The sequence below is a fragment of the Mastigoproctus giganteus genome, chromosome 12, assembly GCF_048544385.1.
Source record: "Mastigoproctus giganteus isolate SK-2022 chromosome 12, ASM4854438v1, whole genome shotgun sequence".
Lineage (NCBI taxonomy): Eukaryota > Metazoa > Arthropoda > Arachnida > Uropygi > Thelyphonidae > Mastigoproctus > Mastigoproctus giganteus.
In genome coordinates this window covers 140,843,424-140,971,649 of record NC_143586.1, presented here as the reverse complement: position 1 = coordinate 140,971,649, position 128,226 = coordinate 140,843,424, and the positions used below count along the sequence as shown (strand labels likewise).

Sequence of the window (128,226 nt, the reverse complement as noted above, 5' to 3'; positions counted from 1 at the left end):
ACTGCTTCAAAGAGTTAAATCAAGATCACTCCCTCACTTTCAAAACCATACCGGAAGATAGGAAAAATATAGCAGATATTTTTCAGTTCCTCAATAAAATAAATTACTATAATCAAATATGAAACCAAATATTATCCCTGAAGCAAGCTATAGTCACTCTGTGACTTTTGGAAACTATTAGCAGCAAAATATTAATTAGAACAAAACAGTTGTATAAAATCTTACAGGTGCATTTTAGCTGCAGTAGCTCTTGTGCCAAGAATTCTTAAATCAATCAATCAAACCTTGAATAATAATGCTAATATAAAGTACAAAGGAGAAGCTGATGGATAAAATGCTGATTGTTATATACTGGATAAAGAGAACTTATGATGATTGATCTTGACCACCCCCTCCCTCTTCTGATGCCATGGAAGTCAGTAGAGGATTGAAGGTGTTTTAATTTGATTTTTTTTTCTGGTTTTAGATTTACGTAAATTATTGCACACTATTTTAGGTAATAGAGTAACAAAATAAAAATGATTTGTACAGTAAGAAATAAAAAATATATATAAACATTAAATATTATTCATGTTAAAAACATTTACACTAATTATAATGAGTGTTATATTTTACAAGCCCTGACAGTAATAACAATCATGCTAAGGAAAAAAGCTTACAAAAACTTTCTCTTACACAATAGGGGTGGATGGGATATAACCAATTATATTAAGGGAGACAAAGGAGCTAAGCAAACCTTCAGCCATAATTATTAGATTCAAGAAAAGTCCCTATGAACTGGAGATGCTGGAATGTATCCCTAATTCACAAGGAGGAATCAAAGAGTGACATGAGTAATTACAGACCTATTAGCTTAACTTCTTTTCCAGAGAAAATAATGGAGTTACTGAATAAAAAAGTAATTCAGGACCGTCTAAACAGGAATGCAATTATACTGCGGTCACAGCATGGGTTTGTTAGGGGGGGGTCAGTCTTCTCTGACCAATCCAATTGAACAATACTGTGATGCAGCAATAAAGGAACTGGATGCAAAAAATAATTTTAATATCATATACTTGGATTTCAGGAAGGTTCTTGATACTGCTACACACACAAAAGACTGCTGTACAAACTGGAATATGTGGCATTAAGGGAATTACTTCCAGTTATAAAGGGATGGTTGAATTGGAGAAGACAGAGTGGTTATCAATTGGCACTGCTTTTTGTGTATTAATGTTATTAGTTGACCCCCCCCCCCAGTACTGGGCTCATTGTTCTTTTCAAAATTTATTAATAATATTGATGAAGGTATGTTAAGCTTAATATCTAAATGTACAGTAACACAAAGGTTGGCGGGATGATTAATAACAGTAATTGAGGTAAGTTCTGCAACAAGATCTAGAAAACTTAGGCTGATCAGGGCTGAGAAATAGCAGTTGAAGATTAACATTAACAAATGCAAGGTACTACATATTGGTAGCAGTAATCCCAAATTAACATACTAACTGTATGATATTACGCTCAGAGCAGTGGAAAATGAAAAGAGCCTGGGGGCAATTGTGCAGTCAGATACAAAGTTCTCTGACCAATGCAGACCAGATGCCAGGCCAGCTCCTGGGACTTTTTCAAGGACATACAGGAACTTTGCTAGCAGGAATAAGGAGGTGATTATCCCTTTATGCAAGGCCACATCTTGAGTACTGTATACAGGTTTGGAGGCTTTATTTTAGGAAGGGTACAGATCTAGTGGAACAGGTGCAGAGAAAGCCAACGAGATTGGTGAAGGGAACAAAGGTGCTCTTACCAAGAAAGGCTTCAGTTCTGCAAATTGCAGCGTCCAGACACTGCAATTTGTAGAACTGAACTTCGGGTGCAGTGATTAGGCATCCGAAGAGAGCTTATTGAGGTGTTTAAGGCCTTGAATGGATTGAGTAAGTTCAATTTTGGTTTGGCATTCTTCTTTATGTTGAGACTACACACACACATGAGGGGGCATAAATTCCAATTTAGGAAGGATGGTTGCAGGATAGATGTGCAGAAGTTTGTCTTCAGCCTTTGGAACAAACTTCCTTCTATGTTGTTGTGGAAGTGGGTAGTTTAAATAAATTTAAGACAGAACTAGACAAATTCTTGGAAGGGATAGACTGGTGAGGTGAGTAGTGTGTTATTTTTATTTTTTTGGCTGTTACTGTAAACACTTGCTTTTTTTTTTTAGTAGTAGCATTAATTCACTGAACAACAAAATTTGGGTCATATCTTTTTATGGACATGAAAGTAAGTTTATAGATTTTGTGATGCTAAAAATGGAAATAGGGCTTAAAATGGTAGATTGGCCCTTGTTTTTGAAAAAAAAAAAAAAGTAGTTTTTTATATTTTATAAAAGGTATCAAACACAGGACTTTGTCACCTTTTGCTTCGGAAGCATCCCTTTTCACCATCCAACAATAATTGGCTAACATGGCGGCACTCCATTTGCTTTTGTATCTTTGTTCCATCGTTGCGATGTCTTGATGGAAGTGCTTATCACATTCGTCGCTGATGGCACCACAGTTTGGCAGGAAGAAATCCAGGTGTGAGTGCAAGAAATGCATCTTCAATGACATGTTGAACCCCAGTGTTTTGTAAGAAGTAATGAAATCTTCCACTAGCTGCCTGCTTTAATATTTCCTAGAAAACCAGTCGAAAAATTTTGAAAGGCTTTCCATGCTGATTCCTATCACCAAGGACACATTCGAACTGCTCATCTTTGAAAAGTTACCTTATTTGCAGACCAATGAAAATGCCTGCCTTAATCTTCTCTGTACTATTTTGGGAATTTCTCTTGTATGTGAATGCAGGACTATTCACTTCCAAAGCCTTCACTAAATTTTTCATGAGCACCAGTTTGATGTAGAGTGGTGGAAACAAAACTTTATTTGGATCTACCAGAGGTTCAAATGCTACGCTTTTGATTCCAGGTGTTAATGATTTTCGTTAAGGCCAACTCCTCTTCTCGTAGTGCATATCCTTGGCATGACTATTCCACTAGCAGAGAAAGCGACATTTGCTCTTCCACTCATTCCCATTCACCATAACATTCATTCACCCTCTCTTTCCCTCTTGCTGTGCCACTCTTTTTTTCACCAAAACTGAAATTTATTCCCTTTTACCATGATTCCCAATTCACTCTGTGCCCTACCTATTCATTGTGTCTTTCATTCTCATTATTCTTTCATTCTACATTGCATCCCCCTGCTACTAGCTTACTGATATTTTTCAGCTAATCTGCTTCCCTGGCTGTCTGTACATCTCCCTCCCCTACATGGTTATTTATTTGGTGTGCCCCAGGTTCCTACATGTGGCAGGGTAATCCTGGTGGGGGGGATACCCATGTCAATCAGATTTTGTCATGTCAGGTTTCTATCAGGGTGCAGAATACTGCTATCCCAACAGTTTTTAAGTCATTGTCTGGGCGAGGTGGGAAACGTGGACAATTTTTTACTATTGATTATTGTTCAATTGCTGGGGGGAAGGGGGCCTGAATTGCCCTTCTTTGTATAATTCTACGCATTTTGAATGCTTTCTGTGTGAAGGTTGCAAAGGCTTTATAATTTTCCTCTTCTATAATGAACAGATGTTCTCCTCTGGGAAGAGGGCCAATCTGTGCTATTAGCTCTGTTCTGGGGTATCAAAATTATACATTCATATAGAATGTGTGCCCAGTCTTCACTCTTGCCGGGTAAAACTAGCTAAATTAGGCATATTTTGAATGCGATTCCCCATTCAAAATATGCCTAATGTAGCTAGTTTTACTTGTAATATACTCAAAACTCTTGTGTTCTTGAGGTGCAGTCAAGTCAACAAGAGTAACAGTGAGATCACTACTGCTGTAGCGATCGTGCTGCATGAAAATACTTTCAAAGGCACAAAAATTGGCGAGAACTACAGTAAGCAAAACTCTTACTTGGAATATATCACTTACCTCCATTTGCATGTACCTTAAAATCCATGGTAAATCCTAGTATTGATCCAAAACCAAAGGAAGTTATCCTACGATCTCCATCCGCAGGTGCTGCAGTCACGGTAATCCGTTCACTACCGTGACTGCAGCACCTCTCCCCCATAATGCACTGTCACAGAGGTTTTAGATACATTATCATCTGAAGTTCAGATCTGTTACATGACAGATCTGGGCTTCAGAGTAAAATTTAAGATATCCAATTAAAATTTGTGTGCCATGGTAAATCTGCTTGTCACAGAATACTCTGTGTAGGAATTTTTGTGAAATAATTGAAATATGAGCCAAGGCCACATATTTTTAAAATCACACTTGGCTGAATAACCACAAACATTCCTACAGCATGTTGGAGTAAATTGTTTAGTTGACAGGAACTTCACAGAAATATGGACCGAACAAGTATGTGGGAGATGCAAATATGAACAAGTGGATGGTTGGTTGTGGTCCTCTTCTTCAGAAAAGAAGACCCTCCTTAAACACTTCTTATTGTTGTCCTACAGGAAACTGCAGATGTGTCCAAGAACATCATTTTTGCATTTGCAGGAATTGTTGAAAAACTTTACAGGCTTCATATTATTCCTGCATGTCAACATGGCTTAATGCATTAACAAATGAAGCATGATATGGTTCCATGTTGAGATCTTTGGTGATCTTTAATGTGAACATGGAGAACCACATGGTCCTAATTCCAAAGAGATTTCTTCGGTAAACAATATGCAAATGAAGTCACATCTGCATATTTTTTGCTGCAATCGAGAGTCTTTCTGACCATTGTCTATCCTTAATGGAACCACTTTTGAACACCTTTAACAGCATAATACAATATTCTCTGGATGCTGCCTTTTTGAACTTTATATTGAAATAATTCTGGATACCTTTCATGGTTTTTAAGCATTTTGTAAGCACGTGCTATCACTAGCCTTTTCTCCAGTGTGTAGGTGGCCTCATCTGGCAATGCCCACAGAACTTTTGTTGTGGGAATAAAACTTAATTCTGCACTGTAAAAAATAAATTTAGAAATTATTATTATTATTAGCCATATGGTGGAAGGAATTCTGAGGCTTATTCTGCACCGGCCAAAAAAAAAATTTCCCTATTACTCTGAGAGAGAGAAGAATCACCAAGAAAGAGAAGAATGATGATATCCAGCTCAGAACCCTGGGTATGCCAAGCCCATACTCTCCAGATGTGAGCCCCTGGGGACAAATATTTACATGAAAAATGAACAGAGGAAAAGGTAATACACATACCCAATGTAAGCCTCTGAAATAAACACTAAAAAACCTGACAGTGTAGAGGTACATGACACTGACATGTGTTGGCTAGAAATTTTTGCCTGCCAGTCTCCTTCAATGGGGATATACTAACAGAACTGAAAGATAGTCTTTCAAAAACAAATCAGTAATAAAATCTGGGGGAAGTGAGAGGAACATGACTTTGGCTAATATGGGACAAACCTCTTTCATTTCTGGAGAGGGAGGCTGACATTACTCTGGCTGGTCACATATCTATATATCTTAGTCACAGACTGGGAAGGACTTCCTCTCCCAAGGATTGAGAAAGACCAAGGCTTTCTCAATCATGGTCACAAAAATCCCTGTCATAAATAGGTTGTCACTGCTGCACTACCATGCTCAAACTGTTTTTCTGTAAATAGAACTTACCACTAAATTGAAAATACACTTGACTGACTAATGTCAGTGAAGTACATGTTTTCCTTGGAAAGAAGAGAAGCCAATGAGCACTCCCTCTTGTAGTGGGAGGGGGAGAAAGAAAAGGAATGAATTTGAAGTACATAAAAAGGAATGAGGCAAACCAACTCATTATGTTGATTTGATTAATAGTAAGTAGTTGAGTGGTGTTCTGAACTTTGGCCACTATTATGTTCAATCTCAGCACCATAAGGTTGGTTCAAGCATCTTTCCTTTCATCATTTGGATTGTCACAGATGCACTGGGTATTAGGATAATACCCTAACCACTCCCAAGGCCTTTTAAATAAAAGGCATCCATTTGTTCATTTAGTATGTGCTCCATGTACCTTTTCATGATCATTATTATTATTATTATGCCTTCATCATTTACCATTGTATCAGCTTAATCAGATAATTTATTTGATTGTTACACCTGTTATGGCATTGTTCAAAATATATTTCCAGTAGAAAAAAGTAGGCACAATTCTGTCTGAGTTGCTGCATCAGAGGTGATACTGATGTAGGGATTTGTCACGTAAGCCATAGATTCTAGGATTAAATTCATCATGCAAATAGGGCCAATGAAGAGGATATGCTGCTTTTTTAGTTTGATTTGGAAAACATTCAGTTTTCCACATGCACTTTTGTTTTCATAAACGTAATTAAATTATATGAGATTATTATCCATAAATATAAAAACATCAGGCTTTTATAACTGATTGTAATAATAATAATGTTTGTCATTTTAAAAATAAGCTTTGGATTCTAACTTCATTTGGCATCTGTGGCCAGAGCCACCCTCACCATACCTTAGTTACACCTTTCTCTCTCTCTCTCCATTGTTTAAGTATTTTTTTCTACAATTCAGAAAACTATGATTTAATGGCTGCAGAAAAATGCTTAAATTCTCTGAACTGATTTCAATAGCTGCAATACAATAGCTGCAATAGTTAGCATTATCAGTACACCTAGAAATTTACCCCAGGGGCTCACATCTGGTGCATATGGGCTTGGCAAACTCAGGGTCCTGAGCTGGATATCATCATTCTTCTCTTTCTTGGTGATTCCTTTCTACTTCTGACTCTCTCTCTCTCTCTCTCTCTCTCTCTCTCTCTCTCTCTCAGGGTAACTTGGGAATTTTTTTTTTTTGGCTGGTGCAGCAAGAGCCTCAGGCTTCCTTGCACCATATGGCTAATAATAATAACTGTGAATTGTGTTCATGAAAACACCAGTTGAACACCTGTGACAACTAGTGTTTCAGCTAATTTAAGGTCAAGGTTGCTGCAGGTTTTAGGGAGGTTGGCAACCAGCAATATACCAGAATTATGGTATGAGAGTGAACATGGTGGTAAAGCCTTATACTGTATATACATTTGTTCCAAGTAACCAAGAAAAATTAGACTATCCCAGGTCCACACTCCTGGTCCACTTTAAAAAGTGAAAAACACAATTCCTAATTTAATATCAAAATCACATGTGCACACTCCTACAACTTGAATAATTACAAATTAATTCAACGAGTATAAACTAAATCAAATACTCTGATACAGAAACAATGTTCCAGTGAACTTAAAAAATAACAATGGTTTTATAATATTAGCCAGTATAACTGGAATGGGAAAATAATCAAGATTTGTCCAGTGGGTAACAAAATCTATAATTACAGTTCCAAATGATGATGAAGAATGTTACTACAGCAATTAAAGTTTTTAATGGAAAAGGCCATCCCCATTCACAAAGGTAGTAATATTTAAATTGTGAGATTATCAGAATTAGTTACCTCAGCACTGCATTACAAATAAACATTTCACATAAACAATATAAACATGGTGCTTTGATCCAGATAAAAATTTCAATATAACATGATGCTATCACCAAGATAGCAATTTCAGTGATTATTTCCATCTTTTTGGTGGCCTTTAGTTGACAGTGCAGATCCAATGTATCTTGCAGAATATAATTTAAACTTGTTTTTCTGAATTAGATTTTATTCATCATTTGACATTCCCCCTTGCAAATTAAATTGTCACTATTATCAACAAGTATGGCACTGGTGGAGATCTAGCCAGCCACTGATGAAAGGTCAGTGTCAGTTACTATAGCACTTACAAATATCATACTTCACTTATGAGCAGTTGTGACAGTTTCTTTCAGAAAAGCATGTCATTTAGTATTCATCTATAAATACAATACTATATGAATGAACTGAACTGGGCCCAGTGCTTTTTTAATAACAACACATTAAGTGGGAAACAGGATAATGATGAGCATTCTAATAAGGTATCTGTGATTTTGTCTTGAGTTAACAGCACTGGGAAGCTAAAGGATATCATCTAGCCTACTTCAAGACTACATTAAATTAAAAAACTACAGTAATTATGCAAAACATATTTTCATTATAAGAAATCAAATATGAATGCTTTGCTAGCTTAACACTTTTTTTAGGGTAACATTTGAGGAATACAGAAGTCTGTTTTATTTTGTTGGCCTCATTAATTAAACAACAATCTTTATAAAAACCATAACTGAAAGTATTCAACAAAAGATTTGTTGAATATGTGTGATTAAGTCTTAAATTAAAGCAGTTAATTGCTTGCTGTTTTTTGGTATAACACAATATGGCTTTGAAATAGACAACTCAACACTCTAGCTTTCCCAACATTGTCAGTTTATCATTTGACAGGGTACTGATCTGAGGGATCTTTAAGAAATAAGCCAGGTTAAGGTCAAACTCAGTACTGCAAATATGAACAACACAATGGCAAAAAAAAAAAAAAAAAACTTTCAAAACAGCCTTGATTTATAATATAAATTACAAAGACAATATGCATTCATTCATTTTATTTTGAGAAAATATTTAGCTACACTATTTTTTTATTTGTGAAAATTTGTAAATGTGAAATTTCACCTGTCACCAGAAATATGTACAAAAATAAATACATTTTATTAGGCATGACTATAGGCTCACTTAAGTGAGACAAGCTTTAAAAATTATTATATTCATTAATGTATATCAGATATTTCCCAATATTTGTAAACAAATTAACACACTGCAGATCTTTAATAAGTTTGTATTTATTGTAGACAAATATGCAAACATTTTTCAAATGGAATTTTAGGTTTTAATATTTTTTAAAAATTAAAAAAAAAAATTTCATTTCAGGAGGTTATATCTGAAATAGGAGAAATATGAACAAGTTTTGAATCTAAACTTGCACCTCCACCCCCTCCTGATGAAAAAAAGGCATCCCACATTTGGAAGGGGGATGAAATAGCTCTCACCAGCTATAAGTAATCATTATTCTCTTAAGTTAAAGAATATGTACTAGCCTATTACAAAACAAGAAGGCAAATATCCCATGTGCTGTATGCAAAACACTGAAAAACAGTGTTATCAAGTAACATAAAGATTGATGTTGCAAACATGAGTAATGTACACATAATTAACAAATAGTTGTACTGAAGGTGCCTACAATGTGTTTTAGTCAAATCCACATAGTAATGTACACAAGTATCAGAAACACACTCTGAAATATTTATTAGTATTTAATGTCTACTTGGATACCAACTAAACAATATTCTTTAAGCATTTCATTATTAATCTAAATGCTCTGTTGACATATTGAAATATAAAAGAATCTTCTCTTAGCCTTATCCTTTCCTCAAGTTATTACAAACATCAATGTAAATACATGTCAGAGTCAAAAAGGAAAACATATAATCTGAAGATAAAAGGTAAATATTAGATTTTTACATATATGGTAACTATTATTAGGCCTTACTCATAATGAGTAATGGCTGAAACTTTGTTTTTGTTGTTTTGAGAATATTAAACTTTAGCTGAGTGAGAAGGGATATCCAAATACTATTAAAAATTGCAATGTCTCCTATGGATGACCCCTGTATGAAATTTTATCAAAAAGCATCATAATTAACAATAGAATAAAATATAACAGAAATACAAAATATGATTTACAACCATTTAACAGATTACAACTATTTAATATGATTAATAAGATGCTGAATCTGAATAATAATAGAATAGTTCATTATGAAAGGTATTATAATTCAAAAAAAAAAAATTGAAAACTATCTCTATTATATTACAGGGAAAAAAAAAAAAAGAATAAAAGTTTAAAAAATTAGGGGAAAATAATACCAATATAAATATTTTATTCATATTGACAATTTAACAAAAGTATATTTTATATATTGTGCTTATAATTTATTTTTAAAAATTTTAAAAGTAATTCATAATATATGAAGTACTTGTGCTATTTTATGAATCAAAACTACTAAAACTGTTATTAGAGGAAATTAACACACAACACTGTTTTTAATTTGTATTGCTACTACACTATCTTAATTATATTTACCACCTAACAGTCTCCTTAATATATGCTAATGGCCAAGCAAGATTGGCAAGGGAAACAAAAGGAGTGTCTTACCAAGAAAGGCTTCAGTTCTACAAATTGCGGCATTGGAGACTAGCCACCTGCAAGGTGATCTGATTGAGGTGCTTAAGGCTTTGAATGGATTGTGAAAGCTTAATGCTGAGATTCTTTCTCTGCTCAGACTATACACATGAGGGGGCATAAATTCAAATTTACGATGGTTGCCGAAGAGATGTGCAGAAGTTTGCTTTTAGCCAGCAGGTGGCTGATTGCCAGAACAAACTTCCATCTGTTGTTGTAGAAGTGCATAACTTGAATAAATTCAAGGAAGATCTATACAAACTATTGGAGGGGATGGATAAGTGAAATGGGAAGGTTTTATCTTGCTAATGCTGTATAAACTTGTTTTCTTGTGTCATTCATCACTACTAATACTAAATTGGAGATTCTATTTTTTTTTTACTACTATTGTATAAACTAAGTGAACAAGAATCTGCATATGTAAATGGAATCATGTTATTTTCAGTATAACATACTAATATTTATTGCTAACAGTATAGTATATTCAATGCCAGATTTAGCTAGTCTGGCATGCACATACTTTTAGGTGTCCTAAAATAAAGTGGCAGGGAGCATTGGGCAAAGTAATTGCACTGTTCTGGGGCCATGCAATCATGAGATCTCGGAGAAACTGCACCTTGGTAAATCTGGGCATACTATAAATGTACATGTGATCACACACATCTGTAATCCCTTAATTTGCAAAACTTTCTATTCCTATATAGTTGTTCATAAACTAGTAGTGATTTTACTACACAAAACGATAAAAAGGAAAGATGTGTGTCATAAACAAATTTCCACTTTTACATGATAATGGGAATAACAACAAAATCAACAAATTTAAAAAAAAAAAAAAAATTTCGTTGAGAACAAGATACATTTTAACTTCAGTGATAAAGCCTAGTCAGCTTTTTTTTTTTTTTTTTTTTTTTGAGAATCATGTTTCATCAATTAATAAAAACTATAAATTTGACTCTGTTCATCCCCCCCCCCCAAGAAGGCAAACAGAGTCAATTCTTGCAGTTTTTGCATTCACAGAGTCTTATCCTTGCAGGGTATAGTATAGCATTTTTTTTCTTGTAGTTTACAAGGCTACTTCATCTTTGATACAATATTGTTAGAGTACTTTTTAATACATACACTTTATTTGACATATATTACAACACCATATATATTATAGATAAATTAAATACAGCTTTATGCAATGCAGTGATAGGCTAGATAATAAGACTGATGATAAGATTGTTATTCCAAAGTTCAGCAATGATTCAACTGCAAAATCAACAGTCTGAGAGTTTGTACAATTCTGATTTATTTATTTTTATTTAAAATAGATGTATACTATTTCTTTTCTGAAATTTCCTGTTTGTGACACTGTTATTTGCCTGCTAATACAAAAAAATTTAAATTTAAGAATTTTCTATACCAATTAACTAGAAAACATGGTAGCAACAATCTGATTTAAGCAAAAATTATATAAACAAGATGGCAATCCTGACAATATAGTATAAGGTTTACAAGTTGTATCAAATATTATTTCCCTGTGTTATGTTGACAGTGCAAACATAAAATAGAGTTTACTTGTGAAAATCTGGTAGATTTTTAAATTATAAAATATAATTATGAGGGTAAGTCAAATGAAAATGATATTTTGATTGTCCGAATGTAAATTACACCGCTATGGGTATAAATTTTGGAACAGTACTAATAATTCTAAATTATGCTTCTGAACAATAAAGGTACAGTGCCTGTCCTGTATACGTGGAAAATGATGCACAGTAAACAGTGACAGATGCATCCCAAGCAACATAATGCAGCATTATTCAGTTTCTTATAGATAGATAGGAGGGGGACAACACCACATATGAAAAAGGTGTAGCATTTTAATAACTCTTATATCACACCCATGAGGTGTATAAACAGGAAAACTACTACCACAAAGTAAGAAAAATACTAGATGAGCCTTACCCAGGGCAAGATCATAAAGCTGCCACAGAAGCAAATGTTATCTTGGCAGACACCAGGGAATTTTGGTGCAAAACAAGTGATGAAGTAGTTGAGAATCTGGAAATCAGTCATGGATCAGGTTACATTAGTGGTGCTCATTCTTTTTATAATGGAGGAATGCACTGGAGATTTTTTGAGACTCTGTGGACCGGATACAGAAAGGGTTCATTTAAACGTCATACTGTTTTGCTCCAAAAGAGCTAACAACACAGTGTCTTCCTTTAAATATAACTTAACTAATATGAAAATATTAAATTTAATATTTAATTTTTTAAAAGTTAATTATGAATATCAATAAAAGAATAAGAAACTTTTAAATTTATAGATCTCAAAACACTTTCAGCTGTGTCACATGCATATCAAAATGTTAGCGTGCATGCTTATATCTGAAGAGACTCAAAGCTGACTAATCTTTTGCAAAGCTAAAGTTCCATATTTTGTTTTTAGGATGTTTAATTTGACTAACAATAATTTACAAAATTCTTTTGCAGGCTGGGTAAAACCAGTTGAGGGCCAGACCCATCCATGGGCCATATTTTGAGCATGAATATGGTCTACACTATGTGTGACAGTGTAGATCATATTCTGGTCTACACTTTCATCCATGGCAGACAGTAATAAAGGTTTGTTTGTTTGGGGATTTATTAGGTGCATTGGCATCTGTGGCCATAGTGCACCACAGTAGTAAAGAAAGGACTGTACAAATATGGTCTGTGCAAATCTGGGATTGAAAAATGGATTCCCAAGTGTCTTAATGATGAAGAGAAATGTTTGAGAACAGGACTGTCTGTTGTAGTTAACATGATATGAAGGGGAGGGAAATGATTCTTGGATCATATAGAAACTGTGAATGAGGAAAGAATAGGCTTTGAACCAGATAAAATGAAACAGCCTGCAGTGGAAACATCTTTCAAAAGCAGTGGAAAGATTATGCTCATACTGTACTTTGATTTTCGGGGACTGCTGCTGTACAGTTTCATTAGTAGAGATGAAACAGTGAACTCTCAAAATTATCATGAATTGTCAAAAACAAGAAACTCGGATGTTTGACTAACCATTTCATTTTGTTATGATTTGTAACCACATATGGCACAATACACCACAGAAACCACCAAGAAACTGTACAGCCCAGAATTGTCATCTAATAATTTTTATGTTTCTGGAAGACCAAAAAATGATCTGGAAGGACATTGATTCCACACAGGCAACAGGGCAAAGGAAGCCTGAAAGAATGGTGCACCAACAGGAAACAAGTCTTTTATGAATGGGATATAAAAGATCTAGAAAATAAATGAAATATGTGCCTAAACTGTGAAAAATTATATAAGGAAATGGTTAGGCTACATCTTGAGTACTGCACATAGGTCTGTAAGCCTCATTTTAAGAAAGATATGGATCTCTTAGAATAGGTGCAGAGAAGACGCACAAAAGACTTTGGTTCTGCAAACTGCATCATTTGGAAACTAGACACTTGCAAGGAAACTTGACTGAAGTGTTTAATGCTTTAAATGCATTGAGCAAATTTAATTATGATTGTATTCTAACATCATCATAATGGTATTCTAACTCTTTCTTACACACAAAGGAACATAAACTTAAATTGAAAAAGGACAGCTGCAGAACAGATATCTGAAAATTTGCTTTCAGCCAGAGAGTAATTGATTGTGGGAACGAACTATCATCTGCTGTTCTGGAAGTGGGTAGTCTGAATAAAGTTAAGGAAGAATAAGATGACAGCCTCCATAGCTGAGTGGTCAGGAGCTGGAGTGCAGTAGCACATGCTCTTTGAGTAGACGGGGTTCAAGCCCCTGACTGCTGAATACGGTGGATATGTCAACCCGCACTGGACCAGCGTGGCAGATTATGGTCCATTTTCCTCAGCATGAATTGTTGAGGAGGCTTCCATCCTGCAGTGGGTTGATAATGGCTGCACTTTACCTTTTACCTTTAAGATGTTATTTATAGCAGATGGGGTGAGGTTTTTTTTTTTTTTTTTTTTTGGCTGACCCTGTATAAACTTGCTTCCTTGCATCATTTGCCAGTACTGATGATAATAATAATAATGATTTTTTTTTTTAAATAAAATAACATTATAGGTAAAAAATAATTCTTTTCATTTGATTTACCCTCATAAAAAATGTTTCCTAAATGCAAATTGACACAAAATTAAAAAAAAATTAACAGAAACAAAATTTAAAAAGTAGAACAGAAAACAGAATGAACTAACATAATAGTGTGTTATGGGATGGTAGGGGGAATAATGGGTCTTCTGGCTCATCCATTGTATGTACTGTGTGTGTGTGTGTGTGTGTGTGTGTGTGTGTGTGTGCACACATTAAATACATGAATGTAAAAAATATTATTACTAATTTACTTCCAAAAAGTGACATTCTTGCAGTTAAAAAAAAAAAAAAAAACAGTTTGCAAGTTGCATTTTTATTGTGGTATTTTTTGTGGTATCAAATTTTCTTGTTTTCAGGATTGAAAATAAATGATAAAACATTCAGTTTTTCATTTAAATTAAGTGCACTGGTAACAAAGCTAATCTGACAACTGAGGAAAAATTAAATAATATGTACTTAATTTCTAAGCAGAATAGTAAAGGTCAGCCAAAAGTATGACCTGATTACAAGTTTTTGTCAAAAAATTATTAGACTTGGTAAATGACATACTTTTGAAAGCTGTTTCCATAAATTTTAATATGACTTTGTTATTTCATTATGGTGAAAGCCTCTGCTACTATTCTACATCATAACATCTATTTAATGACTTAAATGTTTATGTTATGAGGAATGGAGACTGATTATAAACTTCATGCAATAAATCAGTAACTTGAATCAAGTTACTGATTTACTGTATATTAGATGTCACGTATAATCCTACATAAAAAGGAAATAAAATTATATGGATATAAAGATTTTCCATATATGAATTTATTAATGTTTATTCATACTTGGTGGAAAAAGCTACCATACCACAAACTCTTACACTACTTACAGATACCCACTGAATACATTACGGATGCTGCTCAACATTCAGACTGCTGCAAAAATGAGAGGGAGAGAGAGAGATTAGATGCTTCTTCTACTTAGTATAGTTTGCAATTTGAAAATTTCATAAAAACAAAGGGAATGAAATAACCAAAAGAAACTATTGAAATTCAACAAAATCCATCAGATTTTGTTGAATGAAAAAACTATGGGGAAAAAAATATTTATGGTTTGCAGATTAATTAAATTAACGACAAATGTACTTTGTGGTTAATTTAATTAATCTGTATTTAAGAAATCTGTATGAAGCCTAACTATTACTTTATACAGTACCTTTTTGTTTCTGCAGACAGTTTCTGTATTTACTTCAAAATTCAAGCGCAGCAAGAATTTTTATTGCTCTGTGAGGTGAAATTTCTCTCACTGGCACACTGGCATTTGAGGAGGGAAATAACCCCCCCCATACACTAATATAGCTGACTAGCCACTCAGATTCCAAATTATTGGACTTTTTCCTGTACTTCCTGAAAATATTTTTCAATAATTTAAATTGAGAAATAAACATTCCCACTGTGACTCCCACTTTATTTCTCAAAGATCTCATAGGCATATTATGGGTTATGAGATATACTCTTTTCAAAAAATGTTTTTAGTGAATAAAGTTACATTTTGTTATTTTATATTTTTTGCAGCACGTATAACAATTATACTGTTATGTATATACTATTGTGTAATTCTGATATAAACTGAATACTTCCATAGCAACTATCACTGTGACAATGGCCAAGCATGACATATTAACCTAAGGAATCATTACATTGTGCTGGAAACTTGATCAAGTTACAAAAATCACCATAGTATGCCTGTGTACACATGCACATTCATTGAGTATCTGAGAAAGAATAATCATATTCAAAAATATCATTAAAAGTGTTCATGTTGTCACCTGCCAGTTTCAACCAGAATGATAACTCACAAACTGTTTTGTATGCCTTCATAAAAAACAGATCAGATCAAAGACCCAAGTTGTGCAGAAGTTAAAAAGACCAATGTAATTTCTCTTACCTCATGTTATACTTACCAGGTCTACCTCAACAAATTTTCTTATTGAGGTAGCCCTGAACAAGACAATCCAGGCACTGCATCAGTATACATCATAACAACAGCTCTGTAAATAAGTATAACTGCTCAGTATTGGGTTTTGAGAACTTACATGTTATTTGGAAACATAAAAAAAAAAAAAAGTATTAAAAACAAATGAAACAAATAAAATTAATGACATGTGGTGTACCATAGCACATGATAGAATTCAAGGCTTTTGTTTTTCTGTGAAACTGACGATAAACAGCACAGTGCAGTTGCACATATTTCCACAACTGTAGAAATTATAGATAAGGAATTTTCAACAAGGTTATATCCTATTGCATTGGAATCCAACTGAATATTAAGCCTTGGATGAGAAGCTTCCTGGCTGTTAGCAAGCAGGAAGTATACTCAGTGCAATGCCCATCTTCATTTGGAGATAGGGAGAGGGTGATATGTAAAAGAGAATACACATTTTAAAAATTCAATCTCTGAATAAACTGAAATAGAGAGAATCATAAATCTCAGCATGGAGGTTTGTGAGTTAAGGGAGAAAACCCAAGAGTTAATCACTCAGTGAAAACTGCAAGCTGATAACATTGGTAACTAGAATAGCACCTTTAGGTTCCAGATTACAAGTTATTCTTATTAGTATTTTCCTTCTTTCCTTTCCTAACTAAAGATATTGTTTCCATTCATTTCTATCTGAAGGTAGTCAGTCATATTTTAGTGTTTTGGTAAGTATTAATATTTTTCGCAATTGAGTATATTTCATTTGTTGTATAATGTTGTACTAAAATTTGGTTTTAAAGGGGTTACAGCTAGTGTATATAATCTTGAAATTATTTCAAAAGTTTTAAAAAAATTTACTATTCAAGTACAGTACAACTTTATGCTACTAAATTTATTTTTTCATGAAGTTCAAAATTGTGATAATGTTTATTTATTTTACTCATCTTTTTAGAATTGATTTGATAGCAGAATCCCAAAGTGGGTTTAGAAATGTAATCTGTAAATTATTTAATAACTAAATAATTGTTGAGTAGCTTTGCATGTATAATGAATATTCTGGATGTAGAGCAAAGGTGGAGTGTTTTTCATTCAATTTAATATTAATTCTCAAGTTGTGCCTTTTCAACTCAACAAATCTGTCCACTCTATGGAAAATGTTTTGGTTAAAAACTTTCCAAACTCGGTTAGCAACCAGTTCAGAAGTTATTCTGGTCATAACACTGATGCATATGGTCAAAGATTGCTTTGCACAACACTGCTTTTCCAACTTTGGGAAATGTAACAGTAGTCCAAATATCTATTGGGCAGAAATCTTATGGACATGCAAGTGATTGCATAAAGTTATCCACAGAGCTAATATGCAGAAAATCCATTTCCCAAACCAATTTGGGAAATGCCACATTGAATTCCTCCATGACTAATCCCTCCATTTTCCTTCCAATCTTCCAAAAAAAAAAAAAAAAAAAAAAAAAGACCATTAGGAATTAAAACCTAGCAATAAGCAATCTTTCAAGGGTGCTCCTGAATAAAGGATTTGTACTTGGGCCCATAAATTCATAGATGGACCCAGTATCTCCTACACCTTGATTGTGCAGTTGTGAGTCTACAATTGTACACAGCCTAAATTTTGTAACATATTTCTATCCACCAAACAAATATTAAACTAAGTTGTTTTAATAATTCTTGTTAGGCTTCTACAGCAGAAAATTCCATAATGAAATCTACTTTAAATCTACTTTTATGAATTTGTCTTAAAAGAAAATTCGATAGCTTCAAAAAAAATTTACAAATAAAATACCATCAAGACTGTTAGGGTACAATGATAATGCATTAAATATGCATTAATTTATATCCAGTGTAGTACAATTCTACATTACAATTAAAATAACTTTAGGTATAAAAAAAAACAATAAATAAAAAAAAATAACATGTAAATAGGTCACCAGTATTTTTCAGAGTAGTGTCACCTGACTTAACATCAAGAAAGTATTCATCATTTAGATGCTTCATAATTTATCTAACGTAAGCTGTGAGATGGCAGAATGAACCTGAACCAAAAAATTGGCACCTCAGATGAGAATCATTTTCAGACACAACTCTCACTTTTCTTGCCCACCACTAGTTTTTCTTGGGTACAAACTGGAAACACTTCCAAAAGTAGAATAGTTATAGTGCATGCATAGTTCATCTTGTTTCCATAATGGCAATTTATGCATTCAGAGCCCTGTGCTCCAGGTGACCAATTGGCAACCCAATTGGTCACCTGGTGCCACTTCATGTGAATATTTTAAAAGCAGTTTTATATTTTTGTTACTCAAATTATTATTATTTTTATTAATTATTATTATATTATTAGTCATATGGTGCAAGGAAGCCTGAGGCTTTTGCTGCACCAGCCAAAAAAAAATTTGTGAGTTACCCTGAGAGAGAGAGAGAGAGAGAGAGAGAGAGAGAGAGAGAGAGTCAGAAGAAGAAGGGAATCACCAAGAAAGAGAAGAATTATGATATCCAGCTCAGGACCCTGGGTGTGCCAAGCACATACTCACCAGATGTGAGCCCACTACTGAGTTTTGAAAGAGTTTCTGTTTTTTTTAAAATGCAAATGAAATTCTCAAATTATTTAAACAATATAAATTGTCAAAAACAAGAGACTCAGATGTTTGACTAACCATTTCATTTTGTTATGATTTGTAATCACATACGGCACAATACACCATAGAAACCACCAAGAAATTGTAGAGCCCAGAATTCTCATCTAGTAATTTTTATGTTTCTGGAAGACCAAAAAATGATCTGGCAGGACATCAATTCCACACAGGCAACGGGGTGAAGGAAGCCTCAAAGACTTCCTTCACCATTCTTTCTTCCTTCGCATTTCAAAGAATGGTGCACCATTCTTTGAAAATATTGGGAATATATACATGCAATCTTTCTAATATAATAAAGAAGCAGATCATATATTCCTGGCATTCTATTTGGAAGGTTATTATTAGACTGTAAGCAATATTTCAATATAAATTCAGTGTAGCATAATTGTATAAATTTTTTATCTAATTTATTTCTTATTTGTTAAAAAAACAGGTGTATTTTAATATTCAGTAATAAATTTATTCAATCCTAAACTTTATTCTGGGTAATAAGTTCTCTCATTTATATCTACACTATCTTCATTTTATTTTTTTTTTTCTATCAAAAAGAATTACTGTATATATAAAAAAAACAAAACTTCATGTTCACATTTCGATTTGATCCCATATACTGTATCAATAACCAGTATACATGCACTGAACTCATTCATTCATGTAATGCTTAAACAGAAAATGTTACTAAACTGGTTAAAACATGAAAATGAAATCTATTAATATTAACTTTCAAAAGTAGCACATCTATTAATGTGAACTTCCAATAGCATAGGATATCATATAGCTCATTCAATTACAAAATTTCATAATTAAAATTGTTTGTTTGATTTTGTTTAATATTATAAACTCTATTCCTCATCCAGTTCTTTCAAATGATACATCTCTTTACAGATGCACAGTTGAAGGGTGAGATCACGGACAAACATACATTTAAGAATGGTTTGATAATGTATGACTGATTTAAAAATATTAAATTTCAAATTATAATAATTTTATTTTTTTTTGGATACCCTCTATGCTGGCATCCCTCACTGATTATGACCCTCTCTTTTCAGTTTCCTTTTTTACCTCCCAGTTTTGCTAATCATGGCTCTGATTATTGATTTCTTTCTTATTTCCCAGTTTCATTTAAACTGGGGAATGAAAAGTTTGCACTTTTCACTGTTCATCACTGGATTTTTTATTTGCAGAGAATAGGGTGAATTTGTGTTCAGTAAATTATTTCATAAGTTCAGGGGTAAAAATATTTGTCACATTTAAAATAGCAATGTAACTATTATTATTATTGTGAAATAAATTTATAGGCTTTATCGTTTTTTTGATTGTGGGGTTCATTCTGCTTCCACTGATCCTCATAATCAAAAATCAATACAGTAAAATTTACAAATTTATTTTATTTCAACTTCTGCATTGAGATGTCTCCCCAACATTCCTACAGTATTGTATAATTATCTCATATTTTCAATAAATATTCTAATTACTTTTGATAAACTGTATTTTCTGTGAAATAATTTAAAAAAAAAATATATATATATATATAAATATTTCCATTTATCACACTTGGAACTGTCCCAACTCTTTACAGCAATAGGAACTTCCAATAACTTTCTTGTATTGACCTGTCACAGAATGTGAGGTCACGCATAACAATGTGGTATGTGAAGTTTGAAGAGTGCCTTGTAAAATTTGATGCACTTGTTTATGGCATGCAGCATGCCTACATTGGTTCCAACATATACTTTATTGTGAATATAATTCAAATGGTACTTTTTTATAATTATTTCAAAGAATTAGCAACTCTATGCAAGTAGCATTTGACTGTTCATATTCAGGCATTCGTCAGGAAAATTCTAGATTTTTAATGAAAAATTTTTTTCCTTCAATATAATTTATTTCAAATCATAAGCTATATTGACTAAATCATATTGCCTGTCTGAAAGGTTTATAAGGTGATTGGTATTTTAAATATTTAAGATGGAAGAAAGTAACAAATCCCATGAGAAAAGAAAGAAGCCACTAGCAAAAGAATGAAAACAGTGTTAGTTGCAGTGTCGAAGTCTGGAAACTCAGTAACTAATAAGAACTTCAAATAAAGAATTGGATACTATAAGTGCAAAAGAAATTCTTGAACAAATCAAAGTCAAAGAAGCAGCTGACAATATTAAATATAGAATCATAATCCAGAATGAGCCTTCTGAATTATCCAGCATAAGAAGAGAAACAAAAGACAAAAATTCTAATCAAATAGAATTAAGTAAAGAGAAAGTGAGAAAAAAAGCCTAAAATTCTGAGGAACTAAATATTGAGCAAGATGACTGTAATTCAATGACAACTATTTGTAAGTTTTAAACTAAAAAAATTTATAGAAAGGAAGGTTGACAAAAAATTTATCATAAAGGCAAATTAAGATTAGAATTCATATGGGATTTTCCAATATTTATTCAGGAGCTAATGTCAATCCTAGTTCTTCACATTATAAAAATTTCAGAGAAAACATTAGAATTTAGGTCCTATATCATTTACATAAATAGGTACAAAAATTGCTTATACACCTGGAATAGGACTATATTATTTTAAAGTTCATGGTTAGGTTTATTACTGAACCTTTCATCTTCAACCAAATAATGACCACTCTTAGAAAAAAATTGTGCAATTGTACTTGCTTGTACCTGTTATGATAAAAAGTGATCAATAATAAGTTATGCATACCATATATAAATATAAGGTAAATAACAATAGATACTTTTAATTTCAGATATGCAATTGTAAATAATAGCTTAATTTAAAAATTCACTTGCCTATATTGTCAAAGGTTTTTTTAGGCTACAGTGACGTTAGACAATCAGTTAAATTTACATTTTTATCATTAAAATATCATTGAATGTAGTTTTCCAGTCACATCCTAGAACTGTGACTGATCACTCCGTAAACATTCAGGATTGCTGTAAATATTTTGGCATGCGGACAACCATAGAAAGCATTTTAAGCACACCAGGATGACACCAACACAAGTAAAATCTTCTGGAAGAAACTGTGACCAGAATATCAGTGATTTTCATAAGATTTTGCGACCTTAATTTACTCAAGCAATTTTTTCACCTATTAGAGCAGATCTACAGAAAACTGTTCAGCTTGCTAAGGTGTATGAAAATTATTTGAAGATCTACGGGAAGAAGAATTGGAATATCTGATGACAATCAACTGAAGGAGCTGTCTAGTAAAGATTTAATTGAATAGAAACAGGAAGATGACAAGAACTGGAGAATGTAGGACAATAATTAATGAATAAGAAGATAGCAAATTTTTTTAATAATGATTGATGAAATCAATACTAGAATTTTTGAGGTCATTCCTTTTATAAAATGAAGTCCAACCATGAAAAGAAGCAAAAACTCCTTCAGAAATTAAGAAGAAATAGATGCAACTTTAATCAAACAATACTTGAAGCCGATTTCTCTCTACACTGTCAGACTCCATTGTATCTACTTCCATTGCATCTATCTCTTTAATCCATTAATCATCTGTCATCATACCAAGTCTCATATGTGATGCTTTCTTTGGATTAATAGTAATAAACCTAATACAACTGTTAGTAACTATCAAATTATCCCCAATTTAGATATACAGTGACCCCCCCCCCCACACTTTACAAATGGTTCACTGTACGATCAAATCACTTTATGATGAACTCTCCATAATAAAATACCATTCACTATAGTAAGCACCGGTCATTGTGATCACATTTAAGAATTGAATTTTAATTCTATTAAATTGTGATGTTAATAAGCAAAAATAAATCCACAGGCTATAAAAATAAAGATAAAAAGTACAAATTTACACTTTATTACCTTGCCAATTAATAAAATTAAATGATGTATGAAAATTGGAAGAACATTTATCAGAGGTTAGCAATATAAAAATAAATTTATGCTTACATACATAGCGTAATTAACATTGTAATATTTACATGCTAACTGTTATTTCTGTTCACTGATATATATATTTTTTTTGGGGGGGGGGGTTGTAAAATTTAAAACAGTAAAAAAGATAAGCAATCAATAACAAAGAACAGGGTACGCACAAATTGCAACTAACACAATGTGCTCAAGTGAGATAAGGAGTAAGAAGTTTATGATGGGATACACTTAAATAGAAAGGGTGCAAGAATATTTGCTGATGCTATCGAGGCAGTGTTAGGTGGGTCGGAAAACTGCTAGCTTGGGGGGAGACAAAGACCAATAGATTGACAGTCAATGGTTTGGTTTTTTTTTTTTTAGGAGCATTAGCAACTGAGGCCATATTGCTCAGGGATATGCGGTGGTCATTCCCTGACCTTTCCACATCCTCCGTATTTGGTGCTGACAGGCTCGAACCCCGGTCTAATCAAGAAGTGTGAGCTATGCACTGCTGCTTCTTCCCACCTGGCGCCTCCGTAGCCAGGTGGGAAGGAGCAGCAGTGCGTAGCACACGCTTCTTGATTAGACCGGGGTTCGAGCCCGTCACCACCAAATACAGAGTATGCGGAAAGGTCAGGGAATGACCACCGCACCGGAGCAATATGGCCTTAGTTGCTAATGCTCCTAAAAACCAAAAAAAAAAAAAAAAATCTTCCCACCTGGCTATGGAGGCGCCTAAGATTGACAGTAGCCACTGGCAGAGGTGAAAGAGATTCTTGCACTGCTTCTATTAGAATGAGCAGAAGCCTGAAAAACAAGATGCATGATATTTCAGAGACTACTGGGAGCCATTGCGGTACAAGTAAACACATGGGTTGTGTTAGGGTAGCTAAGAATAGAAACAGGTGCAGGTATTAGCATTAGCATTAGTAGAGGCATTTGATGCAAGAAAGCAAGCTTATGCAGCATCAGCCAAAAAAAAAAAAAAAAAAAAAAAACCACTTCCACTTCACCCCTCTGTTCGTTCAAAATACCTGTCCAGCTAAGCCTTAAACTTATTTAGGCTATCAACCTCCACCACAAGGGATGGGAGTCTGTTCCACCAACCAACCACCCACTGGCTAAAGGCAAATTTCCGCACGTCTATCCTACATCTGTCTTTCCTCAATTTGAATTTATGCCCTCTCAGGTGATTTTTCTGAGCTAGAGGAAGAATCCCATCAGCATTGAGCATGCTTAAACCATTCAAGGCTTTATACACCTCTATCAGATCACCTCGCTGGTGCCTAGTCTCCAGACACTGTAATTTGCAAAACTTAAGCCTTTCTTCGTAAGAGCACCCCTTTGTTCCATTCACTAATCTTGTTGCCCTTCTCTGTACTCGTTCCAGCAGCTCTACATCCTTCTTGAAATTTGCGTGTACACCAATGCTAGGAGTTTAGTAAACAAATTTGTTGAATTTGAGGTATTGCTCAAAACATCAAAGGCAGATATTGTTGGGGTATCAGAAACGTGGTGTCACACAGATATAAGGGATGCAGAACTGGAATTTGGGGAGTACAACGTCTACAGAAAGGATAGACAGGATAGGAAGGGGGGAGGGGTTATGCTATTAGTTAAGAAACACATAAAAACCAAGGAAGTGAAGCCAATCGACATCGCTGGACAGTGCAGTGTTGAGTCAGTTTGGTGTGACATAAGCATTGGGAGATCAAAATTGAGAGTAGGAGTGTGCTATAGGCCTAATGACTCTGATGAGTATAATAAGAAACTGTACAGGGAAATAGAGTGGGCCAGTAAATCAGAGAGTCTTATAATGGAGGATTTTAATTTCCCAGATATTGACTGGAATTTGGGGGCTGGTCACTCACACACTAGCAAAGCTTTTGTGGATTTATTGGATGATTGTTTTCTACATCAGCATGTTCGGGAGGCAACTAGAAGGAGTAATACTCTTGATGTGATTATCAGTAGTGATTCTCCATGCATTAAGAATCTGCAGATAAATGAACCACTAGGTGGCAGTGATCACAGTGTGCTGAAGTGGGATTTACTCAAAGAGGTAACTACCATTAGGGGTAAAGGGAAGGGTTATTCCTTTCGTAAAGGTGACTGAGACAGTATTTAAATTCTATACAGTGGGACCAACTGATGATGTTACCAACAGCAAATTCAAAATGGGAAGCATTCAAAGAACTTATCTTGGAAGCTACTACGCTTTACATACCAACTAAGAAATATTGTTCAAGGTTTAGGCCAAAATGGATGTCAGATGAACTAATGAGGCATATGGCAGAGAAGAAAAATGCATGGGATACTTACAAATTAACACATGACACAGAAGCCTATGATAGATACAAGTTGATATGCAACCAAGTTACAAAGGAGGTTAGGCAGGCGAAGGCAGATTACGAGAAATCCTTGGCAAGGGATGCAAAGAAAAACAGCAAAGAGTTCTTTACTTATGTAAACTCTAGAAGGAAGGGGATGAATCAGATTGGTCCACTTGATGTTGATGGGTCAACTGTTGATGATCCTGCTCAGGTAGCTAACAAACTAAATGAATATTTTACATCGCCATTCACACATGAGGAGTTATTCAGCGAGGGGAATGCCAGAGGTGTATTCAACTCTAGCAGTAAGCTACAGAATCTTGAAATAACTGGGAGTAAAGTGGAGGAGAAATTGTTGAAGATAAACACAAGAAAGGCACCCGGAGTGGATGGGATCTATCCAGTTATATTAAAGGAGGCAGCAAAGGAAGTAAGCAAACCCTTAGCCATAATTATGAGAGCTTCGTTGGACTCAGGGGAGGTACCCACAGACTGGAAATGTGCAAATGTGACCCCAATTCACAAAGGAGGATCAAAGGCTGACACAAGTAATTATAGACCTGTGAGCTTAACTTCTGTTCCAGGAAAATTAATGGAGGCACTGGTTAAAGAAGCACTGCAGGATCATTTAGACAAGACTTCAGTTATAGCTCGGACACAGCATGGCTTTGTTAAGGGGAAGCTTTGATATTATATACTTGGATCTTAGAAAGGCTTTTGATACTGTTGCACATGGAAGACTGCTACACAAATTGGAGCAGTGTGACATTGGAGGCAAGTTGCTGCTATGGATAAAGGGGTGGTTGAGGGGGAGAAGACAGAGAGTGGTAATCAATGGACACTGCTCATCATGGACTAATGTTATTAGTGGAGTCCCTCAGGGCTCAGTGTTGGGCCCATTATTGTTTTCTGTATTTATAAATGATATTGATGATGGTATATCAAGCTTAATGTCGAAGTTTGCACACGATACAAAGGTTGGCAGGGTTGTCAAGGACACTACTGACACTATGCTGCTGCAACAGGATCTGGAAAGGTTGAGCAGATGGGCTGAGAGGTGGCAAATGAAGTTTAACATTGACAAATGTAAAGTACTACACATGGGAAACAGCAACCCCAGAGCAACGTATCAACTTTGTGGTACTACACGGCCAGTGGTAGAGAATGAAAGGGACTTGAGGGTGGTTGTGCAGGCAGATATGAAGTTCTCTGAGCAGTGCAGACGGGCTGCAAGAGTAGCTCATGGAGTATTGTCAATGATATACAGGAATTTTTCCAGCAGGGATAAGGAGGTGATTATTCCCTTGTATAAGGCAATGGTCAGGCCACACCTAGAGTACTGTATACAGGTCTGGAGGCCTCATTTCAAGAAGGATGTAGAGCTGCTGGAACTAGTACAGAGAAGGGCAACAAGATTAGTGAATGGAACAAAGGGGTGCTCTTACGAAGAAAGGCTTAAGTTTTGCAAATTACAGTGTCTGGAGACTAGGCACCAGCAAGGTGATCTGGTAGAGGTGTATAAAGCCTTGAATGGTTTGAGCATGCTCAATGCTGATGGGATTCTTCCTCTAGCTCAGAATAATCACCTGAGAGGGCATAAATTCAAATTGAGGGAAGACAGATGTAGGACAGACAAGCGGAAATTTGCCTTTAGCTAGCGGGTGGTTGGTTGGTGGAACAGACTTCCATCCCTTGTCGTGGAGGTTGATAGCCTAAATAAGTTTAAGGCTCAGCTGGACAGGTATTTTGAACGAACAGAGGGGTGAAGTGGAAGTAGTTTTTTTTTTTTTTTTTTTTGGCTGATGCTGCATAAGCTTGCTTTCTTGCATCGAATGCCTCTACTAATGCTAATGAAGCTTAAAAATAGAATTGAAGAGAAGATTCTGAAAATTTATTTATGGTTTTTATATGATTGAAGATTTCATGGAAGGAAAAACACATTTCACCATAATAACATAAAAAGTCACAGAATTCCAGCTTTGAGTATTATCGCAAATGCAATAACGTCGAGTTTATTACCTGTTTATAATGGATTGCACTAACAGAAAAGCCCAATAAACCGGAAACTTCAAATTGTTTTTATTGTTTTATGGTAATGACCTCCAGAAATGTGCTTTAGAAAAATATCGCAAAGGCATTCAAAATTGATTCTTATAACTGAACATATGATAACGATGAAAGTACAGTGCATTTTTTGATTTGAATTGGTTTTTTTTGAATTAAAGTGGCTGATTCTACTAACCAGTGTTCATGTCAACCAGAACCTACTTATTTCACTTTATGATGGACTTACAATCGCCTCACGTGGTCCTTCCTCTCAGCCAATAGCAGCTTTTGTAAATATGTTGGCCACGTGTGTTGTTTTTGTATCCTTTAGTCAAAGTAATTTTTTTTTGTGCTTATTTGACATAAATTTACTGTATTGAATTTGTATAAGTACAACATTGCATAAACTGATAAATCACCTTTTAGAGAGATAAATATCTGTTATATAATGAAATTTTCAACTTCCGAGGTCTTGGAATGAATTACCGAAAAATAATGTATTATTGGGTTCACATTACAACATTTTCACAATACAGTGGTATCTCTGGAACGGATTAAACAATTTGTTTAATCCGTTCCAGAGATACCCTTCCCAATTTGTACGAAAAATATCGTAAAGTGGGGCTCCACTGTATATCTTTATACTTTGATCATTCAAGTTATGATTAAGTTAATATTCTTAACAGTAGATCTTTTTTTTTTTAGCTGATGCTTTATAAGCTTGCTTTCTTCCGCCATATGCCTCAACTAATGCTAATGCTGTAAGCTATCAACAATTATGTTCGTTATGTATGTGTGTGTGTGCACATGTAACTTACAATACTAATTTTTTCTATTTCTATTGTTTAAAAATTACATGCCGGTATTTTCCAACTCACTGGGAACAGAAATTCTCCCGTTACTTTAAGCATTTTCTATTTTCTATTTGCAATTTCACTCATTTTGTGAGGGTATGTAGTTCCTAATCCCAGCAATCAGTAGAGGGTACCTGTACATGTATGTAGGTATATATTTATATAAGAGAATGTATATTAAAATACACATACACTATATATGTATATACACTGTATTTCAGAATTCTATGCATCTTTTCTGAATTTAGTTATTATATACAGTTTCTATCACACTAATAAATGCTATGATTTTAATTGAAACTCAGTAATTCATCCTAATACCAATTTAATGAAATTAATGTATTTAAATTCTTTGTGAAGCTAAAATATTTGAGAAAACTACATGTTCAGAAATGCTTTTTTAATAAAAAAGCATGCAACTTTTTTTGAAAAACAGACAAAAAATGTGTCAGTCATTGAGATTTATGTTAAACAAAAAATATACTTAATCTTTAGAAAATAAGGTACCAACATTGTGCATATATGCATAAAAAATTTGTACGAATAAAAATATTTATCATATAATATATGGCAAAAAAACATTTTCACAATTGTATCCAACTATTACAGGGAGTAAATGTCATAAAAAATAATGCTCTTTGACAATCAAAAAAAAAAATACAGAAACAATCCAAAAAAAGATGAAAATTAACTGAGTTAAACATTTAAAGCTATATTACAAAACTTGCATTGAAAAAAATAACTAACAACCCTTCCCAATATATTTTTCTAGTAAATGATTCATAAATAAAGGATTATGTTATGGTAAAGCCCTAATGCATACAGGGTTGGCTAAGAAATAAAGAATAATGCTTGAATATTGTCCTATAATAAAAAAAAATTATTTACTTATTTATTTATTATTATAGAAAAAATATCAATTTTTTTTGTCGTATATGCTCTTGTTTTCTGTAGACATGAACGATGCCTTTACCTAGTTGCAACTATTTGAAAACACTCTTGCAAGCTAACTAGCAATTCTTTATTATAAAAGTCTTGAAATGTGACAATGAAAAATTCCAGAAAGGTTCTCAGATTTACTAGTATGCTCTTATTCATATTTGATGTTCGCAAGAGACAGAGGTCAATATGGCACAATGCAGAAAAGCCCTATCTTGCATAGTGATTCCTTACTATGGTACTGAATCACCATGTGACTTAACAATGAGTCCATTCTATTTAAATTTATTACTATTATACCAAATAAAAAGAATTACCTAAGAAATATCTTAAGTTGATTTTTCAAAATACAAGTAGCCCACTCTTAGAAAGACTCAAAAACATTTTTTCAGTGAAATAAATAGTACAAATAGAGAATTACTTTCTGTGAGATACTATTTGCCTGTAGATCCTATTTAATTTAAAAATTATCCAAACACATATTGACACATCAACAATTAAATCAATGAATACTACTCACAAAAACATTTCCTTTACTTACCCACAAAGTTGAAAAGTGCAGAAAAGAAAGTTATATAATTGAAAAAAAAACTCAATCCTAGGGTGACAGTGAATGTAATCATTTATTGCTGAAAGAAAAACAGATGCATAATAAAAAAAACAAAAAAAAAAAAACAATAGTATCAAATATTTTGAGGTCATGAGCAATTAAAATTTCTCAGAAACTGCACCATCTAGAAATGGGGTCACATACCTCTAATTCATCACTGATTAAGATCAAGACAGTAAATATTTACACATCTAATAACTACATTCATAAATAAATGCATTGCTTTTCCCAGTCTCTGTTGTTGTTGTTATTTGGTTTTTAGGAGCATTAACAAATAAGGCCATATTGCTCCATGGATATGCGGTGGTCATTCCCTGACCTTTCCACATCCTCCGTATTTGATGGTCACGGGCTTGAACCCCGGTCTAATCAAGAAGCGTGTGCTATGCACTGCTGCTTCTGTCCACCTGGCTATGGAGGCGCCTCCCAGTCTCTGGAGTGAATAACAAACCCCCGAACGGAATTACAATTCTCTTTATGAGACTTTCCATTTAAGAAAACTTGAAAGATGTTAAGTTATTATCCAGGTTGGAAAAGACATTTACAGTCCTTTAAAATACAGCCTTTAACCACAAGGTTTGAAAGATGACTAAGGTCAAGGTTCAAAAGTCAATGTGCCCTTGACTCAATATACTTGTATCTAAATTTAACCAGTTTTAAATAATTTTTTTTAAATTTCATAAATTCAGCCATTTTTTATTCATCACACAAAATTTGGCACACTAATCACCTTCCAGATCACTGACTTTTTGAAGAAAAGCCCACAGTGTGGCAGCATATGGCAGCAGGTTGAAGGAAAATGAACTATATACTTGTTCTAAACTTGAACTAAGCAATCTTTAAATGTCAGGCAGTCCTCTTAATTTATCTTTTCATTGCATGATCTTCATATAATATTAAATCCAGAATGACACTTAAGAATTTAAAACATTTAACCTTTCTTAAGCCAATACCCTAAATAACAACAGGTGCACAAAACTGATTCTGTGACAATTAAAAAAATTATATAACAGGTTTTGGACAGATTAATTTGCAATCCAAATACACTAAATACACTAAAAAAAAAATTAAGAATTTAAGACAGACAATTTTTGCATTAGAATATGATCTTGCCTTCTGACCCATTAAACATCATCAGCATAGGTCACAAAATGAGAATTTTAAAACAAAAATGGCACCAAAACAAAAAAAAATTGAAGATAAGAATCCTTCCTGAGGAATATCCACTTGAATACTTCACATTAGAAACTGAACATCATAAAAGAAAGCCAAAGTTCTTGACAATAAATCAACCTAACAAGAGCCAACAGCATATTAAAAAGCTCATTTAAGTAGGCATACTTAAGGATTCAGAAATGGCCAAAAACAGAACTGACATTAAAAATATCACATTTGCAATTCCGTGCATCTTGTATAATAACTTTATTTAAACAAGTCATTGTTAATCTTGTAATTACAACTATAGTGCACTATTTCAATATAAACGATGCCTGATTGTGTGTAATAGTATAAACTAAGGCAATTATTTTGCATGAAGTAAAATAATTGCTTCACCAGTGAAGAAAACTGTTCAAGTCGATAACTGGCATCGCTTTAATTGTATCTCATATTGTATCACGCAAGCTTTGAAAGTGCCGTCTGGGTGGTGGTATCTGCTGAGAATAAGAACATTAGTCTTTTCCACTGGTGAAGCGTTACTTATTCAGAGCAGTGCAATACCTCAGCCACTCATTGTGAAGGTATCCACAATATGAGATACAATTAAAACAATGCCAATTATCGACTTGAACAGTTCACTATGAACAAAACATGGTGCAAAGGCACTGACCCACTTTGCTTGCTTTGTAGATCTTGCTTTCTAGTTTTAATTTTATATAAATAATGGCAAAATATTTTTGAATTAGTCTGAGATTCTTAAATTACACTAAAAAATTTAAAAACAAAGAATTACATCAGAGTTGAAAAATAACCTAAACCTATTTACTTGTGACCTTTACTGTTACACTTTCACAGTCACCAATCAAAAACAAAATGTTTGAACTTCAAAACATTTGGGTTTAGACTATTTTTCAAAAGTATCTTTAGTATTAGTATTGGCAAATGATACAAAGAAGCAGGCTTATATAGCATCAACCAAATTTAAAAAAAAAAACACTACCTAACACATCTATTCTCCCCTCTAATAATTTGTCTCATTCCTCCTTAAATTTATTCAAATTACCCACTTTCAACAACACCACATGGTATTTTGTTTCAACAATCAATTACTCTCTGGCTGAAAAAAGAAAAACTTTCATACATCATCCTGCAACAATCTTTTTTAATTTATATCCCCTTATGTGCATTGTCCAGGAAAGAGTAAGGATTTCATCAGCATTTAGTTTACTCGATCCATATAAAGCCTTAAATACTTCAATGAGGTCTTCTTACAGATGCCTTGTTTTCAAGCACGACAATCTGCAGAACTGAAGTCTTTTCTGGTAAGCATACCCTTTCATGTTCTTTGACTACTCTTCTCTACACATGTTCCAAGAGATCCACATCCCTCTCAAAATGAGGATTCCAGACCTCTTTGCAGTACTCCCAATGTGGCCTAAACATTGCCTTATAGAATAGGATAATCACTTCCTTATCCCAGTTGTTGAAATTCCTGTATATCATTATCAGAACCCATGAACTCTCCTAGCAGCCTATCTGCACTGCTCAGAGAATTTCATGACAGACTGTACAATTACTCTTAGATTTCTTTTCTCCACCACCCTGAGCATGGTACTACCCAACTGTTGCCCACATGCAGTACCCTGCATTTATCAATGTTAAATCTCGATTATCACTTCTCAGCTAACCTGCCTAATTTTTTTTTAATTCTTTAAATTTTTAATTTCATTTAAGAACATTGGACTAATTCAAAAAATATTTCTACACAGTTCATATCTGGTAAAACAATCATCTGCTATCTTTACAGCACATGGAAGAAGTGGGGAAGAGAGTTCACAGGAAACATCTCAATAAGATGATTAAGCTGCATATCAAGTACTGCATCAAATCTGGAAGCCACATTTTAGGAAAAGATATGGATCTGTTGGAATGGGTGCAGAGAAAGGCAACAAGATTAGTCAGGTACACAAAAGATTACTCTTACCAAGAAAGGCTTCAGCTCAGCAAACTGTAGCACCCAGAATCTAGGAACCTGCAAGAAAACCTGACTGGAGTATTTAAAGCTTTAAATGGAGTAAACTAAATGATGATGACATCCTTCCTTTTTCTCAGACAACACCTTCATAAGAGGCATAAATTTAAATTGAAAAAGATGGTTGAAAGATAGATACACAAAAATTTGCTTTCAGAGAATAATTGATTCTTGGAAAGCTTCCACCTGCCACTGCAAAAGTGAGTAGTTTGAAAAAAATTTAGAAATGATTAGTTAGAAAAATTATTAGAAAGGAGGATGGACAGATGATGTGGACAGTTTTTTTTTTTTTTTTTGTTAATGCTATATAAGCTCCTTCCATACATCTACTAATACTAAGAGAAAATCAGCATTGCAGTTTAAAAGCTAATGATATCAAGATTAAGATATCTGAGCACTTAATTACCAAGCACAGGGAAATGTTGGCAAAAAATTGTGAGTTAGGGTTGAATTTGAAAGTGCCTGCAATTCTGCCCAGACATGAGAGGAGGGAGAGCCTTGAGAATCAGTTTGGCCCTGGAGAAAATGTGCAAGTTTCATGGGATAGAATTTTTCTCAGCGTGGTCTGTGCTTGTTAACAGGAAAAACTGTTCTGATAGGGATTAGGACACACTTGAATAGATGTGGTGCAAGAATATTTGCTGATGCTATCGAGGCAGTGATAGGTGGGTCGGAAAACTGCTAGCGTTGGGGGGGTTACACAGACTAATAGTTTAACTGAAGCCACAGGCAGAGGTAAAAATGATTCTTGCATTGCTGCTATTGGTACATGCAGCAGCCTGAAAAGCAAGGTCTCTGAGATTTCAGGCCCTGCTGTGGGTCATCAGGGAATAAATGAATACATGGGCTGTGTTAGGGCAACTAAAAGTAAGATCATGTGATGTACACTAATGCTAGGAGCATTGCAAATAAATTTGATGAATCTGAAATACTGATTAAGTCACTGAATGCAGACATTGTAGGAATAGTGGAGACGTGGTGTCACTCAGACATAAGTGATGCTGAATTTGAATATGGGGAGTACAATGTATACAGGAAGGACAGACAGGACAGGAGAAGTGGAGGAGTTATGTTTTTAGTTAAGAAGAACATTAAATCTAAGGCTGTGCATTAAAGGAACATTAAATCTAAAGGAACATTAAATCTAAGATCTAAATCTGAAGAACATTAAATCTAAGATCTAAATCTGAAGAACATTAAATCTAAGATCTAAATCTGAAGAACATTAAATCTAAGATCTAAATCTGAAGAACATTAAATCTAAGTCCTGTTGAGGGTGACAAGTGTAACGTTGAGTCAGTTTGGTGTGATATAAGCACTGAGAAAACAAAATTGAAAGTGTGGTATAGGCCTAATCACTGTGAGGAGTATACCAAACAGCTGTACAAGGAAACAGAGTGGGCCAGCAAATCAGAATGTTTCATAATGGGGGATTTTAACTTTCCAGATGTTGACTGAAATTTGTGGATTGGTCATTCACACATTAGCAAGACTTTTGTGGATTTCTTGGATGAATGTTTTCTACAGCAGCATGTTAGAGAGGCAACAACAGAGAGCAACACTCTTGATCTGATTATCAGCAGTGATTCTTCATGCATTAAGAATCTGCAGGTAAAATACACAGCAATCACAGTGTAATAATGTGTAATTTAATTAAATGTGCACTGGGAAAACCTAAATGAGAGAGAGAGAGAGAGAGAGAGAGAGAGAGAGAGAGAGAGAGAGAGAGAGAGAGAGAGAGAGAGAGAGAGAGAGAGTGTGTGTGTGTGTGTGTGTGTGTGTGTGTGTGTGTGTGTGTGTGTGTGTGTGTGTTATGGGGTTTTAACGGCACATAAGCTGCTGTGGCTATAATGTGCCTATTCACAGGAAAATGCTAAAAACAAAATTTAGGCATAGCCACTTGATTTTGTTTACAGAGATATTTTAGAATTTATCATATAGTTCAATTACTTTCAGATAAGAGAAAAATTCATTAACTATTGGAAAATGTGGCATAAAAGAAAAGTGCCTGGGATGCATATAAATTATCAGGTTATACAGAAGCCTATGGCAGATATAAATTAGTATTTATCAAGTCACAAAGGAGGTTAGGCAAGCTAAGGCACATTATGAGAAGTCTCTAGCAAAGAATGCAAAGAAAAAGAGCAAAGACTCTTTTTCATAGCAAAGAGCAAAATAAATATGCTTATATTAATAGTAGAAGGAAGGGGTTGAATCACATTGGGCCACTTGATGTCTATAGGTTAACTGTTGATGACCTTGCTCATCAACAGACAAATTTAATAGGTATTTTGCATCTACATTCACACATGAAGAATTCTTTAGGGAAGGGGATGCCAGAAGTTTATTAAACTCTAATGAGGAGCTAAATGACTTTGTGATAACTGAAAGGAGAATGGAATTGGATATATTCCATTCACCTGGGGTGAATGGAATATATCCAATTACAGTAAAGGAGGCAGCCATAATTATAGGAGCATCCTTGGATTCAGGGGAGGTCCCTATAGACTGGAAAAATGTGAATATATCCCCAATTGATAAAGGGGATGACATGAATAATTGCAGACATGTTAACTTAATGTGTGTTCCAGGGAAAATAAATAAGTTAAAGGAGTAATGCAGGACCATTTGGACAAGCATGCAATTATACTGCAATCATAGCATGGATTTGCAAGGGGCAGTTTTGTCTAATTAATCTAATAGGTTACTATGATGCAGTGACCAAGGAACTGGATGCAAAAAAATAATTTTGACGTCATATACTTGGATTTCAGTAAAATTTTTGATACCTCAGCACATTAGCATTAGCTGAGGCATATGATGCAAGAAAGCAAGCTTATAGCAGCATCAGCCAAAAAAAAAAAAAAAAAATCCTTCCCATTTCATCAATCCAGTCACTCCAAATGTTTGTCTAGTTCAGCCTTAAATTTATTTATGCTATCAACTTTCACAACAACAGATGGAAATCCATCCCACCAATCAACTACCTGCTGGCTAAAGGCAAACTTCCACACATCTATTCTACAACTGTCTTTACTCAATTTTAATCTGTGCCCCCCCCTCAGGTTCTTAATCTGAGCAAGCGGAAGTATCCCATCAGCAATGAGCCAGCACAAACCATTCAAGGCCTTATACACCTCAATCAGATCACCTCGCAGGTGCTTAGTCTCATAAAAAGACTTAAAAGACTGCTGTACAAAATGGAGCTGTTTGTTTGTTATTTAGTTTTTAGGAGCATTAGCAACTAAGGCCATATTGCTCCAGGATATGCGGTGGTCATTCCCTGACCTTTCCGCATCCTCTGTATTTGGTGGTGACGGGCTCGAACCCCGGTCTAATCAAGAAGCGTGTGCTACGCACTGCTGCTCCTTCCCACCTGGCTACGGAGGCACCACAAAATGGAGCAATGTGGCATTAAGGGCAAGTTACTGCTATGGATAAAGGAATAGCTAAGTGGAAGAAGACAGAGAGTGGTTATCAATGTGCATTAATCTTCTTGGATTAGTGTTATTAGAGGAGTTCCCCAGGGTGCAGTGCTGAGTCCATTGTTGTTTTCAATATTAATCAATTATATTGATGAAGGTATATCAGGCTTAATGTCTAAGTTTACAGATGACACAAAGGTTGGCAGGGTGATTAATGAGTCATCAGGGTGAGCTACTGCAACAAGATCTAGGAAAATTGGGCCGATCAGCTGAGAAATAGCAACTGAAGTTTAACATTGACAAATGCAAGGTGCTGCACATATGTAGGAGTAGCACCACAGTAACTTATCAATTGTGTGGTAATTTTCATTCTCCACTACACTCAGGGTAGTGGAGAATTAAAATGACCTGGGGGTAATTGTACAGTAACACACGAAATTCTCTGAGCAGTGTAGACATGCTGCCAGGACAGCTCATGGGGTTTTTTCAATGATATACAGGAATTTTGCCAGCAGGGATAATCTCTATATTTTGTTCAAATTCAATGAAAACATTGTCTATAATGTTTATCTTTTTAGATGTAAAAAAAATAGTGGCTATTACAGTATAGCCAATATTTTTTTACTAGCTAGCTATCAAATAATTTTGATTTACCCCATTCACTTTTATTACCTGCAAATTTTAAATAAACTTGGTTATTTTCTACACTAGGGAATACAATTTTTGGATTTAAGGTTTATCTAGAATGATAATACAATATATTCACTTTGGATCATTTAATAGTAATTCTAAATAAATATCATTATTTTCAATACAAATAACTGATGCACCTTTCCAGTTTCTTATACTATTATGATGAAATTTGCAATGTATAAAGAAAATTACTATTATAAAATATTGATGCTGCCAGAAAACAATGCAAATAGAAATGTTCTAAACAGACAACTACTTGTACTTAATAGAATTCATAAAATTTTCATTCACCACATGAAAACAACATGGGATGATTAAACATTGACCTTTTAGCATCTGTACTGATAGATAGAATGAAATTAACCCATAAATGAATGTATCAGTTATTTTATTTTCCTCACACATGCACGTATTTTCCTCACTTAATGGAGTAAAACATTATCCCATTTATAAACTTAAAAACTGAATTCCAAAATTGTTCATTTTTTGATGCCACCTTTATATACATCTTTTCTGAAACACAACAGTGAAAAATCATTTTTTTTACATTAAAACAAATATTTTTAATTACTTTTGTGAAAACAAAACAACTCTTCAACACTTTATACATGTTTTTATCATCTCATATTTTTAATATTATTTCCCTTATCTTTCACTGACAGCGATTCAAAACAAAAGCTGCATGTCAAATGAAAAAGCGGCATGCTTTAACAATTGGACTCGTGCCGGGTTCTTCAGTGATGTGAACACAAAGAGCATTAGTAACTGAATGCATTGCCATACAGTGTTAAGAGTGCATGCTTCAATATGTGGATGTAAAAAGTGTATGCTAACTTTAAATTCATGCTTTTCAGCATATGCATATAATTATCAACACTAGGCTTAAGTTGGGCCTACATTTTAACTTTTTTTTGCTCAATAACAAACAGAAATTTCTGGAATTTTTCAAGGGCAAAATCAAAGAAAATGCTTTCATTGTAAGGTTATGAGAGTTTCAGATGTGTGGACTGAATAGACAAAAAGCAGAATAGTGCTGAAGGCCATGTGGGGTCTCAAAAACTAAAGCATCATGGCATTTTTTTTCTCTATCCAAAGTTTACTAAGTGTATAAAGAGTCTTTACTGTTTACAGTACAGATTCTTTTAATATTAAAAAAAAAGTCTAATAGTAACTAATATTAATTAAATAAAAAGAAAATGCATTTATATTAAAGTAGTGAAAAGTGTTTCCTTATGTCTGAGCCACCCTAAATCTATAAAGTTTAGTTGATATACAAGTGAATATTTTCAGGTAAAAAATATACAAGTGAATATTTTGCTACACTTTATACCAGTGGTTTTCAACTGGGGTGCCGCAACAACGTTCTTGGGGTGCCGTGTAATTTGGGTTTAAGTTACTTAAAGTATTATTATTTTTTTTTAAATTTGTATATTTATTTCATTATAAAAAGGTGTACGGTATACATTGTACCATATCTTTTTAATTTTGTGGTGATCTATAATTGATCTTTATTTAGTACCTCTATATAAAGAATAAAATTATTATATAGGTATATATTAAAAGGTCGAAAACCACTGTGTTACAGTACAGATTCTTTTAATATTAAAAAAAAAAAGTCTAATAGTAACTAATATTAATTAAATAAAAAGAAAATGCATTTATAGTAAAGTAGTGAAAAGTGTTTCCTTATGTCTGAGCAAGGGGTGCCGGGAAAGTTTGGGAACCTCTGCTTTACACTGTCAAAAGTTTAATACATGTCAAAGAAGTTATATCACAAACAAAAACAGCCATTTGGAGACATTCTGCAGTTTTAAAGTTACAGGTGTAACTGCTAATAGAAGAATATCTGTAACTGCTATAATTGCTAATAGATGAAAATCCAATTTTTTTTTCTACAACTTTTACTTATTGACAAAATAAGCAAAAGCAAGGGGAAAAAAATTCAGATAAAGATAAATTTCTGTGTTTGAAGTATATGTTTTTACTAACTTGTCTTTTTAAGTACATCAGAAAACACACGCGCACATACACATGTACACACACACTAAATATATCAGCATTCTCATTACACCCTATATAAAAATAGAATTCTAATTTTTAACGCTGCTCTTAACAAAAAATATTTTACAGATATTTCTCATATTGATCCAGTTTAGAAAATTTACATTTGTCTAAGCTGACTATTTAACATATGGCAAGAAAATCTAGGTATGCAACAAGAGAATACACCACACACAAGTAAATCACCTTTATATTTGTTTAAAAACTAAGAGCAAATCTATATTTTCTGATAACTGATAGTTAAAACCTATAATTAGAAAAAGTATAATAGAAACCTCTAATTCATTGAGAAAAGCAAACTCATTTCATGATTTTTCTAATCTACACAAGAAGTATTTTGATAAACAGTATTATATTCCATAGGTTATAAAATCCTAATATCACTTATCTTTCATAAAATTCATAACAGGCATAATAGGTGTCTAATAAAACTATTTTTTTTTTTTTTACAATATACATAAAAGTTTTTCTATTTAAAAATAGTTGCAGTTTCTTTTCTTTCTCTTTAAGCAACTGTATAGAAACAATAAATGATAATATTGAGCCATTTCAAACTTGGAATATTATAAACTCTTAAAGAGAAAATGATGAGTTCATGTTGAATGGTGAGAGCTGTAACTATGACTGATGTTTTGACTAAGAAACCTTGTTTTCCTGTACAATATACATCTCTGAATATTCATGCTTTGTTTCATTCAACTTTCTTGTCAAAGTTGGCACATATGCTGAAGTTCCCTGAATCAAATAGGTGTCCAGTAAACCAGACAATCAAATATATTGAATATTAGCAGTACATTAAAGAATCTTTACATAAATTAAGCACAACTATAAGTTAAGAAATCAAATTCTTAATTATCTGAATAAAGTGTGATGATTTATTAGTTATGGTCTCGAATTCACATATATCAAGGTGAAGCATCAAGGAACATTCTGGACGGCCAGCAAATCCAGCTGCTAGAGCCAGTATCTAACCTAACTTTGTGATGGAATCAGGTACATTCAAGGATATATGTGCATCCCTGATATGTTCATGGATCACTTTCTCTATCATTATTATCACTTCCTGTTTCTGCTTTGTGTTTCTCCTCTTTTTCTTCCTCCTATAGTACAGATAATTACCAAAGCAGATATCATTCCAAACAGTTGTATACAAGCAAATGACATACAGATAATTCCAGCAATGTACAATCGCTCCATAAGCCAGTTGTGAAGCTTCTGGTAGCAGCCCTAGAGAATTGAACATTAGTGATTAGAAGAAATAATCTGTACAGCAGTCTTAGACAGACAAACAATCTATAAAGCAAAAAATCTGTGTGTATATACATGTGTACATACTTATAATTAAAAGAATGAGATGTCTAATATTCACAAACTTTGGTGGATAAGGTTTGAGTTACATAGGAAATGTTTAAAAGGATAAAACATTTAAGGAAAAAAATTTTATTTTTCCATCTGCCAAAATAGAATGGAAAAATGGCAATGATTATAGTAAAATCATTAATTAATCATTAAAATAGAACCAAAGGAAATATTTTATGAATCTGTGAATTTGCATGAATATGTGAGATAATCTGAGAACTGTGCTTCTATTAAACATTTTTTAAAAAATGTTTAATAGAATTTTAATAGATTTAAATATTTTAATAGATTTTTTTAAAAAAAATTAGTACATAAAATGTTATATGAATTAAAAAGATATACATAAGCAGAAAAGCAATTCTATTAGAATCTAATAATGCTTTTACTTTTAATAAGGATAATGAATAATAATAAATTTACTGGATAATGATTTTGCAAAATATAGCAAAAAGTGTGTGATGGGCAAAAATATACAGTATTATAAATCTATTCAATTCACATTATTTTAACTGAAATTGAAAGAAACTTTGTCTCCTCTACAGCTAATGCATTTAAAGGTTCCTGGATTTATGAAATAAAATGCAAAAGGAAAGAGTGTGATTAAACGGAATAAAGAAGAATTATCTGTCAGGATCTCATCACATCAGGGACCACAAGGCACTAGCATCTGACAGTGCCCTCTGACAAAAACATGGGATGTAGCATTTCAATAACCTCTATACACTTGCCTTGCGACTGGGTTGAAAGGCTGTGGATCCATGCTGTACAAATGACAAGCACAAGAGTACTTACCAAGTTGAGATTGAGTGACCAAAGAAAGCTTAAAAAAAACTTCCAATGATAGTGCCTATTTGATGGAAAGTTAATCAGAATGTTGCAATAACCAATCTCTGTAAATAGAACCATTTAAACAAAAAAAAATAAACAATAAATAATTATAAAGCTAGTAATAAAAGGCATAAATAAAAATCCTGTAACACTGAATATTACATTCACAATCATAAATAAAAGTGAAACTGTTATGGCTATATGCATTTTGCATACAGCCATAAGGGCCTGTGCCATATTGCCTACAGAAAACATTAAATTTTGCTTTTACAAACTAGTCTTTGCTTCTCTCAGTATTCCAATACAGTCTCTATAAAATAATTAAAAGCAAGATGATTTCAAATAGTTATAAAAACATTGAAAAAAAATTAAAAATTACTAGTAATTAAAATATTGAGAGAAAAAATTATTAAACTCACTGCAGTTTGCCAAATTGTGTGATTTTCACTTTTCCCACAATTTGTAGAATTTCTGAATTCTATCAGACAACAAGAATTAGGAACCCACTCCCTTCCTGGCCAAGCAGCTACATTGAACCAGTCTTTGTTAGATTTTACTCCACAACATTCAAACTACATACCAAAAATGAATAATTAAATAAATAAAAATATAAAAAAATAAAAACACTACATATGTACTTAATTTTATTTAAGTTCATCACTCTTATTATAGTTACCAACATTATAACTATCAGCAAGAGTAGAAGAAAAATGCTTCGTTCTAATTAGATAACATTCTGTCAAATGTATAACATGTAATATTATCAGGTCCTGATATATTACATGCTCCTGATAAGTCATTTCAATGATTATTTCTTGTGGGAAAGAGAATCAATTAGGATAAGTATAACTGGTTATCTGATTTCAGGGGCATTCCTAGGGTATGTGGTGCCCAGGTGCCAACTGAAATTTGGCACCCGCTTTTAAAATTTTCTTCATATGTGTGTATATAAGTTTTAGGTTTTCAGATGCCCCTTGAACGTTGCTGCCCAGGTGTAGTGCACCCCTTGCACCTTTGAGACAGCCCACCCCTGTCTGATTTAAGACTGGCATTTTCTGATTGCAACAAAAATGCTCAATAATATAAAATTAATATTATAGAAAAGAGAAGAAAAAATAAAATAAAAAAAGAGAGAGAGAAATGAACTACAAAAGGTAGGTGTGTGTGTGTGTGTGTGTGTGTGTGTGTGTGTGTGTGTGTGTGTGTGTGTGTGTGTGTGTGTGTGTGTGTAAAAAAAAAAACAATGACTTGTACTGAAAAATGCACAGTAATTAAAAAAAAATTACTGACCTGTACTGTGTTTTGCAGTACAGGTCATTATTTTTTTATATATTGGACACTCAGAGAATGCTCAGAAGAATTCCATGGACAGATTGGGTCACCAATGAGCAGGTTCTTAAGAGGGCAAGGACCACAAGGACACTACTAACTACAATTGCAAAGAGAAAGACTGCCTACCTTGGGCATATTATAACAGGCCCACAATATGGCCTGCAAAGACTAATCCTGCAAGGAAAGATTAAAGGCAAAAGAAAGACCAAGAAAAAAGTGGCACAAAGCAAGAGGCAGAATTGGCTGGAAAATGTTGGTCTTCAACGTTCAAACTGAACACAGAATCTGAAGAAGAAGAAGATATATATATATATACATATATATCTTCACATGTGTTTTGGTTTCATCTGCTGTTTCATATATAGGCTACTAGATCTTATAAAATACAAACATTTTCTTATACATATATATATATATATATATATATATATATATATATATTTTTTTTTTTTTTTATATTGATGATATAATTTAATCCAAAAATAGCAAAATCCAAAAGGTGTTTACAATGCAAATTGACCAAATTACAGTACACATACTTTTCAGAAAAAATCTCACTGACCACAGAAACATAGGTATAATGAAGATGCCAGGAGAAATTGAGAAACATTAAATGTGTGGAAAAAACTCAAAATTTCTGTGCAAATGGTTTACCTCTTTCTGGCAGTACAGAGTTCAAAAACAATAGCAGGTCTGAAATTGAAAAAAACCTTTGTTTTTACAGTCTATCTTTGTACTGTCTACAAACCGAAATCATAATGTAATGAAGAATAACTGGAAGAAAAACAAAAAAAAAAAAACAGACCAAGAAGTACATGTTGAGACAGTCGGTCTCTTTCCCAGCTTAAAAGCTATCACAAACTGTAGTGCTAAATTTAGAGAAGGGGAAATATCAAATCCACTTGATAAAAATATTGACAGAAGTTATGCACTCAAAAATGGATGTGCCTGTTAAAAATAATAGGGGATTCACCCTGTGATGTACCATTTCCTTGCGAAAAGCTATAAGACATAACTGTGATCAAAGGAAGAATGTAAGTCTTTTGAAAACAAGCAAATCCAGCAAAGTGGGCTGAGTTGAGCAGCTGTAGCCTCAATGCTGCAACAACCATTGAATGAAGATATCCTTGACAAAGCTGAACTCCTGGAGCTGCAAAAAAAGGATAAAAATGTGCAAACTGCAAGAATAAATACCCACTAATAGTGACCTCCAGAAAAGGGGGATAATCCATAAAATACAGCTGCTTTAAACTTAACACATAGATATAAAATAAATCATATTAAGTTGTAAAGATAAACTATTAAGAAAGTAAACAAAGAAATATAAATAACTACATGTATAACTACAGAATATAAAATAATTTAAATTGAAAATGATTAATATTTGCATTTCTAAGTGATACTTATTTTTAATTTATCTTACATACACACACAGAGTTCAGATTTTCATTGAACACATCCTCAACCATGATTTTGCAAACTGTGCCTGGCACATAGCACACTGTGGAGCAGGGTTTATCATTACGAATTGTGGAATGTGCTGTTTGATATGAGTTTTCTAAGCAGTGCAGACAAGTTACCAGATCCACACATGTGGTTTTGTTAATGATAGACAAGATTTTGCTAGCAGGGATAAGGAGGTGATTATGTATAAGGCAGCAGTCAGGCCACACCATGGGTACTGGATAAAGGTCTGGAGGCCTCATTTTAGGATGAATGTAGAGCTGCTGGCACGAGTACGGAGAAGGGCAACGAGATTAGTAAGTGGAACAAAAGGTTGCGCTTACCAAGAAAAGCTTAAGTTCTGCAAACTGCAGCATCTGGAGCCTAAGCACCTGCAAGGTGATCTAACTGAGGTGTATAAGGCTTAATGGTTTGAGCAAGCTCAATGCTGATGGAATTCTTCCTCATGCTCAGATTATGCAGCTGAAAGGGCATAAATTCAAATTGAGGAAAGACAGTTGTGGAATAGATGTGGTGAAATTTTTCCTTTAGCCAGCTGGTGGTTGATTACTGGAACCAACTTCCATCTACTGTTGTGCAAGTTGAAGCTTAAATACATGTTCGTGAGGCAACAAGAGGGAGCAATACTCTTGATCTGATTATCAGTAGTGATTCTTCATGTATTAAGAATCTGCAGATAAATGAACCACTAGGTTCATTTATCTGCAGATTCTTAATACATGATCACAGTGTGTTGAAGTGGGATTTACTCAAGGAGGTAACTACCATCAGAGGTAAAGGGAAGGGTTTTTGTTTTCGTAAAGGCGACTATGAAGGTCTGAGACAGTATTTAAATTCTATGCAGTGGGACCAACTGACGATGTTACCAACAGCAAACTCAAAATGGGAAGCATTCAAGGAACTAATTTTGGAGGCTACCAGGCTTTACATACCAACTAAGAAATATTGTTCAAGGTTTAGGCCTAAATGGTTGTCAGATGAACTAATGAGACATGTGGCAGAGAAGAAAAATGCATGGGATACATACAAATTAATGGGTGACATGGAAGCCTATGATAGATATAAGTTGGTCTGTAACCAAGTCACAAAGGAGATTAGGCAGACAAAGGCAGACTACGAAAAATCCTTGGCAAAGGATGCAAAGAAAAACAGAAAAGAGTTCTTTACATATTTAAACTCAAGAAGGAAAGGGATGAATCAGATTGGTCCACTGGATATTGATGGTTCAACAGTTGAGGATCCTGCTCAGGTGGCTAACAATCTAAACGAGTATTTTGCATCTACATTCACGCATGAGGAGTTATTCAGGAAGGAGAATGATGTAGGTAAAGTAAACATTGGCAGTGAGCTGGATGATTTTGTAATAACTGAGAGGAAAGTGGAGGAGAGATTGTTGAGGATAAACATAAAAAAGGCACCTGGGGTGGATGGGATCTATCCAGTTATATTAAAGGAGGCAGCAAAGGAAGTAAGCAAACCCCTAGCCATAATTATGAGAGCTTCTTTGGACTCAGGGGAGGTACCCATAGACTGGAGATGTGCAAATGTAACCCCAATTCACAAAGGAGGATCAAAGGCTGACACAAGTAATTATAGACCTGTTAGTTTAACTTCTGTTCCAGGTAAATTAATGGAGGCACTGGTTAAAGAAGCACTGCAGGATCATCTAGACAAGAATTCAGTTATAGCTCAGACACAGCATGGTTTTGTTAAGGGCAGGTCTTGCCTGACCAATTTGATTGGATACTATGATGTAGTCACAAAAGAACTGGATGCAGGGAATAACTTTGATATTATATATTTGGATCTCAGAAAGGCTTTTGATACTGTTGCACATGGAATACTGCTGCACAAATTGGAGCAGTGTGGCATTGGAGGCAAATTGCTGCTATGGATAAGGGGATGGTTGAGTGGCAGAAGACAGAGAGTGGTAATCAATGGACACTGCTCAACGTGGACTAATGTTATTAGTGAAGTTCCTCAGGGTTCAGTGTTGGGTCCGTTGTTGTTTTTGGTGTTTATGAATGATATTGATGATGGGATATCAAGTTTAATGTCCAAGTTTGCAGATGATACAAAGGTTGGCAGGGTTGTTAAGGACACTACTGATGCTATGCTGCTGCAACAGGATCTGGAAAGGTTGAACAGATGGGCTGAGAGGTGGCAAATGAAGTTTAACACTGACAAATGTAAAGTACTACATATGGGAAACAGTAACCCCAGAACAACGTATCAACTCTGCGGTACTACACTGACAGTGGTGGAGAATGAAAAGGACCTGGGGGTAATTGTGCAGGCAGATATGAAGTTCTCTGAGCAGTGCAGACGAGCTGCAAGAGTAGCTCATGGTGTCTTGTCAATGATATACAGGAATTTTTCTAGCAGGGATAAGGAGGTGATTATTCCCTTGTATAAGGCAATGGTTAGGCCACATCTTGAGTACTGTATACAGGTCTGGAGGCCTCATTTCAAGAAGGATGTAGAGCTGCTGGAACGGGTACAGAGAAGGGCAACAAGATTAGTGAATGGAACAAATGGTTGCTCTTACGAAGAAAGGCTTAAGTTTTGCAAATTACAGAGTCTGGAGACTAGGCACCGGCGAGGTGATCTGATAGAGGTGTATAAGGCTTTGAATGGTTTGAGCATGCTCAATGCCAATGGGCTTCTTCATCTTGCTCAGAATAATCACCTCACAGGGCATAAATTCAAATTGAGGAAGGACGGATGTCGGATAGATGTGCGGAAATTTGCCTTTGGCCAGCGGGTGGTGGTTGGTGGAACCGACTTCCATCACTTGTTGTTGAAGTTGATAGCCTAAACAAATTTAAGGCTCAACTGGACAGGTATTTCGAACGAACGGAGTGGTGAAATGGGAGTGGTGTGTGTTTTTTTTTTTTTTTTTTTTGGCTGATGCTGAATAAGCTTGCTTTCTTGCATCATATGCCTCTACTAATGCTAATGCTAATGCTAAATTCAAGTCAGAAGTAGACAAACGTTTGGAGTGAATGGCTGGGTAAAATGGAAAGTTTTTTTTTTTTTTTTTTCTTGGCTGATGCTGTATAAGCTTGCTTTCTTGCACCATATGCCTCTACTAATGCTAATGCTAACTGTGAGCTCACTTTTCTCCTCAATCAAATCAGTCTCTTTATTTGGCTTACTGTCTAATTATTTTGAATAAATTCATAATGAACAATACCTGAAGGTATATTTCATGATGAATAATCAACAATATGAATAGTACCAGAAGGGGGTGGGGGAAGCAATCCTTTTTATATTTGACCAAATCTGCAATTGGGATGACTGGAATTCTATATCAAGATCATGGCCATACACTCATATTTCACCACCAGTTATTAGCAACAATTGCTGAAATTATAGTCTATTTCCCCCTCACCTGTCAATTCTCAATGGTGCACCCTTTATCATTGTTCAACAATCATGGAACAAAAAAGGTTTTCTAACATGATGCATATCATAGTCAAAATAATTCCCTGGCATGATCTGAAGAATATTTCCAGCTCATTAGAAATTTCTCAGATGGTTAATCACTGATCAGAATGTATTTTTTTCATGCAGTGTAGCAACCATTTCATCACAATGTTCAGGAAGAGTGGTCATTCTTGGATATACTGGAACATTTCATACATTGATAAATAGCAACCTTACTTAAATGAGCATCACCAAATGCAGTTCTTAACATAAAAAGGAGTTCTGCTATATTTTTCCCATTCTTCACTCAAAACTTGATACATACATGTTATTACACTTTCTTATACATCGTGATTGTGGAACCCCAAGACAACACATTTCAACTTCAACACATGCTGTTCACTATTGGTTTGGTGGAGTGGGAAGCAGCTGAAGGTTTGAGCAAACTGCAAGAAAGCTCAGATGCTTTCTTGCAGTTTTCTCTAAACAAGACTTCAGTTATAGCTTGGACACAGCATGGTTTTGTTAAGGGAAAGTCTTGCCTGACCAATTTTATTGGATACTTGATGTGATCACGAAAGAACTGGATGCAGGGAATAACTTTGATATCATATATTTGGATCTTAGAAAGGCTTTTGATACTGTTGCACATGGAAAACTGCTGCACAGATTGGAGCAGTGTGGCATTGGAGGCAAATTGCTGCTATGGATAAAGGGATCGTTGAGTGGGAGAAGACAGAGAGTGGTAATCAGTGGACACTGCTCATCATGGACTATGTTATTAGTGGAGTCCCTCAGGGTTCAGTATTGGGTCGTCCATTGTTGTTTTCTCTATTTATAAATGATATTGATGATGGTATATCAAGCTTAATTGGGTCCACTGTTGTTTTCTGTATTTATAAATGATATTGATGATGGTATATCAAGCTTAATGTCCAAGTTTGCAGATGATACGAAGGTTGGCAGGGTTGTTAAGGACACTAATGACAGTACGCTGCTGCAACAGGATCTAGAAAAGTTGAGCAGATGGGCTGAGAGATGGAAAATGAAGTTTAACAATGACAAATGTAAAGTACTACATATGGGAAGCAGCAACCCCAGAGTGATGTATCAACTCTGTGGTACTACACTGACAGTGGTAGGGAACGAAAAGGACCTGGGGGTAATTGTGCAGGCAGATATGAAGTTTTCTGAGCAGTGCAGACAGTCTGCAAGAGTAGCTCATAATGTCTTGTCAATGATATACAGGAATTTATCTAGCAAGGATAAGGTTGTTGTTAGGTTTGTTGGTGCATCAGCAACTGTGGCTATAATGCACCTAGCAGGGATAAGGAGGTGATTATCCCCTTATATAAGGCAATGGTCAGGACACACCTTGAGTACTGTATACAGGTCTGGAGGCCTCATTTTAAGAAGGATGTAGAGCTGTTGGAACGAGTGCAGAGAAGGGCAACAAGATTAGTGAATGGAACAAAGGGTTGCTCTTACGAAGAAAGGCTTAAATTTTGCAAATTACAGTGTCTGGAGACTATGCACCCGCGAGGTGATCTGATTGAAGTGTATGAAGCCTTGAATGGTTTTGAGCATGCTCAATGCTGATGGAATTCTTCCTCTTGCTCAGAATAATCATTTGAGAGGGCATAAATTCAAATTGAGAAAAGACAGATGTAGGATAGATGTGCGGAAGTTTGCCTTTAGCCAGCGGGTGGTTGGTTGGTGGAACAGACTTCCATCCTTTGTTGTGGAAGTTGATAGCCTAAATAAATTTAAGGCTGAGCTGGACAGGTACTTGGTACAAACAGAGGGGTGAAATGGGAACGTGTTTTTTTTTTTTTTTTTTTGGCTGATGCTGTATAAGCTTGCTTTCTTGCATCATATGCCTTTACTAATGCTAATGCTTCCCACTTCACCAAGATGACTCTTACCAGTCATCTTGGTCCTCTATCTTCCCTACTTAGAGCTGTCTGAAATGTTATATAATAGAGAAAATGCAACCCAAATTTAGCAAGCACATTCTTTGGGAAATGTGTAAGAGAATAATGTGAAAAACAAAATTAGTCCAAAAAAATTCCCACCAGGGGAAAAGATATCTAAAGACAATTAACCTATTATGATATGCATGGCTGATTATAATGTAAATGAAGAACATGCTATATACACCAGTAAAGTGACATTGTAATTTCATGCCTGACATTTTCATTTAACAGCACTATTGGCAACACAACATATGGCATGACTTTGTCCAGCATATTACCAGAGCATTAATATAGTACAGTAATACCCCGAAGTTACGCGATAGGTGGGTCCGACGAAAATCGCGTAAGTCGAATTCGCGTAAGTCGGGGTACAACTTTGCATATAAATACATATAAATTTTGCTTAATTGGGACCAAGGACTAACAAAAACACTAGTTTAGAAGAAAAATATTAATAAAATTGCAGTTCTTTATACATATTAATACAAAATATGTATTAAAAAAAACAAATGACTTACGTTAAAAAGTTATTTCGATGTCTTCATAAAATCTAACAAATTCGTCTGACGACACAGCGCGTTCTTTTTTTCACGCAGAATTTCTTCGTAGCAAGCTAATAATTTTTTTATTCCTTGCTTTGTAGCTATAACGCGTTCTTCGTTGGAGTCTATGTTTTCTAAAATTTTTAAGCCCTTTACAATTGAGCCCTTTTCAATTTTCAACCTCTCAAGTTTGCAATTGTCATGTGCTTTTCGCCGTTGCTTCATTTAGGCCTGTAGCACGTGCAATATCGCATGGTCTTTCATTTCGCTCAAAGCGTTTCACAATTTCATATTTTTTCTCTATCGACAGAGGCGGACTGGCCATAAGCCTTACCGGGGAAACCCCGGTGGGCCAGTGTGATTTTGGCCATAAACCATAGTATGAGGCCACTATAAATTTTCCCGGGTAAGAATTTTTGATCCAGTCCGCCTCTGTTTATCGATAATTGCTTTTCTTTTTCTCTCTGAATCTGCAGTGTCTTCACCAGGACGCTTCCTTTTCACACATTTTAATTAAGTATTTTACTCATTTTTAGGGAATAAAGCACAATTACAAAACGAGGAGGCATGCTTGATACGCATAAACAAAGCTGCGCGCATGTAGCAACTGAATAAACAACACCATAAAGGCAGAGATACACTATTAAGACCTCACATTTCTAGGGGTTACTACCATAAAACAATAAAAACAATTTCCAGTTGCGTTTCTGTTAGTGGAATCTGTTATAAACTGGTAGTAAACTCGATCTAATTGCATTTGCGATTATATCGATAGCTGGAATTGTGTTGGTTTTTACGTTATTATGGTGAAATGTGTTTCCCCTTCACTGATATAAAAAACATAAAAGCAGCAAAGTTGAATTTTGTTCATCTTTCGCTCTTATTCTCCGCCGTCGCACCGTATATCGATAACATATGAAAAACGACCTTGAAGATAGTGGGCGGCAGCGTTGCCAAACGAAAAAATCAAGAACCGCGTAACTCCGAGTTCGCGTAAGTCGGGGTAGCGTAAGTCGGGGTATTACTGTATTCCTATTTTTAGTGGATTTGGCCTTTTCAAAATGATCAAAAGTAGGAGAGTATTCTCATTCTCAATTGTGATTTTTGTGACCAGCAGGATTTGAACTGTCTAGTTAACTGTATGGTGGACATGTTCATGTATTCTAATAACCAAAATTAAAAAATTAATAAAAATTAAAATAGCATGTGTGAATTTCAGTATTCGTCAAGTATGGTATTCATTTTCATTCTGCATTATACTAATTTTTTTACCTGAAAATCATAACGTTAAATTGCATTCTTTACAGCTCCATTCATGCAAAAAAAGTATGCAATGTGACTGTGCCCACTTTGCAGAAAATTTTGTTTCCTATTCATTTCAGCTACTTTGCTATCCTCAGATTTCACCATTTTTTCCTAAAAATGACAAAAATTATAAAAACCAATTCCAGGCCAGTGCTAGTACAGTGGCCTTACGGACTGAGTCCTTCATGTGGGGGGGGGGTGAGAGAGGGGGTGGAGATAAAGTGATTCATATAATCTTGAAACATGCTAAAACTCAAAAATGAAAGATGGATAAATAATGGAGGGTTCCATTCTTTTTTTCATGAAGTAGGGTACTTCCTTCTCATTCAGCTTTCTCTTTTATACTCTATCCTTTTTTGATTCTTCTGTCTAAACTTGAAGCTCGTAACAGTTTGAGAAAATTTATCCACTAAACAAGCTACTGTAGCACTCTGAGACTGCAGTTTGATTTCTTTTATTTCATAACTGCCATTTCACATCTCATGTCTATTTTCCTTCCATTTTGCAAACCTTTTGTTTTCTATTGCAGATCTGAGGCCTTGGAATCAGTTCATATACCCAAAAATTAAACAGGCACTGTGAGATTGGTATAGTTTAGCCTCTTCTATTTCAGGCAGCTGGTCCATGTCTATTTCTCTTTCCTTTTCACAAAATTTTTGCTGTTTTCTATTGTCTATCAAAAGCCTTGGGAGTAATGAGTTATTATTATTATTATTATTATTATTATTGGCCATATGGTACAAGGAAGCCTAAGGCTTATGCTGCACCAGCCAAAAAAAAAAAAAAAAAATCCCAAGTTACCCCCTGAGAGAGAGAGAGAGAGAGAGAGAGAGAGAGAGAGAGAGAGAGAGAGAGAGAGAGAGAGAGAGAGAGAAGTAGAAAGGAATCACCAAGAAAGAGAAGAATGATGATATCCAGCTCAGGACCCTGGGTTTGCCAAGCCCATACTCACCAGATGTGAGCCCCCGAGTTTATAGATAAATACTGTCAGGCTATCACAGCAATGTCTAAATAAATGGCATATTAGCATTTGGCAATGTTTTACTACTATTAATTTTTTTAAATACTGAAATACCAAGACAACTTGTGGAAAAGTCAGGTTTGTTCTGATATGCACATTACAACCATTACATTAACCCTGCAAGAATAACTTCTCAAAGAATGCCAAAAAGAGAAAAGAAATAACAATGAAATTCTCTGAAACAACAAAAGTTGTAACAAATACTTGCTATTCTTACAAGAGATAAAAACAATAACAAAAAAAAGTAAGGTAAAAAGTCATGCAGAATAGGAGAAAATTTCATGTTTTAGATAGTGAATAAATTTAGTTTGCTATCTGTCAGAAATTTTCTGAAGTACTAAAAATAAAAATGAAAAACAATTTAAATATTTCATGCTTTTGTATTAAAAATTTTTATAATCAAAAAAGAGATTATACTAAAGAATATTAACAATGTAAATATTTATTACTGAATAAAATTATTTATTTATTTTTATTTTTTTTGGAACATTCACCAAACTTTCTGATCAAACCTTATATAGAGCCTATTGTAATAATGGGATTCATTATACAACATCTATCTCTTCAGTTAATTTAGTCAGTAAAATTTCAGTAAAATTTTGCTCATGCCATGGTTTGGTGGAAACTTCTTTTGTCACTGTTTTTTTAAGCTAATTTCCTAAAACATTTATTTCCAAGAATAAACTGCCAGCTCAACTTATGAGGCTGCAATTCTATTTAGTCATAAATTAATAAAACATTAGAAATGGGATTTTTGAATATTTTTTATTTAAATTCCTTAGAACTGCAATCACTTTATACACCTCACAATAAAGGAGGGACATTTACCTCTAGTTGTATATGATCCCAAGCCTCTACTAAATCATTTCCATCATTAATGTTATACCTTTCCTCTATCCCTGCAAGTAATTCTTCCTGTAACAGCTCCCCAACCTTCACATATAAAAAAAAAATAATAATAAAAAAAAAAAAAAATGTTTAGGTGATAATATATGAAGAAATAATCAATAAAGTGTCAATTTTAATGAAAAAGTACACTGCTGGAGAACACACTATACATGTTAAAAAATAATGAGAGATTAATCACAAATGTCACTTGAGCAGCATGGTAAAAAGGAAAACTGAAAGCACTCCCACACAACTGTGAGTCTACTGTAATAATTTGTAGAAACAGAAGGTAATCAATTTAATCATTATTGTTCTTTCTCATTCACTAATTGTGTCTGATTAGTGGTAAGAAAGAGTGCAAGATGTAGAGCAGAATTTTATTATTTACAGCCAAAAAAAAAAATTGTTTTGCATAAGTACATTATTGAAAGAGGTAAAAAAAGAAATCTTCATTGTGGTACTGGATACCTTTACTTTATGGTACTGGATACCTTTACTTGTGGTACTGGATACCTTTACTTTACCTAAATCTGAGTAATATTCACTGAATTAAAAACTACTAATTTTAATAGTAAATCTGATATGAGTTAAACCAGTCCTTTCTTTTAATGTCTGTTAACTTTCAATTTTAGCTTTTCACAGATTGGAAATTCACATATTCTGATTTCAGGTGTTTTTCTGATAGAATAGTAGTCCAACAATGGAGAAAATGCTTCCAGGTGTTTCCTAAACATCCCAGGTGCTTCTAATATCCAAATTTGCTGAATTTGTGAAATATGAAACAAAGGAACATTTTCATAATTACATTTTTTTGTATCGACCTCTGACAGGCCTTTAACTTTTTATGAAATATGTTTTATTCTTAACATATTTTGTACTGCATTAGCTACAGTAGTCACAATACAAGTTTTGCAAAATTAATACATCAAGAAAATTGGATGGATATATATATTTTGTTTTAGTGCATTTACTCTTACTAAAATTACAGTCTGTCCTGTTTGCAAAACTTTCAGGATAGGACAAAACTTTCTTTTTTTGCTAAATTGCAGAGTTAATAAAGCAATGAGCAATTACCATTCTATTTTTGACCACTTCTTTTACTTTTATTGCTATATCCAAATGATTTTAAGTCATGCTCGTTTGCACCATTTGTACATAGACAAACACAATTTTTCCAAAATACTTATTTACTGTTTTAAATGCATCATAAAATAAAATAAATTAACCTTTATTGTAACCAGGTGCAGGTGTATACAATATCCTATCGTGACTAGTGGCCAGGAGTAATTTCAGAATTGGTTTTTCAAGAAAGCAATTCAATGTACAATAATACCTTAAAAATCAATTAAATGTATGTAGTATAAAAGTATGGCTTGGCTTTACTTTACTTGGCTTTACTTTTAATTCCACACATCAGTTAAATTGTTCATCTATACTGCAACTCATTTTTATTCATCCAGGCTTCAATTCAATGGATAGTTCTAAAATCCTGTGTCCAACATATTAGCATTAGCATTAGTAGAGGCATATGATGCAAGAAAGCAAGCTTATTCAGCATCAGGCAAAAAAAAAAAAAAAACACACACACACCACTCCCATTTCACCCCTCCATTCGTTCGAAATACCTGTCCAGTTGAGCCTTAAATTTGTTTAGGCTATCAACTTCAACAACAAGTGATGAAAGTCGGTTCCACCAATCACCACCCGCTGGCCAAAGGCAAATTTCCGCACATCTATCCGACATCCGTCCTTCCTCAATTTGAATTTATGCCCTGTGAGGTGATTATTCTGAGCAAGATGAAGAATCCCATTGGCATTGAGCATGCTCAAACCATTCAAAGCTTTATACACCTCTATCAGATCACCTCGCCGGTGCCTAGTCTCCAGACTCTGTAATTTGCAAAACATAAGCCTTTCTTCGTAAGAGCAACCCTTTGTTCCATTCACTAATCTTGTTGCCCTTCTCTGTACCCGTTCCAGCAGCTCTACATCCTTCTTGAAATGAGGCCTCCAGACCTGTATACAGTACTCAAGATGTGGCCTAACCATTGCTTTATACAAGGGAATAATCACCTCCTTATCCCTGCTAGAAAAATTCCTGTATATCATTGACAAGACACCATGAGCTACTCTTGCAGCTCGTCTGCACTGCTCAGAGAACTTCATATCTGTCTGCACAATTACCCCCAGGTCCTTTTCATTCTCCACCACTGTCAGTGTAGTACTGCAGAGTTGATACGTTGCTCTGTGGTTACTGTTTCCCATATGTAGTACTTTACATTTGTCAATGTTAAACTTCATTTGCCACCTCTCAGCCCATCTGTTCAACCTTTCCAGATCCTGTTGCAGCAGCATAGTATCAGCAGTGTCCTTAACAACCCTGCCAACCTTTGTATCATCTGCAAACTTGGACATTAAACTTGATATACCATCATCAATATCATTCATAAACACCGAAAACAACAACGGACCCAGCACTGAACCCTGAGGAACTCCACTAATAACATTAGTCCACGTTGAGCAGTGTCCATTGATTACCACTCTCTGTCTTCTGCCACTCAACCATCCCCTTATCCATAGCAGCAATTTGCCTCCAATGCCACACCGCTCCAATTTGTGCAGCAGTCTTCCATGTGCAACAGTATCAAAAGCCTTTCTAAGATCCAAATATATAATATCAAAGTTATTCCCTGCATCCAGTTCTTTTGTGACTACATCATAGTATCCAATCAAATTGGTCAGGCAAGATCTGCCCTTAACAAAATCATGCTGCGTCTGAGCTATAACTGAATTCTTGTCTAGATGATCCTGCAGTGCTTCTTTAACCAGTGCCTCCATTAATTTACCTGGAACAGAAGTTAAACTAACAGGTCTATAATTACTTGTGTCAGCCTTTGATCCTCCTTTGTGAATTGGGGTTACATTTGCACATCTCCAGTATGGGTACCTCCCCTGAGTCCAAAGAAGCTCTCATAATTATGGCTAGGGGTTTGCTTACCTCCTTTGCTGCCTCCTTTAATATAACTGGATAGATCCCATCCACCCCAGGTGCCTTTTTTTATGTTTATCCTCAACAATCTCTCCTCCACTTTCCTCTCAGTTATTACAAAATCATCTAGCTCACTGCCAATGTTTACTTTACCTACGTCATTCTCCTTCCTGAATAACTCCTCATGCATGAATGTAGATGCAAAATACTCGTTTAGATTGTTAGCCACCTGAGCAGGATCCTCAACTGTTGAACCATCAATATCCAGTGAACAAATCTGATTCACCCCTTTCCTTCTTGAGTTTAAATAGGTAAAGAACTCTTTTCTGTTTTTCTTTGCATCCTTTGCCAAGGATTTTTCGTAGTCTGCTTTTGCCTGCCTAATCTCCTTTGTGACTTGGTTACAGACCAACTTATATCTATCATAGGCTTCCATGTCACCCATTAATTTGTATGTATTCCATGCATTTTTCTTCTCTGCCACATGTCTCATTAGTTCATCTGACAACCATTTAGGCCTAAACATTGAACAATATTTCTTAGTTGGTATGTAAAGCCTGGTAGCTTCCAAGATTAGTTCCTTGAATGCTTCCCATTTTGAGTTTGCTGTTGGTAACATCATCAGTTGGTCCCACTGTATAGAATTTAAATACTGTCTCAGACCATCATAGTCGCCTTTACGAAAACAAAAACCCTTCCCTTTACCTCTGATGGTAGTTACCTCCTTGAGTAAATCCCACTTCAACACACTGTGATCACTGCCACCTAGTGGTTCATTTATCTGCAGATTCTTAATGCATGAATAATCACTACTGATAATCAGATCAAGAGTATTGCTCCCTCTTGTTGCCACACGAACATGCTGATGTAGAAAACAATCATCCAATAAATCCACAAAAGCCTTGCTAGTGTGTGAGTGACCAACCCACAAATTCCAGTCAATATCTGGGAAATTAAAATCCCCCATTATAAGACTCTCTGATTTACTGGCCCACTCTATTTCCCTGTACAATATCTTATTATACTCATCAGAGTCATTAGGCCTATAGCACACTCGTACTCTGAATTTTGATTTCCCTATGCTTATGTCACACCAAACTGACTCGACATGCCCTGTCCATCGATGTCGACTGGCTTCACTTCCTTCAATTTTATGTGTTTCTTAACTAACAGCATAACCCCTCCTCCCCTCCTGTCCTGTCCTGTCTATCCTTTCTATACACATTGTATTCCCCAAATTCCAGTTCCTCATTCCTTATATCTGTGTGACACCACGTCTCTGATATCCCAACAATATATGCCTTTGATGTTTTGAGCAATACCTCAAATTCATGAAATTTATTTACCAAACTCCTACATTGGTGTACACGCAAGTATACATGCACCTGTTTCTATTCCTAGCTACCCTAACACAACCCATGTGTTTACTTGTACCGCAACGACTCCCAGCAGTCTCTGAAATATCCTGCAATCTTGTTTTTCAGGCTTCTGCTCATTTCAATAGAAGCAGTGCAAGAATCACTTCCACCTCTGCCAGTGGCTACTGTTAATTTATTAGTCCTTGTATCCCCCCCAACTAGCAGTTTTCCGACCCTCCTAACATTGCCTCGACAGCATCAGCAAAAATTCTTGCACCCTTTCTATTTAAGTGTATCCCATCCCTGTAGAAGCAATCTCTCCTGTTAACAAGTACAGTCGAGGCTGAAAAAAATTCTACCCCACAATCCCTCCAGGGCCGAATTGATCGACAAGGCTCTCATCATATACTCTCTCCTATCGTGTCTGGGCAGAATTGCAGACACTTTCAAATTCAACCCTAATTCACGGCTTTTTTTCAACAGTGACCTGTACTTGCTAAGTAGTTCCATACTGCATCTAGCATTAGCATTAGTAGAGGCATTTGATGCAAGAAAGCAAGCTTATGCAGCATCAGCCAAAAACAAAAAAAAAAAAAAAACCCCACTTCCACTTCACCCCTCTGTTCGTTCAAAATACCTGTCCAGCTGAGCCTTAAACTTATTTAGGCTATCAACCTCCACCACAAGGGATGGAAGTCTGTTCCACCAACCAACCAACCACCCGCTGGCTAAAGGCAAATTTCCGCACGTCTATCCTACATCTGTCTTTCCTCAATTTGAATTTATGCCCTCTCAGGTGATTTTTCTGAGCTAGAGGAAGCATCCCATCAGCATTGAGCATGCTTAAACCATTCAAGGCTTTATACACCTCTATCAGATCACCTCGCTGGTGCCTAGTCTCCAGACACTGTAATTTGCAAAACTTAAGCCTTTCTTCGTAAGAGCACCCCTTTGTTCCATTCACTAATCTTGTTGCCCTTCTCTGTACTCGTTCCAGCAGCTCTACATCCTTCTTGAAATGAGGCCTCCAGACCTGTATACAGTACTCTAGGTGTGGCCTGACCATCGCCTTATACAATGGAATAATCACCTCCTTATCCCTGCTGGAAAAATTCCTCTATATCATTGACAATACTCCATGAGCTACTCTTGCAGCCCATCTGCACTGCTCAGAGAACTTCATATCTGCCTGCACAACCACCCCCAAGTCCCTTTCATTCTCTACCACTGTCAGTGTAGTACCACAGAGTTGATACGTTGCTCTGGGGTTGCTGTTTCCCATGTGTAGTACTTTACATTTGTCAATGTTAAACTTCATTTGCCACCTCTCAGCCCATCTGCTCAACCTTTCCAGATCCTATTGCAGCAGCATAGTGTCAGTAGTGTCCTTGACAACCCTGCCAACCTTTGTATCGTCTGCAAACTTGGACATTAAGCCCGATATACCATCATCAATATCATTTATAAATACAGAAAACAATAATGGACCCAACACTGAGCCCTGAGGGACTCCACTAATAACATCAGTCCACGATGAGCAGTGTCCATTGATTACCACTCTCTGTCTTCTCCCCCTCAACCACCCCTTTATCCATAGCAGCAATTTGCCTCCAATGTCACACTGCTCCAATTTGTGTAGCAGTCTTCCATGTGCAACAGTATCAAAAGCCTTTCTAAGATCCAAGTATATAATATCAAAGTTATTCCCTGCATCCAGTTCTTTTGTGACTGCATCATAGTATCCAATCAAGTTGGTCAGGCAAGATCTGCCCTTAACAAAATCATGCTGCGTCTGAGCTATAACTGAATTCTTGTCTAGATGATCCTGCAGTGCTTCTTTAACCAGTGCCTCCATTAATTTACCTGGAACAGAAGTTAAACTAACAGGTCTATAATTACTTGTGTCAGCCTTTGATCCTCCTTTGTGAATTGGGGTTACATTTGCACATCTCCAGTATGGGTACCTCCCCTGAGTCCAAAGAAGCTCTCATAATTATGGCTAGGGGTTTGCTTACTTCCTTTGCTGCCTCCTTTAATATAACTGGATAGATCCTATCCACCCCGGGTACCTTTCTTGTGTTTATCTTCAACAGTTTCTCCTCCACTCTACTCCCAGTTATTTTAAGATTCTGTAGCTTACTGCTAGAGTTGAATACACCTCTGGCATTCCCCTCGCTGAATAACTCCTCATGTGTGAATGTCGATGCAAAATATTCATTTAGTTTGTTAGCTACCTGAGCAGGATCATCAACACTTGACCCATCAATATCAAGTGGACCAATCTGATTCATCCCCTTCCTTCTAGAGTTTACATAAGTAAAGAACTCTTTGCTGTTTTTCTTTGCATCCCTTGCCAAGGATTTCTCGTAATCTGCCTTTGCCTGCCTAACCTCCTTTGTAACTTGGTTGCATATCAACTTGTATCTCCGCCGTAGTAATTCCGCCGGTCTCCTACTCTTAATATCATTAGTGCCAACGTGTACAACTATATCACCTTTTGTGCCCTTAAAAGATGATAACCGCTCTACAACGTCATCAACCTTTGCCCCTGGCAGACATACCCTGGTCCTATTCCACCTATCCTTTTTACAAAGCATGTTCCCCGTTTCCCTGACAATAGAGTCACCAACTACTACTAGGCAGAATGTGGTATCACTCAACACAGAGGCAGCCCCCTAGGCAGAATGCACTGGTCCTGTGGGACCAGCGCATTCTGCCTAGGGGGCTGCCTCTGTGTTGCCTGATGACCAAGTGCAAGCTCTGGCGTTGATGTGGGCAGCTGAGAGCTTGATGGGCCCCTCAATTTTTCATGGAAGGAGCGAGAGTTGATTTTTTCCCCAGCTGTTGGATCCAAAACCATACACACCTACTAAATAAGCTTCGTTATTCTTGCCTAAAAGAATTTTTTTTTTCCCATAAAGGTATTAAGCAAGCTCTAGCCTCAGGAGCTTAACAGAGGTGTTAAATCCATTAAAGCAGCCTGTTTAATCTACATACCAAACAGGCTAATCTTTTATACAAAGATGCATTTACATTTTCTTTTTCTGGTTGATGCATCAGCTTTCTTGATTATTTGAAATCTAAGATTTCAATTAGTATTACAAGTACTACATGTCTTTATGGTAAAGTGATACATTGCATATACACTGCTTGACAAAATTAACAGTACAAAATGTTTTTTATTAATATTTTATCGTGAACAGTCTCACTAGAATAAATATTCAATATAATATGCATCCTGGCATGCAAATTCTGAGTATCCAATAGAAATCGATCTACCACCTTACAGAGTTGCACATTATACAAATTATTCATGCCTATAAAAACACAGGTTGCAACCACATTCCTGTTTTTTTAACTTGCTCAGTAGGATAGCCATATCTCCAGTACTTTGGATGGCAAGTCATCATCATTTAGATCAGTGGTTCCCAAACTACTGAGATCTATGGATCCCTTCAAAAATGAAAAAAAAGTTCATGGACCGCTTCAAAAATGAAAAAAAGAGTTTGCAGACCCCCTGTGTGTGTGTGTGTGTGTGTGTGTGTGTCGAATAATTTGACCAGTTCCAGAGGGTCATTTTGAAGACCTCCTGGAACTGTTCTACTGATCCCCATGGGTCCACGGACTCCAATTGGGAACCACTGGTTTAGATGATTCTTTGAGATGGCAGACCATTGGATGACTTGAAGCTGAGCAGTCACAAGTGGGGATGGTATGTTAGCTTAACATGTTAAACAGTATAGTCTCAGTACTATGGAAGCAGTTTCAGGAGACAGGAACCATTACAAGATTTTGAAAGTTCACCTGAGGGCTATGTTAACCAGAACAGACCAATTTCTGACTCTAACAGCAAGACAGTACCTTACAATGTCCACTCATCAACTGTCTCTTGAGGATGCCATGGCCAGAGGTGAAAACATTTCCAACTAGACTGTGTTAAGAAGGCTCATTCAAGTGGACACTATGCAAGGAAGCCAGTGGTTTGTATCTCATGAACCCCAAACCACCACAGAGCTCATCGAAACTGGTGCCATGAACATGTGACTTGGAGCCCGACAAATGGAGTACAGTTCTGTTCTCTGATGAGTCCCATTTTAGATTCTAGATTATTTCAACTAGAAACAATGAGGTATGCGGTAGCATCCCTCCAATATAAGAGAAAAGGACACTTATGGAGGAGGTGTTCTCATGTGGGGCAGAATAATGATCAATGGCCACAGAATCTTATAGACACCTTCATATTGAGCATGGTTCACCACTATCAGGCTGTTTAGCCATTGGAGGGGATCATACACAGTACTGATGTCATGTGACCATATTTTCGAGCATCTTGTATCGACTTCTGTAATGTAACCTTTTTTGGCAATTCTTATACAACCCCTATAAATGTCCCTTATATCCGTCTGAAGTTTCTCTGTCTTCTTATTGCATTGTTATTCTATGGTACACCAACATACGAAATTTTGTCCCACTTCACTGCTAGCTGCAAACAAGTTACACCACATTTTCTACCTGTTCTGTTAATTTTGTCAAGATTTACAACATCAATGAATTGGTATTGCACCATACCATGCAACAGTAAAGGTAGAGCAAGTAACTGGCAGAGGTGGTAGGTAGACACATATGCAACAATTAAAGGGAAAACTGAGCGCCCACTCAGAAAAATTAAAGGTCCCTTGGGGAGAATGGATGTTATTATTTTTAAAGATCACTGCTGGATTAAAAATCATATAACTTCAAGAAACATTTTCTTCTGATTTTTCAGAAGAAAAACCAAATTAATAACCTTCACCAGTGGCTGCCATAGTGAGAAGAAATCCCAAAAATTTCTCAAACCAGTAGTGAACATGTTAACTGGAACTTAACTGTATTTTATATTTCAGCACAAATATATGAAATTTTTTATTTTCTATGATATTTATAAAAATATGCACCTCCTTCATTAAAACGTTAGACCAGTGGGTTCTTCTATGTGTATGTGATATCAGTTTGCCAAAATTTGGTCTCACCCCTACAGAGCCACCTGGCTAGAAGAATGTGCAGAAAAATATAAAAACATTTTCTATAACTTGGGAGTGACTCATACAAGCTTACAGGATATGTGGAGTGTCTTATGCTTTTTGGCTGAAGCTTACACAGCATCAGCCAAAAAAAAAAAAAAAAAAAAAAAAAAAACACTTTATCTGTCCACCCTCAACAATAGAATCAAGGCAGCATCATGAGTAGATAAATACATAAAAATGTATGATTAGCACAGAAACATATACAAGTAACACAGGGAAAGTAAATATGCATTAAAGGATGGATAGAGCATAAACATGCACAGTTAGCAAAAAATAATAAAAAAACAAAAATCACTGTAATCTATTCAAAGATCAAAAATATTTACAGATAACAAATGGTCTACATTCAATGATCATGTTAACTCCCCATCAGAACTGTATTTTCTGGTCTTTTCCTTTCAGGCTGATTTCCTCCTTGACACAGAAAGTTCTTCATGAAAGAGTAGAAGATACCTCATTGTCTGGCAACATCTATCAGAACTGGGTCATTACATATGTTTCTCTTAGGCTCTGTGTTCTGACCATGATTTATAATTGCAGAAATTGACCATGATTTCAAATTGCAGAATTTTACTGGATGAATACCCACCACATCAAAGAACTGTATTATATCGGAACGTGTTCTGCAGACCAGCCAGAATGTTGTGAACATAGCAGAGTGACAGAAACAGGTTGATTTTGTCTAGCTATTCTCCAAGTACACACGAGCAAATTAACAGTGGAAAATTATGCACGAAAGTAATCTTATACAGGCTAGCCTCGATTAACGTGATTAATTCATCCCAGAAGCACATTGTGCAAAACAGAAACATGTTAATCGAAATTAATAATCAATAGGAAAAATTATAATTGGTCCGTGAACTTCAGGAATGTCCATGAAGAATTTTAAAAATACCTTTTAAATAACTTTTTAACTGTATACCATGTAAAAGATAATGAAAATAATTATAGAATTAAATGTTTATTGCATAAAGTACACAATAAAGAAACTATTTGTTTTGGAAATATTTGAACAGAGTCAGCTTTCGTTTTTTCATCAATCAACTTCTGATAGCTGACAAGCTTCTCTAGACCCTGGCAAATAAATATTGCAGAGAACCTCAAACCTTGTTTGAGGTTCTCTACAATACAAAGGATTTCATCTAGTTCTTTTACAGTTATCTCCTTTGCGGTAACATTTTCATCAGGCTCATTTAAAAATTAAAATTTCTTTTTGCATTTAAAAATTTGAATTTTTAAATGCAAGTCTGCAAGTGACTTTATTAGCGGGAGACAAACAAGAAACACATCTACTTCCGATGGTTGATGGAACACACTGAGGCAGGAAGTGGGCAAACACTTGTTTATTGCCCATCCAACATGCGGTAAGCTAAGCTCACTGCCATCTAGTCATTCTTTTATCTGCAGATTCTTATGGTATGAAAGTCACTGCTAATAATTATATCTAAAGTACTGCTTTTCCTTGTTGTCTCTCTAACATGTTAGTGTACAAAGCAGTCATCCAATAAATCCAGAAAGGCTGTTACTGTTTGTGCAAGTATGTGGATGGTCCTTGATGTGATTTGCTGCTTCCCAGGAGGGGGGGGTGAATACCTAAGTTTGCATATGGTACTGCCATAGAGAAGGTAAAGGGCTTGCCAACTACCCTGCTCATCCACTTCAAGAGCCAGCATTCAAGATCTCTAAACTTGCTTTGATATGTAGATAGAGCAGATGACCAAATCAGTGACTCGTGCAACCAAAGTGGTACAAAGCACTTCTGTATATAAGACATCATCAGCTTTGGACTTATCATTCCCACCAGCTTTAACTTGCCACTGGACATATGGAAAAAGTTGCAAAGACCAGCAAAAATTTTTCTGCAGACTGGAAATTGGGAAACTGGTTTAGAGGTGACGCTGTGGATTTATGCGAATTTGTAAACCGTGGAGAAAAATTAAGAGAGACTGCTAATAAAAGAATATTTTTTTCTGTAGATGAAACCTAAAGTTTGATCAGTAAATTCCAGCATACATAGCAGCCTGCTTGGGACTTATAGTATCCAGATTTAAGTGTAATCAAGGAATTCTGGATCACCTGGAAATATAAATCAGAGACCAATATACAATTAGCTCTGACAAATAATTAAAATATAAAGAGTACACTTTAATATAAATGGATTAATATCACTGGGGAGTGATCCCTGAGCATTTCAGAATCAGTATTAAGGACTGCTGCTGTCATCAGTGATAAAGGAGAACCAAGACAGTATTAATGAATTCTTTTATATTTTAGTATGGCAAAATAGTTTAAAAATGACATTATGCTTTGTATGTAAATTTATAAAAGTGAGAAGAACAAGTTGAACATATCATCATACTAATAAACTACAAAAGCAAATTAAAAAAAAAACACAACTCACATTTTTTCTGTATATGAAACCTAAAGTTCCAGCAGTAAATTCCAATAGTAAAATAATCACAACAAAGGTAAAATACTGGAAAAAAAAGGAAAGAATTAGATCGCACTGGTAAATTAATAAATAATGGTTCATGTATTTGTGCTAATACTGATTATCAGAAAAATTTCTGGGTTAAAAAAAAAAGAAAGGAAGAAAACATTTTATATTCTAAGATAGGTAAGAGAATTAATGGAAATAATATTTTATAGGAGAAATCAGTTACAGAAGGTAAAACTCTGCAATGACAACAAAAAAAGAAAACCATCTAAATACAATTATTAAGAGTACTGGTAGTGGCTGTGTGATGCAAGAAAGCAAGCTTATATAGCAAAAGCCATTAAAAAAAAAAAAAAAAAAATTCAGTTTCATGATTCGCATATATCACGATGCAAGACTTGTAGCAGTAATACTAGTAGAGGCATGTGATGCAAGAAAGCAAGCTTATGTAGCATGAGCAAAAAAAAAACCATTTCACACATCCATCCTCTCTAAACATTTGTCCAGTTCTTGAATTTATTTAAGTTTTCAACTTCCCCAACAGATGGAAGTTTGTTCCAGTAATCAACTACGTGCTGGCTAAAGAATTTCTGCACATCTATTCAACAACTGTCTTTCCGCAATTTGAATTTATACCCCCAGGTTTGTAATCTGAGCAAGGGGCTGAATCCCATCAGAATTGAGCCTGCTCAACCAATTCAAGGTCATATACACCTCAATCAGATCACCTCGCGGGTGCCTAGTCTCCAAATGCTGCAATTTGCAGAACTTAAGCCTTTCTTGGTTTGATCACCCTTTCATTCCCCTTACCAATCTTGCTGCCTTCTTTGTACTCATTCTAGCAACTCTATATCCAAATCCTCATTTTCCTAAAATGAGGTCTTCAGACATGTGCGCAGTACTCAAGGCATGTCCTGACCATTGCCTTATACAAATGGATAACCACTTCCTTTTCCCTACTAGAAAAATTCCCAAATATCATTGACAATACCCCATGACCTGCTTTGGCAGCCTGTCTGCACTGCTCAGAAAATTTCATATCTGACTGTACAATTACGCCCAGGTCTTTTTCATTTTCTACCACCCTAAGTCTAGTACCACATGCTGGCACGTTTCTCTGGGGTTACTTCTACCTATATGCAGTACTTTGCATTTGTCAATGTAAAACTTCAGTTGCCACTTTTCAGCCCATCTACCCCACTTTTCTAGATCCTGTTGCAGCAGCACACTAACATTACTGTCATTAAAAACCCTGCCAACCTTTGTATCACATGCAAACTTTGACATTAAGCCTGATATACCTTCATCAATATCATTGATAAATATATAAAACAACAGTGGGCTCAACACCGAACCCTGAGGGACTCCACTAATAACATTAGTCCATGAAGATCAATGTCCATTAATTACCACTCTCAGTCTTCGCCCACTCAACCAACCTTTTATCCATTATAGCAACTTACCCTTAATACCTTACTGCTCCGATTTTACAGTAGGCTTCCATGTGAAACATTGTTAAAAGCTTTCCTGAAATCCAAATATATGATATCAAAATTATTTTTTGCATCCAGTTCCTTTGTAACCACATAGTATCCAATCAAATTGTCAAACAAGACTTTCCCTTAACAAACCCAAGCTGTGTCTGAATTACACTGAAAGGATAGAATTCATGGGATACCTGGTTCCTTTGCAATGCGATGCTGTCACCCCTCTTGCTAGTGGATGAAACCGCTTGGCAGGTATATAGGTACACTGCATTCACGTAGACAGAATTCGATGTCAGTATAGATAAATGACATGAGTTAACCGACTTTGAAAAAGGGATAACAGTGGGTGCCTGACACATGGGTCACTCAATTGCAGAGGTGGTAGTACAGAAATTGCACTATCCCCATTCGACAGTATCAAGAGTGTATCGGGGATACGCCGCTTCTGGAATAACATCTCACTATGGACAGCACTATGGGGGGAAGAAAGCTGGTGAATGAATGTGGCTGTCGATGTCTGTCTCATCGATAGTGGCACAAATCACCATTGATTTCAACAAGGGAGATGCTAGAAACATCTCCACCAAGACCATCAGGTGATCATTAGCTGCAACAGGTTATGGGAGCCACTGACCCACCAAAGTTTCATTGCTAACACCATAACACTGAACTCTGCACCTCAACTGGGCAAAAGGACATTGGCACTGGATCTTGGATGATTGGACAGGTCTCCTGGTCCGATGAGTCCTGTTTCCACATGTTTCAAGCAGATGGGAGGGTGCGTATCCGGTGGAAACCACACAAAGCTATGCACCCATCATGTCAACAAGGAACTGTTCAGGCAGGTGGACAGTCGGTAACGGGGCATGTTTAAATGGCACACGTTGGGACCTCTGGTACATCTAGACACATCTCTGAATGGTCACTGTACATGTCCATCCTTAGAGACCATATGCAACCCTTCATGGTCATCATGCACCCACGGAGCACAATTCTTCCAGCAGAACAATGTGCCTCCCCACAGAGCTGTGGTGACTAAAACATGGTTTAAAGAGCATTCTGCAAATTTTATCACCATGGAATGGCCTCCCCATTCACTGGACATGAACCCTGTGCAGCATCTTTGGGATGCTGTGGAAAGATCTGTTGAAACTTTGGATCCTCCACCCAAGGATGCAACGGAATTATGGACAGCGTTGCAGTAAGCATGGATGAAAATACCTGTGGAACATTTTCGGGGACTAGTGGGCTCAATGCCTCATTATGTGACTGCCCTTATTTGGGCAAAAGGTGGGCCTACCTGTTACTAGATAGGTATTCCATGATTTCTGTCCACTCAGTGTACTACTGCTGTTTTGTCTAGATGATCCTGCAATGCATCTTTAACCAGTGACTCCATTATTTTCCCTGGAACAGAAGTTAAAATAACTGGTCTGTAATTACTTGTGTCACCCTTAGATCCCCCCCTTGTGAATTGGGGATATATTTGCACTTCTCCAGTCCATAGTGATTTCCCAATTCCAAGGATGCTCTCATAATTATGGCTATGGGTTTGCTTACTTCCTTTGCTGCCTCCTTTAATATAACTGGATAGATCTCATCCACCCCAGGTGCCTTTCTTATATTTAACTTCAACAATTTCTTCTCCACTTTGCTCTCGGTTGTTACAAAATCATTAAGCACCCTGTTACAGTTTGATAAACCTCTGGCATTTTCCTCCATTAATAATTCCTCATGTGTAAATGTTGATGCAAAATATTCATTCAGATTGTTAGCTATCCGAGCAGGGATCATTAACAGTTGAATCATCAATATCAAGTGGACCAATTTAATTCATCTCCTTCCTTCTAGAGTTTATATAACTAAAGAAGTCCTTGCTATTTTTCTTAGCATCCTTTGCCAAAGATTTTTCGTAATCTGCCTTCGCTTGCCTAACTACCTTTGTGACTTGATTACAGACTAGCTTATATCTATCATAAGCTTCTGTGTCACCTGATAATTTATATGCATCCCATGCATTTTTTTCTCTGCCATGTCTCATGAGTCTCATTTGACATCCATTTAGGAACATGGTGAACATGGTACTGCTTATGAAGATAGATACATATAGCGAGAGAAAAGAGACTTAAATAAAAGAGTATATGACAAAACAGAAATAAATATTATACAGTTGTAATTAAACTAAATGGATAAGTTCAGAGAAGATAAAAACTATATAGTTTTATTAAGCATTTTATTTACTCTATAAAACTTAGTAATTTTACTTACTAAGATTTATAAAGTTTATTACTAAGGTATAAGTGATAATCTTAGTAATCTAAATTACTAAGATTATTACTTATAAAGATATAATCTTAGTAATTAATTAACAAGGAGAATTTCACTTCCATTAATCACAGGGAAAAAAAAAAAAAAAAACAATAAATTAAAGGGGAAAAAATCGCATGCACCTGAAATGTAATGCACTATATACATTAACTAACTTGGGTGTTATCTGAGATAAGAATAAAGATGCTACCAGCATTTAGTTTACTAAACCCATTCAAAGCCTTAAAAACTTCAATCAGACCTCATCATAGATACCTACTTTCTAGATGCTGGAATTTACAAACTGCACTTTTATAAGAATACCCTTTTATGTCCTCACTAAGCTTGCTCTTCTCTGCATCGTTCCTAAAATGAAGCCTCCAAATGTGCATGCAGTACTCAAGATGTGACATAACTATTGCATTATACATGGAATAATCATCCATTTTCCTTGATGGAAAAATTCCTTTATTTCACTGACAGAACCTCATGATCTATCCTAGAAAGATTGTCTTCACAATTCAGAAAACTTCATGTTAGAATCTACAAATTTGATCATTTACCACTAATATAAGTTTGGTACAACCAAAATGGCTACTTGGAAGGATGCAAATGGCAGAAGTATATATAATTATAACAGAGAGATTTTTTGATAATCGAGAATAAAGTGGAACAAAAATTGTTGAAGCTAAAAGAAAATGAAGCAACTGGAGCTGATGGATCTATCTAATTATATTCAGAGAAGCAGAAAATGAGTAATAAAATCTTTAATCACAATTATGAGCCTTGAGGCAAAAAAAGTCTCAGACAAAGAATGTCAAGAAAAACAGCAAAGATTCTTTACTTATATTATTGTATTATTGTAGAAGGAAGAGGTTGAATCACATTGCTCCACTTGATGTCAATGGTTTAATTGTTGATACTCCTACTCAGGTTGCTGACAAACTGAATAAATATTCTGCACGAGGAGTTCTTTAGGGAGGGGAATGCCAGAAAATATAATAGGAAGTTAAATGACTTTGTGATAACTGAGAGGAAAGTGAAATTGTTGAAAATTAACAAAAAAAAACGCTTGCAGTGGACAGGATCTATACAATTAGATTAAGGAAAGCAGCAAATGAGATAAGCAAACCCTTGACTATAATTATGAGAGCCTCTTTAGATGCAGGTGAGGTCCCAATGAACTGGAGATGTGCAAATGTATCATAATTCACAAAGGGGGATCAAAGGGTGACATGAGTAATTTCAGACATGTCAGTTGTCCTGTTCCAGGGAAAATAATGGCATCACTGGATAAAGAAGTAATGCAGGACCATCTAGACAGGAAAGTAATTATACTGCAGTCAAAGCATGGATATGTTAAGGGGAGATGCAAAAAATAAATTTGATATCATACACTTGGATTTCAGAAATGCTTTTGATACTATTGCACATAAAAGACTGCTGTACAAACAGGAACAGTATGGTATTAAGGGAAAGTTACTGCTTTGGATAAATGGATGATTGAGTGGGAGTAGACAGAGTGATTATTAATGGTCAACTTCTCTTCAGAGACTAATGTTATTAGTGGAGTTCCCCAGGGTTCAATGTTGGGCCCATTGTTGTTTTCTATATTTATTAATGGGCTCATATCTGGTGAGTATGGGCTTGGCACACCCAGTGTCCTAAGCTGGATATCATTATTCTTCTCTTTCTTGGTGATTCCCTTCTACTTCTGACTCTTGTTTTCTCTCTCTCTCTCTCTCTCTCTCTCTCTCTCTCTCTCTCTCTCTCTCTCTCTCTCTCTCTCTCTCTCTCTCTCTCTCTCTCTCTCTCTCTCAGGGTAACACAGACATTTTTTTTTTATTTTTTGGCTGGTGCAGCAAAAGCTTCAGGCTTGCTGGCACCATATGGTTAATAATATTAATAATATTAATAATAATATAATATTGATGAAGGTATATCAGGCTTAATGTCTAAGTTTTCAGATGATACTAAGGTTGGCAGAGTGGTTAATAACAATAATCAGGGTAAGCTACTGCAACAAGATCTAAATAAATTAGGCAGGTGGGCTGAGAAATGGCAGTTGAAGTATAACACTGACAAATGCAAGGTAATACATATGAATGGCAGTAATTGCAGATTAACATATCAACTATGTGATATTACACTTAGAGCAGTGGAAAATGAAAAAAGGTGTGGGGGTTAATTGTGCAGTCAGATACGAAGTTCTCCGAGTGGTGCAGACAGGTGCCAGAGCAGCTACTGGGGCTTTTTCAAGGACATACAGGAACTTTGCAAGCAAGCAGGAATAAGGAGGTGATCATCCCTTTGTGCAAGGCCATGGTTGGGCCACATCTTGAGTACTGTATACAGGTTTGGAGGCTTCATTTTAAGAAGGAGGTAGATATGCTGAAATGGGTACATAAAAAGACAACAGGACTGGTTACGGAAACGAAAGGTTGGTCTTACCAAGACAGGCTTCAGTTCTACAAATTGCAGCATCTGGAAACTAGGCACATGTGAGCTGATCTGATTGAGGTGTTTAAGGTTTTAAATGGATTCAGCAAGCTCAATGCTGATGGCATTCTCTTGCTCAGACTACTCACATGATGGGGGGAACATAAATTCAAATTGAGGAAGGATGGTTGCAGGATAGATGTGAAGAGGTTTGCCTTTGGCCAGTGAGTGGGTGATTGTTGGAACGACCTTCCATCTGTTGTTAAGAAAGTGGTCAGTCTGAATAAATTCAAGGAAGGAGGATCTAGACAAATTATTTGAAGGGAAAGACTGGCGATGTGGGAGGGTTTTTTTTTTTTTTTTTTGCTGATGCTTTATAAGCTTGCTTTCTTGCATCATGTGCCACTATTACTACTAAAAGTAAAGTGCAGCCATTATCAACCCACTGCAGGATGGAAGCCTCCTCAACAATTCATGCTGAGGGAAATGGACCATAATCTGCCACGCTGGTCCAGTGTGGGTTGGCAGATCGACCGTATTCAGCAGTCATGGACTTGAACCCCGGTCTACTCAAAGAGCGTGTGCTACTGCACTCCCGCTCCTGCCCACTCGGCTACGGAGGCCTTCTATTACTACTACTACTACTACTACTAATAATAATAATAATAATAATAATAAGGGACATGATGGCCCAGTGGTTATGACACTGGACTACCAGCTTGATGGACTCGGGTCCGAGTACCGCCTTGGCAGACATGAACGCAGCTCCATCAAGCTGGGAGACCAGCATAATAATAGTAATAAATTAGAATAATAATAATAAATAAATTAATAGTAATAAAAATTAATAAATAAATAAACATTGTGAAAGTTGCTCCAAGGAACCTACCTACCCCAAGGTTGGAGTGGCAACTAAGGCAGGTTGTGGCACCATCTGGCGTCACTCCAAAGAACTACCACTGGACATAAGCTGAAGCTAAACAGGACTACCTCCATAGATGGATGAAACAGAGAAATATTAATCATACTTCATCGAGTGTGGCGCAGGATAAAATCACTCACATTCAGGCCTTAGACAGAGGGGTCAGTTCGAAAAATCAGAGACGGTTTCCCAAGGAAGACAGTGCAGAAAGTGGCGCTGTCCCCCGTATGGCTACCACAAGAGAAGGGCAAGACCATCCAGCCCCACCAACTGGAAGTGCTTCCTACAGAACTCCGCTAGTGACCACCCAGGAAGGGAGAAAATGCCAGCGCATGAAATGGAGCATCGAAATGAATACATACATCATGCAAGCATACTATGAAATAATGAAGTTGGAGACCGATATGACAACTTACGGGGAGAGACTACATATCAAGTGGCTGGAACAATTCCAAGATATTCAGAACAGCGAATAGCGGACCATCGTTAAGAAGAACCTGATAGCTCCTGCAATCTTGGAAAAAATCAAGCAGGACACTAGTGATCAACTACAAAGGATAAAGAATACAGAACCAGAGGAGGAAGAACCACCACTGAACCAGAGCAGAAAGAGCAAGAAGAAATACAACCGACGCAGCTGAATTGGAATGAGATGAGGTCATAATATCCAAAATAGAGGACGAGTGGCAGAAGGCCCTAACAGAATTCAAAGGAATGGGCCTCCCAAAGACTCACGTGATACCAAAGCAGAGGCCGAATAGAACCTTGTGGAGAGTCACAGACCACCTCAATTGGCAACATAATACTGAGTTACCTCGACAGCAAACAATGGTACAACACTAGAGGCCATCCATACAGCCGTGTATTGTGTGCGGTAGCAGCCACAAGGATTAATGGAAGAGAAACGAGAGACCAGCAGCAGAAGAACCAAAAACAGAAGGAACTGCCAGCTTGGGAGAGAAGACTTCAGCAGGAGGTAGAAGAATTAAGAGAAAAGATAGGCCAATTGACCCAGTACCAATGGGGCAATAGGAGTAAGAAATTAATTGGAAAAGTTGTTGTTATTTGGTTTTTAGGAGCATTGGCAACTAAGGCCATATTGCTCCGGGGATGTGTGGTGGTCATTCCCTGACCTTTCCGCATCAAACCCTGGTCTAATCAAGAAGCGTGTGGCAGGTGGCCAGTCTAATCAAGAAGCATGTGACAGGTGGCCAGTCTAATCATGAAGCGTGTGGCGATTGGAAAAGTGAAGAGCATCCTGAAGAGAGACAGCGTCCACAGCAAACATGACAGAAAAAAAAAATCAGAGAATGGGAGAATACTTGGACACATTGAAGCAGAACCTCCTTGCTCTCAGCAAGAGATGTTCCCAGACGATACAAGAGAGAGTTCCCAGAGAAAATAAACAACCAAATCTTCGATGAGGACCAAAGGGGCTTCTACAGGAATCTTGGAGAAGAAGAGAAAGAAGGGAATGGACCACCCGAAAAGAAGACGATTGAGGAGTTCTGGGGAAACATATGGAGCAGGGAAGTAAGACATAACAGCCAAGCTCCCTGGATAGAACTAGAATGCAAGAAAACCAAGGACGTACAAGAAATCAGAGGGTGAGAGATTCAGGAAGATGAAGAAAAACTTGCTTCACAATTGCCCTCATGAGCAATTGTGAAGCAAGGTGAGTAATACCTTGGGATTACTGGGAACATTGCCAAGAGATGGTGAATACGTTTGAATTATGAATTACTTTTAATGCAAAAATCACAGAAACCATGAACACAACACACATACCTTTAAAAAATATTGCAGGAGGAGGAGGATACTGAAATGGATGACTGTGGAGCTAGCTGGTCAAATAGAGCAGAAAAAGGTAGAATGGCACAATTCAAGAGTGATGAAAAGTACTGAAGCCTACGACAGGTACAAGTTGATCTGTAATAGTACCACAAATAAGGTCAGGGAGGCCAAGGCTGCGTATGAGAAAGCATTGGCTAAGAGAGCAAAGAATGAGGACAAGGAATTTTTCAAGTTTTTGAATAGAAGGAAGAAAAAAGTGAATCAGATTGGACCCTTGTGCACTGGGTGTGGGAAAGTCTTAGACAACCCAGGTGAAGTTGTGGATGAATTGAACAGGTACTTTGCATCTGTCCTTACTGATGAAAGACCCTTCATGCAGAGAAGAAGCTATGCGAGTGGGACTGAGCCATATGAAATTAGTGATGTAATTTTTTTTTTTTTATGTAAACCCCAAACACGAGAGGTATTAGAACCTATAGTACTTCGTGCTTGGGTTTGAGGTTGAGAAGACGAAAGAAGATATTTGTTCACATTGGACTTGAACTTCTGTAGACTGTAATTTTCAGGAAATATGAATGAAGGAAGGTTGTTCCAGAAAACGGTAGCTGAATGAATAAACAAGGAAGATGAAAAGTTGGTTCTGTGAGTTTGAAGTTGGACAGTAAATGGATGTTGGCTGGTGGCGGCACGTATTCGGACTGTTTTGAAAGAAAGAGCGGGAATTATAGAAGCCAATTCAGAAGAACAGTGCCCGTGGAAATATCTGTAGAAGAGGCATGCAGCAGAAACAGTACATCTATGAGACAGCGAGTGGAGAGACTCAGTTAGAGATGAATCATTAATTAACCTAACTGCCCTCTTCTGAATGGAATCTAGAAGCCTGAGAGAGGCTTTGGGAGCACCGACCCAAATATGGGAACAATATTCCATGGTAGGGCAGATTTGCGATTTGTAAAGAGTGAACAGCTGAAAAGTAACACCGAGAGTGAAAGAGAAAATCAAGTATTTCAGATGCAGAGGAAGCAATATTTGTAATGTGTTTGTGCTAAGAGAGATTAGAAGTCAGGGTAATCCCCAAAACAGATATATCATTTTGCCTAGAAATCAGAGTGTCACCAAAGCATAGGAGCAGAAGAATTCTTTTTGCGAGATATAAGACAAGACTGAGTTTTAGAAGGATTGAAATCAACTAAGTTGTCTTTGCACCGCTGGAGAATTACCTGGAGATCGGCATTTAAGGAATTGGTAGCAGATTTTCGAAAAGTTGAAGCTGATTGAGCAGGGCAAGGTTTCTCAAAATGGAAAGTGGAATGCAATGTGCTATCATCGGCAAAACTATGGATAAGATTTCCAGTCAATGAAAGAAGGTCATTAATATACAAGAGGAAAAGAGTGGGGGAAAGAACTGAACCTTGGGGGACACCGCATTAGTGGAGAAGTTAGAAGACAGAGAGCCATCTACCTCTGATCGCTCACTGAGGATCATCACCCTCAGTGAGCGAACAGAGAGAAAACTGGATAAGCAATTACAGAAAACAGTTGGCAATCCATAAGATGGAAGCTTGTTTAGAAGACCTTTATGCCAAACATGATCGAAAGCCTTTGAGATGTCAAGAGCAACTGCTTGTGTTTCACCGAACTTGTCCATTGAATTTTTCCATAAATGGGAAACATAAGCCAGAATATCACCAGTGGATTGACAATGACAGAATCCATACTGGCGATCACTGATCAGATGGAAGGTTTCTAGGTAGTTTACGAGTTGGTGGTTAATTGATTTCTCCATTACTTTAGAAAAAGTAGAGGTAATTGCAATGGGACAATAATTGGTTGGGAGTGATTTGTCACCCTTTATAGGAACTGGCTGGATATAGCAAATTTCCAAGCAGAACAAGAAAAACACATTTGGAATAAGAAAGTGAAAAAAGGCGGCACAAAACAGAGGTAAATTCAGGAGCACAGGTTTTGAGAACAAGTGGAGAAATACTGTCAGGACCTGGAGCTTTCTTAGGATCAAGATTCGTAAAATTCCTTCTGATATCCTTTTGACGGTAGACCACAGGAGGCAATGAAGGAGCGTGCTAGGAATGGTGGGAGGTGATTTACCAAGATCATTAATACGCAAGTTGGAAGAAAAATGCGATGCTAGCAGGTCAGCTTTATCCTTGGCCCAAGTGGCAACAGAGAAATCTGGTTTTGATAGAGGTGGGAGCAGAGATGGGCAAAAGTTGCAGCCAGTAGCTTTGGCAATAAACGAGAATGCTCGGCTAACATTAGGGCAAGAAGAAAGTTTTCTACTCTTAGCCTGTTCAAAATCTAGTTTGGACTGATAAATATGTACACCGAAATTGAGAGTCTTCTAGATGAGCAGAAAACCCACTACACTATCATTATAGGGAACTTCAATGCTAAGGTTGGAAAGAGACAAAACAGCGCAGAAAGGGGAACTATAGGAAATTTTGGAATTGGTGAAAGAAATGAAAGAGGTGAAAGACTTGTGGAATTTCCAGAATCTTGAGGACTGTCAGTAATGAACACTTTTTTCAAGAAAAGGGTGAAGAGAAAGTGGACATGGAAGAGCCCAAATGGATTAACAACTAATGAAATCGACTTCATCCTCATTAACGGAAGATATATCATGAATGATGTTACTGTCCTGAACAAGGTGAATGTTGGAAGTGATCACAGGATGGTAAGATGCACACTTGATATAGATGTAAGAAAAGAAAGGAAAAAAACTGACTCAAGTAAATAATACGAAGGTCTTTGAGATAACAGAAGAGGAGAAAAAACAGTATAGACTGCAACTTAAGAACAAGTTTGAGCTTCTGCAGACTGCTCAGGACCAAGATACTGACGAGGAATATTACAACTTTCTGAAAGTGATAATGCCCAAGAAACCTATAGGTAAAAAGTAATCCAAAGAAGAAAAAAATTAGTCAAGAAACACTTATCATGCAAATTTCGAAGCAGAAGGAAAACCACCTTTGGAATAAGAAAGTGAAAAAAGGTGGCAAAGAACAGGAGTAAGTTCAGGAGCACAGGTTTTGAGAACAAGTGGTGAAATACCATTGGGACCTGGAGCTTTCTTAGCATCAAGATTCATCAAAATCCTTCTGATATCCTTTTGACGGAAGACCACAGGAGGCATTGAATGGAGCGTGTTGGGAATGGTGGGAGGTGTTTTACCAAGATCATTAATACATGAGTTGGAAGAAAAGTAGGATGTAGATCGGCTTTATCCTTGGCTGAAGTGACAACAGAACCATCTGGTTTGGACAGAGGTGGGAGCAGAGATGGGCAAAAGTTGCAGCCAATAGCTTTGGAAAGAAACCAGAATGCTCAGCTACCATTAGGGCAAGAAGCAAGTTTTCTACTCTTAGCCTGTTCAAACTCCTGTTTGGACTGATTAATAATTGCTTTACAATTGTTGTAAGCTTTGGTGTAGACAGAAAATGAAACTGAAGAATCAGAAACAAGCCAATTACGATAAGCCTTAGCACATTTATTGGAAAACAACCAAGGTTTAGATAAAGGATGAGATTTTAAAGTGGAGTGTGGAATAAAGGATTCCATTCCTGCAACAATAATTTCACTGACATGATCTGAGCAAACATTGACATCAGAAGTTTTGAACCAGTAATTCGACCAAGGAAAAGAAGAAAAGAAATCTCACAGGTCATCCCATTTTGTATTCTTGTAATGCCGAACAATACAAGGTTGGGAATAGCCTTGAGATAAAGGCTCCATTGGAGAAGAGACAATCACCAAGTTGTGATCTGAGGTGCCTAAAGGACCTCTCACTTCGACCGTGTACTTAGAAGGGTTGTTTGTGAGAAAAAAGATCAAGCGTGTTGGCTGTATGGTTAGGATTGTCTGGAATTCTTGTAGGTAAATGAACTATCTGTGCAAGGTCATTAGTAATTGCAAAAGCCTCAGCATCTCGACCAGCTGGGTTGGGATGATTGTTTAATTACTTTGCATCTTTGCAAAGATGCAAAGCAATTAAACAAGATGATTGTTTATTAGAAAAAACCTTTGAGCATAAAGGCAAGTAAGGTTACTGGAGTTGATAGCATAAACCATGTCGTTTTGAGGGAGAGCATGAGGGAGTAGTGTTGAATCACTGAGTTTAATTATGAGGGCATCTTTGGACTCAAGGGAGGTTCTTTTGGACTGGAGAAGTGCCAATGTATTGCCAATGCATAAAAGCAGTTATAGGAGTGAAGTTGGTAACTACAGACCGGCCAGTCTGACTTCAGTGGTAGGAAAATTCTTAGAGGCAGTGATTAAGAGTGCAGTCCAGGGACATTTGGCTTTGATAAGGGTAAATCAAGCTTAACTAACTTAGTAGGCCATGATATTGCACTACTTCGAATAAGTAACGCTTCACCTAAGGAGAAGACTAATGTTATTTTTTCTCAGATAGGTACCACCACCCAGATGGCACTGTTTTGAAATATGGTATGGGATAACGTTCTCAGTTATCCTCATATATCCCTATTAGACTTAGAAAAGAGATAAAGATGTAGGAAGGTGATAGTAGGAGAGGTAGAGGAAGGAAATGCCATAGAAGGAAGAAAGGGACAGTTGCTCCTTCAACTCACACTCAAAGCTCATATATTCCTCGAATGGGCAATGCTTCCCCAGTAGAGAAGATTGTTGTTACCTATTCGAGGAAACTCAGCTCCTTCAACTTACACTCAAAGCTCATATATTCCTCGAATAGGCAACTCTTCCCTAGTAGAGAAGATTGTTGTTACCTATTCTTGGAAACTCCAGACATCATCAGGCTCCCCGGGTACCGTTTCAGGGCTATTTTGTATTGTGTGGGATAATAACTCGACTATCCACTTGTCCCTGTTAGACTTAGAAAAGCAAAAAGGTAGAGGGAAAGTAATAGTAGGAGTGGAAGAGGAAAAGAAACGGTGTAGAAGAATGAAAGGGACAGTAACTCCTTCAACTCACACCACTCAAAAACTCAAACTCTTCGAATAGGCAACGCTTCCCCAGTGGAGAAGGCTGTTGTTACCTATTCTTGGAAACTCCGGACATCATCAAGCTCCAGGGCTATTTGGCCCTTCTTCGGCGGGTGGGTAGGTAGGTACCCGAGTGATGCAATGATAGGAAAACAGTTATGAAGTATAACTCCACAATATAAGAGATGCCTGATGGTGTATGATGTATTTAGACTAAGATGCATTTAGAGTTAAAGCCTCAAGCTGCGAGCAAATTTAGATTATGTATATATTAAGTGCAATAGCATCATTAATACACAGCCATTTCTGAATAAACAGAATATTTATAAAGTGGCATCGTTTTAAGTTATATCTCATACTGTGAATACCTTCACAATGAGTTGCCATGATATTGCACTACTTCGAATAAGTAACGCTTCACCTAAGGAGAAGACTAATGTTACTGGAAAGGATCTGGAAAGGTTAAGCAGATGGGCTGAGAGGCGGCAAATGAAGTTTAACATTGACAAATGTAATGTACTACATATGGAAAACAGCAACCCCAGAGCAACATATCAACTCTGTGATACTACACTGACAGTGGTAGAGAATGAAAAGGACCTGGGGGTAATTGTGCAGGCAGATATGAAGTTCTCTGAGCAGTGCAGATGGGCTGCAAGAGTAGCTCATGGTGTCTTATAAATGATATCTAATCAATGGAGTTTGAGAACGAGAATAGCCTGTGCGGACGTAGCTTCTTGCCGCTCCTGGAACAGAGAAGTTTTTTCTGATTTAATTTCTTAATTTTATTAGCTTAAATTGGCATATTAACTTATTTTCTAGAGTAGCTTTATATTCCTATTTACAATACTTAGTTTAAAGTAACTTAGATAGAGATTTTGTAGGTATTAATTAGTATTGGTAAGGGTATCAAATCCACGTGTTTACCGTTCGTAAATTGCCGCCATTGTTACGCAATACAAAATATCTCGAACTAGATAGCATAAACTTAATATAGTATAGTATAGTACATAATATTGTCAATTAATCAGATAATTAATCTTGTTGAACTTCATTGTCAATTAAATTGTACTTTTAACTATACATATAACGAATTAGGTTACGTAACACAAATAATTAGTAAAAAATAAATAATTAATACTTAACTTGATATGGAAGTTATATAAAGGGATTTCGTAGATAACACTCAATACTGAAACATAAATACAGCGTTATAACTGTGGGATACAAGTTTAGAGTTTTAATTTTGCACTGAAATTGAAATTTTATTGAAATTAAATCGAAATCATGACTCAGGTCAGAGCAGCAAAGCAAAAGGCTCAAGCTAATGGGAGTGCTGTGGCTCAGGGGAGAACTGAGGGGGGCAGTTGCCCTTTGAATCACAGCCTTTTAAAATGCACTACTTGCTTGATGTTTGTGGAGCAGTCGGGTACGGGACATGATACTGCCATGGGGGGATGTCGTGTGTGCGTGATGCAAGGAGTGTAAGGAAATCAGGCGACAACTCTGCGTTGTTATGGCCTTTATAAGAGCTTGAAGGATAGGGTGGACGCCCTCGAAGGATTAAAATTGAGGGCCCCATCAAGCACTCAGCTGCCCACACCAATGCCATAGCTTGCACTTGGTCATCACGCAACACAGCGGCAGCCCCCAAGGCAGAATGCGCTGGTCCCAAAGGAACTAGTAGTTGTTGGTGTTTCTATTGTCAGGAAAACGGGAAACATGCTTTGTAAAAAGAATAGGTGGAACAGGACCGGGGTATGTCTGTCAGGGGCAAAGGTTGATGACGTTGTAGAGCGGATATCATCTTTTAAGGGCACAAAAGGTGATATAGTTGAACACGTTGGCACTAATGATATTAAGAGTAGGAGGCTGGCGGAATTACTTAACAAGTACAGGTCACTGTTGAAAAAAAGCCGTGAATTAGGGTTGAAATTGAAAGTGTCTGCAATTCTGATCAGACACGATAGGAGGGAGTATATGATGAGAGCCCTGTCGATCAATTCGGCCCTGGAAAGATTGTGCAAGGCTCAAGGGGTAGAATTTTTTTCAGCCTGGTCTGTACTTGTTAACAGGAGAGACTGCTTCTACAGGGATGGGATACACTTAAATAGAAAGGGTGCAAGAATGTTTGCTGATGCTATCGAGGCAGTGTTAGGTGGGTCGGAAAACTGCTAGATTGGGGGGATACAAGGACTAATAGATTAACAGAAGCCACTGGCAGAGGTGAAAGTGATTCTTGCACTGCTTCTATTGTAATAAGCAGCAGCCTGGAAAATAAGATGCAGGATATTTCAGAGACTGTTGGGAATCATTGGGGTACAAGTAAACACATGGGTTGTGTTAGTGGTTAGTGTAGCTAAGAAAAAGAACATGTGCATGTATACTTGCGTGTACACCAATGCTAGGAGTTTAGTAAATAAATTTGATGAATTTGAGGTATTGCTCAAAACATCAAAGGCAGATATTGTTGGGATTTCAGAGATGTGGTGTCACACAGATATAAGGAATGCAGAACTGGAATTTTGGGAGTACAATGTCTACAGAAAGGATAGACAGGATAGAAAGGGAGGAGGGGTTATGCTATTAGTTAAGAAATACATAAAATCCAAGGAAGTGAAGCCAGTCGACATCGCTGGACAGTGCAGTGTCAAGTCAGTTTGGTGTGACATAAGCATTGGGAGATCAAAATTGAGAGTAGGAGTGTGCTATAGGCCTAATGACTCTGATGAGTATAATAAGAAACTGTACAGGGAAATAGAGTGGGCCAGTAAATCAGAGAGTCTTATAATGGAGGATTTTAATTTCCCAGATATTGACTGGAATTTGGGGGCTGGTCACTCACACACTAGCAAAGCTTTTGTGGATTTATTGGATGATTGTTTTCTACATCAGCATGTTCGGGAGGCAACTAGAAGGAGTAATACTCTTGATGTGATTATCAGTAGTGATTCTCCATGCATTAAGAATCTGCAGATAAATGAACCACTAGGTGGCAGTGATCACAGTGTGCTGAAGTGGGATTTACTCAAAGAGGTAACTACCATTAGGGGTAAAGGGAAGGGTTATTCCTTTCGTAAAGGCGACTGAGACAGTATTTAAATTCTATACAGTGGGACCAACTGATGATGTTACCAACAGCAAATTCAAAATGGGAAGCATTCAAAGAACTTATCTTGGAAGCTACTGGGCTTTACATACCAACTAAGAAATATTGTTCAAGGTTTAGGCCTAAATGGATGTCAGATGAACTAATGAGACATATGGCAGAGAAGAAAAATGCATGGGATACATAAAAATTAACACGTGACACAAAAGCCTATGATAGATACAAGTTGATCTGTAACCAAGTTATAAAGGAGGTTAGGCAGGCGAAGGCAGATTATGAGAAATCTTTGGCAAAGGATGCAAAGAAAAACAGCAAAGAGTTCTTTACTTATGTAAACTCTAGAAGGAAGGGGATGAATCAGATTGGTCCACTTGATATCGATGGGTCAACTGTTGATTATCCTGCTCAGGTAGCTAACAAACTAAATGAATATTTTTCATCGACATTCACACATGAGGAGTTATTCAGCGAGGGGAATGCCAGAGGTGTATTCAACTCTGGCATTCCCCTCGCTGTAGAGAATTTTGTAGAGAATTATGTAAAGAATTTTGTAATAACTGAGAGTAAAGTGGAGGAGAAATTGTTGAAGATAAACACAAGAAAGGCACCTGGGGGTGGATGGGATCTATCCAGTTATATTAAAGGAGGCAGCAAAGGAAGTAAGCAAACCCTTAGCCATAATTATGAGAGCTTCCTTGGACTCAGGAGAAGTACCCATGGCCTAGAGATGTGCAAATGTGACCCCAATTCACAAAGGAGGATAAAAGGCTGACACAAGTAATTATAGACCTGTGAGTTTAACTTCTGTTCCCAGAAAATTAATGGAGGCACTGGTTAAAGTAGCACTGCAGGATCATCTAGAGAAGACTTCAGTTATAGCTCGGACACAGCATGGTTTTGTTAAGGGAAAGTCTTGCTGACCAATTTGATTGGATATTATGATGCAGTCACAAAAGAACTGGATGCATGGAATAACTTTGATATTATATACTTGGATCATAGAGAGGCTTTTGATACTGTTGCACATGGACGACTGCTGCACAGATTGGAGCAGTGTGGCACTGGAGGCAAATTGCTGCTATGGATAAAGGGGTGGTTGAGGGGAAGAAGACAGAGAGTGGTAATCAATGGACACTGCTCATCATGGACTAATGTTATTAGTGGAGTCCCTCAGGGTTCAGTATTGGGTCCATTATTGTTTTCTGTATTTATAAATGATATTGATGATGGTATATCAAGCTTAATGTCCAAGTTTGCAGACGATACGAAGGTTGGCATGGTTGTCAAGGACTCTACTGACACTATGCTGCTGCAATAGGATCTGGAAAGGTTGAGCAGATGAGCTGAGAGGTGGCAAATGAAGTTTAACATTGACAAATGTAAAGTACTACATATGGGAAACAGCAACCCCAGAGCAATGTATCAACTTTGTGGTACTACACTGACAGTGGTAGAGAATGAAAGGGACCTGGGGGTGGTTGTGCAGGCAGATATGAAGTTCTCTGAGCAGTGCAGACGGACTGCAAGAGTAGCTCATGGTGTATTGTCAATGATATATAGGAATTTTTCTAGCAGGGATAAGGAGGTGATTATTCCCTTGTATAAGGCAATGGTCAGACCACACCTAGAGTACTGAATACAGGTCTGGAGGCCTCATTTCAAGAAGGATGTAGAGCTGCTGGAACGAGTACAGAGAAGGGCAACAAGTTTAGTGAATGGAACAAAGATATGCTCTTACAAAGAAAGGCTTAAATTTTGCAAATTACAGTGTCTGGAGACTAGGCACCAGCGAGGTGATCTGACAGAGGTGTATAAAGCCTTGAATGGTTTGAGCATGCTCAATGCTGATGGGATTCTTCCTCTTGCTCAGAATAATCACCTGAGAGGGCATAAATTCAGATTGAGGAAAGACAGATGTAGGATAGATGTGCGGAAGTTTGCCTTTAGCCAGCGGGTGGTTGGTTGGTGGAACAGACTTCCATCCTTTGTTGTGGAAGTTGATAGCCTAAATAAATTTAAGGGCTGAGCTGGACAGGTACTTGGAACGAATGGAGGGGTGAAATGGGAGCGTGTTTTTTTTTTTTTTTTTTTTTTTCGCTGATGCTGCATAAGCTTGCTTTCTTGCATCATATACTAGTGCTAATGCTCTGGGGATATGCGGTGGTTATTCCCTGACCTTTCCACATCCACCGTATTTGGTGGTCACGGGCTCGAACCCTGGTCTAATCAATCACTGCTGCTCCTGCCCACCTGGCTACAGATGTGCCCAGACGGTTGTCCTTCTGCCGATCTCACCATTTCGGTTGCCTGTTTTTGGACCCTTTCAAGATGCTCAATGTCTTTCTTCAGATGATACGTCCATAATTGAACACAGTATTCCCAATATCCCTAAGGGTTCATTGCTGGGCCCCTAACTGTTTTCAATATTTATTAACAATATTAAGTATACTAATTTCTTCCAAGTTTACAGATGGTGCAAAGATCGACAGGGGGCAATTTGAATAAATTTAAGGAAGAATTAGACAAATTATTAAGGGGGATGTATGGATGAGGTGGACATTTTTTTGTATAAGCTTGCTTCCTTGCATCATTTGCCACTACTAATACTAATCCCATGTGCCATACTGCCAGCCTGTTTGCACTGCTGAGAGGAGTTTGTCACAATGTTTAGTTATACAAATCTTTTCCCTGTTCAACTACTCAAGTAATTCTCTAAATCAGTGGTTCTCAACGTGGGATATGCGTACCCCATGGGGGTACGCCGTGAGAGCTCAAAAGTCGCTAGATCTAGTAACAAAGTCTATAAGTTAATAACACTGCTACTGATTAATTTCTGAGAATTGAGTGACAAAGTGCGGCACTGTAGTTCATGTCTGTGCATTTTTGTCAATCCTCTCTCCCTTCTCTTCCCTACCTGAGAGCCGAACCTACCTGAACAGCTGATCTCCCAGTCAAAACATCCACTGTAAGTGAGTGAATGTGCCTTCTTACTGCTCTATGTATTTGTTGTGATTTATTTCACTTGCTGTGCTTAAAGTTATTTTTAGTCTTAGTTTACTGTAAAGTTAAATGAACATGTTTCTAAAGTGCCCTGAAACATGGATAAATAAGAATAAAAGTAATGTGGAGCCAGAGTCGATTGCTTCCCATGTGAGTAAAGAGGTGGATTCAGAGGTGAGTAAACAACCATCATCCCGTGTGAGTAAAGAGGTGGATTCAGCAGTAACTAAAAAAATTTAAAAGTTAAACAATCAAGTGATAAAAAAATTAAAAAACGTAAATATCATGAATCATATTTACAATTTGGCTTTACATGGACAGGAAATTTAGTAGAACCAAATCCACAGTGCATTGTTTGCTCTGAAGTCCTGTCACAAAATTCTATGAAACCGTCTCTTTAGGGCGACACTTTGAAACAAAACATGAGCATTTAAAAAATAAGTCCTAAAGCTATTTTGAACGTCTTTTGGAAGACTTGAGTAGTAGAAAACCCATAATTAAGCATTTTTCTGGTGTAGAACTTTTTTTTTTTTTTTTTTTTTTGGTAGTTGGTGCATCGGCTTCTGTGACCATAATGCACCTCCCAAGGTTTTTTTTGCAGTACTTTGATCCAAGCCCAAGGCGGGATTCGAACCCGCGACCTTTGGGTTGCCAGGCAGGCACTTTACCCACCCGGCTAGCCAGGTCGGCCTGGTGTAGAAGAAAATGAAAGTGCACTTAAAGCATCTTACAATGTAAGCCTTCAAATTGCCAAAGCTGGAAAGGCTCACACAATAGGCAAGTCACTCATTTTTCCAGCAGTGGAAAAAATAGTTTCTTGTATGTTCGGTCAAAAAGAGGCAAACTTTGTCAGAACCATTCCTTTGTCAAACAACACAGTTTCCAGGAGAATTAAAGATATGCACTGTAATATAATATTAAGGACCAACCCATTCAATGTAGCCCGTGATTTGCCATACAAGTGGATGAGTCGACAGACATAGCTGGGCTAGCTCAATTACTTGTTTTTGTGCGTAGAAAATTCCAGGATGCAATATTTGAAGTTATTTTATTTTACAAGCCTCTCAAAACTTCTACTACGGGTGAGGATATTTTAAATATGATTGATTCATTTTTTGCCGAAAACAACCTTGAATGGAAAAATTGTATTTCTGTATGTACTGACGGAGCAAAAGTAATGAGTGGTTATATCACAGGACCAACAAGTCATATAAAACAAGTTGCACCAGAATGTAAGTTCACTCGTTGTTGTCTTCACTGTGAAGTGCTGATACTAAATTTCTCCCTGATGATTTGAAAAAAGTTCTGGATGAAAGCGTACAAATGGTTAATTTCATCAAAACTCGACCATTGGAGTTGTTGTTGTTTGGTTTTTAGGAGCATTAGCAACTAAGGCCATATTGCTCCGGGGATATGCAGTGGTCATTCCCTGACCTTTTAGCATCCTCCATATTTGGTGGTCACGGGTTTGAATCCCGGTCTAATCAAGAAGTGTGTGCTATGCACTGTTGCTCTTGCCCACCTGGCTACGGAGGCGCCAGACCATTGAAGACTCAACATTTTTCAATTATGTGTGAAGAAATGGGTAGCCTGCATAAGAGATTGCTGCTTCACACAGAAGTATGTCGGTTTTCATGAGGAAATATTATTTGCCGTTTATTTGAACTCCACAATGAAGTATGACTTTTTTTCATGGACCATGAGTTTCGACTTTCTTTGAGACTACAAGACTTAGAATGGCTTCTATGGTTAGCATATTTAGCTGATTTTTTTGAAAAAGTGGATAATATTTGGAATTCATCATTGGTAAAAAAATTGATGTGTTCTATGTTGAGAAGAAAACAGAGGCCATGGTAAAAAAAATTTCTTTCTGGAGAAACGGAATTAAAAAGAACAGCTGTGACCAATTTCAGCAACTAGATTCATTTCTTAAAGAAAATGAGCAAACGATTGCAGACATTGAAGACATCAGACAACAAATAATCGTTCACTTAAGCACTCTTAAAACTCCTATAAGGCAGTATTTTCCACCCCCTGATGAAATGCAAGAATGGATTCGAGACCCCTTCACATTTGATTTGGAAAAATGTAAGCTTCCATTGTCTAATAAAGAAGAGTTGATTGAGATATCTTGTGACAATAGTTTAAAAAACATTCATTCCAAAAAATCATTGACTAAAATTTGGACTGGAGTGGAGAAGGAATATCCGACTTTGTCAAGAATTGCAGTCAAATATTTGTTACTTTTCACAACAAATTATTTATGTGAAACTGGTTTTTCATCTTTAACTGCTTTAAAAAATAAATATAGGAACAGGCTGGATGTTGAAGATGACTTGCGACTCTACCTTAGCAAGATAACCCCAACCATTGATGAACCGTGCAAGCGTAAATAAGCGCAACCATCTCACTGATTACCCAGTAAAATGTTTATAATTTTATAAGATTTGTTAAATTGTTTATGTCACTCTTTGTGTTTATCAATATATGTAATTTATGAATACAAAATTTAATGATATATATATATATATATATATATATATATATATATATATATTATGTGAGGTAAAAGTTAGGCAAAAGCAATAAAAATAAATAAATATGGCTATGTAGCTATCATTAGAGGCAGCAAATGCACATCCTCCACATGATGCCTAATTATATCTGATAATTAAAATAAATATGATATTTAAAATAAAAACATCAGCCAGTAGTACGGCAATAATGCAGAGCGAAACGAAACGCAAAATAATATAAAATAAACAAACAGGGAAGGGAAAGTAAAGATAATAGGACAAAAAGGTAGTCGATAATCTCCTGTATAATTTAGTCAATTAAGTCATTAAACCCAATTAATAAAATGATGTAAATTTAAAATAATGCCAATTATAAATAATTTAGCGGTACCCCCCTCAAAGGTACCAGTTCCAAAAGACGTGAAATATCACCAAAAAAGGGTTAAAGAAACTACCAAAAAACTAAAATATCAAAATGATAGACTGACCATCATGCCCCATATCGACAGAGGACCACGAGGCCAATAATGGTCATGGAATCGCTGCATTTCAATTGTCATACAAATCATCGCAAAGGCAGAAATATCGAAGAACCAAACCACCCCTCCATTCTCTTATTTTGCGTTTCATTTCGCTCTGCATTATTGCCGTACTACTGGCTGATGTTTTTATTTTAAATATCATATTTATTTTAATTATCAGATATATATATATATATATATATGTTTTATTTTATTCCCATTGTTATACTATAACTATAGTTTTATCAATCTATACAAGGGGTACACCAGTTACATACACATTTCTAGGGGGTATGTGAAACATAAAAGGTTGAGAACCACTGCTCTAAATAACAGGTTAATTTGGGATTGCTGTTCTCTTTGTTCAGGACTTGCAAGTACTAGCATTGTATTTTAACTGCCACTTTTCAGTCCATCTGAACAATTTATCTGGGTCACTTTGATGCAACACATCCAGGTTACTGTTGTTAATCACTCTCCTAAGCATTGTATAATTGGCATTAAACTCTTTATAATCTCACATCAATGTCATTAATAAATACCAGATACAATAATGAACTAAACAATGAATCCTGTTTGACCCCATTTGACTTTTATAACACCCACTGTCTTCAGTTAACCATCCTTTTAACCACTGAAGCAATTTAACAATTAATAGCACACTGTTCCAGTTTATACAAGGCTCATTAATAAAGGACAATAATAAACTTATAGTCTAAATTAATAAAATTTTATAGTTTTCCAAATCACCTGGAAATATAGCATTTTAAATTTGCTCTATATGTAAAGGATTAATTTTATAAAAATATGCTATTTTAATTTAATGCTGGTAGTGTGGAGATTCTCTGGAGCTTTCCACTATAATTTAACATATACAGTAATTTTAAATTCTTTATAACTCACAATTTCAATATTTGTTTTCAGTGATGGAGCTTCAACTGATGTGTTAAGAAATATCAAGTAACATCTTTTGAAACCATGGCTACAGCTCTTTTTTGAGATCAACATAAATTAAGTCAATTTCATTTCTGTTCATTCATAAAAACACCCACAACAAGTTGAAAAAATTAAGTTTAGAATCTTAAAAATGTGCTTTTAATTTATTAAAAAATATGATAGTAAACTTTAAAGCTTGTAATATGATTTATTATTTTAAATAATCACTTACAGTACGTAGCAGGCATTTATTCTGGAACCAAGATCCACAACAACCACAAAAGGCAGTTAAAAATGTGACAGATCCTGCAATAATAGCCAAGCTATCTGCACTCAGTACCTGATAAGAATGGAGGAGACTTGAATGGCCTTTATACACTAAATGCATCCAGATTCCAACCCCTAATATTCCACATCCTATAACCTAAAAGGAAGGTTATGTCTAAAAACAAAGCACTCATACAATAAATATAATGAACATTTGTTATCATCCATATGTGCATTTTTAACAATCATTATGCTATGTGAAATATACACTCATGTGCAAAAGTTAAGTAAGTTGCATGCTTTCACTGTTTGAGACAAAATGCAAATCTCAAGAAACATACAACCCACCATATATAAACATGTACATAAATTTTACATAAAAGCTTACAATATGTAAATTTCACCCTGCTAGAATTACATTTAAACAGTGTTTTTCAATTTTATTCATGCTCAGCAAGAAAACCCTATCTGATAGTGTTTTCTTTTACAAGTCTGAACAACATGGAAATGTGATACCATTTGGATGACTGTCAATGATGGAGAGCCATTATAGTGGTGATGATGGACCCAATATATGTGGAAGTAGATAGGCTCATTAATGTTTCAAAAAGTACGATCTCAAGACTATGGAAACAATTCCAGGCAGGAAGTATAGTCACAGGCAAAGTGAAAGCTTTCCATGGACAACAGTAACATTCAGAAATTACCAATATCTGCTCTTAACAGCCAAATGCAACAAAAAAAATGCCTGCAATTTGCACTGAAGCTCTCACTAGCTGCAATTCATACTTGTTTAGACTGTGAGATACTGTAAACAAGTGGACTTTATGTTAGGAAACCTGCAATTTGCATCTCTCTAATCCAATCCTTCAGAGAAATCCATTATCATGGAGTACAGAGCAGTACAAATGAAACATTCACACAATGTAGTTGAGTTCTGGTCTCTGATGCATCAAGATTCAACTTGAACAGTAATCTGCAAGGATGGGGGGGTGTTACAAATGGAGACAGTGTGACATGTAATATGTGCCTTGCAACATATGAAGAAAAGAACAGTTTCTGTGAGTGGGGATAAAGGTGCGGGAAGGCATCACCATTAATGACCACATACCCTCAAGTTTTTGAAGGTGGCATCTTGGCTGTTGAGCAATATAGAGATGAAAGAAATCCTTGAGCATTATTCCAGGGCACAGTTGGGCCTCAATTACATTATTATAGACAATAACACTTTCCACAGGGAAGTACATTATATTCTTTAAAAAGGTAATTTAGAAATGATGAGAAAGGATGATGAATTTCTAAAATGCAAAGATAGCTAAAGGTGATCTGTCCAATCATTAGACCTGAATGCTACAGAACAGAAGTCTTGAAACTTTAAAAGATATTTTTAAAGATATTGGGGGTTCTTTAAACCCCCAATATCTTTAAAAATAGTATTAATTAACAATAAATTAGAAACAGCGATACATAACAATCAAATTTTAAAAAATGACTAGAAAAAAAATTAATGAAACATTTTCAAAACCTCTGGAATCCCTTTGTGGAAGCCCGCTTCTCAAGACAGTTCTGAATCTTAGATATTTCTTAAATCCATATCAAAATACTGTTATCTAAAAAAATCTCATGGAACCAGAACAAGCTCTCACAGAACCCAGTTTGAAAACCTATACTATGGGAAGGCAAATTGCCACCTAATCACAAAGAAGAGTGGAATTTGTCTACCTGACCTCTGGATAACCTTGTTGGCAGTGTGTGTGTGTGTGTGTATGTGTGTGTGTGTGTGTGTGTGTGTGTGTGTGTAAGAGAGAGGGAAAGGGAGATGTGTCGTAGTGAGGTTCATGGCATGATTGTCATGAATTGATTATTTTTTTAAATTAAAGATCTATGTTCATTATGGTACATTTTACATTTACAGATGTCTAACAAAAATTTAAAAATCTCAACATGTAGTGATAATTCTAAAATTGTGGTCCAGTGTAGCTGAGTTTTTGAGCACAAGACTGCACAGCACATGCATTTCAGTGGACCAGCCCACTTAACCATGACTGGACTGCTAAGCATGGTTAATAATTGTATGCATTGTCAAATAATTAATTGTAAACTCCTCTGACTTAGTGGTAGTGGCAGATTATAAACTGAACATTTTTAGGCCTGACACAGTTGAGTGATTAAATGCATGAGTGCAGGAATTCACATAGATTTGATGTGGACTGTGGCTCAAGGGTACGTGATTGGTAAATACAGTTAATGATTGTATTCATTGTGATGTGTGTGTGTGTGTGTGTGTGTGTGTGTGTGTGTGTGTGTGTGTGTGTGTGTGTGTGTGTGTGTGTGTGTGTGTGTGTGTGTGTGTGTGTGTGTGTGTGTGCACACTTTAATAAACAATAATTCATTTCGTTTTATTTGAATGACCAAAATAGTTTGTGCATTCTTAGAATGATTCCGAAGATTTGCTAACATATCCTTAATTCACAAAGAGGAATCGAAGGGTAACATGAATAATTATAGTAATTGTAGTAATTATAGTAATTACAGACCTGTGAGAAGGTCTGCAATTACTGCTCTATCGAAAATTATGGAGTCACTGATTTAAAGAAGAAATGCAGGACCACTTAGACAGGAATGCAGTCATACTGCAATCACAGCATGGATTTGTAAAGGGACAATATTGTCTTACAAATCTGACTGGATACAATGATGCAGTAACAAAGGAACTGGATGCAGAAAATAATTCTGATATCATATACTTGGATTTCAGGAAAGCTTTTGATACTGTTGCACACGAAAGACTACTGTACAAATTGGAGCAGTGTGGCATTATGAGCAAGTTACTGCTATGGATAAAGGGACAGATTTGGTAGGAGAAGACAAAGGGTGGTTATCAATGGTTACCACTCTTCTTGGACCACTGTTATTAGTGGAGCTCCCACGTGATTCAATGCTGGACTCATTGTTTTTATATTTATTAATTATATAAAGGTATATCAGGCTTAATGGCTAAGTTTTCAGATGATATGAAGGTTAGAGAGATGATTAATAACAGTAATCAGGGTATGCTACTGCAACAAGATTTGCAAAAAGTTTGCAGATGATCAGTGAAGTGGCATAGTTCAACATTGAAAAATGCAAGATACTGCATATGCATAGCAGCAAACCCCCAGAGCAACATATCAAAGTGTGGTAGTACACTCAGGGTAGTAGAAAAAAAAGGTAATTGAGAAAAAAGGTAAAAAAGGCAACATGGGAGTAATTGTGCAATCAGACATGAAGTTCTCTGAACAGTGCAGATGGGCTACTAGGATGGCTCATGGAGTTTTGTCAATGATATACAAGAATTTTGCTAGCAGGGATAAGGAGATGATTATCTCATTGTATAAGGCAATGGTTAGGCCACATCTGCAGTACTGCATACAGGTCTGGAGGCCTCATTTTATGAAGGATGCAGATCTGTTGGAACAGGTGCAGAAAAGAGCAATGAGCTTTGAATGGATTAAATCAGCTCATTGCTGATGGCATCCTTCCTCTTGCTCAGACTACACACATGAGGGGATAAATTAAAATAATTAAGGATGGTTACTAGATAGATGTTGGGTAGTTGATTGTTGGAACAAAGTTCCATCTAGTGCTGTGGAAATGGGCAGATTGAATAAATTCATGGCATTAGCATTAGCATTAGCATTAGTAGAGGCATTTGATGCAAGAAAGCAAGCTTATGCAGCATCAGCCAAAAAAAAAGAAAAAAAAAAAAAAAAAGAAAAAAAACCACTTCCACTTCACCCCTCTGTTCGTTCAAAATACCTGTCCAGCTGAGCCTTAAACTTATTTAGGCTATCAACCTCCACCACAAGGGATGGCAATCTGTTCCACCAACCAACCACCCGCTGGCTAAAGGCAAATTTCCGCACGTCTATCCTACATCTGTCTTTCCTCAATTTGAATTTATGCCCTCTCAGGTGATTTTTCTGAGCTAGAGGAAGAATCCCATCAGCATTGAGCATGCTTAAACCATTCAAGGCTTTATACACCTCTATCAGATCACCTCGCTGGTGCCTAGTCTCCAGACACTGTAATTTGCAAAACTTAAGCCTTTCTTCGTAAGAGCACCCCTTTGTTCCATTCACTAATCTCGTTGCCCTTCTCTGTACTCGTTCCAGCAGCTCTACGTCCTTCTTGAAATGAGGCCTCCAGACCTGTATACAGTACTCTAGGTGTGGCCTGACCATTGCCTTATACAATGGAATAATCACCTCCTTATCCCTGCTGGAAAAATTCCTGTATATCATTGACAATACTCCATGAGCTACTCTTGCAGCCCGTCTGCACTGCTCAGAGAACTTCATATCTGCCTGCACAATCACCCCCAAGTCCCTTTCATTCTCTACCACTGTCAGTGTAGTACCACAGAGTTGATACGTTGCTCTGGGGTTGCTGTTTCCCATGTGTAGTACTTTACATTTGTCAATGTTAAACTTCATTTGCCACCTCTCAGCCCATCTGCTCAACCTTTCCAGATCCTGTTGCAGCAGCATAGTGTCAGTAGTGTCCTTGACAACCCTGCCAACCTTTGTATCATCTGCAAACTTGGACATTAAGCTTGATATACCATCATCAATATCATTTATAAATACAGAAAACAATAATGGACCCAACACTGAGCCCTGAGGGACTCCACTAATAACATTAGTCCACGATGAGCAGTGTCCATTGATTACCACTCTCTGTCTTCTCCCCCTCAACCACCCCTTTATCCATAGCAGCAATTTGCCTCCAATGTCACACTGCTCCAATTTGTGTAGCAGTCTTCCATGTGCAACAGTATCAAAAGCCTTTCTAAGATCCAAGTATATAATATCAAAGTTATTCCCTGCATCCAGTTCTTTTGTGACTGCATCATAGTATCCAATCAAGTTGGTCAGGCAAGACTTCCCCTTAACAAAACCATGCTGTGTCTGAGCTATAACTGAAGTCTTGTCTAAATGATCCTGCAGTGCTTCTTTAACCAGTGCCTCCATTAATTTTCCTGGAACAGAAGTTAAGCTCACAGGTCTATAATTACTTGTGTCAGCCTTTGATCCTCCTTTGTGAATTGGGGTCACATTTGCACATTTCCAGTCTATGGGTACCTCCCCTGAGTCCAAGGAAGCTCTCATAATTATGGCTAAGGGTTTGCTTACTTCCTTTGCTGCCTCCTTTAATATAACTGGATAGATCCCATCCACCCCGGGTGCCTTTCTTGTGTTTATCTTCAACAGTTTCTCCTCCACTTTACTCCCAGTTATTTCAAGATTCTGTAGCTTACTGCTAGAGTTGAATACACCTCTGGCATTCCCCTTGCTGAATAACTCCTCATGTGTGAATGTCGATGCAAAATATTCATTTAGTTTGTTAGCTACCTGAGCAGGATCATCAACAGTTGACCCATCAATATCAAGTGGACCAATCTGATTCATCCCCTTCCTTCTAGAGTTTACATAAGTAAAGAACTCTTTGCTGTTTTTCTTTGCATCCCTTGCCAAGGATTTCTCGTAATCTGCCTTCGCCTGCCTAACCTCCTTTGTAACTTGGTTGCATATCAACTTGTATCTATCATAGGCTTCTGTGTCATGTGTTAATTTGTAAGTATCCCATGCATTTTTCTTCTCTGCCATATGCCTCATTAGTTCATCTGACATCCATTTTGGCCTAAACCTTGAACAATATTTCTTAGTTGGTATGTAAAGCCTAGTAGCTTCCAAGATAAGTTCTTTGAATGCTTCCCATTTTGAATTTGCTGTTGGTAACATCATCAGTTGGTCCCACTGTATAGAATTTAAATACTGTCTCAGTCCATCGTAGTCGCCTTTACGGAAGCAATAACCCTTCCCTTTACCCCTAATGGTAGTTACCTCTTTGAGTAAATCCCACTTCAGCACACTGTGATCACTGCCACCTAGTGGTTCATTTATCTGCAGATTCTTAATGCATGAAGAATCACTGCTGATAATCAAATCAAGAGTATTACTCCCTCTAGTTGCCTCCCGAACATGCTGATGTAGAAAACAATCATCCAATAAATCCACAAAAGCCCTGCTAGTGTGTGAGTAACCAGCCCCCAAATTCCAGTCAATATCTGGGAAATTAAAATCTCCCATTATAAGACTCTCTGATTTACTGGCCCACTCTATTTCCCTGTACAGTTCCTTATTATACTCATCAGAGTCATTAGGCCTATAGCACACTCCTACTCTCAATTTTGATCTCCCAATGCTTATGTCACACCAAACTGACTCAACACTGCACTGTCCAACGATGTCGACTGGCTTCACTTCCTTAGTTTTTATGTGTTTCTTAACTAATAGCATAACCCCTCCCCCCCTTCCTATCCTGTCTATCCTTTCTGTAGACGTTGTACTCCCCAAATTGCAGTTCTGCATCCCTTATATCTGTGTGACACCACGTCTCTGATATCCCAACAATATCTGCCTTTGATGTTTTGAGCAATACCTCAAATTCATCAAATTTATTTACTAAACTCCTAGCATTGGTGTACACGCAAGTATACCTGCACCTGTTTCTATTCTTAGCTACCCTAACACAACCCATGTGTTTACTTGTACCGCAATGGCTCCCAGCAGTCTCTGAAATACCATGCATCTTGTTTTTCAGGCTTCTGCTCATTCTAATAGAAGCAGTGCAAGAATCTCTTTCACCTCTGCCAGTGGCTACTGTCAATCTATTGGTCTTTGTCTCCCCCCAAGCTAGCAGTTTTCCGACCCACCTAACACTGCCTCGATAGCATCAGCAAATATTCTTGCACCCTTTCTATTTAAGTGTATCCCATCCCTGTAGAAGCAATCTCTCCTGTTAACAAGTACAGTCCAGGCTGAAAAAAATTCTACCCCTTGAGCCTTGCACAATCTTTCCAGGGCCGAATTGATAGACAAGGCTCTCATCATATACTCCCTCCTATCGTGTCTGGGCAGCGTATCATGGCATAACTAGACAAACTATTGGAGGGAATAAATAAGTGATATGAGAAATTCTAGGTGGTTTTTTGGCTGATGCTATAAGCTTGCTTTTTTACATCAATTGATACTTATACTAATAAAATTAAAACATACATAAAAAATTAACAAATGACACCTTGTATCCTATGATCTCCATATGAGATCTTTTGCTGATGTAGTGAGGCAACAAATCTGGTTCTGAGGCCTCTGAGGGCTCTGATACTCGTAGGAATACTTGGATAAGCACACAGAGGACTCTTGGAGATTGGGTACAACCCTCATCTTCATCTGTCTCTTGAGGGGTTATTGACACTAAAAATTTGATTATACTTAGACCATCGTGTGATTCTGCTTTGGCTTCTAGATAAGATGTTAAAAATCTTGTGACTGAGACTTTTAAGAAGGACCATAAAAATGTGAAAGTGAAAGGCATTCATCTTTTGAGGAATAAAGAAGGACTCATGGAAACTACAAATCATGAGGATGTTGTTTAACATTGAAAATGCACTGGCCTTGAAAGAGGCAGGAATACCTAGAGAAACCGAGAATTTCCAATCCTATGGCTCTTATTTATGGTGTGCACAAGGAATATACAAAGGAGGAAAGGAGAAAAAAGGAGGAAAGGAATTGGATGCGAAAAATAATTTTGATATCATATATTTGGATTTCAGGAAAGCTTCTGACACTGTTGCGCATGGAAGACTATTGTACAAATTGGAGCAGAATGGTATTAAGGGTAAGTTGCTACAATGGATAAAAGGATGGTTAAGTGCTAGAAGACAGAGGGTGGTAATCAATGGGTACTGCTCTTCTTGGACTAATGTTATTAGTGGAGTCCCACAGGGTTCGGTGTTAGGTCCACTGTTGTTTTGTATATTTATCAATGATATTGATGAAGGTATATCAGGCTTAATGTCGAAGTTTGCAGATGATACAAAGGTTGGCAGGGTTGTTAATGACAGTAATGGCAGTGTGCTACTGCAACAGGATCTAGATAATTTGGGCAGATGGGCTAAGAAGTGGCAACTGAAGTTTAACCTTGACAAATGCAAAGTACTACATATGGGTAGAAGTAACCCCAGAGAAACGTACCAACTGTGTGATACTACACTTAAGGTGGTAGAAAATGAAAAAGACCTGGGAGTAATTGTGCAGGCAGATATGAAGTTTTCTGAGCAATGCAGACAGGCTGCCAGGGCAGGTCATGGGGTTTTGTCAATGATATATAGGAATTTTGCTAGCAGGGAAAAGGAGGTGATTATCCCTCTGTATAAGGCAATGGTCAGGCCACGGCTTGAGTACTGCGTACAGGTCTGGAGGCCTCATTTTAGGAAGGATGTAGATTTACTTGAGCGTGTACAGAGAAGGGCAACAAGATTGGTCAGGGGAATGAAGGGATCCTCTTACCAAGAGAGGCTTAAGTTCTGCAAATTGCAGTGGCTGGAGACTAGGCACCTGGGCAGTGATCTGATTGAGGTATATAAGGCCTTGAATGAGTTGAGCACGCTGAATTCGGATGGGATCCTTCCACTTGTTCAGATTACGAATCTAAGGGGGCATAAATTCAAATTAAGAAAAGACAGATGTAGAATAGATGTGCGGAAATTTTCCTTTAGCCAGCGGGTGGTTAATTGCTGGAACAAAAGAGGATGAGACTGATAAAGGTCTGATATCATTGTTGCTTTTGATGTTTTTACATTTCGGTAGTGGGAAAATTTTGTAGTGAGCCCATTCTGGCAGGAAAAAGTTATTTGTGGCCTGATTGAAAAAGAAGACCAGAAGGTCTAAGTTGTAGTGTCCACCAAACGTTTGATTGGAAAGAAGGAGCAGTGATTTTTTTTACCATAATTTTTGAGATTGAGGTCAACCAGATATAGAAGAAGGAATATGCCAATTCTGTAGGCCAGTTGACTAAACTGTCCCAGGGGTAGAGGCACTGGGATGGGATATCAAAGGACAATTGTTTTGAAATTGGATCGTGGTCAGATTCAAATGCAATTGAGAGTGGGAGTTCAGAAAACATGTGGGCATTAGAGAAGATTTGGTCGACTGTGTTGTTACCTCTGGTAAGTGATGAAATTAAAGGCTTTAAACTTAAGCTTTCAAACTGCGATGTTACAAATTTAGACAGCTCACTAGATGGTAGAGGTAAATTAAAATTCCCTCCAATAATAATGGAGTTGTTTTTTCAGATTTTAGTGATAGTCCAGTTTACAAATTCAGAATATCTTTCCATGGAAGACTTAGGAGGTATGTAGACCAATATGATGTCGAGAAAGTTATTTAACAGTTTGGTTCTGATGTGATTGCCTTGAAAGTAGATGAGGGGCATTTGGATTCTGACACTATCGCAAATGAGTTCTTCGGGAAGATGGTGGTTCCACCATCTTTTTTTGTAGCTCTTGATGCCGCTGCAGCGTTGTAGTTGGTGATTGAGGGGATAATAACATCTTCTTGTTCAGACGAAGTCCAACCAGGTTTCCGTGAATAGGATAAGATCATAGAAATTAGACAGGGTTATGGTTTCCAGAGTGGCAATTTTATTCCAAATACTTCTGATCTTTTGCAAGTGAGTTTTAACCTGTAGAAGCGGCTTATTTTGTTGGATTTCCCTTAGGTACGTTTTCCTGAATTTTTGCATAATTTTCCTCTGCTTCCTATGGTTCACAGCAATGTTATTAGTCTTAACAGTTTTAGTTTGATATGCATACAGATTCCGGTGCATAATTCTTACAGGTATTTTTTTACCCTCGACCTCTCCATTTGCTGTTGTTGAGCCAGGCAACGAGATCCCTTAGTTTATTGCTAGAGCATAATCGCCACGCGAAGCACTCGATTTAATGCAGTAGTTGTGATTCCTTCTTTTTCCCGATTTTTTTCCTCTGGAGCATTTTATGATAGCGGACAAAATGAGTTTATTAAAAATGGCAGGCTGGAGCCAGTAATTCTTCTTCTTCAGTTCTAAGAGGGTTGCTTTTGTATATGAAATTTCCATCGGACAAAACACTTTGTTAGTTAGCCAGGGGGACGTTTTTGCCGAGCTGTTGTCAAATTGCAAGCCAGAAGAATATTGGCAAGCAAGATTTGTTAGCACTATCACATGGCACGGAGTGATTAGGCTTGGTGGTTTGGGGATGAGCATTACTTTATATTTCAAAAACTGTACTTACATTACTTCAACAGCGAGTTGCAGGGACAAAGAACCTTACTTTTTTTTTTTTTTTTTATGAAAACCCCAAACACAAAAGGTATCAAAACCTATAGTACTTAGTACCGTGCATGGGTTGAAGGAGACGTATGGGGGGAGGGCGATGCCGGAAACTTTGCTCTAGAGACTAAACATGGGTTTGTTGCACACTTTGACACAATTAGAATTTTAACATAAAATCCGTAACCCTGTGAAAACTGAAAGTATCAACACGATGATACACAGCACATAAAAAAGGCAGCCATACCAAACTAGTGCCACCATATAATCATATTTAATAAAAAAATTAAAACCATAAGAAAAATCCTCAAACAAGTTATCAGACTGAGGAACCTGCTAAAAACAAAGCTGACTGATGGAAACATGGTCCATAAACACCTACATAGTTGTAGTAATCTCATACTTCTTCAGGATCATAAATTGGACCAACATTGAGCTGGAGAAGATTATGCGATCAATGAGGATAATGATGACTAAGAGCTGCAAACACCACCTGAAGTTGACCACCAAGAGACAGAAAATAGCCAGGAAAGGAGGGAAAGGTTTGAAAAAGGGAAGGAAATTAAGAATCTGCAGGATTACTTCCACGTAAACAAAGCACCAATCTATAAAGTAATAGTAATAGCCATAAAGTGCAAGGAAGCCACAACCTTTTCTGCACTGGCAAAAAAAAAAAAAAAAAACCAACGAAGCAGATAGAAAACACAAATTATATATTTCTGGCCTCACACAGGTAAGTATCCAGTAGAATTGAATTCATTCAAACTGTATTTTGATTTTTTTCTGTCATTTTAATTTTTTTTTTTTTTTTATAAACTTGATGGAATACAGTGGAAAAGTAAAAATAAAGGATATGAAATTGTAGATATCAAACTTCATATTTAGGCTTAAAAGAACTTTTAGCTTTTTAACAATGATATGCAGAATAGCTTGGAATTAGGTACCATCAGACAAAATTTTTAAAGCTATTACACTCATCAGAATTTGGCTTATTTAATCCTTTGATCCAGAAAATAAAACAGCAATGTTAGCAATTATGACATCTTTTTCCTATTTTTTATAGCAAATCATTATTCAGTTTTTACAAAGCAGATAGCAGACACAAATAAAACCAATGTTTTGTTAATGTCCCTCAAAATTATATGAATTTACAAATCAATCAAACTTGATCAAGTATATCAAATCAATGCAATTAATAAAAAAAATAATAAGAAATAAACTTTTATCTTGTAAATTCATTCATATGGTGTTTCTTTAAAAAAAAAAAGAAACACCATATAATATGTATTTAATAACTATAAAAGTACTGAAAACAAAGTTATCTTTCATTAAGCACAATTAACTTAAGAGTATTCAAATCTTTTTTTTATATAAACATATGCAACAACAATACTATTTATTAAAAACAAACTTTTTTCCCCTTATGGCAACCTATTCTGATGGGCAATTCATTTTCGCTACTAGAAACAAATATATAGAACCTCATTTATGTCCAATTTCCTGTCCTGAAATGAATTTACTAAAAAAAGTCAAATAAGAATATAAATTTTTGTCTGCAAGGAAAACTTGCTTATAAATGTAATTAGCAAAGACCTTCATTAGCTAAAATATAAAACCCAGTAACATGTATTTTGGAATTAGTAATAAGCTTCTCATCATAAAAAATGGACTGAATAAAAATGCATTTCATAACTATCAAAAACATATATTTTATTGTGCTTAACTTAAAGAATTCAATCTTGTTTTTATAAAAAAAATATTTACATATAAACAGTAGTGGTCCTACATCTTATTATAAGAAACTTTCATTACAGAAATAAAAATCACTACCAATTATACATGCAGATATACCTAACAATAAGAATGCTAAGAGATGACCAGTCTAGATATGTATTTAGCATTACACACTCTTGTGCAGTATTTTAAAGATTTCAAAATATTAAATTCCAAGGTGAACATGTACCCAGAAAAAAAGGTTCAGGCAGCAAAGGGTATGACGGACACAAGTGTAGCCAGATACTCCCATGATGGAAGATGACAGCACCTAATAAATAAATATACTAAACATTAGTGTTTATTTTCTGAATAATTTTTCATTAAATAAAATCCAACTTATGTGTCATTCAGTTATGAAAGTGGTGAATACATTGCAACATTGCCAGATATACTGTAAATTTTAAAAAGAAATATTAAATCAAACCATAAAAGTTCAAAGTCTTCACTTTTTCACTCAGCAGTAATTCTCTGTAATACATACATGGATATAAGTTGAGCCAGGACATACCATGACATTCCAATACTTTGTTGAGGAAACAGGCTAAGTACCATAGTTAACAGCTAGCTAGTGGAATTGCTTAAGATAAGCACCAAAGAAATTAAAGTTTGAGGCATTAATATATATCATTGTTATAAACTGTATGTATTCAAAGGTTGCTGAATATATTTGAGAAAAAAAATCTGAGTTGCAATGAAAAATGTGTGGTCATATGAGACAAGCTAACTATAGGTCCTTCCTTTTGGTTTTCAACAACATGATATATCCCTTCTGCAGCCACAAAAGCTTTAATTTTTTTGTAAATGCAAATACAACCCCAGGGGCTCACATCTGGTGAGTATGAGCTTGGCACACCCAGGGTCCTGAGCAGGATATCATCATTCCTCTCTTTCTTGGTGATTTCATTTCTCTTTTTCTCTCTCTCTCTCTCTCTCTCAGAGAATTTTTTTGTGGCTGGTGCAGCATAAACCTCAGGCTTCCTTGTGCCATATGGCTAATGCTAATAATAATAATAATAATATAATGAAATCTAATGCAAAGCAATTATGAATTTTAAAACTATTCCGAAACCTCCTTTCTGGCTTTCTTGATATCCTTAAAGGGTTCTAATATTCTCTCTAGTTCGAGGAAGTATTCTGTTCTACATTTGCAAGCTCTTATATAACACTTTTCCTGTTCTTAGGTTTGACATCTCCTTAAATTGATACCAGATTCTATTGATGGGTTTCTATATCAATATTAAATTTATTTTTTCCTTATCTTTTTTATTCTTTCTTCTATATTTTTAACTGGCATAGCTGTTTTATAATTTTAGCAGTTTTCTTTTTTACTATCCAAGAAATAATTCTGTGTTCTTTTAATAAAATTTTCTGGATGTTTACTGATTTTTTGCATTCTTTATTGTCTTATCCAGTTCTGTTGGCAGTAATTCTTTCTCATAAATTTTATTAGTTTTGAAGCTAATAAAGTGCTAAAAGGGTTATGTATGCTAAATGCTGATGTCATCTTTACTCTTTCCCAGATGACACACAAGAAGACAAACTTAAATTGAAAAAGGATGGTAGCAGAATAGATATGATAGAATAGTATGACAGCAGACATGAATAAAATAGTATGGAAATTTGCTCTCAGCCAAAGAGTAACTGCTTGCTGGAATAAGCTGCTACCTAGTGTTATGGAAGGTAGTTTGAATAAATTTAAAGAAAGTTTGGACGTATTACTGGAAGGAATGTGCAAATTAAGTATTTTTTTTTTTTTTTTTTTTTTAGTTGGCGATGTATAAGCTTTGCTTGCATCATATTGCCAATATACTAACACTAACATAATTCTTAATGTGATTGCCCGTGACCACCAAATACGGAAGATGCGGAAAGGTCAGGAAATGACCACCGCATATCCAGGGGGCAATATGGCCTTAGTTGCTAATGCTCCTCAAAAAAAAAAACAAAAACCAACCAACTTAATGTGATTATTCCTAAGGGGGCTAAAAATTTGCATAAGACATTGGCTCAATTTTAGGCTAACACTCATTTTTTCCAATTAATTAAGTCTAATAATTTGCTTTTTTATGTATTTTTATATTTCCAAAAATCTGCAAGGATACATATACCACACTGATGGGAAAGAATGTACTTATAAAAACTCTTGTACTTTATTTTTTACTAAAAAGCAATTTAGTTTTTCCATTAATTCAATTTTTGCATGTGTATCTAAGAAGTTGTCCAATTTTGTTCTAATATTCAACTAAGATTTTGAGTGAAGTATCACAAGGTTAGGCCCCTGTGGTACTCCACTTGTTGGGCCCCTGTTTTCAAAATTTATTAATGATACTGATATAAGAATTTCAAGTTTGATGTCTAAGTTTCCTGATAAGGTCTAGATAAACTAGGCAGATGAACTGAAAAAAAATGGTAATTCAGGTTTAAGACAGATAAATGCAAAGGGCTGCATTTGGGTAGCAGTAATCCTCGAGTACGAGATCATTTGCATATCGCCATATCCAAGGCAGTTGATAAGTAAAAATGAGGTAGGAGTAATTGTAGAGGCCAGCATACAGTTTTCTGGGCAGCAAAGGACTGCTGGAACAGATGAGATGGGGGGGACATTTTGTCAGTGATATACAAGAACCTCATCAGCATGAAAAACTGGTGTTGTCCCATTGATAAAGCAATGATTACGGCATATATGGAATACTGCATACAGGCTTGGAAAGCTCATGTTAGAAAGGATATAGATCTGCTTGAAGAGGTAGGGAAGTGAAACAAAATTACCTGGAAGGCACAAAGGAATATTTTACCAACAAAGACTGGGAGTTCTATGAATTACAGTCTCTGGAAACTAGGCATCAGAGCTATGACTTAAGTGAATCATATAAGGATTTAAAACAGTCAGAATGGCAGTTACAAGGAGGGGGGGGATATTGGGAGTATTCACCATGTTTATTCTAATTATGGATATCCCTCATCAATCACATAGGCAGCACCTCACAATCAGCAAATACTTAAAAGTAATGAGAAAATAATAAAAAATATATATACAAAAATGCAATTTTTAAATTATAGATATAAGAAAAATTAGTAATGTTAATTATATATATAAAAATATGTGTGTTTAACTTACCAGTGATCTAAAAAAAAACTTATGTGAAATGATAGGAGTAATTTGCTGACCGAGGCAGAGGAGATAGAAATTAGCTTCATTAACTGCATTATTGAAACCTGCTTATCTTATTTTTTTATGGAGTTCTTTATAAGGTAATACAGTATCTTCAGGTTTTTCAGCTCTCCAACATGCAAATTAGCATTAGCAGAGGCATACGATGCAAGAAAGCAAGCTTATGCAGCATCATCCGAAAAAAAAAAAAAAAACTCCGCCCATTTCACCCCTCCATTCGTTCCAAATACCTATCCAGTTCAGCCTTAAATTTATTTAGGCTATCAACTTCCACAACAAAAGATGAAAGTCTGTTCCACCAATCAACTACCCACTGGCTAAAGGCAAATTTCTGCACATCTATTCTCTAACTGTCTTTCCTCAATTTGAATCTATGTCCCCTCAGGTTCTTAATCTGAGCAAGAGAAAGAATCCTATCAGCATTCAGCTTGCTAAACCCATTCAAGGCCTTATACTCCTCAATCAGATCACCTCGCAGGTGCCTACTCTCCAGCCGCTGAAATTTGCAAAATTTAAGCCTTTCTTGGTAAGAGCATCCCTTTGTTCCCCTCACCGATTTTGTTGCCCTTCTTTGAACTCGTTCTAACAACTCTACATTCTTCCTAAAATGAGGCCTCCAGACCTGTACACAGTACTCTAGGTGTGGCCTGACCATTGCCTTGTATAACAGGAAAATCACCTCTCTGTCCCTGCTAGAAAAATTTCTATATATCATTGACAAGACTCCATGACCTGCCCTGGCAGCCCCTCTGCACTGCTCAGCAAACTTCATATTTGACTGCACAATTATAAAGCTTGTGAACATGCACTTGCACAGACAAAGTACACAATAAACCATGTGAAAAAGGATAAGGAAAACAGTCACTGCTCCAAAAATCCCCAGAACAAGAAAAGCAATATTTTTGTTTGTTTGTTTGTTTTTACCAGAATTTCTTTATAAACTGACAAATAACATTAGATACAAGGTTTAAAATATGCATGACTGTATTCAGTACATTTGAATCACTAGAGTACATGGGAGAGAAGCAGCAGAAAAAGAAAATTTCTGGGTAGTCTAATCCACTACTGAAAAGAGGTAAGCAAACTAATTGCTGATAAAATCTTTACTATTTCTCAGTTGACACACACAAGGGGACACAAATAATAAATTGAAAAAGGACTGTAAATTATAAATTGATTTTATAACAAATGTAGAAAAATATGGATTCAGCCAGAGTAACTAACAGTTAGACTAAAACCCACTCCTAGTGTTGTTGAGTAGATAGTTAAACAAATTTAAAGAAAGTGTGGAAAAGTTATTAGAAGAAATGGGGAAATGAAGTAGTAAATTTATAACCAGCTTGAGCCAACAAAAAAAAGAATCATAACAGAAAAATATTAAATTAATTTCATATCATGCCATATACATCTCACAAATATTAAATCCACTGAATTTTTGCATCATAAGAATATATAATAAAAAGAAAGTAACCTGCTTGGCCTTCCTGTAAGTAGCATACTATCCTCAACACAAAATTTACCCAAATGGCTTGTACAAATTCTTATTCTTCCCTTTTAGGAGTCTGTAATTTTTTTTTTTTATAAAATTATATAATTCCTTATTGAAAATATAGATGTAGACTATGCTTAAGAACATACTTGGCTATGTTTAAGAATATACATTTCAGTATTCTGAAGGAACATATGAGTGAGTATTAGTAGTAGCAAATGATGCAAGAAAGCAAGCTTTTTTTTTTTTTTTTTTATGTAAACCCCAAACACGAGAGGTATTACTTAGTACCGTATAGTACTTAGAACCTATAGTACTTAGTACCGTGCTTAAGCTTAAACAGCATCAGCCAAAAATAAATATATATATAAAAAAAAAACATACATTTCTTATATCACCTGCTCATCCCCTCTAACAGTTTATCTAGTTCTATCTTAAATTTTTCAAACTACCCACTTCTACAACACCAGATGGAAGCTAGTTCAAATAATCAACTACCCATTGTTCTGAAGGAAAATGTCTGCACATCTGTCCTGTAACTATCTTTCCTCAATTTGAATTTTATGTGTACTCATATGACTTAAATGAAAGGGGTTCCATCAGCACTAGGGTTACTCAATCCATTCAAAGCCTTAATCTGATCTCCTTGCAAATGCCTAATCTCTAGGCACTGAAATATGCAGAACTGGAGCCTTTCTTGGTTATAACAGCCTTTTTTTCCTCAGATACACAAAATTAAGATTATATATGAATAAAACATGAATTTATGAGTCTGGTATAAAGTCACATTAAACTCCTCCCTCCCTCCCCTGCAAAAATGTTGTCATTAGGTTTTACATCCAAAAAAATAACAAAAAAAAGAGAAATATGTGCAATTTCTGTTGGGACATTGCCATTGATTATTCAGCTACAGCTAAACAAGCAGTGACCAATTCAATCAATTTGTTTGACTAATTAATTTATTCAAATAAATACGATAAGTCAGTTTTCTGTTTATATTCTGGTACAACTACACAGTCAGAAAGAATACGAGAAACAGCACCATATTTAGCAGTCATGAGCTTGACCCCGGTCACTCAAAGTACATGTATACTTATGTACCTCATGCCTGCCCACTCAGCTACAGCTCATTTTTTCTGCACAAAAAACTGTTTGTTTTGATACTCCACACTTGGGAGCCAAATTGATACTACTAACCGCTTTTTTTTTTTTTTTTTTTACATAAAAATTTTTTTAATAAAGTCAGTTTTGTCAGTAAAGGATAGCACTAGATGTATTATTTTTCACATGTATTTTTTGAAAAATATAGTTTATCTATAGATATAAAAGCAGCCTACAGTACAAAGAAATTTTTCTTAAAATATATAATATTTTCAGGGACTGAAAAGAATAAATATAGTAATTTACATTCACAATAATGAATACATATTATTGATCAAGTAACTACGAAAACAAAATTTATTGTTCCTTCACAAAGTTTCACACAAAAAGAATTACAAACATCAACAAGCACTTTCCCATTCAAAAATAAATTATAGTATAACAGAAGGAACTGCAAACATAATCTACTGAACTTCAAAAACTGTTGTTATTATTATTAGCTGCATGGTGCAAGGAAGCCAGAGGCTTATGCTGCACCAGCCAAAAAAAAAAAAAAAAATTCCCGAGTTACCCTGAGAGAGAGAGTCAAAAGTAGAAGGGAATCACCAAGAAAGAGATGAATGATAATATCGAGCTCAAGACTCTGAGTGTGCCAAGCCCATACTGACCAGATGCGAATACACTTTACATTAGGTTTTTCTACTTAATATTATTATTGGAAAATAATACAAGGAAGCAGCATCAGCCAAAAAAAAAAAAAGAACGCTTCCTACATCACCTGACCATTCCCTATAATTATTTATCCAGTTTTTTCTTAAATTTATTCAAAATACCTGTACGTACTTAGTAGGGTAATGCTGTTAATGATTCATTGTAAACTCCACTGACCTGTGCCCGAGTATAAACAAGAACTTTTTTTATATGAAATCAAGTTGGTTAAATTTTCCTTTTGTTGAAAATTCCTATTTTAGATGTATACCTAACACATATGGGTAGTATTATATGCTAATTCATTGGCCAGTTCTGATAATCAATGTTTTAGAAATATTAATTTGCATCTTAATTTTCAACATTACACTATATTTGTTTTCCATTATCTACACCATAATTAGCTCTAGGTCTAATGATATCAGTAGTTGTTAAGCAATGCTTAAGCCTTAGTTTGCCTAGCAGGAGTTTGATTTTGTTTAGTTTTTATTACCATAATAGCAACTAAGGTCACCAGCAGGGGCAAATATAGACATATAACTAATTTTTATATTATTGTTTCAATGTGTGTTAACTTTCTAATATAACTAACTCTGTGAATATCAAAACAAATGCAACATGATGCTCTTGCACTAATTTGTATGTCAATGCACTATAATTTATTTATAACTAAATTATTCTTTAGAGTCATTTTTTTTTAAGGAAATACACGTTTTTACGCAATGCTTTTAAAAATGTTCACAATCTCAGTAAAATATATTTGTCTCATTAGAAGTTTGAAGAAAAAATGGAAAACCCTGAAAGTAAGAAGCTGCATTGCTGAACTACCTACGCAATGCACTGTCCTGCAACAAGATCACAATGCAGCTTCTTTATTTCTCGGTTTGAAAAAAAAAAAATCATTGCTGAAGCTTCTTTATTTCTCGGTTTGAAAAAAAAATCATTGCTGAAGTAAACAATGCAGCCTATTTGGTTGCTAGGCAACACATGAAGACATGCATTGATTAGACTTCATACGTTGTACGGATAGACTGATAATGATATAATAGTAATTGGTAATTTAAATAAAAAATTAACAATTCCAATTTACTTTTAAAATTTATTTTTTTAAATAAAAAATTATTTAAAAATATTATTTATAAGTTCACCTTAATTATGCTCATATCAGTAACTCTTCTCGTATTCTTTCATTTAAGAGCCATTCACAGTTTCGCCATTCATTTAAAATCTAAAAATGAAAATTTAACTTTTAAGAATAAGAGAAAACACATTCAAATTAAAAGTATTTCGTAATCCTATTAGTGCCAACGAAAACCTATGAACGTGGAAGGCAAAAAAAGTAAAACTTTGAGTAAAAAAGAATGATCCCAAGTTCCGTACATTATCTCACTTCCTGGAGATGTATCACTACAGTACCTGTCTAGGTGATTTCTTTTTGATTTCGACCTAAGATGGGTCAAAAGACTTCGAAGTGCATCTGAGAAGTTCAAAAATTTAAAACTCTTAAAATCCATCAATTTATATTACTCCTTTACTATAAACATATACTGACTACTCAATTCAATTTAGAATATAACTAACTACAGAAATCGATGAACACGATTTGTTATTTACAAAAAGCTTACTCACCGCAGTACAATACACACAACTACTTGACAACCTGCCATTGAAGGAAACGGAAGGAGCCTACAGTGTTGCCAGGTCGCATAGCAGAGAGCAAACCAATGCAACACTGCAGCCAAACTTTACGGTACCCTCTAAAAATACTTATAACTAGTGTCAACATCATCCTGAGAAGAGAAAATGGGACGTCTGGAACCAAATTTTCCCACACACACACACACACCCCTTCGATTTATGTTCTCTACCTGCATCCAGAGCCTGTACGACTTTCAGGAACTACAGTACTCATTGAAACCACATTCTCAATATGGATCGCAAATTTTTATAATAAAAATATTATATTTCAATCATTACCAACCATTTCCAACTCATTGTTTCACTATAAACTAGCTTATTTTCATAATCAGATGCTTCTCGATTTTTTTTCTCATTAACGTGCGTTTCATATACTGTATCTTCATGACAAGTGATACATTTTTAATATATGACTAACACTCAGATCGGAAACCGGGGACAATCTCCCAGAATTGAAGATTTTGGATGACTCGTGTTCGTAATTCATAAAATAATGCCTATCATTTTTTCTCATAAAAGATGATGTTTATAGTAAAAATAATTCATGAAAAGTATCAACTCACGACTGCCAAAATAAATATTTTATTGCCACTTCCAGTTTTCATAGATAATAATACTCATAACCCCAGGGGCTCACATCTGGTGAGTATGGGCTTGGCCCACCCAGGGTCCTGAGCTGGGTGGGCCAAGCTCAAATAAATAAAGTAAATTTTCTGTTTATACTATATCATTCATTCGAGGATGATATCCAGGGAGCCCATTCGTGAATCTCATGGAGAGGTAGAAACAATTTTTAGTTCAGCTACTGAGCATAGATTATCAAAAAGAAACCACGCATGCCAACACAGCCACGCTTTGAAACTCATCAAAAACCTCATAACTGTTAGATGTAAGTGAAGCACCAAAGAAACTAGAGCTGGGACGTCAGTACAGTGTCTAAATTCTTCGGTCGGTTTGCCGTTTTACGGCAAAAAAAAAAAAAAAAGCGAATTTCTGGGAGGAAACAAATCATGCCACCTTCAACTGAGACCGACTAACTCAGTGACGCTGTGAAAAAGGCCTATAAAAATTCTTTCCCGGCCTTTTCACCCATTGTAGAAGGACAGTGATTATAACCAAGCCGGCTAGATGGATGAATGAACCATACCAAATGAAGCTGGTTCTAATTTTCCGTGCTTTTGTTTATTCGTAATGAACAGATTAATTTATAATGTTAAAAAAAAAAAAAAAAAAAAAAAATCTTTCGTTGCTGCCGACGATAAACTTGAAAAGGAAAACGATATTAGATAGTCCTCTCTACCTATCTAAATATTGTGGAAGAGCAACATTTTAAATAAAATATTTCTATTTTGGCACTACCAGTTAGTGGTGAAATTACTTCTCATTAATTTCACCTCTACTAACTGGTGTGGAGAGGGAGGATTGCTCATAGCGATATGTCAATTTTTCCCAGAACTCCTTGCACTACATCTCCAACTTCTGATTGGACCTGTGATTGCAGTCTGTTCGAACGGATGTTGCGTCTGAATGCTGTAATTTACATGGCGCAATAAATGAAACGGATGAAAAATGGTAAACAATCATTATCTATAATAATAATTGCTATCATTTAGTAGTAATACTTATTAATAATCTTTGTCGCCCAATTATTATTGGGTGGCCAAGAGCAAGGAATAAATTGTAATTGTGAACGAAATATTAAGTGGGCAACATCGGTAAAAAAACTGGCTGCTAAAATATAGTTATAAGCGCTGAAAATTAAACTGAACAAATAACGTGATTGGAATATGTTAAGTTAACTTCTCATTACTTTAGTTTTTAGATTTATACTTAGTTTCTTAAATAAAAATTTTCATTTTGTTTTATAACTTGTTTTTATTTAAGTCTTATTCCATTGCTTTCGACACCAGATTTTTGCACGGTGAATAAATTAATGCCCTGAGCTGAAGAAAATTTTCAATTCTTTCTGAATTACTGTAAATACCTTGCCATGAAACTGATTCACTTACATACACACGCATTTAATCTAAAAATACTGAAAACAAGTCAGAGGACACAATTCATCTCAATATACATATTTGAATAAATAAATAATAATAATAATAAAATCTAGCATGTTCTTACCATACTGAGAATTACAATACAGCTAGTCAGGTTGGATTGTCGGCCTTTGTGCTTTGAAGGGAGCTGTTGTCATCAAGGTTAATTGTCTGGATACAATATTATGGTAACAGGTATATATAGAGATACTAGAGAAAAGGTAAACAGGATACGGAACAAACTAAAGAAGAGAATAATAAAAGAAAGGACAGTAAAGAAATATACACCGATGAGCCAAAACATTATGACCAGCGAGTCGTTATGCAAATCGAAGCAATTGCAGTGAACTACGGCGCGGTCGGGACTCGGTATAAAAAACACCTAATACTGAACTCCGTTGATCAGTGTTACTTTTGTTCTTCAAATGGGAAAGGCAGCAGACTTTTAAGCGAGTTTGACAAAGGCCAAATTCTAATGGTCAGACGATTGGGGCAGAGCATATCCGAAACGGCACGGCTGGTGGGATGCTCACGGTCAACCTTGGTTGGTACCTACCGAAAGTGTTCCCAGGAGGAAAAACCCACGAACTGCGTGCAAGGTGTTGGATGACCACGGCTTATGGATGCTCGAGGTGAGCAAAGGCTCTCCCGAATGGTACGTGGCAACTGTGACGCAACTAGCCGGTAATTTGAATGCTGGTGACGGAAGTAATGTGTCACAACACGCAGTACATCGTACCCTGCTGAAAAAGGGGCTGCGTAGCCGCAGGCCGCTCCAAGTGCCCATGCTGACCACGGTTCACCAGCGACAGCGCCTACAATGGGCACGCGAGCATCGAAACTGGACCTTGAGTGATTGGAAGAAGATCATCTGGTCTGATGAATCGCGTTTCCTATTGCACCATATGGAGTCTGTGCAGGTGCACAGTGGTATCGTCACCGTCTCCCCACACTGGGTGGAAAAGGCCCGGATTCGAATACCGTCGATGACGCAAGGAACTTTAATGGGCTTTTTTCACTCCGTGGCTGAGTTAGTCGGTCTCGGGCGTAGATGGCAAGTTTCCCCCAGAAACTGGGATTTTTCGTCCAGCAAAACAGACAAATCGACCATAGAACATATGCAATTGACAGACATAAGGCACAGCACGGCGGGCAGGCAGACGAAAAAAGTGAAAAAAGCCCATTAAAGTTCCTCGCGTTATCGACGGGATTCGGACCCGGATATTTTCCACCCAGTGTGGGGAGGACGGTGACGATACCACTGTGCTACCCGCGCAGACCTGCCCCAGTAAACAATTATAATACTGGTGTACCTGATCTGCATCCACGGGGCGAAAGTGAGGAAATTTCGGTCTTCAGTAGAGGTCTGGAGTCTAGCACACACTTCTTGATTAGACCGGGGTTCGCGCCCATGACCACCAAATACGGAGGATGCGGAAAGGTCAGGGAATGACCACCGCATATCCCCGGAGCAATATGGCTTTAGTTGCTAATGCTCCTAAAAAAAACCAGATAAATAAATAATAACTGAACTAAGAGGACTATATACTGGAGGAGGAGGGTAGTTACAGGCCCTAACAAAATATGCACAGGATCTCTTCGACAGAAGACGAACCTTCCCCGTGCCACAATGCCAGCAACCACAACAAACGTAAACCCTGGCTAACTCCCTCAATGAAACCACAAAGCCTGAAACCACCAAAGATCACCAGAATCTACCAACCCTCGCCATGTAAACCACTACACAATGTCCATGGACGGACACTCAGCCGACTGAACCAAACTACTTAGGATGGGACCACATCCCATAAAAGATAAACACTGATTGGGCTTGACCAGACCCTGGATGTGACAACCACAGACAAGTTATGTTATTGTTGTTGTTTGTTATTTGGTTTTTAGGAGCATTAGCAACTAAGGCCATATTGCTCGGGGATATGCGGTGGTCATTCCCTGACCTTTCCGCATCCTCCGTATTTGGTGGTGACGAGCTCGAACCCCGGTCTAATCAAGAAGCGTGTGCTATGCACTGCTACTCCTTCCCACCTGGCTACGGAGGCGCCTACCACAGACAAGACCCACGAACTCGACCCAAGGAATTGACCAAAAACAGACAATGTGCTACTACGTGAGTCACGGACTGGACCAAACACCTCGATGTGATAACCACGGACCCGACCCAAGGATTTGACCAAATAACAAGCATATTGCCACCGACCTTTATTGGCGATCTGTGCCAGCTCCCTTGCCTGGCCCACTTTACTGAACCAATTTGATGGTCCTCCTGTCCCCTCCCCTCCACCACTCTTTTTCCCTCTAGTGGGGCATGGGCATGCCCCATTGACATCTGATTGGGGTCGTCTTCACTACTGAACCCATCCTTCTGTCTTTCTCCCCCCCAGCCTTCAGTCTCCCTCCCCTCTCTATCTTCTTGCTAGCGTATGCTCCACACGTCAAAATCTAACTTTGTCCAAATTACTTTTCGCTCACATTTTGGCCTCTCAGACTTCAAGCGCTCTCCCCACTCAATCGATCAATTATTACATTTTGGCCTCTCAGACTTCACGCGCTATCCCCACGCAATCGATAAATTATTAAATAATCATTATATGTAATATATAGATTTTTTTAATTTTTTTATATTTTTTGTATTTATTTATTTATATACAGTATTTTTATTTTTTTTTTATAGATCCTAGCCACTGAAATCTCGGGAAATTAGGTGGCAGGACCTGCCAGAGTAAATACAAACTATTAGGTACCTGGTCTACCTCCACGGGGCGAAGTATGGGCAACGTCGGGCCTCAGCAGAGGTCTGGCGGCTAAATGGTCAGAAGAACAGCGGTACATTCCAAGAACAACACACTTTTAAATCTCTGGCCTTTACAGCGAACTGCATCACACCACAATGTAAACTACACGGGAGCTGTGAGAAACTCCTGGCTGATCCTAAATACACTTTACATAAAAAGTTCGTGGTCTGAGTTTGAAAGGGTAGTGGTACATCATTAAAAATTTCTATATTTAATGTATAGCAACTCACCAAGTACAGTAATGTATTTAAATGGTATTTAATGTATAATAATAGTAACTCACCAAGTTTCATGCAGTTTGAATAACGTATTTTTTTTAAATACAGGTCTTAAGTTGTGTGAATGAAAAAAAAAAAAAAAAAAAAAAAATGGACAAAAGCAGTCACTGTGAAGTTCTTGTTGTTGTTATAGGGTTTTAGGCATATCAGCAATTTGTCCTATTTAATGTCTGTAAATCTATATAATGTGCTGTTTGCTGGACGAAAAACCCGAGTTTCCGGAAAATAAAACTATGCTACCCTAGCCTGAGACCGTTTTCAGTCACGTTGTGAAAAAAACCCCTAAAAATTCTTCGCGTCATTGACGGGATTAAAACTCAGGTCTTTTCCACCCTGTGTGGGAGGAATGATTATACCAACTGTGCTACTCACGAGAGCTAACCGTGCAGTCATCCAGCATTTGAATAGGTTGGTTTAATGGAAGTTTATTGGCACAAGGGCAACTAAGGCCAAATTGTGCCTCGCATTTGAATAAAAGGGACTAACGCCAAACGCAGTTCATGAGGATATGGTTGCAATATTGAGAGAGGAAGCTCCTTCCTATTCCGTGGTTAAGAAGTTAACAGCAGAATTTAAACGAGAGAGGGAGAGCCTGGCAGATGACCTACGCTGTGGAAGGCCTGCAAAGTCCATCTTTCCAAAAGTTGTTGACAGTGTTCACGATCTGATGATGAGTAATCGACGAATGACAGTTTGAAACATAGCCGGTGTCATGGGCACCTCATCTTAACGTGCGTACCACATAACAGAGGTTCTCGCTATGAAAAAGGTGTCAGCACAATGGATCCCAATGTAGTAGTGGCATGTGATGCAAGAAAGCAAGTGTATGAGCTTATGCAGCATCAGCCAAAAAAAAAAAAAAAAAAAAAAATCACACCATTCCCTCCAAATGCCTGTCCAGTTCCTCCTTAAATTTATTTAACCTATCAACTTCCACAACGACAGATGGAAGTTTGTTCCAGCAATTAACCACCCTCTGGCTAAAGGCAGATTTCCGCACATCTATTCTACATCTGTCTTTTCTTAATTTGAATTTATGTCCCCTTAGGTTCGTAATCTGAACAAGTGGAAGGATCCCATCAGAATTCAGTGTGCTCAACCCATTCAAGGCCTAATACACCTCAATCAGATCACCGCGCAGGTGCCTAATCTCCAGCCACTGCAATTTGCAGAACTTAAGCCTCTCTTGGTAAGAGGATCCCTTCATTCCCCTCACCAATCTTGTTGCCCTTCTCTGTACACGATCAAGCAAATCTACATTCTTCCTAAAATGAGGCCTCCAAACCTGTACGCCGTACTCAAGGCGTGGCCTGACCATTGTCTTATACAGAGGGACAATCACCTCCATTTTCCCTGTTAGTAAAATTCCTATATATCATTGACAAAACCCCATGACCTACCCTGGCAGCCTATCTGCATTGCTCAGAAAACTTCATATCTGACTGCACAATTACTCCCAGGTCTTTTTCATTTTCTACCACCTTAAGTGTAGTACCACACAGTTGGTACGTTTCTCTGGGGTTACTTCTACCCATATGCAGTACTTTGCATTTGTCAAGGTTAAACTTCATTTGCCACTTCTTAGCCCATCTGCCCAAATTTTCTAGATCCTGTTGCAGTAGCACACTGCCATTACTGTCATTAACAACCCTGCCAACCTTTGTATCATCTGCAAACTTCGACACTAAGCCTGATATACCTTCATCAATATCATTGATAAATATACAAAACAACAGTGGACCCAACACCAAACTCTGTGGGACTCCACTAATAACATTAGTCCAAGAAGAAGAGCAGCGTCCATTGATTACCACACTCTGTATTCTTCCACTCAACCATCCTTTTATCCATTGTAGCAACTTACCCTTAATACCTTATAATCTGTTGCTGACAACAGATCAAAAACGTGAAAATGTTCACTTGTTTTGACAACTCCTATCAAATAAAATGAACATCTGCATCATTTTCAAGCAGATCTACTAAATTTCTGTGCAATGTTTGTGACCACGGATGAGATGTGGGTCTATCACTTTCAGCAAGTGACAAAGGAGCAGTTCAAACAGTGTAAACACAGCTCTTCTCTCGCCAAAGAAAGCCAAATCGAATCTTTTTACTGGCAAGATGATGGCATCTGGTTTTTGAGATGTTGATAGAATGTTGCCAGTGAATTACCTTCAGAGAGGCTAGAGAATTACAGGGCTATATTACATAGAGATATTTGTGTGAAAAACATCAAAGAATAAACTCCGAGGTAAACTCAGCAAAGGAGTCTTGGTCTACCAGGACAACGTGCCTGCTCAAAAGTCTGTCATTGCCATGGCATAACATCTCCCATATTCGTCAGATCTAGCACCATTTCGGTTACTTAAATTTAGAAGCATTAGATTTCAGTTGCCATTTTTCCGACCATATATGCAACCGGTCCAAGTCTTTTTGAAGTATCATGGCCCAGCTCAAACTGCTAAAAATACTTCGCACCTTCAAATCATGAGAAAACTTTGAGTGCTTCGCTTGCACACCCTTATCAGTATCACTTATGAAAGTTATAAAATGTTTCGTATAAGTTTGGATAATGATACAAGATTAGCATATTATATTATTCCGTTCTGAGTAGTGCAAAGTTTTCTAAATAGCTGTAAAGGTTAAGGATTTAACGAGCGAAATTTTTTTATACTCCAGCACGGCCGCCAGGTCAGTGGAGTTTACAATGAATCGTCAATACAAACGTTAATCATGTTCAGTAGTCACGGAACCCCGGTTCACTCAAAGAGCATGTGCTACTGCACTCTCACTCCTGACCACTCAAGAAGGAATGAAGCGGCTAATGGGGAAAACTCCGGGCTCTGCTAAGCAACCCAACACACACACACACACACACACACACACACACACACACACACACACACCTAAGCATCATTGTTGACCAGGTACACCCTTTCATGGCAACGTCTTCCCTTCTGGCGGTGCCGTCTTAACCCCAGGGGCTCACATCTGATGAGTATGGGCTTGGCACACCCAGGGTCCTGAGCTGGATATCATCATTCTTCTCTTTCTTGGTGATTCTCTTCTACTTTTGACTCTCTCAGGGTAACTCGGGATTTTTTTTTTTCTGGTGCAGCATAAGTCTCAGGCTTCCTTGCACCATATAGCTAATAATAATAATAATAATAATGCGCCATGCCACACCGCCCAATTGTTTGAGACTGGTTCGCGGAACGTGAAGAAAATCATTCTAGTCTTTCTTGGTGATTCCCCTCTATTTTTGAGACTCTCTCTCTCAGGGAATTTTCTTTTCTTTTTTTTTTTTTTTTTTTGGCTGGTGCAGCATAAGCCTCAGGCTTCCTTGCACCATGTAGCTAATAATAATAATAATAAGACTTTCAGGTATTGCCCTGGCCTCCAAATTCCCAAGATATCAATCTCATCGAGCTTCTGTGGTTTGTTGGAACAGAAACTCGGATCTGCGACGTCTCACCCACGGATCTTACAGGAGTTAAAAGATCTGCTGGTTACGTGTTGGTACCAGATACCAAAAGGCACATTTAGTAATCTTGTAGCGTCCATGCCTCGCCGGGTACGAGCTGTTTTGGCTGCACATGGAGGACCAACATCATATTAGGCATAATGTTTTGGCTCATCGGTGTATAATACAAATAAAAATAATGAATATACAGAGGTATGATGAAAGATCCTCATTCAATCATATCCCTCTAATTTTATTCATAACTCCCTCCCGTGACTTTTGCTTTTAGTAGCCCAACTCATACTATAAACGTAAGATTCTTGTAAAAGTGTTTAACGTTTTATATGTTAAATGTATTTTTAATGATTACAAAAAATAATAATAATGGGAAACATTCTTGTGTTCTTGGAATAATCTTAGAAGTACTCACTAGAGACCACAATGCGTGACTACTACGCCCAATTTGGCCTCTAGTTGAGGGACTACTGCGTCCCAAACACTGACGATTCCACTGCTTTTATGTTGTATGCTGTATATTTGTTCCTGACTGAAGGTTCTCTACTACCTCAACTTCGGCTTCCTAGCTTCCACTCTGAATTAAGTTTTTCAAGCCACTACTATACGGTCAAGGTAAACCATCTTCTATAAGTAAAGTCAAGGAAAACAAAAGCTTGTTTTTTTTTTTTTTTTTTTTTAATGTTTAACTTTATTTCATATAATATATACTGTACATAATAACTGTATGTGTTTAAATCAGCGTTTCCCAACCGGGGTCCACATGGACCCCCAGGGTTCCATAGAAGCTTTGAGGTGGTCCACAAGAAAAAAATTGTATTTCGGGGATCCATAATATGAGCTAAGGGATTCATGATAAAATATTATAAATAAAATAATTTCTTAAATAAAAATAATAATAATAAAATAAACTAATGTCATAGAAAAGTCCAGAAATTCGCAGTCAGAAGATACTCGTATTTTCTGGAACCTTCTTTAGTTGACGCAAAAAAATATTTCTTTCTATTGAAAATTCTCGAAAAAGAAAACATTATTTAAGCACAGAATAATCTAGAAAGAGTCAGTCAGAGAGGCAGTCATTTCATTCTATAGTGAGTAATCGGCATCGTCGTGGTGAAATCTATTGTTTGTGTTATTGAACGTTATTGTTCCAGTGAACTATATTTCGATTAGTATCTACAAGCATTTCCAACATTAAATATTTGAGGTTAATAATATTATTATTGTTTTCAGATTACCCATGGCTCATGCAAAGAAGAAAACAAGACAATATTTGACTGAATATCTGTCGTATGGTTTTATTGAATCACCAGAGAATATCACAAAAAACCAATGTGTCTTATATGTATGACTGTGCTGTCTAATGATAGCATGAAGCCAAGTAAGCTTCGTCACCATTTGGAGACAAGGCACTGCGAGAAGAAAAATAAATCAGTGGAGTATTTCCGAAAACTACGAGACAATTTTCAAGGAAGAAACAAATTGGATCAGATTTTTAGTAAACAAGCAAGCAATAAAGATAAAGCCATTAAAAATTTAATGGCTTATGCTACTGATGGCGCTCCTTCCATGGTCGGTAGATACAGAGGGTTTATCACTCATTTAAAAAATGCATTGCCAAAAGTATTTTGCATACATTGCGTGATTCACCGCCAACATCTGGTGGCGAAGAGATTGAGCCTTAACTCTTGTAATAAAAGCTGTCAACCTCATTAAGGCTAATGCTCTTTAAGATAGTCTCTTTCGCAAATTTTGTGATGAAAATGAAGAAGGATTTGACCGTCTTGTACTGCATACAGAGGCGCGATGGTTGTCTAAAGCCAATTGTCTTCGTCGTCCTTTGGGACAGTATTGTGTCATTTCTAAACTATTTGATGATTGGAAAACAGTTGATTGCCATGAAAACAGCCATATTTTACCTCTCATATGTGTTTGAAAAACTGAATTCTCTTAATAAGCTGCAGCAAGGACATAACTGTGATTTAATATCTAGCAAAGAAGCCATTAATGCATTCCTAGGAAAACTCAAATTGTATAGTCTTAATATCTCACGCCGTGCGTTTGACCAGTTTCCAAACCTTGCTTCAGTTAGCAGTGATTTAAAAGATAATGATTGTGTTGTGTATGTTGATCATTTAAAAAAAATTATGAAGACATGCAAGTTCGGTTCAAGGACCTACTAGAACTGAACATCCCAGACTGGGTGCTGATTCCATTTGAGGTAAATATTGCTGATGTTGAAATTGATTTACAAGAGGAACTTGTTGAATTGCGGTCTGATGAGACAGTCCGAAGTCTATTCAAAAAAGGAAAGCATGATGTATGGAAGAATAGTGACATTGCATGTAAATATCCGCTTTTATGGGAGAAAGCTAAAATGTATGTCATTGTTTTCCCATCATCTTATCTTGTGGAATCTGGCTTTAGTCGTGTAACACAGTTGTTAACAAAAAATCGTAATCGACTTGATATAGTAAAAAGAGGTGATCTTCGTCTGACTCTCACAAAATTGGAGCCAGATATTAAAATGCTAATACCAAAACATCAGCCACAAGGATCTCATTAGTAAGGCCTATTTAATGGGATCCTATTTAATAGCCTTAGGAATAAATTTATATATGTTGTTTGAAATAGTATTTTTTTTTTACAAATTCTGTCATTACAAGTAAAAATATGTTTCTAACCTACAAATAAATATTTCATTTAGGAATATTACACATGCGTATATGGGGGTCCACATACGTAAAGTTAGGACTCAGGGGGTCCACAGGCAAAAAAAGATTGGGAACCCTTGGTTTAAATGAATGTTTAAATTGTCAATTATATGATAAAAATGGTCTGGAGGGAGGGACTTCCATGGACATTCGGCAATAATGGATACCACGTCCCCCTATCAGGCCGTAAAATCGAAGGTTTACTGTAATTTCAATTTTTCAAACGATCTGGATACAAATATGGGCCAAGTAGGATGTCACATACATCACCTCATCGCATACAAGAAGGTAAACATCAAATACAGTTCAGTATTAATATACAGACTTGGCCTATATAACATCCTACTTATGATTCTATGCTTGTTTTCAGTTCATTTCCCTCTTGCATACATGCCTATGCCTCTATCAGATGTGACGTTGCGTATATTGCTGGTCATTTTTTTCTAAAACGCCTAACAGAGCAATGCTCTTTACTCTGTTTACAATAGTCTTGCATCAGACATCGCTCTATATCGTGACTGCGCGCAATTTTCTTAACCCTTCTGTGTATATATGAATAAAAATATGTAATTTATTAGACGTTTCGGTGGGCACATCTTAATTGCTTAATTCCTCGCCTACGACAGTCAGCATATTACATAAATTTCGTTTACATATCGGGACAGCCACATATGACCAGAGGAGTTTACGAGGCAGAAAACGCAGGAACATTACAGTATTTACCGATCGAGCTTGAACCACAGTCAACTCAAGCGAGTGTACTACTGGATTCTTGCAGTAACCACTTGACTGCGTCACAGTCAGAGGAGTTCACAAGATATATAAAATATGAGAAACAGCACCGTATTTAGCAGTCACGGTCTTGAACTCTGGTCACTCAAAGCAGTTGTACTTATGCACTCTCGCGCCTGCCCACTCGGCTACGGCCATCGCCTTAAACTTTATGCATACAAAATCCAGCTTGTGCATGCATTGAAAAATATTATGACGACGACATTGATAAAGATTATTAAAATGACTGCGACTTCCTGAATAAAGCTGTCTTTAGTGACGAGTCGACCTTCCACCTATTCGGTAAAGTCACTGCCACAATGCAAGATTGAACTAGATGCTGACTCTGTGTTGCCTTATTAAGTGATCTGTACGATAATGGCAAGGATGCCAAACAGTGGCTGGCACTGCCTAACCAATAACACACACATACACCCACACAGAGTTGGCTTTGCATTATCCGCTACTTAATACCTCGTGGGACCACCATTTGCTCGTAATACAGCCCGTACATATCTTGATATAGACTCCACAAGTTGCAAAATGTCCTATGGTAGCGCTACCCATGCGTTGCATAATATGTCCAATAATGCCTGCACATTGTCAGGTGGATGATCACACCATTGATTGTCCTTTTCCAGTAGGTCACAAACATGCTCAATTGGGCTGAGAGCGATGAGCTGGACGACCATGGAAGGAAGAGAGAATCCAATGTAACGTTCCTAAAACCAATTAGCCACCTGCCAGGCTTTGTTATCTAGATACGCCGAATAACTAGATACACTGTCGTCAAAGGGGTGTACTTGGTCATTAAAGATGGAAAGGTAAGCGTTCCCATCGAGATGTTGATTAACAGCGATCAGAGGACCTAGGGAATGTGCCACGAAAACAGTCCCAAAACCATAACAACACGGCCTCCAGCCTGCCGAACATCAAGAGTGTATCCTGGTGCCACGGTCTCATGTTGCTTTCTTCCAATGCGAATAAACCCATTAGCATAACAGAACTGGAAACAGGTTTCATCAGACCAGGAGAAAGATTTACAATGTTGGTGTTCCAGGGTGCTGATCTTCCCATAGAAGGCGCAGTTTTTTGTGTTTCATATTGATCATGAGTACCCGAGACAGCCGTCAACTGTCATAGCATATACCAGCTAATGTACGGCGCACAGTCCTTGTAAATGGTTTGCTGTTCCTACATTGTACTAGGCGGTTAGCTGGGTCATTGTGCTGCGTCGCTGCTGTGTTACGAGACGAACGAGACACAAGACGCTCACCACGGGCGTCAACCACATATGGTTGTTCCACGTGACTTTTTTCTGGCTGGTCGACTGCTGTTGAGCAAGTCACGGTAGACTCGTGAACGGGAGCACTTAACCATGTTGGCTGTTGTTGAGATACTGGCTCCTGCACCTCTTGCCACAACAGTCATTCCACGTTCGAAGTCGGAAAGATCGCGACGCTGACCTATTATTCCTTACAGATACTCAAAAACTGATTACCATGAGTGGAAACTACAATCTAATATCAGCCTTCACTGGAGTCACGGCCCAGTGAAGGCTTAAAGTCGGGACCGGCTGATATAACATTGTTAAAGTCCATTTCTACACAAGAGGGTATTGCTAATGCAAAACATACTCATTTTTGTGTACATATATACGAGCCAATGTACATATGTAATTTTTCCTTAAGATTTTCTTTTTTATGGAAACCCCAAACACGGAAGGTATTAGAACCTATTGTACTTAATGCTGCGCATGGGTTGAAGGCTGAGAAGACAGAAGATACTTGTTGACATTAGAATTGAATTTCTGTCGATTACAATTTTCGGGAAATACATGTAAAGGAAAGTTGTTCCAAAAAACAGAAATATAAGAGATAAATGAGGAAAAGTTAATTCTGCTGTGTGTTTCAGTTGGACAGTGAATGAATGCTGAGTGACTGAGATACGTGTTCAGAGCAGTTTGGGAAAAACAGGTAGGGGAATTACGGATGCCAGTTCTGAAGACAGTATCCATGGAAATATGCCGTAGCTGAGTGGTCAGGCACGAGGGTGCATAAGTATACGTGCCTTGAATGTCCGGGGTGCAAGCCCGTGACTGCTAAATGCGGTGCTATTTCTTATATTCTCTCTGTCTTGTGAACTACATACTCATATAGTTTGGTCGTCCCAGAGAGTAAACATAAAACTTATTTATCTATGGAAAAGGCATGCAGCAGAAGAAACTGTATGTCTATGAGATCGGTCATTAATTAAACTGACTGCACTCTTTTCAGTGGAATCTAAAACCCCAGAGAGGTTTTGGGGACACGAGATGTTGGAACAATATTTCAGTATGGGACAGATTTGAGGTTTATACAGAGAGAGTAGTTATTTGAAGAAAAGTAACGCCGAGAGTGTAAAAGAAAACTGTTTTTTTTTTTTGTTTTTTTTTAATGCAGACGAACAACGTTCGTCTGCATTAAAAAAGCAACGTTTATGATTTGCTTATGCCAAGACAGATTAGAAATCAGAGTTATCTCTAATACAGATGCATTATCTCGTCTAGGAATTTGAATGTCATCGAAAATAAGGAACATAAGTGTTACTAATCTAGGCAGTACTAGGGACTTCCCACAGTCAGCGAAGATCAGCAGTAGACCCATTTATTTATTATTTTTTCTTTCTTTCTTTTTTTTTTTTTTTTTGAGATTAAAAGAGATAAATAAAATGGGGCCGCGTTTAGAGGGATTGAAGTTAACTAAGTTTTATTCCCTGTTGCGGAATTACCTGGAAATGGCATTTAAGGAACTGATGATGGATATTCCAGAAGTTGAGGCTGTCTGTTCAAAGCAAGGCTTCTCAAACTGCAACTAGAATATAATGTGCTATCGTAAGCCAAACTATGTTCGAGTTAGTGGAATAAGATCATTAATATGGGAGAGGAGGAAGAGAAAGAACTAAACCTTTTGGAATACCAGCATTAGTAGAGAAGCTATGAGGCAGAATGTTGTCTACCATCAACCCACGGTGGGCATTCAGAGAGAAAACTGGACACCTAACTTTGGAAATAGTAGAGATAAGAACAATTGGGAGAACTGGACGGAGGTAATTTGCCACCCTTTTTCAGGAAGTGGCTGGATATGAACAAACTTCAAAGCAGAAGGAAAAACACCAGAGGAATAAGGAAGTGTAAAAAAGGCAACACAGAACGGAAGCACAGGTTTGGAGAAAAGTGAAGAAATATCAACAAGAACTGGAGCGTTCTTGACATCGAGATTGTTCAGAATTCTCCTAACATTCTGCTGTCAGCAGATAACAGGGGGCGTTAAGTGAAAATTGGGTATGGTAAGAGGTAGTTTATTAAGATGGTCACTAGAAAAATAAATGCACAAGGCGTAATAAACTACGACTTTGAAATTCACTAAACAACTGCCAGTGTATATACACAATATTTTGTTCGTAGTAGTAAACTACAAACAGTAGCGTAACAGGCATCGATTTAATTGTATCTCATATTGTGACATGAGATACAATATCACAAGGAGTTACCATGATATTGCACTACCTCGAATAAGTAACGATTCACTAATGGAGAAGACTATTGTTCCTTATTCTTGGAGGATACCACCACCCAGGCGGCACCGTTTCAAAAATGGTATGGGATAAAACACTGTGTTATTTACATACTGTCCCTATTAGACTTAGAAAATCAAAAAGGTGTAGAAAGTGACAGTACGAGAAGAAAAAGAAGAAGAAATGCCTCGAAATAGGAAAGGGCAGTTACTCCTCACACTCACTCACTGGACTAAATCACTCATAAATCCCCCGAATAGGCAACGCTTCCCCATTAGGGAAGACTGTTGTTACCTATTCGCGGCAATGAGGACCTATTAAGACCCCTCGCAGACGGCACCGTATCAAGGCTTATTGGCCTATCCTCGGTGGAGTGGGTAGGTACCCCAATGTTGCAATCATGCCAACCCAGTTGTGAAGCATAATTCCACAACATGAGGATACAAATGGTGTACATAGTAATAGTATTAGAAAAATAAACACACTATTACTATGTACACCATTCGGCATCCCTCATATTGTGGAATTATACACCGAGTGCACAGAAATCATGGATCCTGCCTAGTAACGAGTAGGCCCACCTTTCGCCGGATAAGGCTAGTCACACGGCGAGGCATTGATTCCACTAGTTCACGAAAGCGTTCCACAGTATTTCCATCCATGCTTGCTGCACCCGCTGTCCATAATTATAATTCCGTTGCATTCCTGAATGGAGGATCCAAAGCTCGAAAGGACCTTTCTACAGCATCCCAAAGATGCTCCACAGGGTTCGTGTCCGATGAACGGGGAGGCCATTCCATGGTGGTAAAATCTTCGGAATGATATGCTCTTCGAACCATGTTCTAGTCACCACGGCTCTGTGGCGAGGCGCATCGTCGTGCTGGAAGAGTCCACTGCCCTGTGGGTGCACGATGACCATGAAGTGATATGAAGTGATGCAGATGGTATGCAAGGATGGACATTTAACCTGGACCGTTCAGAAATGCGTCTAGACGTACCATAGGTCCCAACGTGTGCAAGCTGAACACATCCCAGACCATTACCGACAGTCCACCTGCCTGAATAGTTATATGTTGACATGATGGGTGCATAGCTTCGTGCGGTTTCCGCGAGATATGCAACCTCCCGTCCGCTCGAAATAACAGGAAACGGGACTCATCGGATAAGGATACCCGTCTCCAATCATCCAAGGGCCAGTGCCGATGTTCTTTCGCCCAGCTGAGGAGTAGAGTCCTGTGTTGTGGTGTTAGCAATGGGACTATGGTGGGTCGGCAGCTCCCATAACCTAGTGCGGCTAATGATCGCCTGATGGTCGTGGTGGAGACGTTTCTGGCACCTCCCTCTTTGAAGTCGGCGGTGATTTGTACCACTATCGCTTTCTGATTGGTTCAAACAATGCGAGACAGAAGTCGACGGCCACGTTCATCCACCACCTTTCAACGCCCACATCGCTGTCCACGATAAGATGTTATTCCGGGAATGGCGTATTCCTGACACACTCTTGATACTGTCGAACAGGGACAGTGCAATTTCTGTACCACCTCCACAATAGAGTGACCAATGCGTCCGGCACCCACTATCATCCCTCTTTCAAAGTCGATTATTCACGACGTTTATTAATACTGACATCGAATTACCGTCTACATGAATGCAGTGATGTATCGTACCTATATACCTGCCAAGCGGTGGGTTCGTCCACTAGAGAGGGGGTGACAGCATCGCGTTACCCAGGAACCAGGTATCCCACGAATTCTTTCAGTGTACTTCACAACCGGGTTGGCATGATTGCAGCACTAAGCTACCTACCCATTCACAGAGGATAGGCCAATAAACCTTGAAACGGTGCTGTCTTGGGGAGGTCTTGATGGGGCCCTCATTACCGCGAACAGGTAACAAGAGTCTTCCCTAATGGGGAAGCGTTACCTATTTTGGGGATTTATGAGTGGTTAAGTTCAGTGGGTAAGTGTGAGGAGTAACTGCTCTTTCCTCTTCGACGGCATCTCTTCCTTTCCTACTATCACTTTCCTGCACGGTTTTGCTTTCCTAAGTCTAATGGACAGTATGTGGATAACACAGTATTTTATCCCATACCATTCTTCAAACGGTGTCATCTTACTTATTCTCGGAGGATACATCTGGGCAGTTGTATCCCCCGAGAATAAGTAACAGTAGTCTTCTCCATTGGTGAAGCATTACTTATTCAAGATAGTGGAATATCATGGTACGTCGTGAAGGTAGTCACAATATGAGATACAATTAAATTGATGCCTTTTACACTACTGTTGTAGGCGCCTCCGTAGCCAGGCGGGAAGGAGCAGCAGTGCGTAGCACACGCTTCTTGATTAGATCGGGGTTCGAGCCCGTCACCACCAAATACGGAGGATGCGGAAAGGTCAGGGAATGACCACCGCATATCCCGGAGCAATATGGCCTTAGTTGCTGATGCTCCTAAAAACCAAATAACAAACAAACTACTGTTGTAATTCACTACTACAAACAAAATATTGTGTATATACACTGGCAGTTTTGTAGTGAATTTCAAATTTGTAATTTATTACGCGTTGTGCTTTTATTTTTCTAGTACTATTACTATGTACACCATTTGCATCTCTCATATTGTGGAATTATACTTCAGAACTGGGTTGGCATGACTACAACACCAGGGTACCTATCCACCCATCGAGAATAGGCCAATAAGCCTTGCAACAATAGGGTACCTACCCACCCACCAAAGAGGAGCCAATAAGCTCTGAAACGGTTACCAGGGGGAACCTGATGTTGCTCGGAGTTTCCAAGAAGAGGTAACAGCAGTCCCCTACTTGGGAAGCGTTGCCTATTCGAGAAGTTCATGAGTGGTGTGAATTGAAGAAGTTACTGTCCCTTTTATTCTTCATCACATTTTCTTTTCTGCTTCCTCTCCTACTATTACCTTCATTACTAATTACTTCTTAATTACTACAGATCTGTAGTAATTAAGATTGTCAAAACCAGAGTTAGAAGAAAAGTCCCAATGTAGAAACTTTATCATTTGGTACACACTGACATCGAACTCAAACCTTTTTAGAAAAGTTTGGGTTCGATTCTGATCATAAACTGAAGGAATTTGAGACCATTTTTTTCGTTTGGGTTTGAGTTAGCAGATGATTAACGAGGGTTCCTACCCCCTTTTCCGCAAACAGGTCTTGAACACACACGGCTACAAAAATGTACACATTGGAACAATATGTACATTTTTATAGAACATAAAATACAATATAACATTACAATG

The 128,226-nt window shown here is 36.8% G+C and overlaps 1 protein-coding gene across 1 annotated transcript; it reads right to left on the bottom strand.

The window, feature by feature from the left end:
• Positions 1 to 39,778: 39,778 nt before the first annotated feature.
• LOC150077470 (tetraspanin-9-like) lies at positions 39,779 to 109,285 on the bottom strand. Its single transcript, XM_090386287.1, has 7 exons — positions 109,242 to 109,285; positions 101,330 to 101,410; positions 89,138 to 89,329; positions 64,860 to 64,934; positions 52,989 to 53,093; positions 41,511 to 41,663; positions 39,779 to 40,131 (listed from the first exon to the last, which is right to left on the bottom strand). The coding sequence occupies exons 2-7, from the start codon at positions 101,390 to 101,392 to the stop codon at positions 39,961 to 39,963; spliced, it is 759 nt and encodes a 252-aa protein (XP_090242413.1). The 5' UTR covers positions 101,393 to 101,410; positions 109,242 to 109,285; the 3' UTR covers positions 39,779 to 39,960.
• Between the last annotated feature and the right edge of the window lie 18,941 nt (positions 109,286 to 128,226).

Bases quoted from the DNA above. Each gene is read 5' to 3' on its own strand.
- LOC150077470 (XM_090386287.1), bottom strand. From the start codon at position 101,392: ATGGGAGTATCTGGCTACACTTGTGTCCGTCATACCCTTTGCTGCCTG. The intron at 64,935-89,137 runs GTAAGTGATTAT...TTTTTTTTCCAG, and splicing joins ATAAATGCCTGCTACGTACT to TATTTTACCTTTGTTGTGAT. The intron at 41,664-52,988 runs GTAAATGTCCCT...TTTGGTATGTAG, and splicing joins GGGATCATATACAACTAGAG to TTTGAATGTTGTGGAGTAAA.